This window comes from Lycorma delicatula, chromosome 1, assembly GCF_047948215.1.
Source record: "Lycorma delicatula isolate Av1 chromosome 1, ASM4794821v1, whole genome shotgun sequence".
NCBI classification, from domain to species: Eukaryota; Metazoa; Arthropoda; class Insecta; order Hemiptera; family Fulgoridae; genus Lycorma; species Lycorma delicatula.
This window is the reverse complement of record NC_134455.1, coordinates 403,158,252-403,302,430: the sequence shown is the minus strand read 5'-3', so window position 1 is coordinate 403,302,430 and position 144,179 is coordinate 403,158,252. Positions and strand designations below refer to the sequence as shown.

The following is a 144,179-nucleotide window of genomic DNA, read 5'->3' as shown; positions in this document are numbered from 1 at the left end:
GAACGGGGGAAAGGTGGAAAGAGAAAAGGGGAAATCGGGAAAGGGTAAAAAGTAAACTGGGAGAGGGTCGAGGGAGAAGGGTGAAAGGGAGAAGTTGAAAAGGGAAAACGGGAAGGAGAATAAGTGAAAGGTAATAATCTTTCTCTCCCACTCTTCGGAAAAAGCGAAGTATTGCCGGGTCTGCTAGTTACTAATATATATATATATATATATATATATTTATAGGTAAATAATTTACTAAATAATCTTGAAGTTTATCCAAGGGAGTACTGTATGAATAATGCCATATCTGATTGGGATACAAACCATGAGCTTCCGGATGAAAGTCTATCGCTCCAACTATGGAGGCCGACCACGCCCGAGCAAAGGTCAAATTCATTGTACGGACTAGCTACATCATTATATAAAGCCAGATATTTTTACATGGATTTGAATATTAGATCGTGGATACCGGTGTTCTTTGATGGTTGGGTTTCAATTAACCACACACTCAGGAACGGTCCAACTGAGAATGTACAAGACTACACTTCATTTACACTCATACATATCATCCTCTGAAGAATTATCTAAACGGTAGTTACCGGAGGCTAAACAGGAAAAATAAAAAGCTAAATCATTATAAATGATGTTACTGTAATGAATTTAGTTGCTGATGCTTATAGTTTATTTATGATGTGCTACGGTGCGTCTCCACAGCTAGGCCCTCCGGGGGGTTTGCCCTGGCGGGCGGCGTTTCGGAATGGGATTACTAAGTATCCAAAATTGATTACCTTTGTGTAAAAATATTTTTTTTGAATGATGTAAATTGATATAACGAAAGTTAAATTAAAAATTTAACTGTAGAAATTGATACTAACGAATCGGGATTTTCCGCTAGTGATCGGTACATTCCGGTGCCTAGTTTTTTGTTTATGTAAAAAACTTTTTAAAACACCACTCTTAAATTAAACGCACTAAAAAAATAATTCTAAGACGGTATTTCAGAATGGATTTGACAACAAGCTTTGATAGTGATATATAAGATTATGTGAAAGTCATAGCTTCAAATTAAAAATTTGATTTTTTTTCAATTTTTTCATATGCGTGATGAGTGACCTAAAGAGTGGGTTGCCGGGCGGCACCCCACTCTACTGTAATCACTATTTAATCTTAAATTTAAATAATTTACTCTTGTTTATTAGTATTAATTATCTAATTCGCCTAGATAACGTAGATAATGTTTGTAAATAAAATTAAATAAATAAGAATGACATTTTACGCTTTGAACATAGCCTCATTTCAGATCCGTCTCAAATATTCTAACAAGTAACCTATAATCCTTTAAGTTTCAAATATAATTAAAGCAAACTAAGAATAAGATTTTAACAGCCTCATTTGTGCGAATAGATAAACAATTTCCGTTACTTCATCAACAATAGACCAATTACCGGTTTCATGACTCGACCTGCAATCTTTTAACCTAGTGTGTTGTTATTTTATTTTGTTTTGTTCTATGACCGCCACCTTGAGCTGCGGGATATCCGCTTCGAGTTAAATAAATTATTACCTAAATTATAAACTAGTGTCTTTATGTATTAAATAATACAATAATATATTAGATCAGAATTTTTACACAGTATCACAATGCTAAATATATATATATACAGTGTCCCACGAGAAAACTAAAATACATCGCAGGTATATTCCTCTCGTCAAAATAATAAAAAAGGTATCTAAACATAGGTCTGGAAAGGCTTCGTTAGGGAGTTAGGCTTCGTTAGGGCTAGTGAAAAATTACACTCAGAATTCAGCTCCTCCGGTGAAATGAGTTCGTACTGAAATTTTTAGGGCGTTAATTGAGAGCCGAAATAAATGGTTTCTTATGGTTTTTTGACCTGAAAAATTAAAAAAATACGTTCAAGAACCATATTTTTTGTAGTTTTTATGATATCCGAAGTAAAACTGAAAAGTTTTTTCTTTCAAAACCGGTTTTTACTTCCTTGTACGAAGTAAAGGAAGTATTATAATCGTAAAAAAATTTCGGTTTTCATATTTCAACGGAAATATCCATTTTGACCATACATGAATCCATTTCGACTAGTTTCGGCATGATGTCTGTAAGTACGTATGTATCTCGCATAACTTAAAAACGATTAGCCGTACATTGTTGAAATATTGGATTTAGGACGGTTGTAACATCTAGTTGTTCACCTCCCTTTTTCATTGCAATTGACTGGAATAAAAGTTTCCAAAAAATCCAATTTTATTGGATTTGGACTTTTTTCTTTACTGCAGTAATAAGCCCTCATTTAGAGATTTTCAATGATATATCATAAGTGGTACTTATTTTCATTGGTTCCAGAATTATAGGCAAATGAAATTTTAATTAATGAAATATTTGAATGTTACAAGGGAAAGACACATCACTTCGGATCAGATTTCATCTCCTTTTTTTAACTTTTTTTTTTAAATTTAAATATATTGATTTATTAATAATTATTAACCTCTGATTGTAAGAAAACTTTTTACAATAAATAATAATTAAATAATAATATAAAAAAAATAAAAACTATCAGTAGTTATTAAAAAAATAAAATTTTATGTATTTTTCATTTTAAAAAAATGTGTTAATGTAACTCGATAGGCGTACAAGAAAGTCATATGGTTTGCTTGGCATTTCTCCTTTCACCATCACATTCGGTCGCCCTAAAGCATAAGACCGAATGTCTGTGCCACAAACGGCTACTGAGCCTGGAAACATTTTAGCGACCAGTGTCCTAAATAGCTCCTAGAGCTTACCTAACAGCGTGAGCTGACTAAGTGCGGTCACATACACCACCGGCTTATGTGTCCCAACCGCTCACTTGTCATATATTTATTAAAATGGGTAGGCGTACCCCGTCAACTAGTAAAAATATATATGACAACCACAAATTAAAATTCATTTCATCTAGACAGCAATTCGCTGCCACGCTTAGGTCGCTGAATCCAGTAAATACCTGTTCACCATATTAAAGCGCTTGGAGCCTTAATTGGCTGGTGGTCAGCCATATGTCTCTAGGTTAGCTTCTCACAGCAGTGCGGTAGGAGTCTTTCCCTTAAGTAAACTACTGATGTCGGTTGAACAAAACAACCGCATCAAGAAACTCCCACACGGTCCGACAATGCGGCTCTCCCCACATTGACTCGCCGCTTGTGAGTGGTCAATTCTCCCCTTGACCTCTAAGTTCCAGGGTGGCCCGGTTTCTGACCACCCCCCCCCACACCCCCTAAGAGTAGGGCAGTCAAACATCAGGTGTTCATTTGACTGGACCTCCCCACAGACGCACAGCTTATCAGCTACCAGCCGGAACCGAAACAGATATTGGTTTAAATTAACGTGGTTGGTGAGCGCATGGACACCATCGGTCTTAAAAACGAGCTTGAGGAATACCATCCCCCAAGATCCTTTATAAATTTATACAAGGATCTTTCTTTAGTCGTGGTGTCCTATTCCAGCTGCCATGCTTCCATCGCGAGGCTCTGCAGCCTCTTCCGCAGGTGGGAGATGGGCAACTGAACGAAATTTAGATCCGGTGGATTGTGATCACGGTTCCGCCCCGGCTGGTAACCGCATCCCAAATACCTCGGCCTTCCGACCTCTTCGCAATTTCTACATGGCTGCTCGAACTTTCACCGCTAAATCGATTGGGAGAGCCTTTTCCAATACGCCTCGTAGTATGTTGTTTTAAAAACACCAGTGAATAGAATAAACGCTCTGCGCTGGGAACTCCTTAAATTTTGAAGAAGTGTTTTATTCATATCCAACCTATGCGGCCAAACGGATGCCTCGTAAGAAGTCATGCTTTCAAAGACATCTACCTACACCATGTACATTTGATGGCCCGACAACCCATAGCCTTTCCAAACAATCCTGTTAAGTTTGTGCATCACTGAGAGAGCATCCGCCGCTACTTGCTTAGTGTGATTGCTAAACAGCAACTTCTCATCAAACAAAACACCTAGGTACTTATGAACTGTAACTCGGCTGATTAGACAGCCTTTATACTTATTGTGGGGGTTAAGACTGTACGATAATTTGTGTGCACCCTTGAGAAGCATGTACTTCGTTTTAGGTACAGAAATTTTGCATGTCCATCCAGCCCTCTGCGGTTGACAAAGCCGCCTGCGCTTGATCATCTAGCTACCGTCGTGAGTTATCGGCGAAAGCCTGTACCGAGAAATTAAAAAATATAGTAAATTTCATTGTTATTCCATTTTAACACTTGAAACTTAGAATTTCAAAAAATTCATTCTTAGTGGACTTACACCATAAGAAGAATGTGTATACAAATTTTCAACAATTTAATTCAGTAGTTTTGTTTGGGTGTTAATAAATTAGTTATTTAGTCAGAAAAAGTTACTTTATATGTGTGTGTGTGTGTGTGTGTATATATATATATATATATATATACTCGTATATGTCTATACCTGCAAGCTTCATGTTGGAGAAAAAGATTTTTGGTGGAGCGGGTAGCATTATCAGAAATCACTTCAAAAATTAATGAATGAAAAACAAACTTTTTGAGATGAAATATTTCAGGCTATTTTTGTACAAACGTCCAAAAATAGAAGAGTTTAGTTAGTGAAGCAGAATCAATATCAGTATGTGAGCTAAGAGTTCAGGTAATAATAAATTCGAGAATTAAGTCAATATATGTTAAAGAAAGGCAAAGCTGATATATTGAAGCATGCATATCAACGTTATGGGTTATTCACGTCACAGAATAAAGTCAATAAGTAAAATTGAGATTTTAATCAACTGTTTTAATAAAAACATTTAATTTTACTGTAAATCCTATTTTTTTTTTTTATATTATTAATGATGCAAAGGATATATTCAACAAAAAAAAATTATTTGCAAACCATCTATAAATTTCAATGTGAATTTACAACAAACAGGCCCAGGTCTCTTACCAAATTTATATTATTATTGATAGAAATCCAACAGTTACGATAAATATACTATTACAAAATTGAAGCGTAAAGTTTTGATATAAAAATACCTACATTTTGGTAAAAAAAATTCTGATGTGAATTTTGTTCATATCAAAATTTCATAAAGGAAGTTAACGTGGTGTAACTTCCTTTACGCCTATTAAATTACATGTACACAATTTTTTTTTTTTTTTTTTAATGAAAAATGCATAAAATGTTATTTCATTAATAACTTCTGATATTATTTCATATTTAAAAAAATTTTTTTATTGTTATTATTGAATATTATTTAACGTAAAATATTTTCTACTGTCAGAGGTTAATAAATCAATATATTTATATTAAAAAAAAGTCAGAAATGAAGTCGTATTTGAACCGATGTGCTTTCCCCGTTGTAAGATCCAATTATTTAATTAATTAAAATTTTATTTTGCTATAACTCTGGAACCGGTAAAAATAAGTATCATTTATGATATATCGTTGAAAAGCTCTCAATGAGGGCTTCTTACTGCAGTTAGGAAAAAGTCCAAAATTCAAACAAATTTGGATTTGGAACGAGGTGATTTCATCATGATGGCTGTCCCAGGGTAATTTTGGACCGCGAATACATTGATCGTTGGATTGGCCGAGCTGGTCCACTTCATTGGTCTGCTACTTTTCCCGATATTACTCCAGTAGATATTTTTTTTTTAATAGAGTTACCTTAAAGAAAAGGTTTACCTAGAAGTACTAATTATCCTTGAAAATATGAAATAGCGTATAATAAACGTCTGTAGAGGTATCAAGGGAGAAACTCTATAAAATGTTCATAGGTCGTTCTTAAAACGTATTGAAAAATGTATATTCGTTGTTTTCTGTTGTCACAATATTTTGACGGTTCCTATTTCTGCTCCCTTGCACGTCCAGCATCGGTAAACTGTTTTCCGATTCTATATACAAAAGCACGATTAGTATTTCCACCGGGGAATCGTAGAGCATACAAAGCTAGTGTTTCACCAGTATTTCAATGGTCTATTCTCCGTAAAGCAAAATTACCTCAGTTTTTTCTCTAATTGTATATCATTCCATAATTTCCAATAAATAAAAACTAATTAATATTTAATAGTTGGCGAGTAATAAAAAAATTAATTGAAGACACTGATAATACGTTCATTTCCAACTTGAATTTCACTTTAGACTATTTTAAAAAGTTCGCAGTTGTTTACATGCTAAACTTCTTTTTCTTCTTCCCCATTATTGTTAGCTTCATTATTGATAGCATCGATTGTGTCTTATTTAAAATTTTATTTTCTCTTACATGAAATATTTTTTAACATCACCTGGATATAACTCAACAGCTGAGTCAGACTTTTTTTCCTGTTTAACCTGCAAGACCACCGTTAGGTATTGCTTCAGAGGATGTGATGAACGATTTTATGTAAAAATACCATGCCTGACCGGGATTCGAACCCGGTACCTCTGGATGAAAGGCCGAAACGCTATCATTCGCGTCACAGATGCTGACTAACTGGTCCAGACCTAATTAAACTGAAAGCTGAAACACTGAAAACTGAAACAGTTTACGGTCCCACAGAATTTTTGAAGATGAGTAACTAAAAACCTATCAATTTTTGAAAAAAGTCCTAAATGAAATTTTAATCTTTTTCGTGCAAAGAATTTGATTCTGCAATAAAAAATATAGGTTTCTATTTACAAAAAAAAAGTTGACCTTGAAATGACCTTTATTTGACCTTATCATGGACAACATAGACTGTGAACATATTTCCCCCTTGAAATAGAAAAACTTTAATAGGAAATATTTTTTCCTAAAATGTGCAGTTTTTTTAAATGCAGATGTGTCTCATTTTAAATGGACCACATTTCCGAAATTTTTCAATGCTAATTGTTCACTGCATTTTTTTTTTGTAGATAATTGAACTGACCTTTTTTTTCTTTTTTTTTGTAGATAATTGAACTGAACAAGGTGAAAAGATAAAGATGATACGATTTGCTGATGATATAGTAATTCTAGGTAAGAGTAAAAAAGATTTAGAAGGAACAATGAACGGCATGGATGAAGTCCTACGCAAGAACTATCGCATGAAAATAAATAAGAACAAAACAAAAGTAATGAAATGTAGTAGAAATAACAAAGATGGACCACTGAATGTGAAAATAGAAGGAAAAAAGATTATGGAGGTAGAGGAATTTTGTTATTTGGGAAGTAAAATTACTAAAGATGGGCGAAGCAGGAGCGATATAAAATGCCGAATAGCACAGGCGAAACGAGCCTTCAATCAGAAATATAATTTGTTTATATCAAAAATTAATTTAAATGCCAGGAAAAGATTTTTCAAAGTATATGTTTGAAGCATAGCTTTATATGGAAGTGAAACTTGGACAATCGGAGTACCTGAGAAGAAAATATTAGAAACCTTTGAAATGCGGTGCTATAGGAGAATGTTAATAATCAGACGGGTGGATAAAGTGACAAATGAAGAGGTATTGCGGCAAATAGATAAAGAAAGAAGCATTTGGAAAAATATAGTTAAAAGAAGAGACAGACTTATAGGCCACATATTAAGGCATCCTGGAATAGTCACTTTAATATTGGAGGGACAGGTAGAAGGTAAAAATTGTGTAGGCAGGCCACGTTTGGAATATGTAAAACAAATTGTTAGGGATGTAGGATGTAGGGGTATACTGAAATGAAACGATTAGCGCTAGATAGGGAATCTTGGAGAGCTGCATCAAACCAGTCATATGACTGAAGACAAAAAAAAATTGAATTGAAATCTTAATAGTTTGTAAATTCAAACATGCAAGATTTGACAGTTTTATCATACACATCCTTATAAATAGTATATTGTGTAACTAATATCCTATAACTATATAGCCGAAATATTAAAACCAAATAAAAATAATAATACTAACAGGAGAATGCTTTTTAGGAGTAACAAAAAAAAAATTAATTAAATTTACATCATGAATGATAATGTAAAGGAATCTAGCTCAAAATTGTATCTAACAGTAAATAAGAATAAAAAATTAAATAATCAGGATCTTAAGGTACAAGGTCAATGTTACAAACAAATGATACGTGACGAGTATGTAAAAACTCTCTTGTACATTAAAACAATGTAAAATTTACAAGTCATTTAACCTAGTCATTTAACCTAGTTGAAAAAATCTGATGTGGACATCACATGACTTTCTTGTACCCCAACTCCTATTAAATTACATTTACACTTTTTTTAATGAAAAGTACATAAAAGTTTATTCCATTAAAACCTTCTGATATATTTTTATTTTTTTTTATTATTGAATTATTATTCATCGTAATTTTTTTTACAATCAGAGGTTAATAATTATTAATAAATTAATTATTAAATATTACAAAAAAAGTTAAAAAAATTAGATGAAATCGGATTCGAAGCGATATGGCTTCCTCTTGTAAGATACAAATATTTCATTAATTAAAATTTTATTTGCTATAACTCTGGAACCAGTGGAAAAATAAGTACCACTTATGAAATCGTTGAAAAGCTCTCAATAAGGGCTTATAACCGCAGTTAAGAAAAAGTCCAAAATCCAAATGGTTTTTTGGATTTTGGGTTTTTTTAGACAGTTTTGGTCCAGTCGATTGCAATGAAAAAGGAAGGTGCACAAATAGATGTTACAACAGTCCTAAATCCAAAATTTCAACATCCTACGGCTAATCGTTTTTGAGTTATACATACGTACAGACGTCACGCCGAAAGAAGTCAAAATGGATTCAGGGATGATAAAAATGTACATATCGGTTGAAATACGAAAACTGAAATTTTTCGTAATCACAATACTTCCTTTACTTCGTACGAGGAAATAAAAAAAGGAGATATTTATACCTGGTTTTTGGGATTTAATATTTTTAATTTTCAAATTTTAGAAAGAATGTGTACTTAACCTCTTCAGAAAATAGAGTTATATTTAGACCAACTATTTTAAACATTTCTTTCTTGTAACAAATATACAAAATTGAATATCTAATTTTGAAAACTGGAATATTAAATTTAATAAAAAAAAATTTTGTTTTGTTTAATACCTAATTAAAATCTGTCACAATTGATGTCTTTTGTCTTTAATAAACTTCAAAATTTTTGTTTGTATTTAGTCTCTGATTAAATGATGATTCTTCGTAACTCATTAACGATAACAAATTTTCATTTTCTTCAAAAACGGTAAGCATTTGTCGACAAAATTGTAATCACTGCGTGAAATCTTGCTCGTTTAACTGCTCTACGACGGCTATCTTGTAACGATGGAAATACAGGTCTGTATGCAGAATTCGTCTTACCGTACTTGTGCTCATTTGAAGCGCTGATGAATGCCTCTGAATAGGGCGGAGTGAGCTTCTGACAATGGCTTCCCTTACTCGTTCGATGTTCTCCGGAGTGCTAGCAGTTCGTCGGGGACCCGGTGGTTTTTTCTTCAATATTGAACCGCTTGTTCGAAGGTTGTTTACCCGTCGCAATATTGTGTTACGAGAAGGGACACTTGCATTACGATGGATATTAAACTGACGACGGAAATCTCGCTGAACAGCAGTTACGGATTCGTTACTTCGCACAAAACTGTCATACGCGTACAGGCGTTGGTCTAGCGTCCACGGCTCCATCTCAACGACTAAAATGTAAATGCTATGAACAAAGGAAACGTCAGACACCAGCCACGTGCCCCTCCCACCACGAACGCCCGAGTACAACCCTCTTCAAAAACATCCGGTTCCCGTGAATAACCTTGTATATACATCGAGAGATATCGTCTACTCGATTGTCTTTGTCTAAACCCATCGTTGTCTATGTCACTATCGATTTCCTCAGGTAGTTATTATGTGATTAAATTTATCTAAATATCTCAATCCCAGTGCCACTTAGCGGGTCCATATTTATTAAAAATATTTCTTTTCACGTAACTAATTTATATTCTGAATATAAGCCAAATCGGACCATAAATACAATTTTTCGAAATTTCTCGACCCCAGTGCCACCTAGCGGGTTCAAACTAACTCAGAAACCTTCGCGGGAGTGCGCACAATAATTCACCAAAGTTTTATAGCAATGATTGGTATAGAAACGCATTCAGGATAAACATTCATTTTTACTTCCTTGTAAAAGGAATACTAAAAAATGTATTGTAATAGCAAAAAAATTTCGATTTTTGAGATTTCAACGGGAATATCCATTTTAATCACCCCTGAATTCATTTTGAGTAGTTTCGGCGTGACATCTGTACGTATTTCGCATAACTTAGAAACAATTAGCCATAAAGTGTTGAAATTTTGGATTTAGGACTGTTGTAACATCTAGTTGTTCTACTCCTCTTTTGATTGCAATCAACTGAACCAAAAGTATTCAAAAAAGTTCAAAACCCAAAAAAAATTATATTTTGGGCTATTTCTTAACTGTAATAAGCCGTTATTCAGAGCTTTTCAACTATATATCATAAGTGGTACTTATTTTCAACGGTTCCAGAGTTATAGCCAAATAAAATTTTAATTAATAAAATATTTGGAGTTTACAAGGGGAAGACACAACGGTTCGAATCAAACTTCATCTCCTTTTTTTATAAGCTTTTTTTATTAAAATTCCTTTAGTTATAATCAAATCTTGCAACTGCTATATCTTTTGATCTATCGTATGAAAATCAATGAAATTTGGTACACGTATGTAACTTCAATGACAATACAATACTACGGTGTTAGAATTTGGATATAAACTGCCCCACGCTTTTATTTAACTAAATATTTTTATTACTTTTAATTTTAAAATTTAATAATTATAACATTTATTTATTAGATATTTATATAATTTATTTTTTACTTTTCAGTGCATTTTTATATTTGTTAATATATTATATTTTTTTCGTTTAAAATTCTCAATTTGATTTAATTCTTATTTTTTACTTTTTAGAGGGTTTTTCTAATTTGTTTCCTTTTTTTATTAATGTTAATATTAATATTAGTTAAATAAATGATTTTTAAAAAAATAATTTTTTATATGTAATCAAATATATTTTTGTAATTTTTTTAAAAATTTTAATATATTGATTTATAAATAATTATAACTCCTGATTATAAGGAAAAAAATACAATAAATAATAATTCAATAATAACAATACAAAAAATAAAAAATATCAGAAGTTATTAATGAAATAAAATTTTATGTACTTTTCATTTTTAAAAATTTGTATATGTAATTTAATAGGCGTACAAGGAAATCATGTGGTGTCCACATCAGATTTTTTTTAAGATTCTAGATGTAATCGAAACATTTTTTTTTTTTAATTTTATGTATTCCAGATAGTTAGCTAAATACTGTATATAACTTAAAATATTTTTATAAATAAATATTCAACGTTAATAAAGACATTGTTGTTTTTTATTCCGTAAATACGGCCTAAGGTGTGACCTTAACATAGATTTATTATTACAAGAAAACACTTTACTCAATGCGCAGATCTGAATATAATTTAATTCCTTTATTATATCTCCGCTGCAGTTTTTTCCTTAGAGTTTTTAAAATTTAAATACCTTTAATTAAATGTTGTTACTAGTTTATAATTAATAATTACATTTTTAATAATGTTAAGTATAAGCTTAATTATTAATTACATATATATATAGACTTCAAAACTTTAAAAGCATATAAAAATTTATTTAGATAAACTAAAAATTCGGTTGAGGTGTCATTTCTTAGAAAAACATATCAACTTTGTCACCCAACATTCACTTTTTTTCGATGTGGCTTCCATTTGTAATGCGACATACATTCCACCTGAAATCGATTTCATTCCAGACTGCAGTCATCAAGGCGGGCATTACCTCTGCAGCTGCGACGTTAAGTCTTAGCTCAACATGATCAGCAGGTAAAGGTGGTACATCAACACGATCTTTCATGAAACCTCGAAAGAAAAAATGTAATAGGGTAAATTCTGGGGAGCGAAGTGGTCATACAACTGGACCTTCACGACCAACCCACCGAATTGGGAATCAAGTATCAAGAAATCTTGGACTTCTAGAAAGTAGTGAGGTGGTGCTATGGCCTCTATCCTGGTCATCATCGTCTAATTGAGAATTTAGAAAATTTTGAAGTATGTCATGATAAAGATATCATTTAAGCCTCCTGGAAGAAGATCGAGCTGAACAGTCTTTGTTTGCTTAGGCTACAAAAAACATTAATCTTAGGGCTATCAAAAATGTACTGTAAAGTTTTATGAGATTTTTTGCTACTCCCATATTCAGCAGTTGCGAGTGTTCACCTTGCCTTTAATATGAAACTTTTACACACCACTAAAAATTATATTGTGTATAGATGTATCGTTGTGTCTAATTTTATCCACGCAAAATGTATCCACAAAACTGCTGCCGAGAAACTTTATCGTCATCTGTAATGTATTAAACCATGGTTAGTTAGTATGGTTTCAAGTGCAATCGATTTTTTCCTGCCTCCGTGGAGCGAATGGTAGCGTCTCACCCTTTCATCTGGAGGTCCCGGATTTGAATCCCGGTCTGGGATGGCATTTTCATACACGCTACAAATCATTCATCTTATCCTCCGAAGCAATACCTTACGGTGGTCCCGGAAGTGTAATCGTTTATGTAATACGTGCCAAATAGTCGTTTATGGAATGCCAGTCTCACGTAACGCACGTCGAGTTGATTTCTTCGGGCTATGTGCAAAGCTTTTTCTTGGACCATAGATCTTTCTTTCTCTATGTTGGGTAGAATTTTCATTCCGCTTAGATTTACATTGCCGTATAAGATTAAATTTGCATTTACGGAAAGTCTCCTTTTTATTGTAAATATTTTTTTGTGTTAAATTTTATTTGTTCTAATTTACGTTTGTTGTTCTCAGTTACTAGCTTTTCTGTTCCATTTTTATTGATTTCTCCAAAATATTTGGAATAGTTTGTGATCTTAATTTTGCCATCTTTTGTTTCCATTGTCTTTTTGGCATATTTTGCAGGCAATTGTTTATCACTTCTGTATTTGAAAAAGAAATCTGTAATCTTGTTTTTTTTGTTATTTTTTTTTTTTTTAACTGGTTCATTTTATTGGTTGCTTTTTTTTGCGATTCTGCTAATTCGTCGTCAAAAGCTAGATATTTTCAATTTTGACGTTTTTTATTTGTTCTATTTTTGCAGTAGAAAATTAAAATAAAAGTAATTTATTAAACGAAAAACAAAACAGCAGTATTACTTCCTTGTACGAAGTAAAGGAAGTATTGTGATCGCGAAAAATGTCGATTATCAAATTTAAATATAAATATCCATTTTGACCATCCCTGAATCCATTTTGAGTAATTTCGGCGCGATGTCTTTATCTCGCATAACTAAAAAAACAACAAGCCATAGGATGTTGAAATTTTGGATTTAGGACTATTGTAACATCTAGTTGTGTATCTCCCCTTTGATTGCAATCGACTGAACCAAAAGTGTCCAAAAAATCCCAAAATATACAAATTTGGATTTTGGACTTTTTCTTAACAGCAGAAATAAGCCCTCATTGAGAGCTTTTCAACGATTTATCATAAGTGGTACTTATTTTCATCGGTTCCAGAGTTATAGGCAAATAAAATTTTAATTAATGAAATATTTGGATCTTACAAGGGAAAGGCACATCTGTTCAAATCTGACTTCATCTCCTTTTTTTAAGTTTATTTTGTTTTAATTTTAATATATTGATTTATTAATAATTTTTCTCTGATTAAAAAAAAATAATTATCCTCTGATTGTGAAAAAATGTCTATATGTAATTTAATAGGCGTACAAGGAAATAATGTGTTGTCTACATCAGATTTTTTTTATTATTATAATTTCCCTCTCACTCTCTCTCTCTCTCTCTCTCTCTCTATATATATATATATATATATATATATATATATATATATATTAAAAATAAAAAATATTATCTTTATTTAATTTTTTGGGTTAACCAATCAACTATACAAACTTATATCATTTCAGTATAACCTCTACATCCTACATCCCTAACAATTTGTTTTACATATTCCAAACGTGGCCTGCCTACACAATTTTTTCCTTCTACCTGTCCTTCCAATATTAAAGCGACTATTCCAGGATGCCTTAGTATGTGGCCTATAAGTCTGTCTCTTTTTTGAACTATATTTTTCCAAATGCTTCTTTCTTCATCTATTTGCCGCAATACCTCTTCATTTGTCACTTTATCCACCCATCTGATTTTTAACATTCTCCTATAGCACTGCATTTCAAAAGCTTCTAATCTTTTCTTCTAAGATACTCCGATCGTCCAAGTTTCACTTCCATATAAAGCGACGCTCCAAACATATACTTTCAAAAATCTGACATTTAAATTAATTTTTGATGTAAACAAATTATATTTCTTACTGAAGGCTCGTTTCGCTTGTGCTACGTTTCACTTAAAATTCTCTAATCTGCCTCAGGGGTGTGAACATTCATTCACACACATATAAAATTCTCTTACATGCTATGATATGTAAGAGAATGTAAGTGTAGGATGTAAGAGAATTTTGTATGATGTGTGTATGAATGTGTATTGTCACTTGAGGAAGCTTAGAGAATTCTAAGTGAATTTAATTTATAAGTTTGTGTAGTTGATTTGTTAACTCAAGAGATTAATAAAGATAATATTTTTAAGTAAAATATGTCTTGTTATTATTTATTTCTATCTAATCAAGAGGAAAATAGACTTAAATAAATTACATTTAAGTTAATATTTATATATATATATATATATATATATATATATATATATATATGTGTGTGTGTGTGTGTGTGTGTGTGTGTGTGTATAAAAACGGGTGGCGTAAAAGTCAAGCCTATTGTAAGATGCTCTCATGTTGGCAAATAGTTGTTATTTATGTATTAAACAATTTATTTTTATTCTTTACAGATCCAAGATATACATGGATGAGGCACGGATCGCTGTACTCCTCAGGACCGCGGAATAATTGTATCAATATTTTTGGGAAACAATGGGTCGGTGATTTTGGCTCAGCGTGAATTTCGTCGTTAATTTCCTGGGGGTGCGGCAACAACTGGCCAAACACTGCGAGATCTAGCCACTCGCCTCGAGGAAACTGGCTGAATAATAGGATAATAGGTAAAGTGCCCGCCTCAAAACTTCGGCACGGTTGAGAACATCGCTCCTGTGGCTGCAGATGTCCAAAAGGACACCCAAACATGAACCAGACGACGGGTCACGTAATTGGCATTAACAGATGATCATTACAGCGAATTTTGATGCAACACTTACAGATGTTACCATATAAAGTGGAAATAACAAAACAGTTACACCTGCAGACCATCAGGTACGTGTGCAATTTAGCCAAACCTTCTTAAGCCTCGCTCGCAAAAATGAGAATTTTCCACTCAAAATTATCATGAGCGACGAAGCGCATTTTCAACTATGCGGATATATGAATAAGCAAAATTTTCGTTTCTGGGGCACTGAGAATCCGCGTATATTCACGCAAAGCCATTACATCCTCTCAAAGTCACTGTTTGGTGCGGTGGTGAGGTGTTTACGGAGAAAAAGTCATTGGCCTCTATTTTTTTTTTTGGACGACGTTGGAAACTCTGTAACTGTCACTACTGCGCGTTATAGAACCGTTATCAATGACTTCTTGCTGCCAAAAATGGACGAATTGGGTTTGAGAAACATGTGGTTCCAACAGGACAGTTTGATCTCGCACACAATACGAGCAACAATGAACATTCTGAAGCCGGCGTTTCCCGGTCGCTTAATCTCTGGTTTTGGCGATTTGAACTGGTCCGCAAAATACCTCGTTTTGTCAGTTCCAGACTTCTTTCTTTGAGGGTTTTTGAAGTCAAGGATTTACAGGAACAAGCCTTAAATTTTGGTGGCCCTAAAGGAGAATATCCAACAGGTGATGGAGAATTTATCGTCAGACGTTTTAAGGAAAGTAATGGAAGATGTGAAACGAGCCCGATTGTGCATCAATTCTGATAGTGGCCACTGATCAATATTTTCTTCTCGACTTTTTATTCCGTAGAAGTAAAATCTGCTGTCAGACGACCAGCAGCCCGTACTACTGGGAATGTGAGGTTTCCTGCCAAAAGCTCACTAAGCGGGGACTCACTAAAAAAACCTCCCTCTTAAAATATAACATGTCTCTGTACCCGCCCTGATGACATTACCCGGGATATGCTGCTGTCATCACGGGAAACAGTAATGAGTCCCAACCCCGTAGGGGAAGACATCCGGTTTGTGACGCTTCCGGTCACCACACCACCAACTCGTTCCTAGCCCTGATGGGTTTTAACGGGAGTCGTCTTTCTCCCTCTAACTTTCTACATCTCATAGTAATAAGCTTGGCCTCGTTGGGATGCCACCGATGTAAATGTCTCGGTAGACATTTACATCTGTGATTTATTAATTCAGCTTTTGCCTTCGCTGTATGCCTCGTCTGGACATCTTGAATGTCCTACATCGTATCCCTCTCAACTAGCTAACCGAGTTCGCGGAAGCACGAACTTCGCGCCTAGTTCTACTTTTATTGAGCCAATTTCTAGTAAATTTCTCGAGATTCGAGGCAAATTTAACATACCACCAAAAAATATTGTTCACAACAACGATATTTAGTCCTAATTCCCTTAATGAACTCAACTTTGGTTCATACCCCAGGTTAATTTACAAACTCCGGTCTGGTCTACAAGGGAAAAGCGGACAGACCTTCTACTCCTACTCAGCTCCATCGCAGAGTCCCGCGTGACATTTATTTGCTTTCAACCATCGTCGAGATGCTACTACACCTCACGGACAGTTATGGGTCCGCAGACGAGCCAGATAAACCCACCGGGTTGGTCTAGTGGTGAACGCGTCTTCCCAAATCAGCTGATTTGAAAGTCGAGAGTTACAGCGTTCAAGTCCTAGTAAAGCCAGTTATTTTTACACGGATTTGAATACTAGATCGTGGATACCGGTGTTCTTTGGTGGTCGGGTTTCAATTAACCACACATCTCTAGAACGGTCGAACTGAGAACGTACAAGACTACACTTCATTTACACTCAATACATATCATCCTCTGAAGAATTATCTAAACGGTAGTTACCGGAGGCTAAACAGGAAAAGAAAGAAAGAAAGAAAGAAGACGAACCGGATAAGCTCATACCTTAAAGAGTCCCGTACGCCTCATCAACGAATGAACGACAACCCGCAGGTGCGGACTGCTGCCGTCTCCGCGTACGAGCGGTTCACCAATCCTCGCCCCTGACGCCTTGCCACGGATCCTTCAAGCCTGGAACAACCGGCCTTAAAATTCTCAAAGTCATCAACAAATTCGCGTCGACAAGCCAGCGGTCACCCATCACGGTACCTATGTTCGGCTCAGAGATGGCTACCACATTCACACCAATTGAGAGAGCCGCCTGCCAGCAATTATTATCGATAGCCTGTAGGCAACTGTGCGCGTTGAGTTGTAGAATCTTCATGACTGTTTAGCAAAGAGGAACTGCTGAACGACTTGTGGCCCTTCGCGTCACACATTTTCTTAACTTAATGACAAATTTTAAACGTCTTAATACATGTAATCAAAAAATATATCGATTTTTTTTCATTTTCAAACAAAGTTATAACCTCTGGAAATACGGTGAGGATTTTGTGTCACTCTCTCTCTCTCTGTGTATGTGCGCGCGCGCGCTTATATATATTTTAATTCTGTAAAAAGTAACATAGATAAATAAACTGGAAATTTTGTTACTGATGATATATCAACATGCTGATTATTATTATTATTATTATTATTATTATTATTATTATTATTATTATTATTATTATTATTATTATTATTATTATTATTATTATTATTATTATTATTTATTATTATTATTATTATTGTTATTATTATTATTATTATTATCACTGTTGATAGTAAGAACATATGGAGGGGCTTTAACATAACAGTTAATTTTAAATTTTATTAGATTTTTTTTAATATTAATAATTATTTTTTTTATAAAAAAAATCAGTTTTTATAAAAGTTAAAATACGCAATTTTTTTTTCTACGGGGCTGGTCTAGTGGTTAACTCGTCATCGCAAATCAGTTGTTTAACAGCTGAATTTCAGAATGGAAGGTTTTGAGGTTCAAATCCTCTTTAAAGTTAGTTGCTTTTATATGATTTTAATATTAGACAGCGGATACCGGTGTACTTCGGTAGTTGGATTTCAATTAACTTTACGTCTCAGGAATAATCAGGAATAATAATAATAAGTTGGCCTGATTCTGTACAAGACTACACCTCATTTATATGTCATACGTATCATCCTCATCTCATTTGTCTGCGGGGGGGGAAAGGAGTTGCTTATTTTTCTCTAATTAAACATATTGCAACGTACACATTAGGAAAATTAATGGTTAAACGAATACACATTAAATGTTGCTATAATTTAAATGTAATGGCTTCATAATTTATTTCTTTTTTTTCCTCTTTATAATAATATATAATATATTTTGCCCTTTTTTCCACAAAAAAAAAAATTAAATAATAATATACGACGTAAAATATATTTTTTACGTCATATACAATATTTTTTTTTTGTCTTCAGTCATTTGACTGGTTTGATGCAGCTCTCCAAGATTCCCTATCTAGTGCTAGTCGTTTCATTTCAGTATACCCTCTACATCCTACATCCCTAACAATTCATATAAAGCGACACTCCAAACATACACTTTCAAAAATCTTTTCCTGACATTTAAATTAATTTTTGACATAAACAAATTATATTTCTTACTGAAGGCTCGTTTCGCTTGTGCTATTCGGCATTTTATATCGCTCCTGCTTCGTCCATCTTTAGTAATTCTACTTCCCAAATAACAAAATTCTTCTACCTCCATAATCTTTTCTCTTCCTATTTTCCCATTCAGTGGTCCATCTTTGTTATTTCTACTACATTTCATTACTTTTGTTTTGTTCTTGTTTATTTTCACGCGATAGTTCTTGCGTAGGACTTCATCTATGCCGTTCATTGTTTTTTCTAAATTCTTTTTACTCTCGGCTAGAATTACTATATCATCAGCAAATCGTAGCATCTATACATAGCGAATCCTTATTTAAAATATTAGAAAAATTTTAAATAAACAGAAAAACAGTTAACATTACTAAAGAAACACAAAATTCAAAGTTAAATTTCTTGAGAATTTTCTGAACCATTTGAAATAAAAACAGAAATTAAAAATGAAACGAAGATTTATAAAAATACAGAAAAATAAAAGACATCATCCCAGGAAGAACATTACAATTTCATGTGCATTTTATATGGAATTAGCTGATTTACTATTTAAATATTGTTAAAACGTGGTTTATAAACTGTTTAAATAGAGACCAATTTAAAAAAAAAATTAATATGTGCACCACATCACTTCCTTGTACGCTTATTAAAATTACATATACACATTTTTTTTATAATATGAAAAGTACATCAAATTTTATTTCATTAATAACTTCTGATATTTTTTTAATTGTTATTATTGAATTATTATTTTAAATTATTTTTTTTTACAATAAGGGGGTTAATAATTATTAATAAATCAATATATTTAAATTTAAAAAAAGTCTGATTGGAATCGATGTGTCCCCCTTCTACGACCCAAATATATCATTGATTAAAATTTCATTTCGCTGTAACTCTGAAACTGATGAAAGTAAGTACCACTTATGATATACCGTCAAAAATCTCTCAATGAGGGCTTATTACTGCAGTTAAGAAAAAGACAAAACATCCAAATTTTTTGTATTCTGAGCTTTTTTGGACACTTTTCATTCAGTCAATTGCATTCAAAAAGAAAGATGCCCCATTAGATGTTACAACAGTCCTAAATACAAAATTTCAACATTCTACGGCTAATCCCTTTTGAGTTATGCGAGATACATATATACAAACAGACTTCACGCCAAAATGGATATTTCCGTTGAAATCTGAAAAGCGAAATTTTTCGCGATTACAATACTTCACAATGAAAAAAATATTGTGAAAATAAAAGAAGTTTTAAATTATTACCCAAATATGATCCGTAGTGATCCGGAAGAACAAAAATAATATATAATTATAAATACTAATATAAAATTCAAATAAAATATGATGTCATAAGTTATTTTTACTTGTACGAAGTAAAAGAAGTATTGTAATCGCGAAAAATTTCGGTTTCCAGATTTCAGCGGAAATATCCATTTTTACTAGTTTCCGCGTGACTTCAATACATACGTATGTATCTCGCATAACTCAAAAACCATTAGCCGTAGGATGTTGAAATTTTGGATTTAGGACTGCTGTAATATATAGTTCTGTACCTTCCCTTTTCATTGTAATCTACTGGTCCAAAAAAGTTGAAAAAAAAAATTGAATTTTGGACTTTTTCTTTACTGCAGTAATTAGCCCTCATTGAGAGATTTTCAACTATACATCATAAGTGGTAATTATTTTCATTGGTTTCAGTTATAGCCAAATAAGACTTTAATTAATGAAATATTTGGATCTTACAAGGGGAAGACACATCGGTTCAAATCTGATTATCTCCTTTTTTTAACTTTTTTTTTTTTTTTAAATTTAAATATATTGATTTATTAATAATTATTAGCCTCTTATTGTAAAAAAAATGTTTACGATGAATAATATTTCAATAATAACAGATAAAAAAATGAAGTAATATCAGAAGTTATTAATGAAATAAAATTTTATGTAATTTCATTTTTTTTTAAATGTATATATATATATATATATATATATATAATTTAATACGCGTACAAGGAAGTCATGTGGTGCCCAAAATCCAAAATATTTGGATTTTGAACGTTTTTAACTGCAGTAATAAGTCGTTATTGAGAGCTTTTCAACGATATATCATAAGCGGTATTTATTTTCATCGGTTCCAGAGTTATAGCTAAATGAAATTTTAATTAATGATATATTTGTATCTTACAAGGGGAAGGCACATCGGTTCGAATTCGACTTCATTTCGTTTTTTTAATCTAAATATATTGATTTATTAATAATTATTAATTTCTGATAGTAAAAAAATTTACAATAAAAAGATGTTAAACGTTATTAATGAAATAAAATTTTATGTACTTTTAAAAATGTGTACATGTAATTTAATACGCGTACAAGGAAATCATATGGTGCTCAAAATTAAAATTATTTGAATTTTGAACGTTTTTTAACTGCAGTAATAAGTCGTTATTGAGAGTTTTTCAACGATATATCATAAGTAGCATTTATTTTTAAATGCTACTTATGATATAACTCTAAGTTCCAGAGTTATAGTGAAATAAATGTTAAATTAATGAAATATTTTTATATTACATGGGGAAGGCATATCGGTTCGAAACAGACTTCATCTCCTTTTTTTAATTTAAATATATTGATTTATTAATAATTATTAATTTCTGATTATAAAAAAAATTTACAATAAAAAAAATATTAGAAATTATTAATGAAAAAAAATTTTATGTACTTTAAAAAATGTGTATATGTAATTTAATACGCGTTCAAGGAAGTTATGTGGTGCTCAAAATCAAAAATATTTGAATTTTGTACGTTTCTTAATTGCAGTAATAAGCCCTCATTGATAGCTTTTCAACGATATATCATAGTTGGCATTTATTTTCATCGTTTCCAAAATTATAACTAAATGAAATTTTAATTAATGAAATATCTGGCTCTTAGAGGAAGGCAAATCGATTCGAATACGACTTCATTTTTTTTTTTTTTTTTAATTTAAACAGTTTATAATAAAACAAAATATCAGAAGTTATTAATGAAATAAAATTTTATGTACTTTTCATTTTAAAAAAAATGTATGTGTGATTTAATAGGCGTAAGGAAATCATGTAGTGTCCACATCATATTTTTTAAGAATTAATTATTGACTCAATCTATTAAAATTTATTGTATTTTATTTCAACAAACGTATTTATTCTTATTTGTTTAATATCTATGGAATATATAAGAAGAGTAATTTATTTTTCCATTAATAAAGTAGATAAATAATGTATTTTTTAATTTTTCGTTAAAACTTTATTTTTAGTTCTTTTTTTAAATAAAATTAACGGAATCGAATAATATACTATCAAGTATATATAACAAAAAAAAATAAATGTTACTCATTAATGCTATTAATATAAAATTATGAATAACACTAACCTTATGGTATTTGTGGCGATGAGCATGGTGAGATGATCACTGTTATACTGTGAATTAAGCGGAGAGAACGAAAACAGCGAGTCTGTTACTACCATAATGAAAGTACGAATGCCAAAGCAACATTATTCCTCAATATCACATACGCCGCGTGCACCTCTACCTGCCTCCTTCTAATAAATGAATGGATGAACGTATGAAGAATAATTTTCGCTTTTATATTTTAGTTAACTTGCAAATACACGCACGCATTCGCATACTATTCATTCATTCATATAACTTAATCGATATAAATCATCAAAATTTTACTTTCTTTAAATAAAAAAAGTAATGTACACACTTTAAAGTATGATTTGGCAAAAATATATTTTACTAGGTCATGTAATAGATTTTATTATACTTTCCGATTCATTCAAAAACAATTGAAAGTGAATGATATAGCAAAAATTGTAATTTCCCATCAATGTCCATTTTATTACCTGACCATTATAAATAACATTATTTATGCGCTAGATATAGACTCATGATAAAGCGTAAAAATTTCATAAACGTTAACTATAATTTTCTTTTTTTCTTCCTTTTACGAAGTAAAGTACTGTGATCACGAAAATTTTCATATTCAACAGAAATATCCATTTTGTTCATCCCTAAATCCATTTTGACTAGTTTCGACGTGACATCTGTACTTACGTATGTATCTTGTATAACTCAAAAACGATTAGCCGTAGGATGATGAAATTTTGGATTTACGACTGTTGTAACATCTAGTTATGCACCTCCCCTTTTTATTGCAATTAACTGGACCAAAAGTGTCCAAAAAAGTATAAATACCAAAGAAAATTGAATTTTTTACGTTTTCTTAACTGCAGTAATAAGCTCTCATTGAGAACTTTTTAACGATAGATCATAAGTGGTACTTATTTTCATTAGTTCCTGAGTTATAGGTAAATGAAATTTTAATTAATGAAATATTTGGATCATATAAGGGACACATCGGTTCAAATCAGACTTCATCTCCTTTTTTTTAACTTTTTTTAAATTTAAATATATTGATTTATTAATAATTATTAACTTCTGATTGTAAAATAAAATATTTCGATACATAATAATTCAATAATAACTATAAAAGAAAAAATCTGATGTGGACACCATATATCTTCCATGTACGCCTATTAAATTACATAAACACATTTTTAAAAGTACATAAAATTCTATTTCATTAATAATTTCTGATATTTCTTTTTATTACTGAATTATTATATATCGTACATTTTTTTCTTACAATCAGAGGAATTATTAATAAATCAATATATTTAACTTAAAAAAAATGAGATTAAGTCTGTTTCAAACCGATATGCCTTCCCCTAAGATCCAAATATTTCAATAATTAAATATTTTTTTAGCTATAACTATAGAACCGATGAAAATTAGTACCATTTATGATATATCGTTGAAAAGCTCTCAATGAATTCTTAGTACTGCAGTTAATAAAAAGTCCAAAATCGAAATTTTTTTTTTTTTGGATTTCGGGCTTTTTTGGCTTTTGGTTCAGTAAATTTCAATCAAAAGGGCAGATGCACAACTAGATGTTACTACAGTTTTAAATCCAAAATTTCAACATCCTATGGCTAATCGTTTTTGAGTTATACATAAGACTGTAATAAAATGTTCAGCATTTTAAAAAAATTAGGGTTCAAATACAGAGATAGAAGAACATTTGCTAACATGTACAGGAACCAAACAGCAACAGTAACAATTGAAGAACATAAGAAAGAAGCCGTAATAAGAAAGGGAGTCCAACAAGGATGTTCCCTATCTCCGTTACTTTTTAATCTTTACATGGAACTAGCAGTTAATGATGTTAAAGAACAATATAGATTCGGAGTAACAGTACAAGGTGAAAAGATAAAGATGCTACGATTTGCTGATGATATAGTAATTCTAGCCGAGAGTAAAAATGATTTAGAAGAAACAATGAACGGCATAGATGAAGTCCTACGCAAGAACTATCGCGTGAAAATAAACAAGAACAAAACAAAAGTAATGAAATGTGTAGAAATAACAAAGATGGACCGCTGAATGTGAAAATAGGAGGAGAAAAGATTATGGAGGTAGTAGAATTTTGTTATTTGGGAAGTAGAATTACTAAAGATGGACGAAGCAGGAGCGATATAAAATGCCGAATAGCACAAGCTAAACGAGCCTTCAGTAAGAAATATAATTTGTTTACATCAAAAATTAATTTAAATGTCAGTAAAAGATTTTTGAATGTGTATGTTTGGAGTGTTGCTTTATATGGAAGTGAAACTTGGACGATCGGAGTATCTGAGAAGAAAAGATTAGAAGCTTTTGAAATGCGGTGCTATAGGAGAATGTTAAAAATCAGATGGGTGGATAAAGTGACAAATGAAGAGGTATTGCGGCAAATAGATGAAGAAAGAAGCATTTGAAAAAATATAGCTAAAAGAAGAGACAGACTTATAGGCCACATACTAAGGCATCCTGGAATAGTCGCTTTAATATTGGAAGGACAGGTAGAAGGAAAAAATTGGGTAGGCAGGCCACGTTTGGAATATGTAAAACAAATTGTTAGGGATGTAGGATGTAGAGGGTATACTGAAATGAAACGACTAGCACTAGATTAGGGAATCTTGGAGAGCTGCATCAAACCAAATCAAATGATTTTAATATCATCACTGTTCCATAAACAGAAACTTTTTGAAACGTTTTTTAAGAATATGTTTGGCCAACCAAGAGATATTAATCAAATTGTAAGAGAATGCTATTGTCCATACGAGGACGAGTAAAAAATTACCTACAATTTCGCCATAAAAAGCTTCAAGCCTGCCTTACTTACATGCGTGCTTAGATTTGGTACGACTGTGGTCAAATATGCAAAATAATTTAATCCCGATCTTATTATTTGCGTTCCTCTACTAAAGTGTAAACATGGCTGCTCCTTTAACAAGAGGAATAACGAGCAGTGAGCCAATTTCTCCAGTCCGAGGGTGTAAAAGGGAATGAAATTCATTGTATGTATTAAAATATGGGAATATCACATAAAAGTGTTTTTTTTTTCGTGGATAGAGAAGTTTAAAAGTGTCTGAACGAGTACGTACAAAACGGGAGCAGGACGCTCGTCAATCTCCACCAAGGACACAAGATTCAGCAAGCTCAAAAAATGGTTCTAGCGAATAGGCGAGTTACCATTGATGAGAAAGTTTCTTCATTGAACATCAGTCACAGTTCTACCCACCGAAACATGCCACAACGATCTCGGTTTCAGTAAAGTCTATTGTCGAATAAAGTGTTGTTGCATGAAAACGTCATACCATACATGGCTCGCCAAATGAATCATGAGCAAGCTTAATTTTGAGGTACTGGAACACTCCCTACAGCCCAGATTTTTCTCCCTCAGACTTTCATCTGTTTGGGCTGCTCATACTTATCTATATATTGGTACATTTTCTAGAAATTTTTATCCCTTCTTTTATGATTTTTTTTTGGATTAAGGGGGTCTTAAAATATCAAACTTTTCTAAAACTCTGATACCCATAATTTTGGTCGATCAGCTATATTTTCCCTTTATTTTTATGCTGCTGTAACAGCAATAGAAGTGTCTAGGTGGGAAAGTAAAAAGATACTTCAAAGATGACAAACAAGCTTCCATATTTACAGTTGACTAGAACTAGTTGAAGTTAACTTAATTTCATGAAGAGAAATAAATGTAAGTTTTCCCCAACAGAAAGAAAAAAATACTGTGCAATTCCTGTCTACTGGAAAGAACTCTGCGTCCAGTCTTTGGCTCCAATCACAGTTCTTCAAAACTATATTATACTAAAAGAAAATGTACATTTAGATTTCTCTAAATATACTTTGCTTTCTATTAAAGTACCAGTAGTTAAAAATGTATACTTCTTTCATCATAAAAATAATTATAATTTTTTTTCCTGGGGAGGGGTTATGAAATTCACCCACATAACCTTAAAATTTGTTCATTGAATTACAGGCTTTTTAAACATATAAAGAAATGCCATTACTGAAGAACCCAGAATCACTCAGATGAAAGACTAAATAGCTACCAATGTGTCATCACTCAGGCTTATAAAAATTTACAGATTATTTGCCGTAATAATTAATAATCTATAATGACATTTATGTTTTTTATGCAGTTTTCTTTAATAGATATCAACTGAAGAATTTACAAATATGATTTTTTTAATAATTTATTAAATTAAATTTCATCTAGTACAATTAGTTTAATATTTGTTTTTTTTTTAATGGAATTTCGTTTGGCTTATTGTAGAAACAATAATATTATCTCCTTCTACTATTATAAATTATCTATCTAAAAAAAATCTAATTCTTTCATTGGTACACAAAGCTTAATATATCTTGGAGAGGGGCAAATTTGCCATATTATTGTGTAGAGTAACAAAAGAACCATAGAAAAAATCTAAATGCATCATTAGATTTATTAATCTTTTCTGCATAAAGTATATAAAACACACTTGCAAGTCATTTTACACTTTTTCTTTTTATTGATGGGTATACCATACATTTTTACAAAAAAAAATGTATGGTTTTTAAAAGAACCTTTTTTTCAAAAGAAGCATATTTCAGAATCTGACAGATGCTTGAATCAAGCATCATCAGCAAGAATCAGCTTGAATCAATTGACAAAAATTTGATATCACTGGAATAGTCAGTGCAAAATGACTTGACTACAATAATTTGAAATCGAAATAAAATTATGGACATAGATCTGAGATTATTTTATTAATAAAAAAGTATGTCCATAGTATGGCAATTCTCTCATTTAAGTACGCATATTTTCAACTGAACAAAACTACAATGAGGTGATAAATTTATGAACAAGTTTATAAAAAACTCCAGCTGGACAATCCAATGTAACCAGACCTGTATTTAAAAAATAAGCACTTCTGTTCCATGCATGCCTTTGTAATCTATAAAGTAATTTCAAATTTACAACCATCATGTGCCTCTAACACTTTATTTCAGTATCAAATCGGTTATAATTGAATTCCTGTTACACTGATGATTTTAATAATATCAAATTTATCGCAAAGCACTCATCAGATTGTACCTCTTTTGCAAAAATGTCATAGAATTTACAAAAATCATTCAATCGAAATGGTATTCAGCATAGTGACAAAAGTTAAATGAACATGTTAGAATTTCAAATCTTTATTCTCATTAAATCTTAAAAAAAGAATATTACTCTTTTCATTAAAATAAAATCATATGAACTCTACTTTGGGTGTGAAATATATAAGAACAGGACAAATATTTGGTCTCTCATATCTGCTGTAATTCTTGTGTAACTTTACAAAGCAGCTGCCTAATTGTGATAAGTAAGTCTTTTATTGTTCCTATTGTATAGAAAGACTCCAAGGACAGCTCAACAGATTGATATTTTTGTGTCATAAAAAATCAAAGGAATCACACGTAAATTCAAGAAATCTGTTGTTTATCCTAGTCTTACTTCAGCCATAAGACCTATTCCACACAATAAAGAGTTACTTATTTCATTTCCACTAGAAACATGGGTTTAGAAGAAAATTTTGATGGTGTAAAAGGTTATGGTAATTTACAAAGTAATGAAAAGAAGGAAATCCAGATTTTCAAGGTGAAAGCATCATATCTTACAAAGTTACTCAAGTAGAACTTAATGATCTGATTTGTGACGTTAATTTATTTAAAATGCAATCACAGTTACTGGTTTCAAGATTAAAAGATTTACAACCTCCTAAGTGGCACTAAAATATGTTTTTTTCATAGTAGTTAATAAGAATTTCCACATCTGTTCTCCTTACTTGATAATATAGTGTAAAATAATGATGTAAAATTCTTTATTAAATTTCTTAGAACAGCATTATAATCCTGTGGAGTAGAGATTGTTTATAGATTCCTCTAAAATGAGTTTGAAACCCATGCTCCTTCACAATGGAAATGAGTAATCATCAATTCCATTTTTTTATGCGACACAAATGAAGGAGGTGTATGACAATATGAAATTTTTACTGATAATAATACTGTATGAAAAATATTCTTGGAACAGGTTGATAGTTACTTCATTCAGATTGCGACATGGTTATCTAAAGTATTGTTTTTTCTTATGTTAGTGATACAGTTGTCAAAAAAAACAACTACATTAAAAAAGACTGGTCTAAGAAAGAAGTGCTCTTATCTAGCAAAAAAATGTTATTTGTTAAGCTATTGAAGTTTAACAAATCTGAAAAATGTGCATTTTCCACCATTACACATAAAATTTGTTTTGATAAAAAATTTCATCAAATTTCTTACACCTTAAACCCTTACAGGACCATAAGATTACTAGTAGTAAATATTAGTATGTAACTGTTTATTTTAGTTTGTTTAAAATATAAACATAAAATACGTAACAATATGTAGTTTTTTTTTTAATTTTATGGGAATTATTTTTCCCAATGGACTATAAAAGTAACACAAATTATAGTTAGGCTTATTATGCAATGTCTTTTATTTGTTGGTTTATTGTAATAAATTGTTAACTAAAATAATACAAAATTATGAAATAAAATTACTATACAGAATGATATGCTAATTATGATATTCTGCAAAGCAATTTCTTTTGGTTGTGAAGCAAAGATGGACATTGCACATAATACATATGCAACCTATTTTCTATGCGGCTTTTAGCACAATTTACACATCTTTTCATTTTTTCCACTTTTTGCATGTTATGTGCTGGTAAATTGCATTTTGTATCAATATGCTGCTTTTCAGTAATGACTACAGTGGGCCTTGACCACTGTCAACATATATAATTATTTATTAGTCCTCGTACTATGTGTTGGCAATACTCGAGGCTGCTCAGAAGCGGTTCTTCCATGCATTGCACTTCATGCAACTTCACATATACTACATATGCGTTGTTTAGCACTATGTCTAATAAATAAAAAAATAGGCACAGGTATTACTTTATTTTTGCTTTACGGTCAACTTCATACCATGCTTTGTGCTGATCCATGAGGTCAACACCGCCCATATGTTTATTATAGCATATGATGACTTCCAGGCAAGTAACATTTATTTTTTTAGCAGTTCCTACCTGCCTTCTCTTGACTGTACCAGTTGGCACCTGAGAAATAAAACTGGTCAACATATGATTCGATCTGGTGTCCATCCATTTTACAAATGATATGCCATTTGAAATTTCGGCATGAATGTCACCTCTGCATATTTTTGTACAATGACAAGGACTTGGGCACGTTTTTATATTAGTGCGAACAGTACCACAAGCTTTAGTATTTTGTTTCATCAACTTGTAGTGTAAAGCTGGAGGATTGTAAAAATTATCAAAATACACTTCGCATCCAAGATCTTTTAGCTGTTCTGTTAGACTTAGTACAACAGATTCACCTAACCCAACTTCAGTATACATTTTTGCCTGTGTACAAATCAAACTCAAATAGGTAGCCTGTGAAAGACTCAGCCCTGCACCACATTTTCAAGCCCCATTTTATAGGCTTATTCTTGTCATATATCATTATGACCGTTGAACTTGATCATGTGTTCATCTATGGACTGCCTCTTAGAGTTGTTCATAGCTTTTCGAAAATATAAATTGAAGTGTTACATGACTGGTCTAATTTTGTATACTCTGTCACTCGTTGTGACTGACCATCATTATTAAAAATGTAAATTTTGACGTATTTGCTTAAATCTTGTTCTTGGCATAACATTACCAATGAAAGGGACACCCATATCTTCATCAGTCGACCAGTAATTTCTAATTGTTGGCAAAACATGGTAACTCATTACAAAGTTCATGCCCAAGAATGACTTCATTTCATCCGAGCCAATCGTAAAAAGTCTTACATTTTGTTCTGCATATCTAATACTTTATTTCACTACTATGTCAGTCACTAGCTTATCTAGTTGTATCACTTACATAAAAATATGCGTTGGTGTCAACATATCTTACCGATCAGAGAATAAATTTATACGGCCAAATTCATACTCACTTTCATGAAATACATAAGGTACATGAGTTCTTTCTCCATTGAAAATTAGGGACATCTTCCAAAGTCTCGTACCTGGAGTAACACTTTGATGGGTTTCCTGAATAGAATCTTCTATTTCGATTCATTCTATTTCGGCCCCATTTTTAACATCTTGAGAGATGAACTGCTGATCTTCATCCAATTAAAGCTCCTCTTCTCCATGACTGTTGTCTGCCATGAGTAACTGCAATACCTCATCATCTCATATGTGGAATTCTCTGGGCCCTCTTTTAGCCATTTCTGTGAATAAAACCAAAATATATAAGTAAATATAATAACTATTACGATAAAAAACAAAATTCTAATAGTTTATAAAAATTTAACTTATGGACCACAGGGAATTATTTTTCCCATAGAATTATTTGTCATTATTCAGGCATTTGTTCTCATTTGTTCAAATATACTTTATTATTGTACAAAATTATATTAACCGAATACATAAAACATGTGAGAAAACACAGTAATATATTATTACATGACACTATAAACTGAATTAACTAGTCATGCATCAAAAATCTTAACTAGAATTCTATACAGAAGAATTGAGAGGAGAGTGGAGGAAGTGTTAGGAGAAGACCAATTTGGTTTCAGGAAAAGTATAGGGACAAGGGAAGCAATTTTAGGCCTCAGATTAATAGTAGAAGGACGATTAAAGAAAAACAAACCAACATACTTGGCGTTTATAGACCTAGAAAAGGCATTCGATAACATAGACTGGAATAAAATGTTCAGCATTTAAAAAAAATTAGGGTTCAAATACAGAGATAGAAGAACAATTGCTAACATGTACAGGAACCAAACAGCAACAGTAACAATTGAAGAACATAAGAAAGAAGCCGTAATAAGTAAGGGAGTCCGACAAGGATGTTCCCTATCTCCGTTACTTTTTAATCTTTACATGGAACTAGCAGTTAATGATGTTAAAGAACAATTTAGATTCGGAGTAACAGTACAAGGTGAAAAGATAAAGATGCTTCGATTTGCTGATGGTATAGTAATTCTAGCCGAGAGTAAAAATGATTTAGAAGAAACAATGAACGGCATAGATGAAGTCCTACGCAAGAACTATAGCATGAAAATAAACAAGAACAAAACAAAAAAATGAAATCTAGTAGAAATAACAAAGATGGACCACTGAATGTGAAAATAGGAGGAGAAAAGATTATGGAGGTAGAAGAATTTTGTTATTTGGGAAGTAGAATTACTAAAGATGGACGAAGTAGGAGCGATATAAAATGCCGAATAGCACAAGCTAAACGAGCCTTCAGTAAGAAATATAATTTGTTTACATCAAAAATTAATTTAAATGTCAGGAAAAGATTTTGAATGTGTATGTTTGGAGTGTCGCTTTATATGGAAGTGAAACTTGGACAATCGAAGTATCTGAGAAGAAAAGATTAGAAGCTTTTAAAATGTGGTGCTATAGGAGAATGTTAAAAATCAGATGGGTGGATAAAGTGACAAATGAAGAGGTATTGCGGCAAATAGATGAAGAAAGAAGCATTTGAAAAATATAGTTAAAAGAAGGGACAGACTTATAGGCCACATACTAAGGCATCCTGGAATAGTCGCTTTAATATTGGAAGGACAGGTAGAAGGGAAAAATTGTGTAGGCAGGCCACGTCTGGAATATGTAAAACAAATTGTTAGGGATGTAGGATGTAGAGGGTATACTGAAATGAAACGACTAGCACTAGATAGGGAATCTTTGAGAGCTGCATCAAACCAGTCAAATGACTGAAGACAAAAAAAAAAAATAAACTGAAATAATAATTCGTCCACAAATGTTTTATCGTTGGCGCCAATTGATTTGACATTTCTTTTTTTTCTAAACTTTCCCGTTTACATAATTGCGTACAGTATACATTCTATTTTGACATTCTGTATAAAAAATGCAGATAAGGTTATAATTAACTATGATAATCACCAATTTTAAAATGAGGAAAAATGTTTCCCATAGCCGTGAAAGGATTAAAAGCACATTTGTTGGGCTACAGCTTCATAAGCTAATGGAGGATTTTGAGTTATACAGATCTGTGATAACAGCATGGGTATCATTTCAAAATATTGATTAATCATTCCTGAGCAAAAAGAAATCTGAGAACTATGTAGAATCGATAAGTGAACTTCTTGAAAACTATAAGAAACAGCTGGGATACAATATATCTAAAAATATACATGTAACATTCACATTTGGATGTTTTTCCACTTAACTTTGGCAATGTAAACAATAAGCATGGTGAATGATTTCACCAACCTGAATGAATGATAGAAACACTCTACCAGGTAAAATAAAGTCTGAATATGTTTGCCGATTACCACTGGTGATTGAAAAGAGACATTCCAGAGGATGAATACAGAAGAAAACTAAAGAAAAGAAGATAATAGGTAATATCATAATATAGACTATATAATTTCTTTAAAAAGTCAAGTTTTCTTTAAATCTGTTACGAAAAACCCTGCCCTTCATTCAATTTTGGTTTTCACATTTGAAATCAATGCAAAGAATGCTATAAAACACACTTTATGGAGTAACAGAAAAAACAATTTTTTCTGTTAACTAATGTAATAAATTAATTAATTTTGAACAACTTCTACTATACCCGTGATCGTCGATTACCAAATATGATAAAAAAACAAACAAGACATTATCTTATTAAATATAAATATCTTTTAAAGATGTATTCATTTAATTTTTTTGAATATCATGAGGGAAAGAAAGAGATTTGTGGTATTCATATTCTGCAGTAAGTATAAGTGGATTGTAATTTGTCGATTAATATGGAAATGGGTCCAATATCTTATTATTTTTTTGTACAGGATTATGACATAATCAATACCATGATGAGATGTAATTTTTTTTCTTGTGTTAATATTTTTCTGTAATATTTGTTACATATTCAGTAACTTTGTTTTTTTATGGCTAGCAATAAGGTTATAATTTCAGTATTGTGTTCTTATGGTGTGTTGCTTTTTAGTGGTACAAATTGTTAGTATAGAGATTGGTTACACCACACAATGTAAGCATGGTAGCATTGTTTGGAATAGCTACATCACTAATTTTTTTGATGAGTTGTTTAGTTTTTTTCATTTTTAGCTATTTTCAAGTGTTATATATCTAAGCATTATTATGTGTTTTGTTTATTAATTGTTTCTAGTTTGTAATTTGAAGTAAGATCACACTTGGTTTCTTTTATGTGATCTTTGCTTATATATTCTGTCATTTTCTGCCATGTTGTGTGTTTCTTGTGAAGTTTCCTCTGTCAACATTTAACTTGGCTAGATTATATGTGATTGTATTTTTCTTTGTGATTTTACTTTGATTGATCTTTGGATGTAATTTGCTTGAGTTTATTTTCATTTTAATCAATTATTTTTCTGTAGATGGATTGCAATCACTTCTCTAATAGATTTACACATTGCTAATCGTGTTGATAAAATTCCCACTAATTATAACAATACTTCTTGTTGATCAAATGAAATTTTTGGATCTTTTGTTTGATGACAAGCTCTTATGAGATGATCAACTTGATTTCATTTACAATAAAATCAAAGAATGGTGATTTGCTTTGAAGCACCTTAATAAAAATGCTGTTTGCCATCATTATTAAATATTTACTATCCTTAAGTTCATTTCTATCAGAAATATATATTTTGTTGCAGCTCCCTAAAAAAGCCAAACAAATTTTTCAAGACAATATTTTATTTTTGTTTTGTCATTTGACTGGTTTGATGCACTTCTCCAATATTTCCTATCTACTGCCAGTCATTTCATTTTTGTATACCACCTACATCCTACATCCTTAACAATTTGTTTTACATATTCCAAACGTTGTCTGCCTGCACAATTTTTCCCTTCTATCTGTCCCTACAATATTAAAGCGACTATTCAAGGATGTCTTAATATGTGGCCTATAAGTCTGTCTCTTCTTTTAGCTATATTTTTCCAAATGCTTCTTTCTTCATCGATTTGCCACAATACCTCTTCGTTTGTCACTTTATCCACCCATCCGATTTTTAACATTCTCCTACAGTACCTTATTTCAAAAGCTTCTAATCTTTTCTACTCAGGTACTCCGTTCGTCCAAGTTTCACTTCCATATAAAGCTACACTCCAAACATATACTTTCAAAAATCTTTTCCTGACGTTTAAATTAATTTTTCATGTAAACAAATTATATTTCTGACTGAAGGCTCCTTTCGCCTGTTCTATTTGACGTTTTATATCGCTCCTGCTTTGTCCTTCTTTAGTAATTCTACTTCCCAAATAACAAAATTCCTCTACCTCCGTAATCTTTTATCGTCCTATTTTTATATTCAGTGGTCCATCTTCGTTACTTCTACTAAATTTAATTACTTTCATTTTATTCTTTTTTATTTTCATGCTGTATTTCTTACATAGGATTTCATCCATGCTGTTCATTGTTCCTCCTAAATCTTTTTTACTCTCAGCTAGAATTATCACATAATCAGCAAATCATAGCATCTTTATCTTTTCACCTTGTACTGTTACTCCGGATCTAAATTGTTCTTTAACATCACTAACTGCTAGTTCTATGTAAAGATTAAAAAGTAAAGGGGATAGGGAACATCCCCTTGGACTCCCTTTTTTATTATAGCTTCTTTCTTATGTTCTTCAATTATTACTGTTGCTCTTTGGTTCCTGTAAATGTTAACAATTGTTCTTCTACCTCTGTACTTGAATCGTAATTTTTTTTTAAATGCCGAACATTTTATTCCTGTCTACGTTATCTAATGCCTTTTCTAGGTCTATAAATGCCAAGTATGTTGGTTTGTTTTTCTTTAATCTTCTTTCTACTATTAATCTGAGCGCTATAATTGCTTCCCTTGTTTCTGTAATTTTCCTGAAACCAAATTGGTCTTCTAACACTTCTTTCACTCTCCTCTCAATTCTTCTGTACAGAATTCTACTTAAGATTTTTGATGCATGACTAGTTAAGCTAATTATTCTTTTTTTCACATTCATCTGCCCTTGCTTTCTTTGGTATCATAACTATAACACTCTTTTTGAAGTCTGATGGAACTTCCCCTTTTTCATAAATATTACATACCAGTTTGTATAATCTATCGCTTCATCACCTGCACTGCGCAGTATTTCTGCAGATATTCTGTCTAGTTCAAGAGCCTTTCTGTCATTCAAATCTTTTAATGCTCTCTTAAATTCAGACCTCAGTATTGTTTCTTCCCTTTCATCCTCTTCGACTTCCTGTTCTTCCTTTATAACACCATTTTATGATTCATTTCCTCCGTATAACTCTTCAATACATTCCACCCACCTATTGACCTTTCCTTTCATATTATAAATTGGTGTGCCACCTTTATTTAACACATTATTAGATTTTAATTTATGTACTACAAAATTTTCTTTATCTTTCTTGTATGCTCTGTCTATTTTACCAATGATCATTTCTCTTTCTACTTCTAAACATTTTTCTTTAATCCACTCTTCTTTCGGTAGTTTGCACTTTCTTTTTATACTATTTCTTAATTGTCGATAGTTCCATTTACATTCTTCATCCTAGCATTCTTATATTTTCTACGTTCATCCACCAGCTGCAATATATCCTCTGATATTCAAGGTTTTCTACCGGTTCTCTTTGTTCCTCCTAAGTTTGCTTCTGCTGATTTAAGAATTTCCTTTTTAACATTCTCTCATTCTTCTTCTACATTTTCTAGCTTATCTTTTTTACTCAGACCTCTTGCGATGTCCTCCTTAAAAATCTTCTTTACTTTCTCTTCCTCAAGCTTCTCTAAATTCCACCAATTCATCTAACATCTTTCCTTCAGGTTTTTAAACCCCAGTCTACATTTAATTATCACTAAATTATGATCGCTATTAGTGTCTGCTCCTGGGTAAGCTTTGCAGTCGATGAGTTGATTTCTAAATCTTTGCTTAACCATGATATAATCTATCTGATACCTTGCAGTATCACCTGGCTTTTTCCATGTATATATTCTTCTATTATGATTTTTAAACGTGGTGTTGGCAATTACTAAATTATATTTCTTGTGAAACTCTATAAGTCGGTCCCCTCTTTCATTCCTTTTGCCACGTCCATATTCACCCACAATATTTCCTTTCTTGCCTTTTCTAACGCTTGCATTCTAATCTCCAACTGTTATTAAATTTGGAGCCCCTTTTATGTGTTGCTTTGTCAATTTATTCGTATACACACTTTACCTCATCATCATCATCATGGGCACTTGAGATAAAAATAGTTTGTTAAATCATTTTTGAGTCTGTAAGTATGAACCTGTATTTAAAAAATATAATGTTAATTTATCTACACATTTATGACTGTGCAATATTGGCTAAAAAGAATACCCACTCATTTTTAAAAAATAATATCTGTCTCTGATCTTTTCAGGTAACTCAACTCAGTACTTCAGCTTTCAAGAAAGGGTCTTAGATGATTTTTCAGTAAATTAAAAACCATTTTAAAAAAAAATCTTACCACTAAATTACTTAAAATGCAATCAAAAAATTTTATTTCTCAGAAACAATATTACTTTGTCAATAAATTTTGAAATACTAATTAAAAATTAAAACCCGAAATTAATTTTCTGCATCCCATTCAACTTGTTCATAAATATGTGCTTTAATAATTTTTATTAAGACTATCTGAATTGAGATTATTTTGCAGTTTTTTTTTATATTTAGTATCTTCATGCATTTATACTTTAAATAATAATACTGACTTTAACAAAATCTATTTTTTTATTTTATAATTAAATTTGATGCTGTGCTGATTAACATTTAACCATTGTTCCTCTTCATCATTCAGGGAAATACTGAAGTATTTCTTTTTTTACCTGCAGAGTAGCATATCTTCATACTCCTGATAACAGTGTAATGTATTGTTAACTACCAATTAGAATAAAAGATTATTTATTTATTATATTTGTGACATTATTTTAATTCAATTAAATATGTATGTTGACAAACTTGAAACTGTATTGCATATGATTTCGTTTGTTGAAATCATATTTCTGTATTTCTTCTCATTTTCAAGGAAAAGTTAAATGTTTCACATAAGAGACATATAAATTAAACTCCAGTGAGTACACTAAATTCATAAGTAGACTGACAAAATATCACTCATTCATTCTCAGATACAAGGAGCTCATGAAGTTTGACTCAACAGAATCAAATTTACAAACTAACTCATAAAAGTAGGGAACATATAAAAACAGATAACTACAAAATTAAAATATCACACATTGCACATAAATACAAAGATATCAGTGTTTTTGAAGGTTATGAAATTTACTAACATAAAATTTGACCTATTAAATGAAAAAACACAACATACTTCAAATAACATAACCATTTTAAGTCAGGTACCACTCATAACTGTACTTTTTAAGTAATTTTACTTAAAAAGGAGCTGTTACTTATTAGATTTAAAAGATCCTATCGAAGAAAATTAGCTGGAACATGTGTAGTTAAATGTGTAATAATTGTTGTAATATATTACATATATGTGAATAATTACTACAAAGCAACTAATTGTTTAGTGAACAATTATTATAAACATGAGATTCTATGATGAATTATTATTATTTTGCGTAAATAGTATACTTTTTTTATTTTGAAATACTACTTTGTACAACAAGAAGTTTATAACTTTATTGTTTTATTCAGTTATATAAAAAAGTATTTTTCTTGTTCAGTTGCTTACTATTTATATTTGTTAGGCTAAACTTTCTTTTTTTATCCTGTTTAGCTTCTGGTAATTACCTTTCAGGTAATACTTCAGAAGATGAATGAGGATGTTATGTAAGAGTGTAAATGAATTTAGTCTTGTACAGTCTCAGTTTGACTATTCCTGAGATGTGTGGTTAATTGAAACCAAAGAACACCAAAGAACACCAGTATCCACGATCTAGTATTCAAATCCGTGTAAAAATAACTAACTTTACTAGGACTTGAACGCTGGAACTCTCAACCTCCAAATCAGCTGATTTGGGAAGACGCATTCCCCGCTAGACCAATATGGTGGGTTTCGTTAGGCTAACCAGGTTTTTCTAAACATAGTAAACCATGAAATTCAGAACATTAAAGGAATACAAGACACAGTAGATTAACAGTTCCAAAGTTAGAGTTGGTGATATATTTAATTGTGGTTGTACTAAAGTGGTTAAGAAACATGTTTATTATTTGATCAAGTACCTTTGAAACATGTGTTCCTTTCTATATTACTTTTTCTTGGTGAATTTATTGTGTTTGTAAACTTTATACTGGATTAAAGGTTGGGTATATTCACACACCTAAGATATATGCAAGCCAGTATCCCAGAAATGTACTTCCATTTTTTCTTTTTTTCATTCTTTCATATTCATCCATGTAGCTTACCTACTACCTTATCTTTCCTTTAACAGTTCCAATGAGGGTAAGTTGAACAAGCAGGTTTCTTTTTTTATCTTATTTTTTATTCTTTTCTTACTAATATATTCTTGTCTGTGTCACATTTGTTACTAAAATTTATAAAAGAAATTTGCGCTACTATACTACTTTCACTGAATCTTTTGTTTTCCTATCAATTAATCTTTGCTATTGGACAACTTGATGTAAAATGAGAGTGCTGTATTTCCTCCCAGCTGGACTAGGATAGGGCAAGAATGCTATAGGCTTGCTCATAAAAGCTGTGATGCATGGATATTTCCAGCTTAGATAAATATGCAAGATGCAATGGATTGAGAACCCATTTCTCAAGATATTTCTCCCTGGGCTACCAAGTCATCTTTCTGTATATAGCTTATTATACAAAAGCTCACTATTTACAGGGAAAAGACTCAGTTTTTAAGGTTATCTTTTAGTCAGCTAGTTCTTATTATAGTACCCACCGGGTTGGTCTAGTGGTTAATGCGTCTTTCCAAATCAGCTGATTTGGAAGTCGAGAGTTACAACGTTCAAGTCCTAGTAAAGCCAGTTATTTTTACAAGGATTTGAATACTAGATCATGGATACCGGTGTTCTTTGGTGGTTGGGTTTCAATTAACCACACATCTCAGGAACGGTCGAACTGAGAATGTACAAGACTACACTTCATTTACACTCATACATATCATCCTCATTCATCCTCTGAAGAATTATCTAAACGGTAGTTACCGGAGGCTAAACAGGAAAAAAGAGAGAGTTCTTATTATAGAAATAACCCACTGGGTTGGTCTAGTGGTAAACGCGTCATCCCAAATCAGCTGATTTGGGAGTCGAGAGTTCTAGCGTTCAAGTCCTAGTAAAGTCAGTTATTTTTACATGGATTTGAATACCAGATTGTGGATACCGGTGTTCTTTGGTGGTTGGGTTTCAATTAACCACACATATCAGCAATGGTCGAACTGAGACTGTACAAGACTACACTTCATTTACACTCATACGTATCATCCTCATTCATCCTCTGAAATATTATCTGAACGGTAATTACCGGAGGCTAAACAAGAAAAAGAAAAAGTTCTTATTATAGAAAGCATGGTAATTTCTTGCTTTGTGACTACTACTAAATATATGGATTTTATAAAAAAGAAAGATGGTGTACTAACTCTCTTTGACTTAGGTGGTTCATCCTCATTCACTGGTCTTGCACTGATGTTGTTACATTCTGTGGAGATCACTAGATAATTCTGGAGAATGCCAATATGATAGTCAAAAGACTTATAAACCTGTCAGAAGTTTTCTATGCTGCTACTGATAGTTCCAGTTCAGCTTAGCAGGAGAGGTAGATTATGTTATAATATAATATATATATATATGGTTTTTTTTTTTCTAAAGTCAATACTTATAAGACCCATATTCCTCTGTACCAATATATTGTATTTATTTATTTTTTTTTAATAATCAAAAATCAACTTGAACAACCCAAGATAATGAAATAAAAACTAGAAATAATAATTATAATTATAATTACATTTACGATGAGCATTATGGTAATATAGGGGTTTGGATGATTATAAGTTGAATGAGGGCATTGTAATAAATGATACTCTTAATGTTTTACATTACAAAGATGAATATATAGATTCAAAATTACTTAATAGTAATTGTCTTGATTTGATTAATTTTGCAAATGCTGACCTTGATGATAAGGAAACATTTATCATTGATTATGCATTTAAATTTAATCTGAATGATGGTGATAAGAATAATGTTATTAAAAATATAATAATTCATTCTGAAATGAGTATTAGTAAAGTAAATCCTGATGACAAAGAACAATTATGTAACATTATTAGCAGTAAAATTCATAAAATTAAAAGTAAAAATTTGACTTGTAAACCAATTTTCAAAAATATTAACAAAAAAGTAATTTACCAATTAAAAAATAAATAAGAATAATTGCATTATCTTAAAATCAGATAAAACCAAGACTCCTGCCATTGTATTCACCGAAAAAATATAATAATCTGATGAAACAATATGTATTCGAAAATAATTTCAAAGAAATAAATGACCCCACTAGTAAATTAAAAAATACTGTTATATTTTTAATTATAAAAATAACTTAAAATATCATTCTAAATTATACCCATTTAAACTTCTTCTTCAAGTGGCATCTCCTTTCAGGAGGTTTGCAATCATCATCGCTACTTTAACCTTTGAGTAGGCAGCTCGGAACAATTCAGTGGATGCTGCACGGAACCATTCCCTCAGATTGTGTAACCATGAAATTCTGCATCTCCCAACGTTATGGCTGCCGACTATCTTCCCCTGCATGATCAATTGGAGCGATTTGAACTTCTTTCCCCTCGTTATGTGACCTAGATACTGTAATTTCCCTGTTGTACTGAAGACATATTCGCGAGTAGTTTATTTGTACTCTCTAGTACCTTGATGTTTGACACCTTATCCTTTCAATATGTCTATTGCACCATGTTTCAAAGGCCGCCAACTTTTTCATGTGTAGGTTTTTCAATGTATATGTCTCCATTCCATATAGCAGCACAGGAAACACATAACATTTTACCATTCTAGTCTGCAGATATAATCTGACCTGCCGCATACAAGAAAGTACGCATTTTGAGAAATGCACTTCGAGCCATTTCTATCCGGGTTTTAATTTCCAGTGTTTGATCCATGTTGGTTATCCAAGTACCAAGATATTTGTACTTTGTTGTTCTTTCAGTTATCGCATTGTCAATGTATAACTCTGGGCTCGCCATTTGCGATCTAGTTATCATCATGTACTTTGTTTTCTTGAGGTTCATTCTAATGCTGTACTGTATACTAACATCTTTAATCTTTTGAACTGCTCTCTGTAGATTATTCGAAGTCTCCATTATGATAACAGTGTCATCCACTTACCTCAGATTACTAATTGGCCGACGATTGATTATAGCTTCATCTTCATTTAGACCCTCCTTCAATATCGCTTCAGAATGTAGGTTAAATAACATGGGGGACAAAATGCATCCTTGCCTTACTCTCCTTTGTATTTGTGTTTGTTCTGTAATGTCATTATCTACTTGAATGGTAGCTGTTTGATACCAGTATAATGATCCATTTGAACCAAGCGCACTGAAATTAATGTGACTCCCAAAAATACATAAACCTGGTACCTATGCAACCTTTGATAGATTTCACAACTGCTCCATCATATATTATATCAAAAACAATTGATAAAACACTTAGAATAAAAATGAATTTGGATTATAAATACAATATAAAAAATTAATTTGAATTTGTAAATAAATTAAAAGATTTAACAATTGGAGAAAAACTAAGATGGTAAGTTACGATATTAGTAACATTTATTCTAGCATATCCATAGATAAAACAGTTTAAATAATAAAATACAAATTAATATACAATAACGAAGACCTGTTGTTTATTGATATTACTATTGTTAGAAATATTTGCCAACAAAATTACTTTAAACTTAATGATAAATATTATATTCAGGAAAATACTTTACCAATGGGTTTTCCATTATCAGCTATTATGTCCGAGATTTGTTTACAGGATTTTGATGATAAAATTATTTCTGGCATTATTCATACACATGATATGCTACTAAGGACTACGTACGTTGATGATGTTTTTGTAGTTTATAATCTCATTATACACAATGAACATTTAATAATTTTAAATAAAATTAATTCATATTACAATAGTTTGAAATTTACTTTTGAAATTGACATAAATAGAGAAATAAATTTTTTAGATGTTAGTATCAAAATTAACAAAAATAATCAATCTATAATGTCAGTATATAGGAAACCCACAATACATAGAAATTCAATTCATTTGTGGTCACATAAAATTAGTACATATACACACACGTGGTTAATAGGGCAATTAATTACACTCAATATAATAAAAATAAAAGTAAATTAAACAAAGAAATAAACAATAATGTAAATTAAACAATAAAACAAATTGCTAAAAATAAGGGTTATACACAGAAAATTGACAACGTATATTTAAAATATTTATGCACTGATAATGTAGTTGAAAATATAACTAATATTTATGATAAAAGTAAATTTAAACTGCCATATAAGACAATCAATCATATAATAAAATATTTAAGAAGTAACTATCACACTGGCGTATATAATTCATGCGAAATTTATAAAAGAAAATGCAGTGATAGTGACCATGTATATATATATGTTTGTGTGTGTGTGCATATGTGCATGTGTGTGTGTGTGTGTGTGTGTGTGTGTGTGTGTGTGTGTGTGTGTGTGTGCATATGTGCATGTGTGTGTGTGTGTGTGTGTGTGTGTGTGTGTAGAACTAATAGGTCTTTTAAAAGTAGATTTTTAGAACACATTATTAGAAATAAAAATAAAAATTAAATAAAAATGGTAAATTGGGTTTATTTAATGTTGCTGACCACCTTATTAATAACAAACACTCTGTATTTGATATTTGGACAAATTTGGAATAGTAGAAATCAAGAAATTTAATTTAAATAATAATAATAAAAATTTGGACATTTTAGAGAGATTTTATATATATAAATACAAAAGAATTTCCAACTTGATCAACTTTCAGACAATATATGAAGATGATACTCTTATAAAAGTGGCAACAGATGGCAGCATATTTTTAGATAAAAATAGATATAATCAGAATGTATATAAATAATTTCAAATCCACTCTACAATGTAACATTGGCTGGACACATTACATGGTATAAATCTTCTAATTATTTTATTTTTAATGTTAATTTTAATTTTTAATTCTTAATTGATGTCATATTTATACATATGTAGTTATTTTATTTCATTGAAAATTTGTTGTTTGATACGCAATTTTATATAATTTATATACAACTGACAGTGCGGTATCCTGCAAAAGTGATATTGAATTAAAAAAATAAAAATAAATAAATTAAGTGTCATTTCATTTACTTTGTAATTCTGTACTTGGGTTGTTCAAGTTGGTTTTTGATTATAAAACTAAAAAAATACAATATATATATGCATACACACACACATTTATATATATATATTAGCAACATTTAACATGATCCTTAGACTGTTCTAAAATTTTTCCTTCAATTTCTACATCTTGTTGGTAAAGCAATGAGAACAGACTACATCCTACCTTGCCTCATTTCTCTCTCGATTAGATGTTATACTGTGTATCTTAAAAAGAACTCTAGAGGTTCTAGAACAAATACAATTTTTATTTTACAGCACACAATAATGTTTTATGCCTAATCTTGAAGCGATAACAATTAAGTTTTAGTTTACACATTATCCAGTAGCTTGGACTTACCTGTCGGAGCCTGGACTTCAGTACCATGGCATCTTCACAAGAGAAAGCACAGTGCGTTTCCTGGTTCACATAAACAAAATCAGTGACTGTCGTACAAACAATTATATGCGAGTATCATAGAAATTCCCCAAGTGACAAAAGGCATACATAAGTGGTGTGAACAGTTTTTGGAAACTGAATGGGTTTTCAAAAGATACTCATTAAAACAAATGCCAAAAACATAGAAAGAATTTTACTATCTTTCCAACAAAGTTCAAAACAATCAGTTCATAGTGTTAGTCGTCAACTAATCATTCCTAAAAGCAATGACTATCATGTTAAAATAGTTGTTAATAAGATAGTAATTACTATTATCTTTTCTGCTAAGATCAAAATATTTTCTATGTTGAGTACTGCTCATCTTTCTTAGCTTCATTCTTTTATTACATGTTGATGTGTTTCTCAGAAATTTAAAGAACCAGTACAACAAGTTTTGACAATGGAGTGATTCAGAAATGCGTTAACATATAATAAAAGAATGAAGCTAAGAAACATAAACAGTTCTCATCATAGAAAACTATAATGTTATTCACAAGCAATTGAAACTTTGTGAACTTAGATGTAACAATAATTCACAAAGAGTTTAGTTAATAACAATCATGTTAATATTCATTTCTGCTGATAAAAACTATCTGCAGCGCATTTTATTTTCTAAAGAAGCAACATTTCATGTTCATGGAGTTGTGAATTATAATTGTCGAGTATGGGGCTGAGAAAATCAATATGAATTGGGATAATTTGTCCCAAATTACCCAATAGTAAATATCTGGTGTGGTATCACGCATAATCAAATTCTTGGCCATTTTTTGTTTTTACAAGCATACTATTACAGGCTTAGTGTACTTGGACATACTGGAAAACTTTGTGTTTCTGTAGTTTGAATATATGAAGGCCTAATTTTCAAACAGGATGTAGGCCCCATCATATCACGCAGAAGTTGTGTGGACTGTGCTCAATGACAGGTTCCAGAAGGCTAGATAGATAGAGAAGCACCCTTCACTTTATTGCCACAAAATCCTGATTTCACACTGATAGATTTTTTCTTTTGGGGTTATGTAAAAGTATCATATATCAAGAAAAAATTCAGTCACTTAGATAATAAAGAATAACAACAGCTGTGGAAGCTATTATTGCAGACTTGCCTTACCAGAATTTGAAATGCGGTGGATTATTGGTTTGATGACTACAGTGCTGTAAATGGTCCTCATATTGAGTTGCATTAAGAGATAAAATATTTAGACTTCATATTTTCATCTAATAAAACATATGTTTCTAAATGTACGAGTAATAAATTTAATCTGCAACTCAGTAGTTCTTTTTCAGACACCTGTATTTCTTTATATTCCACTTTTGTCAGTGATTATTGATTTTTATTACTTGATTCTTACACTAATTGAATAAAAGTTTTCCTTTTTCTATTTCTGCCCAATTTTCTTTAAAATTTTAAACACTTTATTCTGTTCTACATCATTCAAATATCTTCTCAAAAATTTATAAATGCCATGTAGGTTTATAGATTTTTCTTAAAACTGTCTAAGATTATTAATCCAAGGACCAGAATGGTCTCCTTTATACTTGTGCTCTTTTTGAAACCAAACTGTTGTTCATCTACTATTGTCTATACTATTTGTCTATAAACTAAACTAGTGAGTATTTTTTTATCTATGAGATGTTAGATTAATTCTCCAATAGATCCCATTGTTACTTTCTCCTCCTTTATTGTGTAAACAATTATAATTTTTTTTTTATAAATTCATGTTTAATAAATATTTTATGATAATATTAGTTATTACTAGTACATTCAGCAGATGACATTCATATTTTGAAACACAAAAAATGAGTAAGTCAATTCTAAAAAGTTAAATTTACAAAAGAAACAAAAATTAAAATAAATATTTAAAATTTTTCTAACATTTTCAAAAATGTTTTATAAAACGTATGATTTTTTTTGAAAATAACTTTTATATGATACTTTTAAATAATACCTGAATGTAGTAAGTGGGAGTAATAACAGCTAATTAGGTTTGGATGTCGCAGAATGTCCTTTTTCAAAACTGTTTAGAATACTCACATTAAAAAGGTTAATATGATCTGATTATTTTATTTCACTAAATTCCTCAGTATAGTTGTTGGCTGAAGTACGTAATGGACAATATAACATAATTGTACATATGTAGGTATGTAGCTTACTTTTATATGGATTAAGGCAGTTACCTTTTACATGGATTTGATTACTAGATCATGGATAGTGGCATTCTCTGGTGGTTGGGTTTCAATTAACCACACACCTCAGGAATGGTCGACCTGAGACTGTACAAGACTACAGTTTATTTACATTCATAAATATTCTCATTCACCCTCTTAAGTAATACCTTAAAGTGATTCCGGAGGCTAAACAGCAAAAGAGAGAGAGGTATGTAACTTGAATGTTTTGTTAATACCTTGTAAAATATTAAATCAGGATTTACATTTTTCAATGAGTAGGATATTATGATATTTTCTTGTATTATCTTTCACGACATAAAACATAGCAGTGCCAATATAATAACTTTTATTATTAATTACGTATCAAGTATGAAGTTATATTTGACTTTGTCACTGAATTTGTATTTATTAATGTGCCTTTTTTTGTCAAAATAATAGTCACTTATTCTAAAAAAAAAAACAAAAAAAAAACAATATCTACCTCCATGAAATCGATTAATAGAATTGTTTTCATATAACTCAACACAATATTTCAGTTTATAAAGAAGGGCCTTATTATGCTTCTATTGTCATTTATAATAAATTACTAAAGCATTTAATAAATCTTTTTGCAACTTTTTAATATGCAATTAAAAGATTTTCTTTTACACAAACAATGTTATTCAATAAATCTTTAAATAATACTTTTTAAAAAGCCCTAAATGTTGCACATTCCATTCAGTTTGAACAGAAATATGTGCTCAAATAATAATCTTTAACTCCTTTAGAATTGTAAATTATTTTGCATCTATTTCTTATACTTCATATCTTCATGTATTTATTTTAATATTAATTCATGTATTTATATTTTAAATAATTAATATGAACTTTAATCATATCTTCCTTTTTATATAATTACGTATTCTGTGATGCTGCTTTGGGCTTTACCACAGTCTTACTTGATCCAAGCAAATGCTGGAATAGTTCCTTTTTTATCCATGAAGAAGCACATCTATTCATTCTTTACATGATCTGTATAATGTATTATTATATACCAATCAGAATATCTATCTGTTAGAAATTATAATATTTACAGATTAATTGAATATTAAGTTTTCCATTGAAATACTTTTTTGAGATTGGTCCTTTTGAGTAAGAAAGGTCTTAAAATATTTTGATAAGTTCACATTAAATATACAGTGAATCATAGATTTTATTACTTCTAATATAATCTTGAGTAATATTTGCTCTGTATATTTTTCATTGTGTAATTTCAATGCTTTTAAAATACTTAACCTGTTAGACTAGAAACGAGTAAATCCATTGGTAGTTGTAGTTGTGTAGTATTTATTTAATGTACATTTACTGCAGAATATAATCACAATAAAACAATTAATTATCTAGATCACACTATATATTATTATATCAATGTGCAGAATTTACTGTAAAATCACAAACATAATAAAGACTAGAACAAACTATTTTGTAAGGACAACAATTTTTCTTTCCAATAATTTTATTTCCTTTAAGTAATTTGAATGTTAATTGTTTAAGATATTTTTTTCATTAAGCATTATATTCAACTAAATAGTATTCTGCTAATGAGATTTTATAGTTAATTATCCTTTTTAATATAATCTTTCAGAAAAATGCTATTTAATGTAAAACTTTTATAATGTAATGAACATGATGATTGACTGTGGTAAACTGTTAAATAGTTTTTGAATTAATATTATTTTTTATTTTAATTTTAAAAATGATAAAGGTTTTTAAAATTACTTTTTTTTTAATTCATCATTTTTTTGTTTATGGGAACAATCTGTCATTATGCTAACATACACAGTATAAAAAAAATAAATTTGAATTATCCCGCTTATGAAGAACAATAGTAATTTTCGGGTAACAGAACGAACAAAGAAACATATCGTTAATAATTCGTCTAAATAAAGCATCTACAGATCTCAAAATAACACTTTTTGAATTAATAGAAGGTTGTTAACATAAGATATGATTCGCATGAACTCAAGAATACAATATTTATATAAATGCACAAATATATTATTATTTGTATTTAAATATTTCTTTCTTTTTATTGTGTTGTGAGAATGATTGTAGAGGCTGTTGTTTAAAATAATTTTATTTCGATAAATTTATAAAAATTTACAGATCAGTTTTATGAAATTTTGCCTTTACGAAAGCGAAATTAAATATTTATTTTTTTTAACAGTGACTTATTACAGGACAATATATCTCATCTCATTCTCAATAGATTAACTCTGGATCTCGTCGCCGCTAACACAGGTTACCTTCTATTTATTGTTTACATTATGTTATTTAATAAAAAAAGAATAATATTATTTTTATTTCGCACTTATGACGTAAATAAACAACTTCAGGGCACAGTGCTTTTTAATATATATATATTTTTTTGTTTTTACATAACCTCATTAAAGTAAAGTAACGCTTTCGGCATCATGAAAAAACAAATTAAATTAATTTTTTTTGTTAGTTATCGGTATTTATGGTATTTTATACCTTAAATAACTGTTGTAATAACATTTTAGAGACAATTTGCTCCAAGTAGATTTCGGTATACTATTTATATCCTCCTGTACTTTCATATTATTTATAACTGTTAAATTTAAAAATAGTTCTGTATATGGTTCCACAAGTTGAAATTTTGAAGCGGTAAGGAGAACCTTTAGTTAGAAAAAAAGTGCTCAGGATATATTATGATAGAAATTGGTAAGATTATATGTTATGTTATTGCAGGTTACTGTGCATTTCCTACGTCTATCATAACTCGAGATTTATTTTTAATTACCCTGTGGATCGTTTATAAGATTTGCTTGTGGTATAGCTTGTATTATTGTAATTAAGACATTTGTTTGAAATGTTATATTGTTGGTAGTGTTTACAATCCGGAATTTACAAGTTTTTTTCTTTTTAAATAATTGAATATTTATTCTGATGTAAATCTGCTATATGAAAATTATCTGTCACATAACCTCTTCTGTGACTGTGAAGGAGAAAATTTGATCTTCAAATATCTTTCTTTCTTTCTTTAAGTGTATAAATATCTTTGAAATAATTTATTTATTCATTATTCTAATCAGCACAGTACTTTAATAACACTTGCAACTTACCTAACATTTTCACTAAAATCATCAACTAACTTTGCATTTGTGCTTGCAGATTGTATTGAAATTTTCTAAAAACATGTGTATTCTTAACATTAATCACATTGGATGATATCAGTTGCATTTAACTTACATGAGCATTATTCTGTTTATGATAATATTAAAAAAGGTAACTGAGATTTTTGATCATAAAAATTTATATCAGTGAAATAAAGTGTTTTATTTTTAAGTTTTGTACGTTTGTATGATTTTACTTTCATGTTATGACACATTAATTTAATCCATGTTTGTTTATAGCCAATTAGTTTATGATTGTTTTTCATTAAATTTTACATTATTGAAGTGTACCTTGTAGATTGATCATATTTGTAAATTATAATATTTTAATTAAATTTTTTTATTCAGCCTTTTCATCTATATTTGTTGTTTATTTATATGTTTTTGTGAAAGACTGAATTATGCTATCAAGATAGTGTTTTTAAAAATAAAGCCACCAATTTTCAGTAGTTTTGGTTCATCTCCCCAGTCTTCTACCAAATTTAAACAAATTTTTTTTCCATGTATAGCAACAAAAACTAGTTAACTGAAGCAGTTTGGCCTCTTGGATTTCTGATTCTAACCTTTTAAACTAATTGCCTACTAACTAAATTTATCATATACATTCTGAGTTCTACACCGACCAATTTTACAGCAAATTACTGTTAAGGGTTTTACTAAAATTGTATTTTTATGTAAATAATTTTAAGCGTGATATAATTGGTTCAAAATTTTATGAGCTAAGTATATTCAAAGATTAATTATTACTTTGATATTGGTTTTTAAATGAGTTATGTATATTGCCTTCATGTCATCAAACAATAATATAAATTTGTACCAAATTATGACATCTATCTAAATAGATGTTATCTATCTAAATTATACAATTCATCTTCATGTAACTTATATCTTTTGAACAATGGGTTCAAAAGAGACATTTTAAAATAATCATTATCATTTAACATCATTTCCATGATAAGATCATTATGCATCATTTTATTTAGGTTTATCCAAATTTATGTTGTTTTTAAATTATTTGGGTTTTATTTTAGTGTTTGTTTTTAAAAAGAGTAAAGCATTGACACTTTATATAAAAACAAATGCTATGCAGCAAAAGAAAAAGAATGATGTGAATTAGTGCCTAAAACTCTTTCCAAGTTTACTTTCCACAAAATCATGAAAGTAGTGATCAAAATTTTTGTCATAAGCTTGATTGTACTTACGTTCCGCATATGTTGTGTCACATCCATGCTATACCTGTTTATTTTCATTGTAGTTTTTTTCTTCTAAGAATATATTTTACATATTACCACAAGATTGTCTTCATACTTTTCAGTATGCTAATTTTCATACATTGAGATATTAACATCCTCATCAGATCTTGCCAAAGATAAAACTTAAAAAAAAAATATTTAAAACACTGTTTTCTTTATCATTATAAGTTTAGAAGTTAAAAGATAAATTAGTGTTTACACGTAATGTTTTCAACAATTATTGATGGGTTCTGTCAACCAAAAACACACTATTTAAAATAAGACCATTACTATAAAAAAAAATTTGATTTATGTTATAAGCAGCACACTAGTTTCCTCTGTGGCTAAACTAGTAACCATTACTATTTGCAGTCCAAAAATTATAATATTGTATTACAATTGTACTATATTTGTACAAATTTAGTACAATTGTACTACATTTGAGTTAATTTGATTAAAACAAATTTCAAGGTCACTTTTGTTAAATAATGTTCATTTTAAGTTTGTTTATTTTATACATGGTATTTCTGTTGTAGATAAATTTATTTTTTATTAATGAATGCAACACATGATCTGGTTTTAAACAAAGAGCAATGAAAATATTAAAACTATAAAGTTGTATTTAGGATTAACATGAACTATTTTTATAAATGTTACATGTTGTAAATTGTTTTCAGTTCTTAGAACAATCTTCCTAATAAAGTGATATATGAAATCAGTTCATTGAAGTTTGGTAAACAAACAATGTGAATATTTACTCCTAACTTTAAAATTTAAATCAGTGAACGATTAATGAATTAAAAACATTTCTTGAGCAAGTTACAATTATTTTAGATTCATGTGTTATACAGTTGTCTAACATTTAGCATGAAGAAAAAATAGACCGTTGTGAAAAACCTGTTTTTTCCTATTGCTATATGGATGTAATAATTTTTATCAAATAAATTTCTGCCATGCAAATGCTAACTATGAATTTTTAAATTATGTGAAGTGAAATTGTAGTGAATAAGATCTCTGCTTTATTTATAAGACCTATTGACTTTCTCAAGTAGATACCTTGAACAACGTGTATGTTAGAGCTCATGCCAAAACTTTTTTAAAGTGGACAACAACATTTTCTTCCTAATGTTTTAGAAAAACTCAATTTTTTAAGTGTCTCCCTGTAAGATATTGAAACTTATTCAGAATTTGTATTAATCTACCAACCTAGAATTTCAGCAAGAAGTAACTGTTACAAAAGAAAAGGTTGAAAACTATAGAAAAAATTACAGTTTACTGCCCTTTACATGCATACAAAAGAAAATTAGTGTTATACATCTGTTGAATGAGGAATTTGAGTTGTGTTTGTGGAGAATTTACTGAAGTAAATAAATCTTACTGTTTATTTTAACTACTCGTAGTACTTTTCAGGTGTAATAAACATTATAAACTGTGGAAAAAATTATCATTACACTTCCAATTTGAAATCTGATATATTGATGTGATATTATTAGCATGTCATATTATACCAAATATTAATTTTGAAATCAGTTTTAGTTTCTTACCTATCTTATTATCTATATGGTCACTCCAAGAGAGATTATGAACACCTAAGGTTTATAACATTACTTTTTTGTTCTGTATTTACTTTTAAAATTTGTAAAGTTTGATTTATTTTCATTTATTGATTACTAATTTATAATGGATGAGATGTTTGGTAGTTGCTTGTACCTATTAGAATGATCACATAGGTATCAATATTGTAACATCTGCATAAAATATTTCACAACCTTTTAATCACTGATGGTTGCTTATTGATATTTATTGAAAATAAAATTACATGTGTGGTTTTGTAGTTTGTACTTTCAAAAATTGGGACTGGTAATCTCTTTGTAATATCGAAACAGATTATTGAGTACAGATGTTAGAAATTGTTTTCTTTAATGTTATGGGAGTTAAAAATGGAAAGTTTTATACAAAATCCAATATACTTTTTGTAGATTTTCTTTTTTGAATCATTGTTTTCTATTATTATTATTATCATATTACTATTTTCATTAGTTTAGGTTATAATCTATTGGATGATACACTTTTTTTAAGTATAATTAATATGGATAACCAAAGAAGTTTTTAATTTTCCGATCTTGTTTTCTGATTGGGTTTGTGTAAGGATCTAAATCTTGCCCCATTTTATTGTTCAGAGACTTAAAGCAAGGCTTAGGTAATCCTTAAATATTTGTTTCGTTTAATACTTTAGAAATTCATATGTTGTTTTATCTGTACCATAACATTTATTATTGTTTTTATTCTTTAGAGATTTTTTTGCTGAATGTATCTCTTCCTTTTTGTTTCGTTCTAAGACTAACTGTATATTATTTTTGGAAATATGTTTGAATCTTGCTTATTTGAAAATATTTATGAGATAAGTTGGTAATTTCCTTAACACTATTCTGATGATATATTTTCATTACAAAACTACAACTTTTCACAATCGCTTTTCAATTATTTAATAACTTGTCAGTTATTATTTTCCGTACTGCTGAGTTAGATTGGTTAAGTTTAACACTTCCCAAACTTTTTTATGATATTTTATTTTCATTCGGTCATTGATTGATATATCAGACATTACACATTTTAATTCTTAATACAGAATTAAGTTTGTGTAATAGTCAGTACAAAAGCTGTTTCTAATGTTATTATATGACTTCTAAAGCTTAAATAATTGTCAAAATTCTTATTTTAATTTTGAAAAACAATAGGAATTTTGGTTATGTTTATTTTTGTTTTGAACATGCTTTAAATGCCTCCTTTGTTTTGTTGTAAGTTGAGGTACTGACGTATTAACGCCACCACAGCTACAGCTTTATTTAAAAACAAAGTAGTCAATCGGATTTCGGTGGAAAATGAACAGTCTTTATTAATTTTAATAATTGGTTATTTATATTTATTTATTTCATAAATATAATTTAACCAAACTTAACCTACGCTCGCTAACCTTGACTAATTAACACCGTAATTTTTTGAGTATTTATTTAAATAATCATAACACTCCTGTTAATTAGTCAAGGTTAGAGAGCATAGGCTAAGTTTGGTTATATATTTATAAAATAAATAAATATTAACCATTTATTTATTAATAAAGAGACTGTTCATTTTCCACCAAAATCTGATTGACTACTTTGTTTTTAAATAAAGCTGTTGCTGCGGTGGTGTTAATACATAAGTACCTAAGTTGAATATGTTTTTTCATTTATTTAGTTTTTTTGTTTTTTATTTCCATTAATAATAGTACTAGCCGGTCAAGGCTTGCTTTGCTTGCCTGACTATCCAGCCTCAACCCTCGACGCATTCGTATCCTCATGTTTACGAGAATATTAAATATTTTTACAGATATTCATTAAAAAAAAAAGATTAGTAATTTTACTTATGTTTCTGTTGCCATGGTGACAAAATAAAAATGTGAGCACATGCAGCAAACAAACCCAACGCACCATGTTTTTCTTTATTGGAGTGAGATTCATATTAAATTCATTTTGATAGCTTTGTTTTTATTCTCATTGTTTCTTCAGGTACTGTTTAAATTTCAAAACAAACAATGCATAATAATTTAAAATAATTTTTTGTCATTTTAGTAGTATTTTAATAAATTTATGAAACAAAAAAGTGAAATTAAAAAAATGTTGTTTTTTTAACAATTAAGCAGTGTCGTCTATTTGATAATAACTTGGGGTTTAAATCTTTTACAATTTTTAAAGTTGTATAGCTTGGGTACTTCGTTACATATTTCTTCTTTCCATCAAATGTGTTTTTACTTAACTAGCTCTTTTAAATTCTCCAATAATATTTGAATAGTCATTCATTTCGCAATGGATATTTATTTATAAGTAAATAAATTTACTTTATATTACATTAGTTGATTACTGTTAAAACTAGGCAGTTAAAAAATCAGGCAGAATTAAAACAGGTTGAATAATTTAATTTTGCTTGATTTCTGGAATATTGGTATCATTGTATTACAAATTGCTCCTTGATTATCAATACTAACCTGATGTTCATGATGAAATCATTTCCTCATGAATCTCATTATTAGTTAAATTGAAATATCTTATGTACATTTTATTAATGGTAGAGGGTCTAAGCTCTGACCAGTTAGAAGAATGCAGTGTGTCAATACTGCAGTGAGAGAATGTGGGTGTGAATAATGTTTACTCATGCTGTCTATAGTAGTATCTCTTACATAACAGACTAAATAAGTTATTAATTTATTCATCTATCCAAAAATCAAATTAGAAGCATTCAAAAAAGTAGAAAGCAAAGTATCACAATTTAATTTGGTTTTGTTTCTAGTATTAATATAAGCTTGTGAGTATCTCACTATATTTCAGAACATACAGATTATTATCATATTGTAATAAATATAGATTCATCAATTTTCTGTTGACTTCCAGGACAGATTGTCTTCCACCTACTTCTCTTTTTTGTCATCTAGAAGATTCAGGGTTTGAACTCTAATCAGGATTGCATCTTTTTCAGACACTACAATTCATTTTTTGCCACATAAAAAAGATCTGGAGGTGTAGGCTCGTAGTTAACTCTAGAGAGAATCAATAAATCAAATCTCAATCAAAGTATTGACTTCTTTCGTCAATAAGAAAATTTTTTTTTGTCTTCAGTCATTTGACTGGTTTGATGCAGCTCTCCAAGATTCCCTATCTAGTGCTAGTCGTTTCATTTCAGTATACCCTCTACATCCTATATCCCTAACAATTTGTTTTACATATTCCAAACGTGGCCTGCCTACACAATATTTTCCTTCTACCTGTCCTTCCAATATTAAAGCGACTATTCCAGGATGCCTTAGTATGTGGCCCATAAGTCTGTCTCTTCTTTTAACTATATTTTTCCAAATCTTCTTTCTTCATCTATTTGCCGCATACCTCTTCGTTTGTCTCTTTATCCACCCATCTGATTTTTAACATTCTCCTATAGCACCGCATTTCAAAAGCTTCTAACCTTTTCTTCTCAGATACTCTGATCGTCCAAGTTTCACTTCCATATAAAGCGACACTCCAAACATACACTCTCAAAAGTCTTTTCCTGACATTTAAATTAATTTTTGATGTAAACAAATTATATTTCTTACTGAAGGCTTGTTTAGCTTGTGCTATTCAGCATTTTATATCGCTCCTGCTTCGTCCATCTTTAGTAATTCTACTTCCCAAATAACAAAATTCTTCTACCTCCATAATCTTTTCTCCTCCTATTTGCACATTCAGTGGTCCATCTTTGTTATTTCTACTACATTTCATTACTTTTGTTTTGTTCTTGTTTATTTTCATGCGATAGTTCTTGCGTAGGACTTCATCTATGCCGTTCATTGTTTCTTCTAAATCCTTTTTACTCTCGCCTAGAATTACTATATCATCAGCAAATCGTAGTATCTTTATCTTTTCACCTTGTGCTGTTACTCCGAATCTAAATCGTTCCTTAACATCATCAACCGCCAGTTCCATGTAAAGATTAAAAAGTAACGGAGATAGGGAACATCCTTGTCGGACTCCCTTTCTTATTACGCCTTCTTTCTTATGTTCTTCAATATATGAAGAATATTCAATGTATAAGAAAATTATTATTATTATAACTATAAAATTCTTAGACTTCTTCAAATCACTACTAAGAAAAAACAAAGAAATTTTATATAAAATGTAGTACTCTTCTGCTATATTAATCTATAGAAGTTAATAAACAATCCAACAAAATGACATAGTATAATCATTAAAAAGAAGCATGATGTTATCACATCAAGAACTATGTATACTTCATTTACCATGCTTACAGTTAGCATAAAAGTGGTGGTAAAAAAAAAAAATGAAATTTATCATAAAAATCAGTATTTTTAAATAAAATATTTAAGAATCAGTAAAATTAATTATTTATGAAAAGAGGGTTTTGTCCAAATACAGTTTATATATCAAAAGCTTAGATAATGTTTTAAATGTTAATAACATCTTGCTATCCTAATTTAAGCTATGTTCTTATATGCTATCTAGTAATACAAGTATTAATGCCACCAGGTTGATCTAGTGGTAAACACGTCTTTTCAAATCGGCTGATTTGGAAGTTGAGCGTTCTGGCATTCAAGTCCTAATAAAGTTAGTTATTTTTACGTGGATTTGAATATTAGATTGTGGATACCGGTGTTCTTTGGTGGTTGGGTTTCAATTAACCATACATCTCAGGAATGGTCAAACTGAGGCTGTGCAAGGCTACACTTCATTTACACTCATACATATCATCCTCTGAAGTAATACCTGAATGGTAATCACCGAAGGCTAAACAGGAAAAAGAAAGAACAGTAATACAAGTATTATTTACCAATAATGAAATGTGTCTTTTTATTTTTGTAAAATTTATTTTGATTATTAAACAGTACGTTTGTTCTTTAAAATTAACTGAAATTCATGATTTTATATTATGAATTAATATGTACTGTAATGCAAACGGTAGAGATAATATTAATAAATATTTAGTATCCTTACATAAAAATCTAATGAAACTATATCACCATTTGGGGTTCCCTCAGTCAGCGAGTTATTAAAGTGTAAAGAAGCGCTATCTGATGTAGCTTGATTTTTAGGAAATTAAAAATGTTAACTTATATTTGTGTTGTTATCTATGAATGTGAATTCTTTTATAGAAAAAAATAGTCAGTTTTTTTTTTTTAGTATTATTTACCTTTATAAAACCAAACAACGCAGTCGTTTTCTGTTACGTACTCGTATTTCAGCAACACAATACTTTGGCTGCTGAGAAAGGGCCTCCATTATGCTTGTGTTTCAATTTTTAATAATTTATTGAATCATCTAATTTTAATCTTACCATCAATTTAAATATTTTCTTTTAGAAATAATATTACTCTGATGAATTTTTAAATAATTTAATTAAACAATTTTAAAAACCCTGAATTTTCTGCAGTCTGTTGGAATGTGTGGAAATATATGCTGAAATAATTTTCATTAGTGTCTTACATAATATCTTCATGTACCTTAACATTAATTTATGTGTTTTATATTTTAAATAATTAATCTGGACTTTAACTTTTTATCTTTTTCCGCACTGAACAAGGGTTTACCATGATTTCTTTTGATCTGTCCACGTGAATGTTTGGGTTCTTTGATGATATTTGTGAAGTAGCACCTCTACCTGTTTCTAATGTCATCTATTTTGTGGTGTTATTATGTACCAAGCAGGACAAAAAAATATATTTATTTAGAGAATTACTCAAACAATGCAAAATCGATCAGAAAAAATGTTAATGCAATGTATTATCCGTTGGGTTCGGATTATATAAATAATTTTTATGCCCTGATAAGATCCATACATTCATAATTTTTTTGTAAATGTAATGTAGAATCACTTAGTATGTAGATTCTCCAAATATTGGACCAAGGATTTCTTTTATTAAAACAGTTGTCTTTATTTACTGATCATTAATGCAGCAAGTCTTTTCACTTAAAATTATTAATAAAATATTATTTATTATGTAATGTTCCAACTGATTGTGTATTTTTCACATTTCTTATAATCTCTGGACAATAGGCCTTCAGTTTTTTTTTTTTTTTTTTTTTTTGTAGATGTTGAAAATATTTTATATTTAATACCACATGCTTATATTATGGATTTTATGCTTCCATATCAACATATATTTTATAAGTTCTGATTTACATTCCATACTTCTTAACATTTTAGATAATTTTAATAAAGGTTTGGAAAATTTTCTTGTAATGGTGAAACAGGAGTATGACATTTTCACAAGAAAACTCATTATTACATTATGTACGTATAAGAATTCAAAGAAAAATTTTGTAAAATATTTGTGTGGAGTGTACTGATTTATTAATGAATATTTGGAAAAATAGAAAGGAAAATAATAGAGGCTTTTGTAGTACGATAGTCTTGGAGGTTGTTAAAAATTAGTTGAAATTGTGATGAAGTTGTGGCCTTAAGGTAAATAGGAGAAAACAACAGAATCTAGATTAAGAAATGAACTAGATTAGTAGGGCATGCGGAATAATTGATAAATCTGTGCAAAAATAAAGAAGACAATTTTTTGGGGAAATATCTTTATTTTTCAATGTAGTCTGATTTTAAGTTTATATATGTAGTTCAGTGATGGTTAAATTTTTCAGTCCTATCTTTGTTCATGATTTATCCATATCTTCTAACTTCATAATTTCATGTAAACTCTCTCTCTCTTCAGCAACCATTCTTCATTTTGTAAATAGATAATAGTTGTAAAGAGCTGTTTGGTGATTAGTGAAGTTTGGAAAAACTTCTAAGCATAATTCAAATAGTTTTGCTGTTGTAATTGCAGAAGAAAGAACTGGGTGTATTTCTAACTGTAAAAGAACCTTTTGACGTTAAATGTGGTCTTTTTCATCAATAGATAATGAATCAAAGGTACATAATATTGACCTATTGTTTTTTTAACCTTTTCCAGAAAGTCAGTGAAGATTATGTCACTAGCATCCTAAAAGATCGTTATCATTACATTTCTTGCTGATGGAACAATTTTTCATCCTCTTTGGAGCAAGTTTCAAGATTGCAACTCACTATTTTGATTGTTCCTTTGTTTCAGGTTACTAGTGATGAATCCAAGTTTCAACTGTTATAAATTAGAACAGAAATCACTGTATTATGTTAAAGCAGCCTCAAACCATGCTTTTAGAAATATTTTCTTTTAACTGATCGTAAGAAAATGCACCACCCACCTTTCGGATAGTTTTCACATATATAAATATTTATCTAAAATATGATACATCGATTATTTCAAATGCCTGTTGTTTTAATCATCTCTTGCGCTTTTGTTCTTCTTTTTTCAATCATCATATCATGGATTTTTTCAACATTCTCTGCAGTTGTGAACTCACAGGCCAACCGGAATGTTTAGTATCATTTGTACTCATATGACTGCATTGAAAATAACCGAAATGCTTGTAAACTGTTTTGATCAACGTAGCTGACTGACCGTAATATTTTTCTGGCTTGGCTTTTGTTAGCTGTATAGTTTTACTTTTCAATATATAATGTTTGATCATTTCATGAAATTCTTTTTCATCTGTTTTTCGCAGATCACAATAATTAATCAACTCAAATGACTGCCGATATCAGAATTACGACTGTATCTGCCTGAATTTTTCTGTATGTTCCTAGTAGAGATCCAGAGACTTAATGACAACAAAAATATGCTATGATGCAATCTTTTGACTTTGTACTGTCTTATCAAACACCCCTCATAGGATATCTAGGTTTAGTTAATTTGGTTACGTCAGGTTTAGAGAAGAATAAAAATTTGAATATATGCAGATAACTAAGGGTATAGGATGCAAAGGATAATGTATGATGTTGGGGTTAATATAGATCTGTACTGAAAAGAAAGAATTGAAAAGGTCAAATGATTGATTGCACTAAAAAAAAAACTTAATGAAAGTGCATCCAGTCATATAATTTAGGTTAACATACTTTTATTAAATTTTCCTCAACTGTTGTCATTATACTTTTCATTTCTCAGGATGCTACTTTTTGAAACGTTGCAAGTGATTCAAAACCGTCAGATTTTAAGGGATGCAGTTTTAGTCTTGTCCAGGACAGAGGTGTAATCTATTTAATTTTTTTTTTTTTAATGCATTTCTTCTGTTAAGTTAAACATTATTCCATTGAAAACGCTTCAATCTAACTTCTTAAACGTTCAATTGTTGTGATTGTATAACTAATACTTATGATTTTTTTTTACTTTCAGTCAGAATTATTGAATATAATAAAAAATATTTACTGGGTCTGACTGGGTTATGCAAATCAGGATAAATTGTGAGATTAATTTATTTATGTTTTTGTGTAAATTTTATGCTGACATGCTATCAAACCTTATAAAATATTTAAAAAGAAGAATTAATTAGACTTACAAGGTTGAGGTTGTTTATGGTATTTGTTGCAGAGAAACTGTGAATCTTGCTTGGATGGTTGTTTTCTCCTGTGACTTTTTTAGGTTCGAAGTTTAATTTCTCAAAACTCTTCATGTTTGTTTTGGTGATGTAAGGTGTTAATAGTTACTTGTGTGTTAATTATAAGTTCTGAATAGTAGCAGTTGAATCACTACAAATATTTTTTTTTTATAATGCTTTAGTTAACAGATATTTGCTGTGCACTGTCTTGACACTTCAACACAAAAAAATTGTTTCATATAGATGTTAAAGTTTAATACATGTAGCGCTTCTTACTCGTATTCTTCTATGCTATAAATTTACATTGAAATCACTTCTACAACTTGCTGCACTGTAAAAAGCTTATTTTTAAGCAATAGTGGTTTTTTTTTTTTTATTAATAGAACACTGCATCTTGCTGTTGTTTTGATTCCTATACTCACATATTATTTGCATTAAAACTGTCAACTTTGAAGACAAAATTAATATCATTGCTGAATAATTAAAAAATTGTGTATTTTTACTTTAGTTGCTTTAAGTAACCAGTTTTTTCTTGATTCTTACTTAGTTGTTATGAACTGTGTAAGGTATATCACTTATTTATTATCTGATTACTATGACATATGAAAAATTAAGTGATTTTAATGTTTGATTTTTCTCACTTTTTTTTAAAAAATATTGTTTAAATAAGTATAGGATCTTTAGAATCTATAAAATTCTCTTAAATGTAGTTCTGTTAGTTTGTTCAAATAGTATTGGTAACAGGGTTTACTCTTAGTTCTAATCGAAGCATGGTATTGTGTGATAATGAGCATGATAGTTTATTTGTGTTTTTATTTAATAAAATGTTGTAGATGTTTATTTCATCACTTCAAAAATATTTTCAACTAAAATAATCTTTTGTGGCATATTTTTAGAACCACACTATTAACAACTATCAGCCATAATTATTATGTTTGTTTTATTTTATTTATCCTTTAGTGTAATGGTTAACTGCTAGGTTCTACATATTATTATTGGTTTGCATTCCTCTTCCCCACAGATTAACTTTTTTTAAATTCTTGCTTTGAACACATGTCAATTAAGTTAAAGTTCAGTAAACTAAGTGAGAAGAGTACAAGGTACTTACGTATTAACGTCACTGCAGCTACAGCTTTATTTAAAAACAAAGTAGTCAATCGCGGATTTCAGTGGAAAATGAGCCAATATAGAGTTTAACATAGATTCAAAACAGTCTCTATTAATTTTAATAAATGGTTATTTATATTTATTTATTTTATAAATATAGTTTAACCAAACTTAACCTACGTTCGCTAACCTTGACTAATTAACAGGAATGTTTTGACTATTTAAATAATAAATAATTGCAATAATTACTGAGTTTATTAAATAAATACTCAAAAAATTACGGTGTTAATTAGTCAAGGTTAGCGAGTGTAGATTAAGTTTGGTTAAATTATATTTAAAAAATAAATAAATATAAATATGACTGTTCATTTTCCACCGAAATCCGATTGACTAGTTTGTTTTTAAATAAAGCTGTAGCTGCGGTGGCGTTAATACGTAAGTACTGAGTACAAATTTATTAGTGATTTTTATGTACTAGTTATATTCTTGAACTTAAGGTTAGGGATTTGAAACAGTAACACAGAAAAATGCCATAGAAGTTCACAAAGTAGGAATACACAAATAAACATTTTATCTATGGGAATTGCAATGGTAATTCTAGTGATGAAGAGTATTGTGGAAAATTTTCTGACTGAATTACTTCTAATGGAGAGAAAGAGTGTCATTCATAGTAAATTCGGAATTGGAAAGTAAACAGATATTGCCTATGATACAATTAAGCCTCTCAAATACTCAAAGATAATCTGCATGTTAGCATATAGAGAACTATCAAGAAGGAAGTGATTACAAACATAGAATAAACTATTGCCAGTGGTCATTAAAAAATAACGCGTTAATCGTGTAAACACTTTTAGGGGGATGGAACATTTACACGCAATGTTATGTATGAACAACATGAGAAACAATCTTATCTAGAATGATAGCAGTTCTCACACAACTTCTGAAAAAAACTTTCAGCTAAACATCTGGTGTGGTATAATAGGAAATTTTCTGATCAAATATAATTATGTCCTTAATCATTCAACATGTGAGAACACCTATCCGAATGTTATTAAAAACTATCCTCTTCAGTTTGTGGAGGCTGTTCCCTCTGATGCTTTTCCATGAGACAATTCACTTTTTTCACAATACATAGTATTGGGTCATGGAGTGCCAACTTATTTTGATTGTTGTATTTAGCATCTCATTTGAACATATCCAAATAGGTAGGTGGGATGGCTTAGAACTGAGAGCACAGCCAGATCTCCTGGTTTGAATCGTTTTAGATTTCTTCATATGGAACGTAAAGTTAGTAGTATATAACAAAAAATTTGACAATGAAAATGAGTTTTTATTAAAATCAGTTTTTATCATTCAAAAAAATAAAATGAAAAAAGGTAGTCAAAGAATATTGGGGAAATAAATCTCAAACATAAATTGTTGCACTGAATTATGTATTGACGCAGGAGGAAGTTGAACAGATAATAAAGCATTACTGTGTTAATTAAGTATTGTTATTTTAAATAATTAAAGTTTTACTATAAAATAATTTTGAGAGAAGTAGACATATCTTTCAACTCATCATTTGTAGTGAAAAAATTTCAGAATTCTTTTACAGTTTGGTTTTCAATAAAAATCGATTTTTAAACATTTTTTCTTAGTTTTATTTATATCTGTTTTGTAGAATTAAATTCTGTACAAAATTTGTCTTAAGTTTTATTTGGTTATTCGCAGTTTAACAAGGTAAATCTATTTTACATTAAAAAAGTTTTTCAATTCAAGTTTTTTGGGTTTTACAAATTTTTTGGGACTACTGAATATACAGATCTAGAACCAATTTTTTCAAGTTTTCTTATAAGATCGCATATAAAAAAAAAACAAATTTTGCCTAACAATTTATGTCCATTTTATTTTAGTTTAATATTATTTGATCTTTAAGCGCAAACATATCTGCAGCTACATTAGGCATTTTATGTAATTGCATTTGCTTGTACATATACACACACACACATGTCACCCAGACCTGGCAGTAACTAGAAAACTGGTTGGAGAAAAAAAAATTATTTTGATCTTTAGAACAGAATCGGTACTTACGTATGAACGCCACTGCAGCTACAGCTTTATTTAAAAGTAGTCAATTGGATTTCGGTGGAAAATGGGCCGATATAGAGTTTAACATAGATTCAAAACAGTCTCTTTATTAATTTTAATTAATGGCTATTTATATTTATTTATTTTATAAATATAATTTAACCAAACTTAACCTACGCTCGCTTCGCTCGCTAACCTTGACTAATTAACAGGAGTGTTTTGATTATTTAAATAATAAATAATTGCAATAATTACTGAATTTTATTAAATAATATAATTTAATAAAATTCAGTATATTAAATTCAAATAATTAAATTCATAATTAAATTCAATAATTTAATTTAAAATTCATAATTTTTTGAGTATTTATTAAATAAATACTCAAAAAATTATGGTGTTAATTAGTCAAGGTTAGCGAGCGAAGCGAGCGTAGGTTAAGTTTGGTTAAATTATATTTATAAAATAAATAAATATAAATAACCATTTATATTCTGTTTTGAATCTGTTTCGGCCCATTTTTCACCGAAATCTGATTAACTACTTTGTTTTTAAATAAAGCTGTAGCTGCGGCGGCGTTAATACGTAAGTACCCAGAAATCTAAGTAAAATTTTTCACTAGCTGTGACTCAGAAACAAAGGCTTTCCAGACCTTTATTTATGTGAACTTTTTTTTTATTATTTTAATAAGAGGGATTTTTTTAAAGTATAAAGTATTTTTGTAAAAGATCAGTGTACGAATGGACAGTATTAGTTTCAGTATACAAATTTAATGATTTGTTCAATAAATATATTTTAAAAAATGGCTAAATAAATGAAATTGAAACAGAAAAGTAGTTATAAAAGTTAATTTCATATTTGGTAGAAAAAAAATGAGTGTTTCTTTTTTGTATTTATATGAACATAAAAATTTAATATTTATTCTGTATATTTATATTAAATACTGAAAATTTTGAAATTATGATTGAATGTAAAGTTGAATTTCACCTAATAAAAACCAAAATTAAAAAGGGAAAGTACAAACTGAATTCATAAACAACAGTAAAAAGAATGGTGTTGTACATTTTATTGCTTTTCTTCCTTTTTTTTTTGAGGTAAGCCTATTTTTGTTTAAATTGTACGAAATCAGTTAGGTTACAGTCATTTTACCATTTTGAAGGTTTTAGTAATGCAGTTATGGTCTTATTTATATCCTGTAGACTTTAGAGATGTGGGTTGATAAAACTGAGAGAAGCTATTGTAATTTTTTTCTGAAAAATTCAATAATATTCAGCAGTATAATTCTATGTTGCATGATACGATTGCCTTTATCTATATAAGAAATGTTAATTCCTTGAGACCTTACATTTTGATAGTGTTGATTTCATGAATTTTATGAAAGATGCTCATTGATTTTGTAAGTAAAGATACAAGAATTCATTTCTGAAAGTTGCCACTCTTTCTCAGTAATTATTTGTTATCCGATACCATGTTTGGATTAATTTTACTTTCTTGACATCCTGATAGCTCTAGAGATATGCTGTAAGAAAGAAAGTATAGTAATAAGCCAAAAAATGGGGTATAGCTTATTATTGCCTTTCTCGATGTTTCATCACCCCCAAAAAACAAAAAAAAAGTGAGATGTAATGTATGTGTGTTTGAAGCTTAATAACTTTGGAATGGAAAAACCAATTTTGATAAAATTTTGTAGAGACTCGTGTATATTCAGCAATTTCTTGGTAAAATTTTGGTGACAATTTTCTCAAAATTTTTCAAACATAACCGTATTTTATATTAAGTTCAGTGCATGCTTATCTAACCATAGTTTTATTTTTTGATTTGCCCCAAAATTCCCCCTACATCAAAAAATGGAAAACTATCCTATTTTTTTTATTTCATATTTTATAACCAAAGTTTTTTGTCTTCCTAGACATAGAAGTGATGCAAATAACCCCAAAAAATACTTTGGGTGCAGTATTGGGAGTGGGGAAGCCAGCCAAGGTGTAATAATATTGATAATTTGGATTTAAAAAAAAAAAATTTGTGTTTATTTAACTTTTAATAATAGGAGGTCTGGAAATAAAGTAATGAGACTAGTTTTTTATGGCAGCTAAACTGGCAACACTGTAAAGTTGCTAGTAAACATGATTATATGAACAGCTGATTTATATTTTATATATATGTATATATATATTTATAAATATTTATATATATTATTATATTATATTATTATTTAAAAAAAAAATATATATATAAAATAAATAAATTAAAAAATGTAAATATAATCGAACCAAACGTAACTTATGTTTGCTTCACTCGCTAGGTTAACGAGCTTAAGTTACGTTTGGTTCGATTATATTTATTTATTTTATTCTTTTTTACTTTATGGCCGCAAAGGACCACTTTAGTCAGAATAATTCAAGTCTTTTTGGCCTTTAAGTTCTTAGCTTTTACTTTCTCCCAATATTTAGTCATTCTTAATGATCTTGCTTTATGATCCTCATCTGAATAAACCCTTTTTGTATAATTAAAAGTTCTTACTTTAAAGTCGGTATTCGGATCTTTAATAATAAATTTTAATTTTTCAGATTTATTAAGTAAATCTTCGTAAGTCAAATTTAATTCTCGCGTGTCTTCCTTAATTTCTTTGATCCATAATGGCAAATTTTTTAAAGACCAAAATTGATCGATAATTCTCTTAGAAATCCTATCCTGCAGTAATCTTAATTATTATAGTAATAATTAAGATTACCGCATAATGATAATAATAATTATTATTATATTATATTATAATTTTTATAATTATATATTATATTTAAATAAAATATATATATTTTATATAAATATAATATATTTTAGATTTATATTTTTAGTCTATTGTTGCCACATGAGACGTAAACAAACTTTTCGTGAAACCAGTTTTTGTTGTGCGTTTTGTTTTTTTGTGCATTACAATAATGCGGGATATTAATTATCAGCTACATTGTGCAATCAAGTTTTGTGTTAAACTCGGTAAAAATGCTACTGAAACCTTTTCAGAATTGAAAAGGGCGTATGCAGATGACGCTCTGTCACAAGTCCAAATTTTTAGGTGGTTTAAAGCATTTTCAGATGGCCGGGAATTAGTTGCAGATGATCCATTCTCTGGAAGACGGTTAACGTCAAAAAGTGATGACAGTATTGAGCTAATCAGAGACTTGATACGGTATGATCAGCGATTAACTGTCAGAATGATTACAGAACATTTGAATTTGAACCGTGCCACAGTCCATCAAATTTTGGCAAACAAATTGGAATTGAAAAAAGCTTGTGCAAATTTGGTCCCAAAAAACCTCACTGTTGAACAGAAAAATAACAGGGTGAAAGTGTGTCGCAATCTTCTACGGCGAATTGAAACTGATTCTGATTTTCTAAAAATGTGTTATTACTGGTGATGAATCTTGGATATTTGAGTACGACCCAGAAACAAAACACCAAAGCAAGGAGCGACACACTTCAAACCCACCACGTCCCAAAAAAGCAAAAATAAGCATATCAAATCCATGCTAATTTGTTTCTTTGATAGTAATGTCGTTGTCCATAAGGAGTTTTTGTCTATAGGAAAGACTGTAAATCAATATGATTACTGAAAAATTCTTGAAAGACTGCGGAAAAGAGTTGCCTGCGCGAGACCAGCCGTCAAAGACAACTGGATGTTGTATCATGAAAATCCACTTTCTCACAATACACTCTCAATTAATGAGTTTTTGGCAAAGAAAAACTCTCCTGTAGTTCCTCAATCACCTTATTCACGTAACTTAAGTCCCTGTGATTCTTTTCTGTTCCCGACTTTAAAAAAACACTTTCAAAGGACACCATTTTGGAACAGTAGAAAACAAAATAAAATGTAACCGACCATCTGAAGGCTATTCAGGTTTCAGAGTTCCAACACTGCTATAAAGAGTGGGAAAACCGTTTGAAGTATTCAATGGCTTCCCAAGGGAATTATTTCGAAGGTGATAGAGTCCATGTATAATTGGATTGTAAACAAAATGTTTTTCTGAACCAGTCTCATTACTTTACTTACAAACATCGTATTACAATAAAATTTCATCACAATTCACCCCCAGTTATAAAAATAAATCTTAGGTAACTTTTTACTTTGTTTACATTTTTTAGTGGAATTTTTTTATTTTCGTACATTTGACATAGTAAATCTAGAAAAATTAAAATATTTTTGGAGGGTGATTTTGTAGGGGAAGCAGAAAAAATACTGATTTTTTAAACTTTTTTTTTTTGTTTAAACATATAATGATAATTTTTTAATAAAATCTCTTCATAAATTATGCCCACCCCAAAAAAGAAATATTAGGTAACTTTTTTAATGTATCACTTTTTTCACTATATAAGAATAAATAACCAATGGGAGGAAAGTATTACAACATTGTTATCAGTTTTTTCTTTTGTTTTTCTATTTATAGTTTATTTGAATCAGCCAATTTTATAATGTAGAATTCATTCGTAAAATAGAAAATATTATTAAAAAATTATGAAGTGATACAAAAATTATTAAATTAGTTACGATGAAAAAATACAAAAGAAACACTTAATGAATTTTACAAACAGAACAGTTAACTAGTTTGTATAATCTGTACAATTATGTTTTAATTGAACGTGATGTATGTGAACCTACATCTACTTGAACCTACAACATCTAAAAAATAAATAAGTTTGAAAATTTTAGCTGTGGCAATTCCAAAATTAAGGTCAGTTAAATTTTTTAATCACTAACAGCACCCTACATATTAGTTTTATCGAATTAATTTTTTATTACATAAAATGTTAAATCTGTTAGTATGAACAAAGTGACATGTTATTTGTTCAAATTGATTGATAAACAGCTTAGTTTGGCTGAATTTGTTCAAGTGGATTTCTTTCTTTTTTTTTTTGTTTAGCCCCGAAACCACCTTTAAGATATTACTTTAGAGGGTGATGTGTATGAATGTAAATGAAGTGTAGTCTTGTACACTCTCAAATCGACCATTCCTTAGATGTTTGGTTACTTGAAACCAAATCACCAAAGAACACCGAAATCCACAATCTAGTATTCAAATCCATATAAAAGTGCCTTTACTAAGATTTGAACCTTAGAACTCTCAACTTTGAAATTGGTTGATTTGTAATGACGAGTTCACCACTAGACCAACTCGATGGGTTTGTTAAAGTGGATTGTAAAAATTTTTCAATGTGACAGTTTTGTGCCCTGATAAAACATAATTCGATATAAGTAATATTAATGATTAAAAAACTTAAATCGCTGCAATTGTAGAATTTTTCTGTATAAAATTTTCAAACTTATTTGACAGATTTTATTAGACACATTTACACTTATATTTCCATTAAAATGTTTAAGTTATAAATTTTTATTGGAAAAAGCTCAAAATGGCAGATAGAAGGAAATACGAAGCAAGATAATGCATTTGTTGAATGTTTTTGTTTATTTTCATGTTCTGAATGAGTCTCAGAGTTGACACCTTCCAGGACACTCTATATTCCAATTCTGTCTTCATTCTTTTTCCATTTATTTATGTCTCCATCACCAAATCAGTTAAATCAGCCTGCATGTTAATACTCATTCCACCAAATCAGTTCAATTAATTACAAGAATGTGACACAAATATTTCTTATCTCCTCCTATTCATCTTTAGACTACATTTTAAAGTTTATCACCCACCTTATTTTCAACATCCTTCTGTAATGCACTGGAGATGATCTTTAAAAGCTTTTGTTTTTACTTTGTTTCAATATTGTTTTTAATATTACATGTGTTCAGTATTATATCTAATTTTAAGTATTTTTTCATTAATTTAATCGAACGTGGCACCGTTTGGTATAATAACTATTATAAATAATTTTAAAACAGCTTACCAAATTCTAATATGATTTCCTCGAGCACTTTCCGCTATTTTGCCATCTTCAAGAGTATAATTATGACTAACATATATAAAATTATAATCATATGTAATTAAACTATATAGAAACTGTTATAATATGGACGTAGTCACTTAGTCTTAAAACTTTAACTTTTGATGAATTTTAACAAAATGACGATCAGTTGTTATGTATGCATAATTTAATTATGTAAGATTATAGTTTTATATATGTTAGTCATAATTATCCTCTTGAAGATGACAGAATAGCTGAAAGTACTCAAGGAAATCAAACTGGAATTTGGTAAGCTGTTTTAAAATTATATATAATAATTAATCTGTAAGGTTATAAATATAAATTATAAGAAATGGTATGTAAATATATATAAAAAATTGTGTTTTATGAAAAGATCTAAAAATAATAATAAAATTGTGTAATTAAATTGATAAGCAATGTACATGAAAAATGATTGTGATTGTGTAGGTGGACATATGTGAAAATGATAAATTGCAGATTATAGTTATATGAATCCTTCTCTCTCATTTAATATAGAAGAATAATAATTTATTTATTCATTCTTTTTCCATCAGTAACAGCTGGCTTATGTCCAATTACAGTTACACCCTACTAGGTGAGATGAATTTTATAGCTGTGAAAAAATGCCAAGCCTGACTAGGATTTAAACCCAGAACCTTATGAATAAAAGACAGAGATGCTACTACTACTCCACCATGGAGGTTAGCAATAGTAATAATAATTATGTATGTTTTATAGAATAATTTTGTGTAGAAGTTAACTGACTGTAATAATAAAACGACAGTATTAAAAGCCTAATAATAGTGTATCCTTTTACGCTATTTCTGACATGAGAGATGAACAAAGATGATAAAACAAAATATTTGTGAACAATATGACAGAACAAAGACAAAAAAGTTTTAGTTTTATGTTATGACGAATTGTAAAATTACTATCTTTACAGTTTAAACTTTAAGACAATTTGTGAAATTTATTGATAACCATTCTAATCAATTAAAGTTAAAATGTTAAAAAGATTTTAGTTTAAATAATTTTTTGGCACTAGAAAATTGTATGTTTATTTATCTAAAATTTGCCATATTTCTGTACTTCAACAGTATCAGTTCTAACAAGATGCAAGTGATAATATCAGCAAATAGATTTTCTGGGGATAAGGTGATTTTGGAACTTAGCCAAGTTTTACAATTTTTTTACAGTAATATTGAAGTTCTGTACATTATTACTTCCTTGTTTGAAGTAAAGAAAGTATTGTGATCGCAAAAAAATTTTAGTTTTCACAGTTCAACAGAAATATCCATTTTGACCATACCTAAATTCATTTTGTCTAGTTTCAACATGATGTCTGTACGTACATACATATGTATTTCCCATAACTCAAAAAATATTAGCTGTAGGATGTTGAAATTTTGGATTTTAAACTGCTGTAACATTTAGTTTTGCCTATAATACCCTTTTTATTGCAATTGACTGGACCAAAATTGTCCAAAAAAATTGGATTTTGGACTTTTTCTTAACTGCAAAGCCCTCATTCAGAAAAGATTTTTAACAATACATCCTAAGTGATACTTATTTTCATTGGTTCCAGAGTTATAGCCTAATGAAATATTTGGACCTTACAAAAGGAAGGCGCATCGGTTCAAATCTGATATCTCCTTTTTTTTCAATTTTTTTTTTTCATTTAAATATATTGATTTATTATTAATTATTAACCTCTGATTTTAAAAAGATTTCTGCAATAAATAATAATTCAGTAAAACAATAAAAAAAAATATCAGAAGTTATTAATGAAATAAAATTTTATGTACTTTACATTTTAAAGTTTATATAATTTTAATAGATGTACAAGGAAGTCATGTGTTGTCCTTATCAGATTTTTAACAATATGATTTGCTATTTAAATGATCAGTTTTGAGTTACGCTTATTTCTTCAGTTACATTTTGTGTCATAACTATTAAAATGGAACTACTGGTTCTCACAGTTCATTACTTACTATAGGCTTAATTTAATTTCTCTACTAATTGTGTGGTGGTTGCTTTTATTTTAAATTTACAATTTAATCTGGTAGAAAATAAAACTATGCCATTATTGATATTGCAAATTTTAAATTTAAATTCATTCTCGATGATGCCAGAAAATTGAAAATATTAGAATACACTATTTATTAACCAGTAATGAAATAAGCTAAAAGAACAACTGCACATTTTGGAGTTACGTTCATATTATCCAGTCACATAAATTTTTTTTTTAAAACTGTGTTACTTTTTTGACGATTATTAAACTTAAGGATTTAAACTCTTAAGGATTTAAACTAAAAATTGTCTAGTTATCAATTACAGTATACATTTATACAGATCCTTTATATTAAAGGATGTTCCATAAACTGGTAACAGCTGAATTTGGAATTTTGAGAATTTTTCTGTAATCCTTTATGTCTAATTTTGAAATGTTGATCTATAAACTGCAGGTTCATGTCAGGAAACAGAAACTTCGTCTTAGTATCAGAATTGTTTCACAGAACAGATACGGAAAACATTCATTATTGATATCACTCTATTTTTTTGAATTGAGATGTTTTTGTTAAATTTTTCATATTAAAGAGTTATTTTTGTGAAATATTGTTTGTTTGTTTTTCATCTTGAAGATAAAAACTTTAAGAAAAATTGAATTTTATGAGACAATTGTGCATTTTTTTTTTTCATAAAATGTATTTTATTAATTAAGTTGATTTGCATTTCAACCACTGAAATATTCAGGATTTTAATCAGCAGTTTTTGATAATCAAAAAATTCACTTTTAATGCAGTAGTGAATTTCGTTTCTTGCTTTAATCAAATTCACATTGTCTACTTCTTACAAGATGTACGTCCTAAATATAAACAATTGAAAAGTGATGACAGTGAACCAGATTGCATTGCATTATAACTTCAGCCAGTTCATTGGCTATTTTATCAATGGCCAATCCTTTGATTTGATGAACAAGAAAATTGAACATTTGAGGACACCGGTGTTCACAATTACTTTTTCTTGCCATGTAATTTACAAACTTTAACAGAGAATAGTTTATTAACTTGTTGAAAACAACTTGACTAAAATATTGATCTTAGATATCATATTGCATCCTCTTAAGCATTTTTTAAACTACGAGAAAGGAAAATTTCACTTTTTTAATGTTATGATTGAATACCAAACATGTATTATTTAGGTCAATTTAAAGTTAACCTTTTTGAGACTGGTGTCATGCATACACGACTGCAGTAAATTGTCCGCACAGACTACTGTCGCGTAAACTCATTTTAGAACTTTATCATTTAAGTACTATAATTGTGGAAGAAGTATTAGGAGAAGACCAATTTGGTTTCAGGAAAAGTATAGAGACAAGGGATGAAATTTTAGCGTTCAGATTAATAGTAGAAGGAAGATTAAAAACAAACCAACGTACTTGGTATTTATAGACCTGGAAAAGACGTTCGATAATGTAGACTGGAATAAAATGTTAAGCATTTTAAAAAATACAGCATTTAGGGTTAAGCATTTTAGGGTTCAAATACAGAGATAGAAGAACAATTGCTAACATTTACAGGAGCCAAACAGCAACGAGAATAATTTAAGAACTTAAGAAAGAAGCCGTAATAAAAAAGGAAGTCCGACAAGGATGTTCCCTGTTCCCGTTACCTTTTAATCTTTACATAGAATTAGCAGTTAATGATGTTAAAAACAATTTAGAACCGGAGTAACAGTACAAGGTGAAAAGATAAAGATGCTACAACGATTTGCTGATGATATAGTAGTTCTAGATGAGAGTAAAAAAGATTTAGAAGAAACAATGAATAACATGGATAAGTCCTGCGCAAGAACTACCACATGAAAATAAACAAAAACAAAATGAAGGTAATGAAATGCAATAGAAATAACAAAGATCGACCACTGAATGTAAAAATAGGAAGAGAAAAGATTACGGAGGTAGAAGAATTTTGTTATTTGGGAAGTAGAATTACTAAAGATAGACAAATAAAATGCCGGATGCAGAAGCGATATAAAATGCTGAATAGCACAGGCGAAATGAGCCTTCAGTCAGAAATATAATTTGTTTACATCAAAAATTAATTTAAACGTCAGGAAAAGATTTTTGAAAGTATATGTTTAGAGTGTAGCTTTATGTGGAAGTGAAACTTGGATGATTGGAGTACCTGAGAAGAAAAAATTAGAAGCTTTTGAAATGTGGTGCTACAGAGAATGTTAAAAATCAGACGGGTGTATAAAGTGACAATGAAGAGGTGTTGCGGCAAATCGATGAAGAAAGAAACATTTGAAAAAATAATTAAAAGAAGAGACTGACTTATAGGCCACATATTAAAGCATCCTGGAATAGTTGCTTTAATATTGGAGGGACAGGTAGACGGAAAACATTGTGCAGGCAGGCAACGTTTGGAATATGTAAAACAAATTGTTAGTGATGTAGGGTGTAGAGAGGGTATACTGAAATGAAACGACTAGCACTAGATAGGGAATCTTGGAGAGCTGCATCAGACCAGGCAAATGATTGAACACAAAAAAAAACTTTAATTGTGTTAATGTGACTAATAAATTATTTCACTGAGTACTGCACTTTATTGCCTTTGAAGTAAATTATTTGCACTATCAATAGGTTGAAGCTAACGATTGGAAATATTTTGTTACTAGTGTACTAAAACTAGGTTCTTAGTAAATTTGGCCGATTCATCAGATTCATGTGTAGGATTTATTCCTTCTCATTAAAGCTGTAATAATGTCCAAAATTAACAGACACATATTATATTCAAGCCTCTGAACAAGCAGATGATGCTCATTCAAATTTACAACAATGGAAACCAACCAATGTAGATGAACTGTATACATTTTTGTAGAAGTGTACTATGAAATGCTTTCATAATATAAGCATGTTATTCAAATCTGGTAACATTTGATACGATTTGGATTTGTTCTAAGATTCTATCACTTACCACTTATAACTTGGATGTTGCACCTTAATATTTCCAGAACCTTAAAAAAAGGTTTGTGGGGATTCTCCTGGATTGCAAGTTTATAATCCTAATCAGGATCTACAAAATTAAATGGAAATGTAATTTTAATTTTAATATATAGGTAACTTGTAATAATAAATTTTCTCATTTTAGTAACCAGTCTGAAGTTGTACTTAAGCTAGTACGATTTCTTGTCTTTTTTTTAAAATAGCAACCACTTGCTATATGAGAGCTAGGCTCTCATATAATCAGCATAAAAATATTAAAAATGATGTGATTAACTTTAAAATGTTTTTTATTTCTATTTTGTGATTTTCACCCATTTTGTTGAAGGTCCACTCTTTACATAGGTGAGAAATTCCTTTTTTGCATTAGTGCCCCAAACATCAAATGTAATTTAACGATGGACCTGCCAGTAATTTAATATTTGCTAATCAAAATGATATTGTTTCAGTCTTTTCAGTTGAAAACAAGCATGTTAATTCAAATAAAACTAACTTTGTAACAATATAGAAGTATGTAACAATCATTTTAGTTTTCTTGATCTTTTGAATTTTATAATTTTATTGCTTTTTATTTTCTTAATGAAAGTTTTCTTAGAAAATATCATAAAAATGGAATGGTTTAATCATTATGCATGATGCACTGTAAATTAGAAAACAGAAATACTGTTTTATATGTATTGAAAATGCGAACAAAAAATGAGTTTGTAAAAACAGTTTTATTGTATATATAATGTTCTTTATTTGCAGTTTTGTAATATGTTCACTATGCATAATAAAAACCACGTATTGTAATTTAAAATTTTAATAATAGAAATATTTTATTCTAAAATGAGAGTATATTATTAAAAAATTAACTACTCAAAGGTTGAAACACATTTAATAAATGGAAAAACAGTTACTTCACATTTTTTGTAATTAACGGCTTAATTATAAATTTTGTGTTTTTTTAGATTATGTATTTTGATCATTTCCTATTTAAACAACATATTTACAATTCAATCTAGAAAAAAATTTATTAACTTATATAATCTATAGTTAGTTCCTGTGCTAGTTCATACAACTTCAGGTCACATAATTCATAAATGTCAGTAAATTAGTGACTGCACGAAGAGTGATTTACTATGAAAAACTAATGAAATTCATTATATTTAAAATCCCTTGCATTGATATCATGAACTTCAAATTATGTAGTCTATCAAGCAATCTTATTTACAAGTAGTGGCTATTCAACTAGGCCATTACTTCTTAAACTCTTTTGCTCACTGCCCACACTGAGAATCAAAATATTCTAGCACCCCCATAATTTTTAAACTTACCATCTATTAAAAATAATAATCGCAATTGCTGTTTTTAAAATGCGCTCATAATTAATTTTTAACTTTGGTATTTAATTTTAGTTTGAATTATCAGGAAACATAATTTTTTTTAATCAGCTATCGCCTTCCTAGACCACTTGAGCGCCCAAAATGGGGTGTTACTACCCACTTTAAGAAAAAGTGGACTTGAATATATTATTAGTAACTGAGAATTTGCAAATGATATATTTTATATATTAGTATATTTTACATGTTCATACTTACATTCTGTAGGTAAGGTTTAAAGCAAATATGACTTCTTGTACAAAACATTGAGTTAGGTTTAAATTTTCACAAGTTACAGTTATGTAGAGTTTACATATGTACCAGGTGTGGCTATTAAATAATGAGACTAATGCTGTTACAGAACTGTGCATACACCAAATTCGTATGACAGCTGTGTAGTGTGAAGCCTTCATTTAGATAACATCTGTATTTTTGTTTTGCTGATAAAATTATTAGCGTTTTATTAGAGCAAAGAATTGTCGCGAAATTTCATATGAAACTTGGAAAAACTGCTACTGAAAGTTACCTTTTATTAAAAAATGTATGTGGCAATATCACGTGGGCGGGTTTTTGAGTGGTTTAAGCATTTCAAGATATCTGAGAAGATGTTGAAGATGATGTTCGCCCGGGTTGCTCTTCCATGTTAAAAACGTATAAAAATATTGAAAAAATTGGTAATCTGATTTGATCTGACTATTAACTATTTAACTGTTAACTATTTAACTGTTAACTGTTTTACTGTTAACTATTTGTGTGATTGCTGAAACTGTAGGAATTGACAAAGAATGCATAAGGCAGATTTTACATAACAATTTTAACATGCAAAAAGTGTGCGTGAAAATGGTGTCTAAAATTTTCAGAAACAAAAAGAAGCTCTGAAAAAGTTTGTTCTGACATTTTGAATGCCATTGAAAATAACCTAAACTTCTTCGGAAGGCATCGGCAAATCAAAATTCAAAACTATGATGATTGTTTTTTTTAATCAACATTACTATGTTGAGGTCCTTGCTCAACTCCATGAAAAGATTACTCGAATTGTGCAAGAACAAGTCATGAATTCTTCATCAGGACAACGCACCGGTTCACACTGCATCGTCTATCAAGACATTTCTAGTGAAGTAAAATATCCCAGTTTTAGACCATCCGCTTTATTCAGACCATCACCTTATTTGGCACCATATGACTTTTATCTGTTCCCCAAGGTCAAATCTGCAATAAAAGGAACAAGATTTCAGATCGTTGAAGCTGTAAAAGTAAAAGCGGCACATTTCATGAAAGAGCTTACAGAAGGAGACTTCCAGCACTATTTCAAACAATAGAAATTTCACATGGAGCATTGTAGGGATACAGGAGGGATGTATATTGAAGGGGATAATAACTAAATATGTATAAATCTAAAATAAAATATTTTACAGCATTTAATCTTATTATTTAGTAGCCACACTTTGTATATTGACAATGGTAGTATGCAAAGGAAAATATAAAATAACGTTTTGTATATTTAAAGTAGATTTTTAATTTTAGGTGCAAAAAAAATTTTCCAGCTGAAATAATCAGCAACTTGCATGATGCAATAGTTTTCAGGATGGTATGACCACCACCTCCTGTTGATATCATTCAAAATTGGATAATAAACATGGTTTATGCTTTAATGCAAACCAATTAGAACAATGTATTTTTTCACAGTTTGCTTATTCTCAGGATGTATATCAATCTTAAGACAGGAATTGGGGGCATAGTCCTTCTGGACCTATAATATGAGCTCAAAGAATATTTTAGAAACATTGAAATAATATATTATATTCCTCGAGGTTTTTTACAAATTGATGTATAATATTTTAAAGGGTTTGCTGAAAAGTAATGCATATTCACTATTAATTCTCAAATGGAAAGTGATATTCAAATGAAATTACATTTTATTGACCACAATAATTTACCTTAAATTTCAATGTAGTTACCATTTAGAACTATACTTTTATCCAAATGGTGAACTGGTTGGAAGAAATGACTCATCCTATCAATGAAGAATTCTACAAACTTTTATCTTTGCATCTTTCACTTCATCAATTGTGAAATGAATGCACTTTTAGCACAGTATGTAATCGGTGTAAATTTCAACTTCACAAGGGCCAGATAGTAATATGCAATTCTGATTAAGCATTATCATGTGGCAGAATTAATAGCTCAGGATTTTCAAACACTGCACACAGTTGCAGTGTTTGATTGTTCCAATGTATCTATATGATGTGTTACATCCTCTGTCATCCCAGCAACCCAATACTCTTGCATACGTGTGGTATCAAAGAACAGTCAGGAATTTTTTTTTGGTTAAAATTTTTATTGCCCACTTATTCAAAATAGTTTGATCAATTATTTTATTTTCACTGTAAACGACTTTTTGGTTGTTGAAAAATTCAGTTGCTGTATTTTGTTGACATACTGGGTACATTCAACTTGCAACAGCTGTCGGCAAAAAATAAGTGAATTGAATTCAGTTAGACTTTGTATGTTTGTAATAAGGAAATATTACAAAGAGAGATCATTTTAGAGAAAGAGCCACTATACAATTTTTGTTTTCCTATTACATTTGATTGTACGTTAATTATCAGCCGTGTTGGTTTTTTGCCTCTATATTTACAGTTTTTATTTAACCTCATTTTGGATTATGTTTTATAGCCCTTAAAACTTCTGAGAAAGACAATTTCCATAACTTCTGTTTTATTTTTTTAGAAATTTGTTATTCAAAAATTTTCAATTGCCCTACAATTATTTAAGTTTTTGTGTACTCATATTGACTAAATATAGAAGAGTATAGTTGTGTTTAAGTAATTTCTTTGTCCAATTTTATCTCAGTCTCACACAATTTTATATGTATTATACACTGTTCTTTCTACTTCCTTGTATGAAGTATTGTGATCATAAAAAATTTTGGTTTTCAGATTTCAACAGAAATATCAATTTTGACCATCCCTGTAGTCATTTTGATTAGTTTCTGCTTAATATCTGTACATATGTATCTTGCATAACTCAAAAACAATTAGTCGTAGCTTGTTGAAATTATGGATTTAGGACTGTTGTAACATCTACTTGTGTACCTCCTCTTTTCATTGCAATGAAAATCCCAAAAATTTTGATTTTGGACCTTTTCTTAACTGCAATAATAAGCACTCGTTGAGAGCTTTTTAGCAATATATCATAAATGGTATTTATTTTCATTGGTTCCGCAATTATAGCCAAATGGAATTTTAATTAATGAAATATTTAGATCGTACAAGGGGAAGGCAGATCAGTTCAAATCCGACTCATCTCCTTTCTTTTTTTATTTGAAATATATTTATTTAATAGTAATTGTTAACCTCTGATTATTAAAAAATGTTAAAAAAATATCAGAAGTTATAATAAAATAAATTTTATGTACTTTTAATTTTAAAAAAGTGTGTATATGTAATTTAATAGGCGTATAAGGAAGTCATATGGTATCCACATCAGATAATTTTATCATTAAATCAAAAGAAGATTAAATATTCTGTAAGTTCAAAGACAGTACTGGGCAGAGAAATTAACTTACTTTGGCAGAATCGTTTTATTATTTACTTAATATGTTAGCTTAGTACTGTTGTATGTTATCCAGGTTTTTATGTGTAATTCTTATGTTTATAAATTATGAAAAGAATTCCTACGCTTATTTTATGAATTCAATTTTGGCTGCCTTCCTTAAACTCTGTTTTGTGAATTATTTTGCATTCTTTTCCATTCAAATCCTTGTTCTTTTCAAGTTTATGCTGAAGTGATTTGAAAACTGGTGGTGGATGCACTTTCTGATCCTCATCAGTAGTTTATTTTTACACTGATACTGTCATTCATAGTAGATTATTACATACATTTTCATATAAATTAGCAGCTTTCATGAATTATGTTCATAGATTGTTAAATATTCTGATGTCAGATGATAATTTTGAGAAAGAACTTAAAATTATAAGACAAACAGTTCTAAATAATGGTTACCAAATGATGCTACTTGATCAATTGCTTCAGAATAAATTATACAAAATTACATTTAGCAAATTATTTCCTTCAGGTAATTCACTCCAGCAAAAGAAATTTCAAACACTCTTATGTAGTAAATCACAGAGAAAATTTGTAAATTTTCCAGCAACAGAGATTTTGATATTGCTTTCAAATTTGACAGTTAAGAATAACACAAGAAAACTGATTAACTTAAAACTTCAGGAATTTACAAACTTCAGTTTGGTTCTGATAAATTTTATGTTAGACAGATAGATAATCTTTTGGAAAAAAAAATGTAAGGGACCAAAATTATGCCTGTCATTTAATTGATGAAAATCATGTTTTAATAAAAAAAGGCCTACGTGCTAAGAACTAAGGTTTGAATCTGAACTTTTTTTAGTGTCATTGGAAATTAATAAACTTATCAACTGTAATAAAATTTAATAGACTTGAATGGTTCACCCTTATTAAACTTATAAATGTGAGATAAGCTTCATAACTTATACTAAATGTTGCCCCTTTTTCTGCATTGACCAATAGTATTTACTGTTAAATTTATATTTTAGTGATAACATGTACACTCTATGTTGTACGAGGTCTATAAATAAAGTAATAAGACTGGTTCAGAAAACTTTTTATTTATAATGCAATTACACATGGACTCTTCACCTTCAAAATAGTTCCCTTGGGAAGCCACACAACACTTCAAATGGTTTTCCCATTCTTCATAGCAATGTTGGAACTCAAAAACCAGAATATCGTTCAGATGGTTGGTTACATTTTTTTTTTTATGTTTTCTACTGTTCCAGAATGGTGTCCTTTGAGGTGTTTTTTTAAAGTCAGGAACAGGAAAAAGTTGCAGGGACTCGGGTCAGGTGAATAAGGTGGTTGAGGAACTACAGGAATGTTTTTCTTTGCCAAAAATTCATTTTTGAGAGTGCAGCGTGACAAGGTGCATTGTGATGATGCAGCATCCAATTCTCTTTGATGGCTGGTCTTGTGCAGGAAGCTTTTCCGCAGTCTTTCAAGAATTTCTCGGTAAACATTGATTTATAGTCTGTCTTGTAGGCAAAAACTCCTTATGGACAATGGCATTACTATCAAAGAAACAAATTAGCATGGTTTTGATTTGCTCATTTTTGCTTTTTTGGGAAGTAGGGAGTTTGAATGTGCCACTACTTGCTTTGGCATTTTGTTTCTGAGTTGTGCTCAAATATCCAAGATTCATCACCAGTAATAAAATTTTTTTTTTTAAAAATCAGGATCAGTTTCAATTTGCCCTAGAAGATCACGGCATATTTCCACCCTGTTGTTTTTCTGCAGAACAGTGAGGTTTTTTTGGAACCAATTTTGCACAAACTTTTTTCATGTCCAGTTCGTTTGTCAAAATTTGATGGACTGTGGTACGATTCAAATTCAGTTGTTCTGCAATCATTCTGACAGTTAATCGCCGATCGTACCATATCAAGTCTTTGATTCACTCAACAGTGTCATCACTTTTTGATGTTAACTAATTTTCGGCCATCTGAAACTACCTAAAAACTTAGGCTCGTAACAGAGCACAAGGAATGGTGAGAATTCTCACAGAGTTGATTGCACAACTTTGCTCGTAATTAGTATCATTCATTTTTGTAACACAACAAAATCTCGTTTCACAAAAAGTTTGTTTACATTTCACATGGCAACAATAGACTAAAAATATTAATACCTAATATACATCAGCTGTTAATATAATAATATGTTTACTAGTACTTTACAGTTTTGCCACTAGCTGCCAAGAAAAAACTAGTCTCATTACTTTATTACAGACCTCTTAGTTCTTTATCTTTATTTATATCGAACTTTTTATATTCTGTACATAACATCTGAGAAAGATACTGAAAAAAAAATATTTTGTTTTTATCTTATTTTTGTTATTATGGATTTTTATTAAGTAAAGACTTCATCCTCATTTATTTGTATAATCATTTGCAAACTGTGTCTGATATTACTTATTTTTTATGTTTTCATGAATCAATTTATTAATTGTGCTTAAAGGTATCAGTATGGTACTTTTGATAAATTTTTTATATTGTAGACTCTGTATATTTACGGAAGAAATATTGAGCTTTTTCTAGTAAGAGTATTTAAAATGTTATAATTTTGTGAATTATACAGGATGTCACATGAACAATCAGACATATTCAGGAGTACATAATAGAAATCAAAATAAAGAAAAAAACAGTAACATAAAACATGGATATGGAAAGTCTTTATTTTCTAATTATGACTACTGAAAGATTTTCCTCAATTTTGTGCTCCAAATTTAAGGTAAGGTAATAACTACATTTCTCTGGATGTAGTTGGGAAAAATTTGTTATTTCAAGTCCAGTTTGACTTGAATTAAAAAAATGATCTCTTTCTTAAATTTGTATATTAAAATTACTGTTTGGTAGATTTTATAAAACTTAATAATTACCAGTCATAGAATATGGTCCCTTAAAAATAAAAGTTTGAGTTAATTAGTTTAAATGAAATAAAAAAAAATTTCTATTCACTTTTCAGTTATTGACAGAAAATAATTAACTGTTCTAGCTTAATTATTACTAATATTTAAGCTGTTAGAAATTATTTAAATTTAAATACACTGTTCAAAATTACCTCGTTTTGATTATGTATTAATATGGTTATATCAAAAGTATCTCATAGTTGTACTATAGATCACATGTGTTCAAGATGCAGTTCTTTATTTTTATTTTTTATGTCTACAGAGATTTCAAGCAGATTAAATTCAAAGAACTTTGTAGCTGATAATTGGACCTTTCAAAGTCCATACTGTCTTAGCATCATGAAAAGAGTCAAGGTCTCTGTTATTTTGAAATGCTAATTGTAAACTCTTTCAAGGATAATTGTCCATCTGATATCATTAGAAACTGATTTTTATTTATTTTTAATTACACGTACATATTGTATGTATTCTGCTAAATCAGAAGCGAACTTAGGTGGAACAAAAAGAACTGGTAGAAAACCTGGGATTTCAAATGATATATTGCAGCTGATGGATGAATCTAGAAAATATAAGAATGCTAGTGATGAAGAAAGTAAAGGGAACTATCGACAATTAGGAAATATTAAAAACAGGAATACATAAATTACAGTGTAATAATGTGTTAAGCAAAGATGCTACACCAATTTGTAATATGAAAGGAAAAGTCGCTAGGTGGGTGGAATATATTGAAGAGTTATATGGAGGAAATGAATTAGAAAATGGTGTTATAGAGGAAGTCGAAAAGGATGAAAGGGGAGAAACAGTACTCAGATCTGAATTTAAGAGAGCATTAAAAGATTTGAATGACAGAAAGGCTCCTGTAATAGACGGAATACCTGTAAAATTACTGCGCAGTGCAGGTGTGGAAGCGATTGATAGATTATACATACTGGTATGTAATATTTATGAAAAAGAGTTAGTTTCGTCAGACTTCAAAGAAGAGTGATATAGTCATGATACCAAAGAAAGCAGGAGCAGATAAATATGAAGAATACAGAACAATTAGCTTAACTAGCCATGCATCAAAAATCTTAACTAGAATTCTTTACAGAAGAATTGAGAGGAGAGTGGAAGAAGTGTTAGGAGAAGACCAATTTGGTTTCAGGAAAAGTATAGGGACAAGTGAATCAATTTTAGGACTCAGATTATTAATAGAAAGAAGATTAAAGAAAAACAAACTTTGCATTTATAGACCTAGAAAAGACATTTGCTAACTTAGAGTGGAATAAAATGTTAAGGATTTTAAAAAACTTAGCATTCAAATACAGAGATAGAAGAACGATTGCTAACACTTACAGGAACCAAGCAGCAACAGTAATAATTGATGAGCATAAGAAAGAAGCCGTAATAAGAAAGGGAATCTGATAAGGATGTTCCCTATCCCCGTTACGTTTTAATCTTAACATAGAACAGCTAATGATGTTAAAGAACAATTTAGATCCAGAGTAACAGTACAGGGTGAAAAGATAAATATGCTATGATTTGCTGATGATATAGTAATTCTAGTTGAGAGTAAAGAGGATTTAGAAGGATCAATGAATGGCATGGATGAAGTCCTACACAAGAACTACTACATGTAAATAAACCAGAACAAAACACAAGTAATGAAATGTAGTAGAAATAACGAAGATGGACTACTGAATGTAAAAATAGGAAGAGAAAAGATTACGGAGGTAAAAGAATTTTGTTATTTGGGAAGTAGTATTACTAAAGATAGATGAAGCAGGAGTGATATAAAATGCCGAATAGGACAGGCAAAACGAACTTTTATTCAGAAATATAATTTGTGTACTTCAAAAATTAATTTAAGTGTCAGGAAAAGATTTTTGAAAGTATATGGTTTGGACCGTAGGTTTATATGGAAGTAAAACTTGAACAATTGTAGTACTGAGAAGGTAGAATTAGAAACTTTTGAAATACGGTACTATAGAAGAATGATAAAAATCAGATGGATAAAGTGACAAATGAAGAGGTATTGCGTCAAATTGATGAAGAAAGAATCATTTGGAAAAATATAGTTAAAAGAACAGAGGACACGTATTAAGGCATCCTAGAATTGTTGCTTTAATATTGGAGGGACAGGTAGAAGGAAAAAATTGTCCGGGCAGGCAACGTTTGGAATATGTAAAACAAATTGTGTAGGATGTAGGGGGTATACCAAAATGAAACAACTAGCACTAGATAGGGAATCTTGGAGAGCTGCATCAAACCAGTCAAGTGACTGAAGACAAAAAAAATACATATTGTATATTAGTATTACTCTATTTCATTACACTATCCTTGGCATTAAAAAATAAATGATTTTGAAATCTGATTAATTTTTAATGTTTTTTTTTGGTAAATTATCAATAAATAGGTGTTAATTTATAGTCATCATTTATAGTTTTGTTTAAGATCTGTGAAATAGTTTTTTTTTCACGTAAAATTACACTAATTACACATTTTTTTCTTAATTCCTTAACGTCTATAGAAATGTATTTTTGAGTTATCTTGCCTTTGGAAGTATAAATTTGGGGAAAATTTTTCATTTAATTTCACTGAAAAAGTAGAACAAAGATTCTTTGTATATGAAACATATATTTTTTAGCATGTCTATTTCCTCATAGGAGCCTATCTAATTCATTTTAGAACTATTATAAAAAAATGTTCTATTCAGATATGTAAAACAAAATTAGTTTAAAAGATTTTTTTTCTATTAAAATGTATTAGTGAATGATATCGATTTTCAAGTGTTATTTTTATTCTGTTTAATTTTTTTTTGTAATTGACTATAAAACCTATACTTTATTTGATTGACTTTTTTCTATCCTCTCAAGCGAGCAAGCATTCAAAATGAGTTTACTTATACAGCATATTTCAGAACTGTTTGCCCTAGTTGTTGTTTACAGTTTATTTTCTAGAGTAAATTTAAAATAAAATGAGAATGTGTTTTATTTATTTTAATTTAGTATCATTAATATAGTTTATTTTTCTTTTAGCAGAAGCAAACAGAAAAGAGGAACGATGTTCCTTGAATCCAAAGGCAGTGGAGGAGGTGGCAGAAGTACAGTTCTGTCCTTCATCTTCGCAGCTACAAGAATACAATCTAGCGTTAAATCAGTATCGGTCGATGGACTTGTTTCAACAGCAGGTTCAGCATCAAATAAAAGTCGAGCCTGAGGTCTGTTAACAAATAGTTTACTATTTGTGCTTATTTTATGATCTAAATTATAAAGTAATGCTTCCATTTTTGCCACATGTAAGTTGAATATTGTATTTTTGTACTTACTTTCTTGACTGAGCTATAACTTTTTATGGGTTTTAAAATTTTATCTCATTTTTTTCAGTTTAAATGATTTTCAAATTGGGTTTAATAATAAAATAAGCTAGTCTGATTTTCAATTCGATTAGTTTTAAATGGCTATGTTACTGATTGTATTCAGTCAGTGATGTGTACAGTGGCACAATCAGAAATGATTGGCTTGCGGCTAGAAAAACTTTTTAGCTAACTCTTGAACTTAAATTTTGTGATAAATAATTTTTTAAAGTAGAAACTATAAGGTTGTAATTTGTATAAGGCAGTTAGGGATTATAAAATATTAGTTTCAAGTAGAATTTACAGTCTATTATAAACTGTGTTTTTTAATGACTATGTTCACTCATTAAGAATAAGTAGTTAGTATGACTGAAGTTTGTGGTGATGTGTATTGTGAGACTGTTTTAATTTTTTCTCTGTTGGAATTTCAATCACTCTATTTCTTCATTAAATTATTAATATTGGCATTCTGAAACAGAGAAATGGTAGATGTAATATCTAAAAGATTTGTTTAATATGACTTTTTGCAGTTCATAGAATTAAATGATGGAAGCATCTGTTTCGCTTTTGAATTACACCTCCATTTATATTACTACTTGAGTGAAGTAATGAATAATAATTTTGCTCTGCATAAATTCTGTGTACCTTTTTAGGCTGTATTTCAAAAAAATATTTTCAAAAAATTTTTTTATAATTTGTGTTTTATGTATCTTTAGGTTATGTAGAAACTACACAAGTTTGAATGTGACTTTAAAAACGGTTTAAAATTGTAACTTTAATTTTAATGAATTAATAAATTCATTAAAAATACAATAAGTCTTCTGAGGATCAACTCGGAGCACTGATGTTTATGCAAAGGTATGAATGTATGCGGCTTAGCTGTATTATCAGATTCTTAAACCAGGAAGATGCCTTTTTATAGGATGGTAGGACAGAAGGGTCCCTACTTTAATGGCAGCTTCTAACTTAGCTCCAATTTGGATTAAACTCCATTAAATGAGTTTTGAGTGGTTCATGTAGCTTATTTGTATATCCACATTCGCAGTAGCAATAGCAGCAAAATTGTAAGCATCCCAGTCTCATAAACAAGAGGTCTTGGATTCCAGTGTCTATCCTTTTTTAAATTAAAGGGAGTATATTGTGATCGCAAAAAATTTTGATTTTCAGATTTCAACAGAAATATTCATTTTGACCATCCCTGAATCCATTTTGACTAGTTTTGACATGATGCATGTATCTCACATAACTGAAAACTATTAGCCATACGATGTTGAAATTTTGGATTTAAGACTGTTGTATTATCTATTTGTGCACCTCCCTTTTTGATTGCAATTGAGTGGTTCACTCAATGTTTTGGCCACGTTTGGTTCAAAAGTGGCCAAAAAAGCCCAAAATCCAAAACAAAATTGGTTTTTGGATTTTTTCTTAACTACAGTAATAAGCTGTCATTGAGAGCTTTTCAACGATATATCATAAGTGGTACTTATTTTCATCGGTTCCAGAGTTACAGCGAAATGAAATTTTAATTAATGAAATATTTGGATTTATTAATAATTATTAACTTCTGATTGTAAAATAATCTTTACGATACATAATAATTCAATAATCATGTAAAAAAATAAGTTTTTAATAAAATAAAATTTTATGTACTTTTGAAAAAAAAAAATGTGTATATATTACTTAATAGGTGTACAAGGAAGTCATGTGTTGTCCACATCATATGCTTTTATTTCAAAGCGGCATACTAGGACCATATCAATATAATTTATTTTTTGCTTCATAAGCACTACTGTACACAGCTGATTCTTAATATTTATAAGAATCTGGAAAAAACTACATGAATATTATGTTTGCTGATTACATAAAAAACATTTTTTTAATAAAACTAAAAAATTAAAATAAATATATATTTTTTTTTTAATTTTTAGTATACCTGACCTCTATTATGAGATTAAAATGCATGCCCTCTTTTAATGAAATTATTCCAGAATGGTGCCAGTTAGGAAGGTGTCATTTTGGATTTAGCATAGGAACCCCCTTTCCTACCATTGTGTAAAAAAGGCATCGGCAAACTCCATTGTCTGTCCTTTTAAGATGATGCGGGTTATTCTTACTTCACCTGGCTGAATATATTTACATATCTGCACACCATGCCCATTTTAGTGATTTTTCATGCTACAGTATAGCACCCTTTCACATGTTACAGTATGTACAGGCACAGCAACTATACAGGCTGTATAGTGAACATCATTACTGTAAATCAATATTAATGTATGCTTTGGTAAAGTAAATGTAAAAAAATTGATTACAACCAAAACAAACATGATTAATGGACCATACTCTGGCCTAACAGTGGCTCAGCAGCTCACCTACAATCTTCAGTCTACTTCTAACACATATTTAATTTACAGAATTCTTTTAATATACTTCCTACTAGCTGTAGTGTTTCATTGTACAGTATCTTTCTTTAGCCAAACTTTACATATTTGTGTCGGTAAATGAATTATATGTATGAAGAATTTAAAATAAAATGATTTAAATTATATTACTCTTTAGTAAAAGAAAATTAACCAATTTTCTTTAGTAATATGTAGAAACAAGACTTAAAAATTGTGTGAAAAGCCCGTTTTAAGAAGGTTTTTTACCTGCCAATGAAAAAATTGTCTTTTAATCTTCTTTTCAAATATGCCCATTCAAAAGTTGATAATTGTTTTAACATTTGGCTTGAAACAACAACTATTGATAAAATATTTTTGTAAAAGGATTTATTGATAGCCCTTTTGAAAATACTCATTTCAAGCTTTAAAATTCATATGTTTCAAGTGTCAGTATCTTATTCATAAGTAATTTTAAAGCTGATTAAAGAATAAATTTTGAATGTTGACTTTTGAAAGGCTTTATTTAAAGAATTTTAAAAGCTTTGTGTAATACCATTTATGTTCAGAACCTGATCAATTAAAACAAAATTACTTTATTATCAGTTGATTAAAATAATTTACAAATTTCAGCATGCATAACAAGTTAGCTGTCAAATGAATTTATATGGAGAAACGTTATGATGTATTAGATGTTAATATTCACTTTTAAAAAATATTCAAATTAAAAAGTCCAATATGAATTTTTTAATTTGGATTTTCAATCAAGTTATATGAAGCACGGTTCAGTAGTAAGGGCAGATAAGTAACATAATGAGAACAGTTGAAAAATGAAAATTTTATTAATGGTTTCAAATATTTACTTTTTTATTCATTCCAAATACTTTTGAATATTGTAAAAAAGGCTTCTTCAAACTCACTGCTTAAAATTCTGTCGCCTGGGATTGTAGCCACTTTTCCACAGGAATTTTCAACTCTTCACTTTCCTTGAATCATAGAGACGCAAGCCAGTTTTTGAAGTGCAGAAAGAGATGGTCTATCACTAAGCATGAGATCAGAAATGGGAGGTGATCAAAATCTACCATCCAAATTCTCAAATTATTTCTGTTGTACGTACAGTTATATACGTGGACATGCATTATCACGGAGAAGAACAATTTCTGATCACAGCATACCCGGTTGTCTGTTTTGAATGGCACGATGCAGTTTATAAACTGTTTTACAATAGATTTGTGATGGATGTTCCAAGTTCTGTGAAATCAATCAAAAGCACACGCTTTTGGTCCCAGAAAACAGTTGCCATAATTTTTCTTCAAGACTGTTCTTGTTTGAATTTTTTCTGTTAGGCGAACCAGAATGACACCACTGCATGAATTGTTGTTTCCTCTCAGCAATTGATGTACAAAATCCATGTTTTATCACTAGCGATGATGTGGGGGAAAAAATTTGTCTCCTTTGTGATTTAAAGCGGTCAAGAAAAGCACATGCAGATGTCATTCGGTGATCTTTGTGAGCACTTATCAACATTTTCAGACCTCATCGTGCACACAGTTTATGTAAGCCTAGAGTATCAGTCATGATTCTCAACAACGTTATCTTGAAAATTTTAGCGATTTTACTGCTAATCACAGATAATTCACAGATTTAACAAGATCATCAGCCCACGCACTAGGCCTGCCAATTTTCTATTCGTCGTGAACATTTGAACGGCCTTCTTTAAATTTTATGACATGATTGCCTTACTTTTCCTTCACTTATTGCAGTTTTCCCGTTTATTTCACACAATTAACAGTGAATTTTAGCAGCATTATGTTCTCTTGTATTTAGAAATCTAATCACTGATCAAACTTCACAACTGGTGGGATTTGTTATTATCACATTCACGTTAACATACCATTTCACAAAGGCAAACAACAATGAATTGATGGCTATATAGTAGTTACATACCCAACAGACCACTTACACATGTACATGCTACTACACATGTACGAACCAGTTAGTACTGCCAATCGCTGTTTGTAACTCATGGTCCCTTACTTTAGAACTACTTTATAATAGTGTAATGTATAAAATGTATATGTATGTCTATTCATGCATTTTGCTCAAATAGCTTGCCACTACGTTCAAGTTCAAAGTGTCACTTCCAAAATTCTTGCTGTATACTCCAGTCAAACAAACAGACAAAAATTTCCTCTTCTAAATGATTTGACATGGATCAGGTCAGTTTCTGTTAGCTGTTTTCTTTACTACATCAACTGACTAAAAACATATGCTCCTTTAAGCACAAATTTCACTTAAGGAAAAGAAAAAGTCTCATGGTACCAAATCTGGTGAATGTGGAGGGTGTTACAATATAGATATATCTTTTCAATCAAACACTGCTTCGCAGGAAGGGCTATGTAAGTGCAGATGATTTGTCGTGATGAAGAGTAAAACCATGTTTCTACAGTTCTGATTATTTTTTCTTTCTCTCAGCTTTTTTCAAATTTCCTTATAATAATAATATTTCATTGTTGTGCTTTTGAAACAAATTCTTTTAAAATGATGCTCTTGACATCAAAAACATAATGAATATGGCTTTGAATTTGAACTCATTTTGATGAACTTTGTTTCATATTATTGGTGGTGCAGCAGTTTGAGTTCATTGATTAGCATTTCATCTCAGGTTCATACTGAAAAGATTCAGGTTTCATAACAAATTATGATTTTTTTTTTAAAGAAGGGGTCAGCATCAAGTTGCTGGAGCATACAGTATGAATTTCCTTGTGGCATTTTTTTTGCTCTGTTATAAGAATCCTAGGGATTTCCTTAGCTTAAACCTTTTTCTTTTTGAGATTGTTACGCTAAATTTTCCATCGAGTGTCTTTGTTAATGTTTACGGCTTCAGCTATCATTTGGACACTAAATTGGCAATTTGGATAATTTTTTCTACCTTATAAGTAAAAATTTGAAAATATTCCATTGGTATTTTGTACAATCAAATTGGCAGATCACTTAACTTTTAAACGTAGCATTGTCCCAGCACAAAACTGTGCTAAATGAAGACTCGCAATCAACTGAATGACTAGCCGAGGGTGGTTTAGTTTGTTTGATTTGTATGACAAACATCAATTCTGAAGGTCATTGATGTTTGTTGTTTGGCATGTTCAAGATCTTTGTCAAAGAGCTCATTGCTTTCTCTAAGAGATAGATCACGGGGTCTTCGTTATTTAATAGTAATTATGTATATCGATGCAAAGTTATTTGACGATTAGCAAATTTTTCTAAGTATGTTTGGTAATTATATTTAAAATTTCCTTATGTATCCCCAAAAAAATATTAAAAATTATCAAGTGCATGAGCGCACCTATAATATGATATCAAGTGATGATGATACATGTATCTCTGGTATAATTTTAATTATACCTTCATTTTATTTGTTCAAAATTTAATATACCATAGTTTGCAATCAGTCATTTTCGTTGTTTATCAGTTAAGCACAAGCAGTGCATGAAAAAGAAATACTTTTGCAAAATAATTGTCAATGTGATAAACCTGACCTTTTAAAGTACGAGCTAAACTGCAACAGATAAATGCAACATTTTTTGATGTAATGTGTGTCATATTATCAGGTCACTACTATATTATTTATTTTATTAAAGTTCTACTTTACCATTGTTTCATATATATATATATATATATATATATATATATATTACTTTAGATATGAAATGCTCAACCACAGTTGTTAGTATGTTACTTATTTAATCATGTTAATTTTTTCTTATTAGAATATTTAGCATTTCTAAACATCTTTATTGTTCTCCTTAAAAGTTGCATTTTTATTGAAAAAATAAATAAAACTTTTTATATGTACGAATGTTTTTAAAGTAACATACATTTTGAATCTGCTGCGATGTAAACACATGAAGCTTGTGTAGTTCAGTTATTTCAGTTTATACTCAGCTGTTAGTAATAACAGTTTATTAGTAGTCTGATTTTTGTGACAACGAATAATTAGAAAGATGATGGTGCCATTCATTTCAAGAAGGGCAATTGAACATTCTGGATGAAGAACATAGTGGGGTCTGACATCATTGATAATGGATTATTTGATTGAAAAAGTTGTGTAATAATTTAAGAAAACTGACACTCCACTATGTCACAATTGTCTTTAATGTTTTCATGTTCTTTGATTTATGTAGTTCAGACTGAAAGATTTAATCATAAAAAATTGTGAGCCAAATGGCTGCTGAAGATGTTAACAGACACACAAGGAAAAACATCTTGCCGTAGTGCATGAATTTTTGAATCATTACGAAAATGAAGGTGATGAATTGATTGATAGTTTATTACCACAGATTAAATCTAAATTTATTTTTCGACGAATGTTTAGATATATCAGCAGTCAATGCTGTGGCAGCATCCATCATCTAGAGTGCATTTATTCAAACAAGAATGTTCTTGTTCTGTAAAGAAGCTTATGGCTGCTGTTTTTTTTTTTTTTTTGTTGGGGAGGGGAAAACAAAAAGGGTGTCTTGCATGTCAGATTTAGTAATCTCGAAACTGTTGTGAATGCTGATTCATATTGCAAAATGTTAAAAAATCTTAGAAGAGCTTTAAAAAAATCAACATGGAATGCTGTTCCACAAGATTTTGTTTTTGTATGACAATGCATGGCTGCAGATGGCAAATAAGGTGATAAGCAATTGGACAATTTTCAATCGTTAACCCAATAACACAGACTTATCTCCTGATGATTATTTTCTTTTTCTTTACGTTAAATAGTGGTTTGTATCACAAAGTTTATAGCGGTTTGTCATCACATTTGATGACAAGTGGCATTACTACATACTTAAGTTACTGGTGGTGAAATTTCTTGAAGAGGAAATGAAGACTAGTGAAATGCTATCGAAAATGTGTTAAAGTTGATGACATCCGTGTACAAAAGTAGTTTTTGTACACTACTTGTATATATTTTTCAGTTTTGTTTTTATTTCAAAACAGAACTTACTTTAAAAACACACCTCATATTAGAAACAGTTTAAAGAATATTTCAAAATATTTATGCATTTTAACAGATAACATAAATGTATTTTTAATATATACATTTTAATTGCAAACACACTTGAAGGCAAAATAATCCAGTAATAATGTGTAATGGTAAGAAATAAGTGGTTTGCTTAATTGTTATGCAGCCTCTTAAGAAAATTACCCTTGATTTTTTAGGAGTAGATTATATTTGTTTTTTGTAAAGATTTTAAACTGATATTAGTTAAAATGTTTTAAAAAAATTTGATATTTTTGTTACTTTATATTTTTACTTTTTAGTTTTATTTTACTTTTTTCTTTTTTTTGTTACTTTTGATATTTTTGTCACTTGAATCTATTTTTATTTAATGGAAAATATAATGTTGTTGGTTTTTTAATGTGTAGATAAGCTTTTATGGGTGTCGAGGAGAAAGCGATAGTAACTCTACTGATGATATGGAGGTTAATGAAGTTAATCGAATGGAAATGAATAATCCTAGTTCTTCTCCTGTTCAACAATCATCTCCTGTAATAACAAAAACCGAACCAAGGCCATCAAAACCACAGACATGTCAAGTCTGTGGTAAAGTTTTATCATCTGCGTCATCATATTATGTCCACATGAAACTCCACTCAGGGTCGAAACCATTTCATTGCACTGTATGTGAAGCTAGTTTCTGTCGTAAACCGTATCTGGAAGTTCACATGCGAACACATACTGGAGAGCGGCCTTTTCAGTGTGATCTTTGTTTGAAAAGGTATGGATTAGATTAGGATTTTTTTTTTCTTAAAGGTTCTACTGGATGAGTCTGTGAGAAAATTCTCATTCTTAAACAGTCTTGTAATAAATACTAGGGTTTAGGATCATAGTGATCGAATTTTATTCTTACTAGCTAATTACTTATTATTAATTCAATAATAAATGGTTTATTACAGCTAAAAATTCTAAAAATAAATGTTTCATTATTTCAGATTATGTTATTCTTCATTTACATTGCATTTGATTACTTGCTTAAAAGTAATTATCTTGTAGCTATGCTTTTGTTTTTTGTGAAGAGATTATTTTATTCTCAGATGTTATTTAATGAAGTGAAAATTTACTATAATATTAAAAAGTCAAATTTAGCATAAGCTCACAGGAGATATGCAGGCAGGTTCATTCAAAATACAATGAACTTGATAGAAATTTGGATTTTTCATGTTATAGATGATGCTGTACGGGTAAGTGCAAGAAGATACAAAATAACAATTTGTATACAAAGCCATGATTATATCTCTTATAAGCATGTTTACTTGTTCATTAAAAGTTGTTAATTTTCATGTGTTAAATTTTATCAGTTGTTATGAGAAAAAATTATAAATGGTTCACACATCATGGAGATTTTTTTGTTTATTCCCATTGACAGTTATTTTTTTTTTGTCTTCAGTCATTTGACTGGTTTGATGCAGCTCTCCAAGATTTCCTACCTAGTGCTAATCGTTTCATTTCGGTATACCCCCTACATCCTACATCCCTAACAATTTGTTTTACATATTGCAAATGTTGTCTGCCTGCGCAATTTTTTCCTTCTACCTGTCCTTCCAATATTAAAGCAACTATTCCAGAATCCCTTAATATTTGTCTATAAGTCTGTCTCTTCTTTTAAATATACTTTTCCAAATGCTTCTTTCTTCATAGATTTGCCGCAGCACCTCTTCATTTGTCACTTTATCCACCCATCTGATTTTTAACATTCTCCTATGGCACCGCATTTCAAAAGCTTCTAATCTTTTCTTCTCAGGTACTCCGATCATCCAAGTTTCACTTCCCTATAAAGCTATGCTCCAAACATATACTTTCAAAAATGTTTTCATGACATTTAAATTATTTTTGATGTAAACAAATTATATTTCTGACTGAAAGTTTGTTTCGTCTGTGCTATTCGGCATTTTATATCGCTCCTGCTTCCCATCTTGCTCCATCTTTAGTAATCCTGCTTCCCAAATAACAAAATTCTTCTACCTCCGTAATCTTTTCTCTTCCTATTTTTACATTTTCCATCTTCGTAATTTCTACTACATTTCATTACTTTCGTTTTGTTCTTATTTATTTTCATGCGATAGTTCTTGTGTAGGACTTCATCCATGCTGTTCATTGTTCCTTTTGAATCTTTTTTACTGTCGGCTAGAATTACTATATCATCAGCAAATCATAGCATCTTTATCTTTTCACCTTGTACTGTTACTCTGGATCTAAATTGTTCTTTAGCATCATTAACTGCTAGTTCTATATAAAGATTAAAAAGTAACGGTTTTAGGGAACATCCTTGTCAAGACACCCTTTTTTTATTACTGCTTCTTTCTTATGTTCTTCAATAATTACTGTTGCTGTTTAGTTCCTGTAAATGTTAGCAATCATTCTATTTACAGTTGGTGGAGAATCAAATAATAATAGCCGCATGGTATGGGCATTTATATCAATTTGAAGTACTAATTATCATTTAAATATTTTTCTATCTTACTAATGTTTTTATAATTGTAAAAAAAATTATTGTGAAATTTGTACATAATTTTGTTTTGTGTATAATTAATTTTTTTTATGTGTTCCCATTCACCCTGTAGGGATGTCTTACTTCCCTAGAAGAAACGGCAAAAATGGAAAAGGTTTTTTTTTAACCAGCCTTCTTCAAAACTGTTAAAATTATTTTGTAGTCTATTTTTAGTTTTCTGATATCACAACCATTATTGTTCCAGTTTTGCTCAATTTTATCTGTTCATCAGCTTTTTCAGTCATTGGTTGAATAGAGCAAGATACATCTTTGTTATCAAAATTTCCAGATTTAAAATGTTTTAACGTGTATTGTCAAGCACATTCTGATACTCCACCATATCCATAAACATCATAAATTTATTTATCAACCTAAGTCACATTCTCTATTTTGTAGTAATAAAATTTCAAAATGTAACAAATATTTCTTCTTTATTTTCATTCATCTTCAAGATGTTAAGTTTTAAATTAAATAAACAAATGTCATAAACTTTTTAAAAATATTCCACAATATAACACATTTTAAAAGATGCAAGGAATGTACAGATTTGATTAGTATTACCAGCATTATGTGATCCTAAAGCCATCTATGAGAAGAATACAAAGAAACTTTTTCTGCAATCCCATATATAGATATTTACATCTAAACAATTTAATAAAACTCTTTCATCTATTTTGGAATAGTTTAAAAACAAATGTATAAGCTGCATTAAAAAATGAAAATTAAAGTTTTCCATATTCTAACAAAAACCATATTGTTAAGGGTAATAAAAGTTTGCAGTATTATAGTAAACTCCTGTACACCTTTCAAAAAATGATGCAGTTATTTAAAAATTTAAATAATGTATACAAAATGTACAGAAATAAGGGGCCAACACAAAAGACATGAATAATAGGTTAAACATACATCTAGTTGTCTTATTGACAAATACTAGTACACATCAATTAGTGAACCATTTTTTATTATCGGGTCAATCCATTTGAAGTGACCCAAGGGTGGTTGCATGACCAATTCAAAAAAAATGAAACTTACCCACTTGTTTCCTGCTTATTTCAGGACCTTAAAACTATTTTTTTTAATTTTTTATTTTAGCAGTTTACCTTTGGCGACCATTTTTGTTATGGTGCGCACACCTATTTTTGTGATTGTAAGAATTTACAGAAAAAATCATAACTAAAAAACTATTGGTCCTGGAAGGATGAAACAAAAAGCAATTTATTTATATTTTCTCAAGGTAAGATATTGGTCCAGTGGTTTATTTACTTGTATTTCTTCTTTCTATGACAAAATTACCAATAAAGTTGAACGTTAAAAAACAGAGAAATTTAACTTTTGGAAATTTTTTATCGAGGCATACTCAGATTGAATTATTTTTTTATACGTAGGTATATACGTACTCTTACCATAAATAGTATTAATGGTGATATACTTACCCCTAAATTTTTATGAATTTTTGAAAATTAATTTTTTTTTAAATAATTCAAATTTTGGCTTCAAATAACTCTGATGCAGCTGGTGATAAAAATCTCAAATTTGCACAACTTTCAGGTATTTTTGTAAATGTTTATAGCAAATAAAAAAGTTATAACCTCTCAAAAAACATGAATGGCCTGTTAAAAGCGATATCATTTTGACTCTAAATAAGTGCTCCAAGGGGGTTTCTTCATGTCTTCTTGGTACTTCAATATTTTTATACTTATTACTATAGTTGAAATATACTTGTTGGAATCATTCAACTGAAGAGTTCATTTCAAACTCATTTGAAATGAACTTTGAGTTTCATTCAAAGTCATTTGAATGATCAGTCTGATATTAGTCAGTGATGTGTTCACATCTTTACAGTGTGTCTCAAATTTCATCCTTGTATTTGGAAGTGTTTTTTAGATAAATATGTTTTACTTAATAATATTATATTTGTAAATTTTAAAATCAGTTAAATTTTTACATTATTTTCATGTAATTCCACATAAAACAACGAAAGAAGAATTTTCCATAAGAATTTATGTGAAAAGAGTGTCATAAAACAGTTTATGGTACAGTACCAAAAAAATTCATTAAACTTTGCGAATTTAGTGATGAAAACCAACAACTTATTTTTTTTTACGTGTTAAATCAGATGTCACTAGGTGGTTGCAAATATCATGAAAAAAATGTTAAAATTCAGTCACCTGTATGGACAGTTCTGTTGTGACCCTTTCGGAACTCATAAAAAACAGTTAAGAAAAACGTAAGACAAATAACATTTGAACAAGCTCTTAAAGAACTCATTTTTCCAAATTTAAATTTAGTTCCTGGAAAGTCTCTTTGTGTTTACTGTTTCAAAAGTATTTTTTCTCAGTAGAACAAATAACTGTCTGAATTTGAAGACCAAGAGCAATACATTGCCCCAAATCACAATATTGAACAATTTGATGCTGCATGGAGCAATTTGGGTGTATCGCTTCTATCAAAGTTGAACAAATTAAGCACGGATCAAAGGGCATCAGCATTAAGATTTAAAATAAATAAGGTATCTGAAAAATTAAAAAATAATCTTTAATTGTGTTTTGATTCAAAAATTTCTGAAAATGAAAATCCAGCTCAATCTTCTTCACGTGAATATGATGATCTTACTTTAAAAAACTAAAAGAAAAGTGTGTTCCTGCTGTTGATGGTACTAGAAGCAAGTACGTTCCTGTGTCACAAGACGTTGTAAGATGTTACTTTACTTCAGACTCCAAGGACTATAAAGACCATCCTGTGTCAAGTATTGTACTACTTTCACTTAAGGAAAAAAGACTCTATTGCTTGTGTGTATGACAATTGGTGGTGGATAGGAAAAATGGTAGATAATTAGCCTCGAAAATGACCATGTGCGAGTTCATTTCTCCACCCAGCTGGACCACATAAATCATTTCAAATGTCTGAACAAGACAAAGTGTGAGTACCAATCTGCAAAGTCAAGTTGATATATCACTTGAACTATAGTGATGGGTCATTCTAACACAATTTCAAGAGACTTATCAGCAGAGATATCACAGCTGTTGATTAACCACACAAAATAATAAACTTTCATTGCTACAAAAAACAGGCTATTTCATTGAAGAATAATTAAAATTTTGTTGCAATTTATTTTTTCTTCGATAGTGTTTACAGAAATAAACCAATATAAAATGAAAATGAATTCCTGAAAAAAGATTTAAGAAATGAGATGTTGAAATCTCAATTTGGGTAATTTTTACAAGCATGTTTAAATCAAAATTATATTAGGTTACTGATATTGGTTAAGTTATCATTAAATTATGACTTATCATTAATAATTTTTAAAAAAACACAATTCTAATAATATTGAAAACATAAATTTCAACAACATAGGAGCTAAAATGTAAAAATGTAAAATATAAATAAAATAATGGGCAGGCAGGAGTAGGTTTCATAATGAACAAGAAGATAGGGAAGAGAGTAGAGTATTTCAAAATGCATAGCGATAGAATCATTGTAATAAGGATAAAATCAAAACCTAAACCAACAACGATTGTTAACGTCTATATGCCTACAAGCACCCATGATGATGATGAGGTAGAGTGTGTATACGAAGAGATTGATGAAGCAATTAAACACGTAAAAGGAGATGAAAATTTAATAATAGTTGGAGATTGGAATGCAAGCATTGGAAAAGTCAAGGAAGGAAATATAGTGGGTGAATACGAGCTGGGCAAAAGGAATGAAAGAGGGGACCGAGTTATAGAGTTTTGTACGAAGTATAATTTAGTAATTGGCAACACCCAATTTAAAAATCATAATAGAAGAATATACACTTGGAAAAAGCCAATATACAAGCCAAGGAATATACACTTGGATACTGCAAGGTATCAGATAAATTATATCATGGTTAAGCAAAGATTTAGAAAACAACTCGTTGACTGCAAAACTTACCCTGGAGCAGACATTGATAGCATAATTTGGTGATAATGAAATGTTGATTGGGGTTTAAAAACCTGAAGAAAAGGTTCGGTGAAATTTATTGAAGAAAATGAAATGAAATGAAAAATGAAATTTATTGAATTTGGAATGAAGAAAAAGAAATCGGTGGAATTTAGAGAAGGTTGAGGAAGAGGAGGTAAAGAAGATTTTTGAGGTAGACATCGCAAGAGGTCTGAGTAAAAAAGATAAGGTAGAAAATGTAGAAGAAGAATGGAAGAATGTTAAAAAGGAAATTCTTAAATCAGCAGAAGCAAACTTAGGCGGAATAAAGAGAACTGGAAGAAAACCTTGGGTTTTAGGCGATATATTGCAGCTGAGGGATGAACGTAGAAAATATAAGAATGCTAGTGATGAAGAAAGTAAAAGGAACTATCGGCAATTAAGAAATGCTATAAACAGGAAGTGCAAACTGGCGAAAGAAGAGTGGATTAAAGAAAAGTGTTCAGAAGTGGAAAGACAAATGAACAATGTTAAATAGACGGAGCATACAGGAAAATTTTGGGGTACATAAATTAAAATCTAATAATGTGTTAAACAAAGATGGTACACCAATATATAATACGAAAGGTAAAGTCGATAGATCGGTGGAATATATTGAAGAGTTATACGGAGGAAATGAATTAGAAAATGGTGTTATAGAGGAAGAAGAGGAAGTTGAGGAGGATGAAATGGGAGAAACAATACTGAGATCTGAATTTAAGAGAGCATTAAAAGATTTAAATGGCAGAAAGGCTCCTGGAATAGACGGAATACCTGTAGAATTACTGCGCAGTGCAGGTGAGGAAGCGATTGATAGATTATACAAACTGGTGTGTAATATTTATGAAAAAGGGGAATTTCCGTCAGACTTCAAAAAAAGTGTTATAGTCATGATACCAAAGAAAGCAGGGGCAGATAAATGTGAAGAATACAGAACAATTAGTTTAACTAGTCATGCATCAAAAATCTTAACAAGAATTCTATACAGAAGAATTGAGAGGAGAGTGGAAGAAGTGTTAGGAGAAGACCAATTTGGTTTCAGGAAAAGTATAGGGACAAGGGAAGCAATTTTAGGCCTCAGATTAATAGTAGAAGGAAGATTAAAGAAAAACAAACCAACATACTTGGTGTTTATAGACCTAGAAAAGGCGTTCGATAACATAGACTGGAATAAAATGTACAGCATTTTAAAAAAATTAGGGTTCAAATACAGAGATAGAAGAACAATTGCTAACATATACCGGAACCAAACAGCAACAGTAATAACTGAAGAACATAAGAAAGAAGCCGTAATAAGAAAGGGAGTCCGACAAGGGTGTTCCCTATCTCCGTTACTTTTTAATCTTTACATGGAACTAGCAGTTAATGATGTTAAAGAACAATTTAGATTCGGAGTAACAGAACAAGGTGAAAAGATAAAGATGCTACGATTTGCTGATGATATAGTAATTCTAGCCGAGAGTAAAAAGGATTTAGAAAAAACAATTAACGGCATAGATGAAGTCCTACGAAAGAACTATCGCATGAAAATAAGCAAGAACAAAACAAAAGTAATGAAATGTAGTAGAAATACCAAAGATGGACCACTGAATGTGAAAATAGGAGGAGAAAAGATTATGGAGGTAGAAGAATTTTGTTATTTGGGAAGTAGAATTACTAACGATGGACGAAGCAGGAGCGATATAAAATGCCGAATAGCACAAGCGAAATGAGCCTTCAGTAAGAAATATAATTTGTTTACATCAAAAATTAATTTAAATGTCAGGAAAAGATTTTTGAAAGTATATGTTTGGAGTGTTTATATGGAAGCGAAACTTGGACAATCGGAGTATCTGAGAAGAAAAGATTAGAAGCTTTTGAAATGTGGTGCTATAGGAGAATGTTAAAAATCAGATGGGTGGATAAAGTGACAAACGAAGAGGTATTGCGGCAAATAGATGAAGAAAGAAGCATTTGGAAAAATATAGTTAAAAGAAGGAGCAGACTTATAGGCCACATACTAAGGCATCCTGGAATAGTCGCTTTAATATTGGAAGGACAGGTAGAAGGAAAAAATTGTGTAGGCAGGCCACGTTTGGAATATGTAAAACAAATTGTTAGGGATGTAGGATGCAGAGGGTATACTGAAATGAAACGACTAGCACTAGATAGGGAATCTTGGAGAGCTGCATCAAACCAGTCAAATGACGGAAGACAAAAAAAAAAAAAAAAATATAAATGTAAATAAAATATGTAAAATGTAAATATAAAAAATGTAAAATGCAAAGAAGACAAGAAGACAGAAGTTCGAGCATTGATTTAGCGAGTCAAAATGGTATCACTTTTAACAGGTCATTCATGATTTTTGAGAGGTTATACCTTTTTTATTATTATAATTTACAAGAAACTTTTTTGTTTGCCATAAAATCTACAAAATACCTGCAAGTTGTCCAAATTTGAGATTTTTATCACTAGCCCCATCAGAGTTATTTGAAGCCAAAATTTGTTTTTTAAAAAAAAAAATTAGTTTTCAAATATTCATAAAAATTTAGGGGTAAGTATATCATCATTAATATTATTTATGGTAAAACTGCTATCGTATACATATATATAAAAAAATAATTCAAACTGTGTATGCCATCCCTGCCTCTTGAAAAAACTTTCCAAAAGTAAAATTTGACTGTTTTTTCATGTTCAACTTTATTTGTAATTTTGTCTTAGAAAGAAGAGAGATTGGTATATAAACCACTGGACCAATATTTTACCTTGAGAAAATAAGAATAAATTGGTTTTTTCATTCTTTCAGGACAAATAGTTTTTTAGTTATGATTTTTTCCGTAAACCCTTACAATCACAAAAATATATGTGCACACTAAAAATTTCCTGTTACAGGTAAACTGCTTAAATAAAAAATTAAAAAAAAAATAGTTTTAAGGTCATGAAATGTGTAGAAACAAGTGGGTATGTTTCAATTATTTTTGAATTGTTCAAACAACCAGCTGTTTTTTTTTGAGATGCTTCATATGGATTGACCCTTTCTTTAATTTTAATTTCATTTGAAAAACGTGTATGTATTTTTATTTGCGGCCTACATAGTAGTCCATATGCTTGTTATAAATTTATTATACAGTGACTGTGATGTTAATTTATTCTCAGTTGGATTTTTAAATGGTTTGTTCTTAAATAATTTAATTTTATTCCCTGAACATTTAATTTTAGAAAATTATTATTATAATTTTGCCATTGTACATTTTATCAAAAAAAATTAAAGAATACTGTGTTATATTATTCGAACCCTAGATACTTACTTTTATATTCTGTAGCAAGTATATCAATCCATATTATAAAAAAGAATAATTTTTTGGTACTCTTTTGTAATTTCACAGACAAAAAAAAAATCAGATATTTCTTTTTAATCATTGTAAATTGTATTTAACATTATTTATTTTAAATATCACTATTGTTTTTTATAAGTTGTATACTTTGTATATTTAACGTTATTAGACAAGGTTAGCGAGTGAAGTGAGCATAGGTTATGTTTGGTTAGGCTTTGTTGATATATGTAGGATTCATCAGTTCACAGAATCAATATTATCTAATTAAACATAACTTATACTCATTTTACTTGCTAACATCATCTAATTTAATTTTAAAAATAAAAATTATATAAAATAAGTTGTATATAAAATTTTGGCTGTGAAATTCAGAAAATGTACCAAAGCTATTTCTATTGTTTTCCTAATTGCTAGTAAATATTCATATATAAATTCAAAAAATCAATTATAGTAAACAATTATAGTAAAAAATCATTATAGTAATAACATAAAACAAATTAATCTCTCCTTGACAACCAAAAAATAAACAAACTGTAAGAACATATGATATTTCCCCCATTGAAGTTATATCATGCATGAGTTATGCAGTTATTATACAGTTATTAATATTATAAATCATATTTATTTAAATCTCATTGATGTAATTTTGAATTCTGTTAATGATGTAAATATACCATCAAACATTTTTAAAAGCTTAGGATTCTTAAGCTTGCAAAATCTTATACAAATAAAATAAATATAAATAAATAACTAGTGAGCTAAGTCTTGGTTTGTTTTTTTTTTCAGATTAAATATAAATTAGATTTATTTACTTAATTAATTGTATTAAATTAATTAATAATTATTATTTTTAATAATTAGATTAATATAAGTTAAATTTATTTTGTATTTACTGTTGGAAATGAACCAATTGTTCTTTTCTTTTTCCTGTTTAGCCTCCAGGAATTACTGTTCAGGTATTCCTTCAGAGGATGATGTATATGAGTGTAAATGAAGTGTAGTCCTGTACAGTCTCAGTTTGACCATTCCTGAGATGTGTGGTTAATTGAAACTCAACCACCAAAGAACACCGGTATCCACGATTTAGTATTCAAATCCGTATAAAAGTAACTGACCTTACTAGGACTTGAACCCTGGAACTCTCAACTTCCAAATCAGCTGATTTGGGAAGATGCGTTCACCAGTAAACTGACCCAGTGGGTAACCAATTGCCCTAGCAACACAATGCATAACAGAGTAGCCATTAACAGTTTATAATCTTGTTGCACAACACCTGCTGTTCATTTTGTTCAGTCTTTATAAAGTAAAAGTTGATAAACATTGTTGCTGCACTTAGCTGTGGGAGGCAAAATGTGATTTCTTTTTGAAATTGTAAAGGACGTACTACTGTGAAAGGTAGTATGTCTCATAGCTATCTCTTCACCATTATTCTATAAGTTCATAAAAAAACACTTTTTTTAAACAGTTCAACATTTTCTGTGATTCCCTACAGTCAGGATTTGGTGAAATATGACTGTTGTCTCTTTGCCAAAATGGAGTGCAATATTGCACTTTAAAACCAATCAAGAGCTCACAGGAGTTAACTGGTTTGGCACTTTAGGTACAATAAGTACATGCATGTGTACGTGGTGGTTTTGTACAGTATTTTAATAATAAAATCTGGCACTTTTCTATTAAGTATAGTTATACCTTGTTGTAATTTGTATTGATGTTTTTATATTTAATACTTGTAATGTAAATAACTGGCAGTGTTTACTTACTGATTCATTAATGATGATGTATTTGCAGCATCAGATGTTTTTTATTCCACCTAGAATTTCATTGAATATGTCACCAGTTGTGTTGTGACACCATTGGAACTCATCGAGATATAATTCTTAAATGATATCTTGCTATACTGAAGTACTTTTTTCACTTTTTTATGTTCTCCCACAAACCTTTAAGGGTTTATGTATATGTATAGCTGTCTGAAACCGCAAAACTATATTTGTGATTAACAACTCTGAGTGTTGGAAATTTGGAAACCAGCATCTTCTAAAGAGAATTCACTAAGTTGGTCTAGTGAATGCGTCTTTGCAAATCAGTTGATTTGGAAGTAGAGAGTTCCAGTGTTGTCATAGTAAAAGAAGTTACTTTTATACGGATTTGAATACTAGATTGTGGATACCGGTGTTCTTTGGTGGTTTGGTTTCAATTGACACACATCTCAGAAATGGTCGACCTGAGACTGTACAAGACTACACTTCACTTACACTCATACATAACATCCTCTGAAGTAATACCTGACGGTAATTCCTGGAGGCTAAACAGGAAAAAGGAAGCATCTTCTAAAGACGTGATGCAATGCGAACATTATGAGTGTCTGTAAATGACAGGTCCCTCCTCGATGCTATTTATAATACCTTTAGCAATTGTCGTAAAGGATCTGACTGGCACTAACAGAAGGAATGACTGCTTTATTTCATGCCATAGACCACTGAATGGCTGTTCTTGGATAAGCATGTAAGGTGTATTATTTTTGTGTCTAGTAAGAAGCATGCTTTCATCTGCTTCTACAATTAGTTTGTCTTAATTAATCGGCTTCATACTGTTTTTAATTGATGGGCATTGAACTAATATTTCAACATGTACATCTTTCATATAAATGTTCCAGTTTACTACCGTTTCATGACACATATTTAGTTGTCTTTGCACCAAGAAATAAAGATTATCTCTTCACTCTATTCATAAATGTATCCAACAGGTAGGAGTTCTCAAACTGGCAACTTAGGTGCATATTCACCTTAATACAGCAAATACTACAGTTGCAATGCTAATGAATTCCGACTTCAAAGTACAATGTGATTTCGTGTCTGTTTTTACATATCCAAGGGTTAATAAGAAATCCATGATCTTGTAAAAACACAACAGTACTTTCTTCTATGGTGGGTAAATCCCAGTTTCATAACAAATTAGGAAATTAAATTCATGCAACTGCAAACTGTACATAGCGATTGGTGAAACCAGACTGAATTGATACATTATTGTTTTAAGAATTTGCTCTTTGATATTATGATTATACAAAGCTATGTTTATTTTATTGATATAAATTAAATTGGAAATATGAACTCATAAAATTCAGAATAAATTGTTGTTACAAATAAATCACTAAATTAACAAGAAAAGTTAAATAGTGAACACTGTTGCGTTGTTGCAATAGAAAAGTAGAAAAATATGATAGTTAATGGAAAATGACTAAAATCTTTTTATCAGCCAATCAGAAGTTAATTTTGAATGTATTTTCATACTTGCTTAAATAACATTCCACTTTTGTAACATTCATAAGTATTAACAACTTATTTAGTAATACAAAATATATTCTTTGTCTTTACAAAAATAAAACTAATCCAAAATTCATTACGATTTTTGTTTATTACATAAGATTTGTCACTGAAACATTTATAGTCTTATTGTTTTATGATTATTAAACTCTTATTTATGATGAAATATAAATTTTAAACTATAGGTTTACAGGTAAAATAGGTTCAACTAATTTTTGTATGTACCATCTTTTTATTACAGGTTTACACAGAAAAGCAGTTTAAATACACACAAAAGGGTACATACTGGTGAACGCCCTTACGAGTGTGATATATGCCAGAAGCGATTCGCCGTTAAAAGTTACGTTAGTGCGCATCGGTGGAGTCATGTAGCAGAGAAACCTCTAGGTTGTGATCAGTGCAGCCTAACATTCACTTCAAAGACACAGTTCACAATACATATGCGTACTCATATGCCAGGTAGTATGTACGACTGCCATATTTGTGGACGCTCTTTTGTGCGTGATAGCTACCTCATCAGGCATCATAATCGTGTGCACCGTGATATGCCTCAGCACAGTTACCAAGAACTTGGATACCATTTGGCGACAATAGACTGAGACAGGGAGAACAATTGTGAACAATCGAAGAAGTGATTGTGATGTTATTAAATTGTGCTAAAATTAATAACCTCTTATCTGTGTATTGCAAAAAGATGACTTATGATTTTTCAGAGAGATCATATGTACATGAATTTTAAGTCGAATCGCCATTAATAGTAAAAGTCCTGGTTAATGCAGTTTCAAATGACATACAATACTTTTTGTACAGTTTATTCAGAGTCAAATTCTTATCGTATCAATGGTCAGTAGTAGTTTTTATTTTGCAGTTTTCACTGTATATTACTTTTCTAATGTGATAGCTCTCTTGCAACTGCAACTTGTCTTGTTACATGAATTGTTAGATTTAAGTAATCGGCATGAAGGCTGGGTTGACTCGCAGTGTTTCTGTCAGCCGATATATAAAACATAGTCAGCACAGGCAAAGAGTTCAATACTTGTTAATAATTTTTTTTGTTATTTTCATTGCCGTCGTATAATTTTAAGTTTCTTAATTATTGAATTTAAGCACCTCCCCTACTTAGAAAGTAAATACAAGTTATAATGTAAGTTAGATTGTATAACTATATTTGTTATTCTCCATTTCAAAAGTTTCAAATATTATATTTTAATTATATGAAAGATTTTTGTTTTTTTAAAAAAGGATGAATATATTATATCTTTCATTTGTTTAATTCTTTGTAATATTATTTGAATTGTGATTTTAATTAGTTTTTTTTATTTTTAATATTTTTCTACTTTTCAATGTATTTTGTTGTACCTCCCTTTTTTTTCATAACATCTTATAATAGTCAAGTTTTTTCAAGTTCATAATGTAATTTCTGTATAATGATTAAGACAAAATATACTGTTATATTTTTAAAAAAAAAGAAACGATCTTGGAAAGTTTTAAAGTTTTATTCATTTTTTTCACAATACATATTTAAAACCAATTTAAGTTTTTTTTTTAACTCAACTTTTTCATGTTTTTCAGACATATAATAAAACACACTTAAATAAATTAGGTGTATGATAAAAATTCACTTATATAAAACCTGATGATTTGAGATCAGCAATAGATTTAAATGACTATTAACCTTAATGCTAACTGCATGCAACTTCTGATCAAAGAGTTAAATGCACTTAACTTGGTTTAAAGTGAATGATGAATTAGAACCTGTTTATTAAACTTGCCCTTAATCATTTATTTTTCAAGATGATTATTCCTGAGATTTTCTGTGCCATTGTGTATTAATGATGTTTTAATTTTATTAAATAAAAGTTTTAAGCTCTACCAACTATTAATATTATTCTAAAAAAAAAATTAATTTAACCCTTTGAAGCCACTTGCAGTTGTGTGTTGCTCCTGCAGTTCTTCCTACATCTTATGTTACTTGACGGTTTTTGTTTGATATTCTACTGTTTACCTCTTTTTGCGTATTTATAAAAAGCAGTATCTTGTAATTAGAAATAATATTCTTGGAATTAAAATATTACATTTATTGCTTATATTTATTTATATTATTGTTATACTTTTTTTTCATTTCTGTACTCATTAATTGGCAGACAAGATGGCAATAAATTTTTAATATTTTAATTTTCTGAACATTTCAGTCGTCTGTAAAAAAGAATAACTTAAGGAACTTCAAATAATAAGTCCAAAAAAATGCTTTTTTATTATTTCTGGGCTGAATTAAAAAAAATCATATTTGGTTGAAGACGTAATATTCAGTCAATTTTATTAAATTCAAATAGTTTCCAACATGTCATTATGAAACTTTTTTTATAGCATAATGATATTTTAAATGTAATAAAAGAATTATTTCAAGTTTTTATGATGAAACAAGAGATGTGGGAAAAATTATATGGCTCCCAACCTTATTAACAGGGAGGAAGATCATTTATCATACACGACTCTTTTGGCAATGAATATTAATTTTTTCCCTTAAAAAAGCTTTTTAAATAATAAAAAATAAGTAATTTTAAGTTTTTACATAATAATCGACCATTTACTGGCAATTTTTTTTCGGTAATTATATTTTTATTGGATTATAATATCTGACACATCAGCAAATTAAAGTTGTATATAAAGGATGCCCTGTGTGGTTAGTCTAGCCGAATGCAGTTTTTATGTGATTATACTAAAGTTCTTTCTGTTTTTTCTTAAATGAAAACAGTTTAATTTATTACCTTAGTATTTTCCTTGCATTAATTTATTAATTTTGCTTGATAAAATATATTGTATTTAGTGCATTCATTGTTTGTGTTATTTGTATTCATGAATTTTTGAACAAAATATTCTTAATTTATAAGAAAAGGTTTTTTAAGATCTTTTAAACAGTTTAGTGCTATTTCAGAAGTCAGGTGTGCATTCACTATGGTGATAATAGATCAGTGGAAGGAGATATTTAGCTGATAATTAAGTGAAATAAAATTTAGAGTTGTTTTACCTTTTTTTTTTTTTTTTATTGATAAGTAATTTAAAAAAAATAATAACTACCAATTTTTCTGAATCCTTTAAATTGTAATATTCTATTTTGTGAACATATTGTTTTTTATCCAGCCTTATTCTTCAATTTTGTGTATCGAAAAAGTTTTACAATTTCAAATATTTTTGAATACTTGGTACTTACGTATTAACACCACCGCAGCTACAGCTTAATTTAAAAACAAAGTAGTCAATCGGATTTCGGTGGAAAATGGGCCGATATAGAGTTTAACATAGATTCAAAACAGACTCTTTATTTATTTTATAAATATAATTTAACCAAACTTAACCTGCGCTCACTTCACTCGCTAATCTTGACTAATTAACACCGTAATTTTTTGAGTATTTATTTAATAAATTCAGTAATTATTTATTATTTAAATAATAAATAATTGCAAGGTTAGCGAGCGTAAGTTAAGTTTGGTTAAATTATATTTATAAAATAAATAGATGTGAATAACCATTTCTTAAAATTAATAAAGAGACTCAATAAAATAAATAGTCAATTTTAAATAAAGCTGTAGCTGCGGTGGCGTTAATACGTAAGTACCAAATACTTTTTTCTTTTCTAGTTAGCAGCTAGCTAATTAAAAAAAAAAAAGAAGTGAAGTGATCTGTGTAAAAACATGTGTATTTTGTTCTAAAAAATAAACTGCTTAATTCATTATTTTAAATATTATATATATCTAAGTGAACTTTTGTGGATGTATTCTGGCTCAAGATTAATTAACATGCTGGATTGCTGCTTCCTGTTCAAATTATTAATTTTGTACTTAACTATGTATCAGTTTGTAACTGAAAATAAATTAAAAAAATTAAATCGTATTAAAGCTGAAAACTGTTAAGAATTTGTAAATTGTTTAGTTTACAACCTACCTTGATAAAATAATTTGTGTGAATTTTATATATGAACCATCAAATTATTTACTTTAATAAAAATTTACTTAAGACAATCAACTAATTTTCATGAACAATAAAACTGATGGAAAAACATATTTATTATAATGAACCATCAAATTTTAAATAGGTTTAGAGGATTATTTTAAAAATATTGTTGTCTTATGCAAAGTGTACAGAAAGGAAAGAACATTGAGTAGTGCAAGATCAGGCCTGTTAACATTTTAATTGACTTGCTTAATTTTTAAAGTTACCATAAAATCAAAAGTAACTTATGTTACTTTTGTTATAAAAAAAGAAGTTATTGTGCGTAATTTTTTCCACTAAAAATTCATATAATTCAAATCTTTAAAAAATTAATTGAAAATCAATTGATTTTATTGAAAAACCAATAAATTTCTTTTTACTTTATCATGCAGCACCAGCCATTGAGAAGTAGTGAGATGTTATACATACAATCTTAATGTTTCAAAAAGACGAAAGAATTAAGAAATATAATTTTTTATTTATGGAAGTATTTCTTTCTCTCATATTTTATAGTTCAAGCTAATTTCAAAAAAAGTTAGTGATAAACCTGCTGTGACTAAATTACAGATTAACAGAAGTTTTTTCTTTTGTCTAATCTCCCTACCCCCCCCCCCCCCCCTGGAGTCGGATCTGCAATTATACATAAACTTAGCTCCAAGGGGTGCCTTCACCTCAAACTACCTCAGTAGGGTGCTAGGACCCACTCAGATAGCCAGGACTCGATCTTGTGTTACATGCCATGCCTCTAGTGGGGGAAATCAAAGGATTCCACCACTGGAACTCTGGTCTTGACGTTCTGCCTCTAATGGAGAACCCCTGGAAGAATCCTCCACCAGTACTACGGTCTTGCATTCCCTCCAATGGCGACTGCAAGGGAGCCCCCAACTGATCATTGGTGGTGGGATGCCGAAGCCCACAGAAGGCGTTGTTTCATAATATTACAACTAATATTTATCAGAAAATTTAACCAAAAAACTTCTTGGCTGTAAGTAATTTCTAATGTACATTCTGTAATGAAATTTTGTTTAGATTGAATTTATTTTTTGTTTTGATTGGAAAATTACAATTGTCAATATGAAAAATATCATATTACTTGAGTGGAGAAAACCAAATATGGTATCTGTATACTTGACATACAATGAATTTTTTTAAAACATTCCTTGCTACAATGAGATAAAATAAAATTTTCAAAATCGTTTTATTTATTCTAATTCCTTTATTAATTCTACATATTTTAATCTTTAAAATGAATTAAGAGTTTCTATAATGAAATATTTAAAAAAATTTGGTGTCATTAAATTTTATCAGAGACAGTCTTTAATTTAAAGCTTTTCTAAATTAGCATAATTAAAAACAATGTAAAAACACATTTAAGGAATAGTAATTGAACAATTAATAAAGAAATATAAGCTTATACTACCAGCAAATTTGCTGACTGAAGTGAAATATAAATACATACAATACTATAGATTTTTTAAAAACCAACCTAATTACATAATAGTATTTTGTGTTTTCCAATGATATTTTTTAACTGTGGTACTTTCTGATTAAATGGAGGCCACCTGTTTTCAAAAGGAAGAATGATTTTTTAAAAATTCAAACATGTACACACAGTATAGGCCTTTATTTATATCATTGAAAATTTTACAACCCACTTTTGTGCTTAAACAGAATCCCAAAACTTGATGTTGCCGAGGAGCTCGTTGAATATGTTGCCACCGGCCACCGATCGCCACATGTATTCAGCCAGATATGAATCTAAATAGTGGCGAGTGGTGTTCCTATTTATTTTAGATAGCAAACAAACGTCAGCCTAGCCTAACAGTCACAGCACGTTGTGTTAGGATGGCCCTTGTTTAATCAGAAAGTACCTTAAAAAATTTATAAGAATGTTATAGTACAAAATGGTTAATAGAATGCTTCTCTTCTATACTAGTACTCACAAGATTGTGTAATTTCTTTCCTCATTCAAATTATTGTATTTTAGTTATTGTTATAATATTCATCTGTATCCAGTTACGTTTTGTAATAAAAACAGCAAAGAATTTTGTAATTCTATCCTGATCACATTGATTATAGCATTTTTTTAGATTATTATGAATATTTTGATTTTTTCTTATAAATTGAAAACATGTTTTGAATTAGTAATGTCCTAAATTAGTTTTTAAAATGATACCTTTTAGATACATTTAGTAGTTTATAATTTGGCATCACTTTAATTATCATCATGTATGGATATTGGATTTTTTTTGTATTATAAAAGATTACATCTCAAATTTATGAAATAAGGCATGGTATTTAAAATATTTACTTATAATACAGCAACATTTTATAAGTTATAATTATAGTAACATTTGTAATTTATTTAGCATATGGTACCAAGACACAACATCAATTACAGTCAAAAATTACAAACAAATTAGTATAAGCTATTTATTCTGGAGTCGCCATCAAGAAATCTTTAGACGACTTCATAAGCTGTCCTAGGGCTAACTTCTGTAATATGTTTAACAGTTTGATTTTCATCACACTCGCAAAGGGGCGTCAGTGAGTTCTTATTCTGTTGCTGAGTTCTTATTCTGTTTAGCGTTGACCATGTCTTACATGGCAAGTCAAAACCCAGCAGCTTTTAAGTAGTATATGGGATTTGGTTATTCTGCCTTGTGGTCCATTCTTGACGCCAGGTGTCAGTTAGATTAAATCCTTCCTCTGTGGTAGCAATTGCTGTTTTGATAGGTGGCTTTCTAGATTGAAGGCGGCCATGATTGACATCCTCAATGTATTGGTAGGTTTTGATTGTCCATAATCTTCTTGTACTCTTATAAGAGCATTCATATGGCACAGGTTTGGGGTGGTATGTGGCTCAATACTGTGAGACTCCACAGGAGTAGACCTGGTAACCCCGGCGATCATTCTCATAGTGTTATTAAGTTGAGCATCAATTCTATGAACATAAGGGCTGTTAAGCCTCACTGGCGCATAATATAATATTCTGCAGCCGAGAAGACGAGGTTCAGAGCCGATGTGCACAAAGTAGAATCCGATGCTTCCCACGTTGTTCCACAGAGCTTATGTATAATGTTGTTTCTCGCTTTCAATTGCTCTGCAGTCTTCAGGTGCTTCTTAAATGGAAGCGTTCTATCAAGTGTCACGCCTAGGTATTTTGGTGTCTTATTGTGAAAGAGCCATATTTTCTCAAATAGAATTTTAAGCTCCCTGTTAACGAACTTGTTACTTAAATAGAAGCATGACACCTCTGTTTTACTAGCATTTGGTTGGAAGCGCCATCTTCAGAAGTACCTTCCCAGTTTCTCCAGGTCGGCCATCAGGACCTCGTCTGACTCTTCAAATGATGTACATTTTGTTGTTAGCATCCAGTCATCGGCGTAGCCATGCTTTTTAGATCTTGTCTCTGACATGTCTGCAACATAGAGACTGAAAAGGAGAGGCACAAGTACCGACCCTTGTGGCATGCCATTCTTGAGTTTCCTTGGTGAGCTTATATTGGATCCATGATAACTTTGAACATTCTGTCGTTCAACATGTTATTTATTTGTAATAAAAACAGCATAGTATAAATTATTGATTTTCTCAAGTAAAATATTCTACTTTCAATCTGTTAAGCCCAATGGAAGATACCAATATAAAAACTAAAAATGCATTATATAACGGTATCTGCTGAATGATCAGTTTTGTCATGTACAAGTATTTGACAAATAATAAACAGATTTAAAATAATCTACTAGAAATAGTTGTGTAAAGAGGGAATTTTGTAAAGAAATCAGGATTTTATATATTATTTTATTTTCAATTTTATCAATATTCTTAAAATTATTTATCTTAAAAAAAAATTCTGTTTAAAAAGATTAAAATTACAACAGATTGATTACATTTTAACCACAATAATTATAACTTTCGTTCAGTATATTGGATCCATCTCCTCCATGTCATGTAGTTAATTTTGTGCATGTGTAACTGTATATATCATGGCATGCGTACATAACGGTGCATATAGATTAAGTAATGAACTGACCTGTTATATATTGTGCATCTAGTATTTCGCTTGGGCATATTTAATTTTTATTGATCGAATAAGATATACTAATATAAATATTTTAGCTTGGCTTTGGTAATAACAGCTAATCATTTATGATTTATACTTAACTAAGCAATGATATTGATACATAGGTAAACCAGTTATTATTATTTAATAGTTAATTCTTCATCAATTATTTATAATAATTATAAAATAAATTGCTCGTTCATACATCTATTGTAAAAACAAACACATGAGACATACTTCTACCAAACATTTTTTTTTTTCAGGTATAAAAAACTTCTTTAAGTGCTTCTCATAGATCACAAAATAAAATCAGATATTAGGTAAAAACATTTTTCAAAACATCCTTTATATGTTTTTTAATTATTTTTTTCTTGAAGTGACAGGAAAATTCTGCAATTCTTCCATGTAACAATTACAAATAACATAAATTTCAACTTCATAGAAAAATCAAAATCATGCAAATAGACGGCTGAAATCAGGACATCCAAAATTTATCTTTTCCCATTTAGAAAACCATTTATGATCCAGTGTGATTAAGAACCCCTATTTCTTAGTTTGTATACCTTAAAAATGAAGCAACACAAACTTCAAAATTGCATAACACGCATGAGGAAAATCCAATGTAATATAAGACTAAAATTATTTATTATTAGTTCAATCAAGTAATAATTAGGCTTGAAACAACAATGTTTTTAACTTCCTTTCTGTGAAAATAATAGTATATATATTTCATTTTTTTTAACTCCGAGACTACTGTTACGTATTGCTTCAGAGGATGAGACAAATTATTGTAGCTTGTGAAAATGTCATGCCTGACCGGGATTCAAACCCGGGACCTCTGGATGAGAAAGGCCATGGCTGTGTAAAAATATACAATTGTTCTATTGCATTTTAACCACAGAATGAATTCAAAAATTAATTCTGCTAAAAAAATTTCTTTTCGTAATTTTTTTTTTGTTTTATTTTAAGAAATACAGTACAATTCTTACAGGTTAAATCTCAGACTGTACAGAGAGTAAAAGTGTCAATATTAGTTGATTATGTCAATATTGATTATGTTATTCTCCTTGATATTTTAGGAATATATTATGAAATTTCATCACTTTATGATAGCTGATTTAGTAATAGTAATTATAGTTAAAGCAAAATAATTTTTTTTTGTCTTCAGTCATTTGACTGGTTTGATGCAGCTTTCCAAGATTCCCTATCTAGTGCTAGTCATTTCATTTCGGTATATCCCCTACATCCTACATCCCTAACAATTTGTTTTACATATTCCAAATGTTGCCTGCCTGCACAATTTTTTTCTTCTACCTATCCCTCCAATATTAAAGCGACTATTCTAGGATACCTTAATATGTGGCCTCTCTTCTTGTAACTATATTTTTCGAAATGCTTCTTTCTTCATCTATTTGCCAGAACACCTCTTCATTTATCCATCCATCTGATTTTTAACATTCTTCTATAGCACCGCATTTCAAAAGCTTCTAATCTTTTCTTCTCAGTTACTCCTATTGTACAATTTTGTCTTCCATATAAAGCTACGCTTCAAACATATACTTTCAAAAATCTTCTCCTGACGTTTAAATTAATTTTTGATGTAAACAAATTATATTCTGACAGAAGGCTCGTTTTGACTGTGCTATTCAGCATTTAATATCGCTCCACCTTCATCCATCTTTAGTAATTCTACTTCCCAAATAATAAAATTCTTCCATTTCTGTTATCTTTTCTCTTCCTATTTTTATATTCAGTAATCCATGTTCGTTATTTCTACATTTCATTACTTCGTTTTGTTCTTGTTTATTTTCATGTTTTTTTTTTTCTAACAAAATCAAAATTTCCATAATTTCTAATTAATTTTTATCTATAAGATTATGTTAAAGGGACAAAAAATATTTTGTACAAAAAAATTTAAAGATTAGTATATCAATAAAAATATTAAAAGACCTGATTTTTACATCCATTTTTCCTCTTAAATAAATAAATAAATAAATAATATATTAGCAGGTTTTATCATTATTATGTGATATGATGTAAATTAAATTGTACCACTATCAAAACCAGATGAAGTTACTATAATAAATTATATATACATATATTTATATATTAATTATTATTTTACAAAATGAATTAACTGTTGTATACCTCTTTTGATGACATTGTATAGTGATCATTACTAATACAAAACATATACAGAAATGATATAATTATTACACTTAAATAATATTTTTGTGTATATTCATCGTAAAACATTGTTAACAAATAAATAAAAATGTATACTACTATTATTATTATTAAGTTTAGGTATGGATAAGTTATTAATATTGGTTTGTATTGTAGTTGCTGCAACACGTGAGTAGTGTGTTCGATTACGATAATGACATGAATTTTTCATTAAATTATAATGAATATTTTGTGATCGATATGAATGTAATTTATTGATAAAAGTTGTGAAATAATCTGCGTGAACATTTTTCAGTGATAAGTTGTTTGATGTGGATTATATTTTTGTGGACGATTCGTAGTGGTAAATTTAGTAAAAATATCTATTTATATATATATATATATATTTATTAGATAACAAGACTGAAATATCTTGAGTATTAGCTATTAAATTATTATAAATAGTTGAACGTTTTTTATAACATAGAATTAGTTGTAGTCTATTTATCTAGTTATTATGTTTTTCTTTTTTCCTATTTCGCTTGTATTGTGGTTCTTTAAAAAACATACTTTGTATTTAGATTGGCTTCTTTTGTTTTTTATTTTTATGTATACTTATACTGTGTAATTTGTTTTTTTTTTTGTATTTTCTGCTGTAATGGTAGGTTTTAATCGATTTTATATTAGTTACATTATGTAAATACTACTGCAACCCAGTGTTCACCTAATTTATTTAATGTGAATTTTTTTTTTTAATTTATTAATTATTTCAGAAAACTGTAAAATTATAATTTTCATTAATGTGGTGGTTTTTTTTTAATATTGATTTCATGTATGGCATTAATTTAATACGATGAGACTGATGAATAAATTAAGTGCAAGATATTCAGAAGTCCTACCTTAGACATAGTCATTCATCCTTATTCTTTTGTATAAGTCAATTAGTTTTCAATGATTTTTAAGAACTGTAATTTTCATACACATTATTTTAATTTGATTGATTATTGCATTTCGTGTTGTAAATCATCCCTTTTTAATAAAAATTACTTTTAGTAACCACCATTTTATTTTGAAGGTGGAATATCAGGGTATTGTTCCTAAAAGAATTATTTTTTTTATTCAATATTATTTAGGTTTTTTCTTTGAATTAATTATTTGCACTTTACAATTGCCTGATTATTTCTCAAATAACAACTTCTTAGAATAGATACAGAATGATGTTAAGAATCTGCATTTATTAAAAATCATTTGAAACATACCTATGTGTAGATCTTTTATAATAAGACTAAAACCTGCCCATATTTTGTTGTTTTTTTGGGTCTTTTTTTTTTAATTTTAGCTACCAAATAAATACAGTTACCCTACTAATATCGGATAGATCTCCTAAAAGTATTACCATATTTTTCAGTGTATACGATGCACCCGAGAAATTTAATATGATTTATTGGAATAAACCTAAAATTTAAAGTATGATTTAAAAAGAATCGATTAAATAATAGGAAATTTTAAATAGTAAACTGACTTTTCAGAAACTTAACAAAACCTATGTCACTGTCAACTGAATCTTCTCTCTCATCAATGTTAATCATCATTATCTTCTTCATTCAAGAAATGATCTTCACTTCCATCTTGGGCGTTTCTAATTCCTCATTTCAAGAAAGATTTAATAATAGTTTGTTCATTTACTTTCAACCAAGGTGTCTTAACCTGCTCGTACACTTGAGAGATTGATGGCCGTTTCAGGGCACCCTTTGGTATTGGCTGATATATATCAGCTTTCATCATACACTTGTTCCACTCTTCCCTCATAAATACTTAGAAGTGCTTATTTAATGATACATCAAGCGACTGTAGTTGTGATGTAAGTCCTCCTGGTATGACAACCGGTTCAGTATTGCACTCTTGGAATTTTTGTTTGTTTCCTTCAGATGAGCCTGGAACTGATCAAATACAAGAAGAGCTTTCTTCTTTAGCAGTGCACCATTCCTTCTTTTCTATACTTTGTTTATCCACAGTTTCATCCATCTAACCTTTTTCATGAACATGTACAATCACTTTTGTTGGTATTTTTTCTTAAGGCATTGTCTTCCGCTTAAAAATTATCATTGGCGGTATTTTCGTACCATCAGCACAACATGCAGGAACTACAGTGTAGTGAGTTTTTTGATGTCCACTGGTTTTGATTATAATGCTTTTCTCAGCTACGGTTCTATTTGAGGGTACATCAAAAGTTAGAGGTGTTTCATCCATATTGGCATCTGTCCTATTTCAAAATTGTAATTTTTTCTTTGTTGAATCTTATATTTATGAAAGGAAATAATTTTTTTTTCGTATTCTTCTGGCATTTTTTGATTAATTTTTGTTTTTGTATGCATACAAATTCCACTACGTTTTATGAATCACTATGATGCACCATCTTTAAAATCTTCTATGTTACAATTATAGGCTACTTTGATTGCATGTATACGAATCATTTTTGTTGAAATGGTAATGTCATTTTGCTGATTTTCTTGCATCCATTTTAAAACTTTGGTCTTGAGTTCTGGCCATTTCGCAACTTTACCACGTTCTACGCGCTTTTCTTTTTCCAAATTGAACAACATCTTCTGACCATGCCAAGTTCTAATCATTTTTTATATAGGCGGAGGTCCAAAATGTCTTTCAGCTTCCCTATTTCTGTGTTCTTCTGCATATTTTACAACCTGCAATTTGTAACTTGAAGTGAAAGAATGTTGCCTACTTTTTTCCATCACTAAAAACTATCAAACTATTGCAACATGTCAATTCAATACTGATAAACATTGCGTTGAGATTACACAACTTAAATTAGGACTCCCAGTTCTAAGCCAATGATGTGCTAGAAGTCACGTGAAGTTCACACATCAACTCGGTCATGTCATTCACCCGCTATAAAGATCTTGGAACATAAAATATAGTGCATATAACTTTGAAAAGAGGAAACAAATCTACCTTCATTGTGTAAGACGCACCCCATTTTTAAGATGAATTTTTAAGGTAAAATGTGCGTCTTATACACAGAAAAATATGGTAAATTATAATATTTATTATAAAATAACATATAAATTTATACTAAGCATAAATGAAAAGTATAATCCCATATCAATTTTTCCTTTTATATCAATATTTAAAACGAAATATACTTATGAAAAAATGTACTGACATGTTTAATAATACTACTATCATTTATTATTAAAATGTAATAATTCAGTTGAATATTGATGTGTGTAGCAATATAAGATATATCCAATACGGCTTGGAAAGTGATTTTTCAATTGAACAATGCAAGATATAGATAAATCAATTCTGGTTGTATAATTAGATAACACTTTGTAACATTTGTTTTACGTTTATAAAAAAATGTTATTTCAGAACTTTAGTTTTTTAAATTAAGATTCTATGATAAATAAAACATATTGAGGTTAAAAGGTAATAGGATAGAATGAAGGATTTTTATTTGGTTATTTAGCCGATAACAAACTAATTTATATGACAAGTTTACTAGAGATAAATCAAAATTGGTTTTGTAAAAATAATGAGGAAAATTATTTATTTCTAGCAGTTATTCATTCAGTACAGGTTCTGTTATGGGCAGGTTTTTTATTGTATGTATGTTATATTTATATATAATCTGTATTTAGAAAACTGTGGTTGTAAAAATGGCACAATTTCTTGTTTTTTTTTTTTTTTTTATTTATATTCTCTTGCAACCATTATATTTATATGTGACAGTACTTGTGAATAAATTTGTATTGTAAATCTCCATTGGTGAAAATTAGATGAATTAATAATGTTTCATTCAATAAGTTTATAAAAAAAAAATTACTGAAGTTTAAGTTTTTATTTATTTCTTGTGAGTGTATCATTATTGTAATACAATAACATTATAAATTATTTTTTTTAAATTACTCAATTCTGTCTTTATTAGTTTCTTTTATTTTAATAACATCGATAATTTGAGTGACATCACATTTAAATGATATTGCTGGTAATATAATTTTTATTTATTTTTATATGAGATAAAAATAACTAAGATATCGTGGTTTATTTTTTTTAATGTGCGTGTGAACATTACAAATAAGAATTTATTTAATTTTTTAAATGTAAATATTGTTAGTTAATTGTTTTATTGTGGTGATCAATGGAAAGTATCTTCCAATAGATTTATAAGGTAAAAATGAAAATTTAATGGGAATTTTTCTTATTATGTATATTCAGAGTTTAAGTTTTTGTTTTCAGAACCTGATAGGTTTTGTTATATATTATTTATTTTACAGATCATTAATGGTTATTATTTACTAAATGTTTCTATTATGTCGTAAAATATTGAGATACTATGTAAATCTTTATAAGAACTCTCCGTTATTTAGAAGTATGTGTTAACACTTGTCCCAATTTACAGCGTAAAACTAATTTTTAGGAAGATATATAGAGATGAGGCACTGAAAAACGCTAAGAATATGTTAAAAAATAATTACTCATCCTATTTGTGATCCAAATCAATTCTATAAAAAAAAAATATGATAAATAACCTATAATTTTATAAAAGCATCTGTGAAAACTAAAAGAGTAACCTTCATTGACTTAACCTCTTTTTTTAATTCTTTATTAGCCGTAACAGTTACTTTCATCAGCAAGACTTGCTTTGATTCATTGTCAATTCATTATTGTACATTTACAATTTGTTATCATTTTGTAGCCGATATGTAGGTTATTTCTGCTTTTTTCCCGAAGTTAAATGCATTGCTTGTACTCTATGACCAATTCAAAAGATGAGGATCCAACTTTGCTGTTGCAATCTCTCATATTCGCTTTATCTACCGTATGCATTAATACGTATGTACTATAAAATTTTAATAAAATTATAGGCATCCAGATTCTTATGTTTCTAATTTTGTATTTTCACGATCATTCCTATAACATTTACATTAATATCAGTACATTTGATATAAATTTTAGCCGTTGAGAGATTTCCAAACCTTTATGAGATAATTAAACTATTTTAGTTCAAAACTTCATCACCAAATTCTTTGTTTCATATAATGAGTTCTAGTTGAGTTAGAATCAAAATTTTATGCCAGTCTCTTGTATTAGTTATTTAGCGATTGGAAAATCACAAAACTATTGTATAAAAGAAAAGCTCAGCGACATGAACATACCTTTTTACAGATTAGTTACTTAATAATATTAGTGTGTGTGTTGTTATCGGATGGCCGAATCAAATTTTTAGAACTTATTTACAACCCTTTTAGCCAAGTAACTTTTTGGCAGTTTTTGTGTCTCCCACCCCTTGTTTTCACAGCTAGATTTGAATAAATTTCTTAGAGATCATTATCGGGTACAAAAAACATCCGTTGTAGTTTTCTATTTAATTGTAAATGGTTGATAAATTACTAACAGTTGTGTGTTAACTAGCAAAAACTAATCTTAGTCATTGAGCAATATTATCACTGCTGGTACCGTTATAAAATGGAAAAAATAAAGTAGGTATAAAGATTAAAACTGTCTTATGTCTTCTGTTCTAATCTTCTACGTTTTATACGGTAATAAGCTTTTCTAAATAGCTATAAGATTTTTGATATTTATATCAGCATCTACACAAGTAAGTTTCCATTTAAATAAAAAAGAAAAAAAATTCCTCTAATCTAAAACAATAAAATTAAAATAAAGAACAAAAAAATTAATCAAAAACAACTTTCTTCCGATCTAAAACTTACATAGATAGTAATTTAAATATTGAGACGCAAAGAATTTTAATTCGTGTGAAATTGTGATATACTGAAACTCAAATGGTAAATGTCCAAGTAGAATAATTACAAGTGTAAAGAAAGAAATTGAAGAATTTTGATGATCCAGTGGAAATAATGTTCTTCGATTATCAAGATTTTCCAGTTTTTTTTCACTTCCATTTATTTTTACTTTTACCCTTTGAGGTTCAGTATACCATCTGAAATATTCATCAATTTCTCACCAATTGAAATTTTTCATGTTTCAGTATCATTAGAGCTAATTGCTTTTATTTTTTTTAGATCAGAAGAAAAATTTTTTTTGAGCAAATTTTTTTGCTCTATTTTTTCATTTTCAGGTGAGAAGACTTTTAAACTTAAAATAAAGCAGTTCAAGATATTAAACTAAAGAAAAGAATTAAATTTTATTTGTATTTAATCCACTTGAAAACACCGAAACCCTGTGAGCATGGCAAAACCATGCAATACAAGAAAAAAGTAGAGTCAGTATACTCCACAAGTTGTGATACACTATATGCTTGATGAAAAGTTCACCATCAAAACAGATGTAATAGGCTCATGTTTGTTGTAAGTATTTTGAGAACATTCAACCAAATGTTGATTTCCCATGGGTAAACAACTGCTACCAATTAAAATTTCAGCTTGGTCAACCCATTTCTCAGTTATCACACACATACAGCCAAAATTAAAGAACATTTTTAATAATTATCTGATAAATATTGTTTCAAGAACCGTATAACATATTTTTAATCAAAACTTCTATTACATTTATTTCTTACGGTAGCACACTATAAGAATTTGAGATTGTTATTTTAAAAAAGCTGACGTATATTTTATGGTAGAACATTTGTGCCCATAGCAAAACACAACTTGATTTGTCACTGTTCCAACAATGTTTCTGTATGTCGTACTGTTCATCCTCGAAAAACATTCTCTAAATAGAGCATTTCACAACTCAAGATTTTATGAATAGTGTGGTGTCTCGTAATAATTATAAAAGCCTATTACTACTGTTTAACTCAGCAGGCTTAATAAAATTAATTTTTATAGTATACTCATGTAAAAATTATTTCAAATTTTGTTTTTCTTTTAATTTTTCTCAATGTACAAAAATATTTCAAATTATCCGATATTGAATTTTTAAGCACAGATATATGATACACTAGCCGAATCAGATTAATATTTTAATTAATTTTTTTATTTAAACCTTACCTTTAAAGTGACACACGCACATATTTCTGTTCCGTAGGGTTAAAAAACTAAGTAATCAAATATTAATTTTTATATAGTGAAAATTAGAAAAATGTAGGTTCACCCCCTCAATATTACCGTAGCATTTCATTAAAGTGTTATCTATATAATAATAAAAACTGTACATATAATAATAGATGTAAATGATATTTTTATGATAACTGTAAAAAAAAAAATATATATTGAGGTAAGAATAGTTTTTAATTACCAAAACTTCCTTTAATGTTTTATTGTTATCACAGATTTAAATTAAATTTCTGTATTAAAATTGATTAAAGGTAATTAAAATACGATTTCTTTTTAAGCATATTATTCCTGGATACATTTTCAGTACTTGTACTCTGCATTCTTATTCAATATAAAATATTTAAATTTTAAAATTGTTCATTTTTAAATGACAGGAATTCAACTCTTGTTTCATATAAATTTAAGATTTCAAAAAAAAAGGATGTTGTCCATTATATAACATAGCTGCTTAAAAAATATAATAATAAAAATTCTAGATTAATATTATATTACATTTTAGAAAGAATAGAGTTCGATTTTTAGGTTTCTAGAGTCAGATTAATTCATTTTTTGATTTTGTAGTTATGGCTTTAAAATACTTAATTAAATTTTGATTGAAACAGGAAGGTTTATTATGGTATTTGCAAATAATATTCTGAAATTATCCAATAATATTTTAAATATTAGTGATAATAAATGTATAGAATACAATTTTTTTTAACATTTAAAAAATTACAAAAGTTAATTAATGGAAGTCTCCTTTACACTACATAAAAAAATATCATATATATTTTTTTTTAGTCTTCAGTCATTTGACTGATTTGAAGCAGCTCTCCAAGATTCCGTATCTAGTGCTAGTCGTTTCATTTTGGTATACACCCTACATCCTACATTCCTAACAATTTGTTTTATATATTCCAAACACTTCCTGCCTGCACAACGTTTTCCTTCTACCTGACCCTCCAGCATTAAAGCAGCAGTTCCAGGATGCCATGTGGCCTATAAATCTGTGTCTTCTTTTAACTATATTTTTCCAAATGCTTCTTTCTTCATCGATTTGCTGCAACACCTCTTTGTTTGTCACTTAATCCACCCATCTGATTTTTAACATTCTCCTATAGCACCGCATTTCAAAAGCTTCTAATCTTTTCTTCTTAGGTATTCCGATCGTCCAAGTTTCACTTCCACATAAAGCTACGCTCCAAACATATACTTTCAAAAATCTTTTTCTGACGTTGAAATTAATTTTTGATGTAAACAAATTATATTTCTGACTGAAGGCTCATTTTGCGTGTGCTATTCGGCATTTTATGTCGCTCCTGCTTCGTCCATCTTTAGTAATTCTACTTCCCAAATAATACAATTCTTCTACCTCCGTAATCTTTTCCTATATTTACATTCAGTGGTCCATCTTCATTATTTCTACTACATTTCATTACTTTCATTTTGTTCTTGTTTATTTTCATATGGTAGTTCTTGCGTAGGGTTTCATCCATACCAATCGCTGTTCCTTCTAAATCCTTTTTACCTCAGCAAGAATTACTATATCATCAGCAAATTGTAGCATCTTTAACTTTTCACCTTGTACTGTTACTTCGGATCTAAATTGTTCTTTAACATCATTAACTGCTAGTTCTATATAAAAATTAAAAAGTAACAAGGATAGGGAACATCCTTGTCAGACTCAGTTTATTATTACGGCTTCTTTCTTATGTTCTTCAATTATTACTGTTGCTGTTTGATTCCTGTAAATGTTAGCAATCGTTCTTCTATCTTTATATTTGAACCCTAATTTTTTTTTAAAATGTTGAACATTTTATTCCAGTCTACATGATCGAGTGCCTTTTCTAGGTCTATAAATGCCAAGTATGTTAGTTTGTTTTTCTTTAATCTTCCTTCCATTATTAATCTGAGCCCTAAAATTGCTTCCCTTATCCCTGTACTTTTCCTGAAACCAAATCGGTCTTCTAACACTTCTTCCACTCTCCTCTCAATTCTTCTGTACATAATGTTAGTTAAGATTTTTTATGCATGGCTAGGTAAGCTTATTCTGTATTCTTCACATTTATCTGCTCCTACTTTCTTTGGATCATGACTATAATGCTCTTTTTGAAATCTAATGGAACTTCCCCTTTTTCGTAAATATTACACACCATTTTGTTTAAGTGAGAAAGCGATTGATAGATTAAACAAAATGGTATATAATATTTACAAAAAAGGGGAAGTTCCATCAGACTTCAAAAAGAGTATTATAGTCATGATACCGAAGCTTCCTCACCTGCACTGCACACTAATTCTACAGGTATTCTTTCTACTCCAGGAGCCTTCTGCCATTCAAATATTTTAATGCTCTCTTAAATTCAGATCTTAGTATTGTTTCTCCCATTTCATCCTCTTCGACTCCTCTTCTTCCTCTACAATTATTTCCTGTACTATTATTTTATTTTTAAACAAATGCTATTTAATTCTCTTTAAAATGTAGAATAAGTGTCCTGAAATATTTTCACTTGAAAATAAAATAGAATTTTCTCATATTTATGAAAGGAATTGAAAACATGATAAATGAAAGAGATTTGAATATTTAATTTACAAAAAGAGATGTTCCTTTAGCTAGCAGATAACTTTTCTAAAGCAGAACACATTTAGATTTGTTACAAATTTATTTGTATTTTAATCAAAATTTAAACATAATTCATAGCAATTATGCCATACAATCTGTCTTGAATCACTTGTTTTAAACTCTTGGCACTGTATTTTTAGCTTGAACGATATTATACCACATGTCACCATGGTTAAACAGTAATTTTTTTTTTAAATGTTAAGAAAAATTGCTTTGGACATTGTAAATTAGCTGAAGACCACCACCATAAGTTTAATTGATTAGAAAATCTTTTTACTTAACTAGATTCGAGTTTAATTCTTTAATGTGTTTTTAATTATAAACATTTTCTACTTCTATCTATACTATTGTTTCTTATATTTTTGTTTTTTTTTTTACATATTAACTTCAAATAATGAAAATAGTTTTAATTCTGTAATATTATAATTATTATAAATACTACTACATTATTACTTAATTTTGAATTTATGAATCCATCTTAAGTTATGATATTATGTTATTCAATAACTTTTAATTCATTCCTAATTCTTAAGACATATTTTCAGAGTACATATTATATCTTCCTTTTCTTATAATGATTTTTTTTAAAGATTAGTCATAAAAGAGAAAAAGTTGATATTTATAAAGAAGTGTATATATATATATATATATATATATATATATATATATATATATATATATATATATATTATTTAATCAGTTACATGGAAGAATTCAACTAAGCGACATTGATTTCTTTTTTTTATTATTGTTTTTTTTTTTTTTTTTTTTTTTTTTTTAATTTAGTACTATATAAAAAGAAACGACTTGATCAAGGTATCAACAAAAGAAAATTATTCTTGAAAGATAAAAATGAACAAAAAGGAAAAAATGTTACTTATTGCTTAAGGTAGAATCATTTTTTTTATTAACAATGTTTTTATTACATATATGTGTACGTGCACACATGTATGATATATAACTTAAAGAACTGCATTCTGCAGAATTTTCTAGAATAATAAAATAGAATTAAAAATATACTTTATTTTGCTGTCAGTTTTTTGAATATGTGTAAAAAATTTATTTTATTAATTTATTTTATAAGTGTTTTTAAGAACATAAATATACATACAGATACAAATTATTCAGATACTTTAACAAACAAAGGAATTAAGTAGTTGCAATGAAGAAAATATAAATTTTTACAGATACCTTACATGTTTAATATTAAAATATATATATTTTAATATTAAACCCTCTTGTGAAAAAATTTCAAAAAATGACTATATTAAAGAGATTTAACAGATTCTGACCAAAAAAAACCATTACGATTGGATATTTTTTATGCCTGTAACAACAAAAAAATTGAAACAGTACAGAAATTACGATAAGTTAATTGCAGGATTTTTTTTGCGCATTTCTACTGCGTTTTTTATTAGCGAAATTGTTTTTTTTGTTTTGTCTTTATGAAACATAGTTTGCTAATTTTTCAAATAATACTTTCAAGCAAATCAGTTGAAAATTGAGCAAAATATGATGAAAAACCCGTGTCATAAATCACATATGTTAGTATAAGTGAAAGTAGTCAGAAAACTACGTTTTATCAAAATTTCCACCACTTAAAAGGCTATTCAGATTGACAAAAAACAATTTTTACTGTATACTGTTATTCATTACGAATCGTTAGGTGTTTCATATTTACCGATATCTTTTGTCAGAAAAGATATTTTAGACCTCAAGTAAAAGTGACATATTTATGACCACAACAACCCTTTTTTTTTGTTTGTGCCGTATAACATAATTTATTATGTGTTTCAATACATCGATATGTTGCTAATATAATAAGCTGTTTTTGTAAATAATAAGTAAATCTGTAACCCTCATAGCAATTATAATACACAAGTCACACACACAAGCACATTTCTGAGAAAAAAATGGTCATATTCTTTCTAGTCTGAATAAAACATTTTACATCGTATACCTCGTTCAAATTGTGTAATAAAACTGATTCCTTTGTCAATATAAAACAAAATAACCAACTTAGATACCATATAAAATGATTTTGTAACTGCGTTTTAAAACTGACGCCGTACATAGCCAGTTGAATGGTTACATGATCAGAAAAGGTTAATTAATGTGTTTTACTGTATGGATTCTGTAAGTAGCTGTCTCACTTTTCTAATTACAATAATAAAGGATTTAAGCTTTTTATTCCAACGATAAACCTTATAGTGTTAAAAGAGCTCAGTATTTTAAATAAATAATTCATGTTAAAGAAACTGTCACCAGCTTGTGAATAAAATATATTAATGTTAGTGTTTAGAGGAAAAGTAACTAGTATATACAGCGTGTTCATAAAATAGTGGTTATATTTCAAACAGTTATAATTTCCAAGTAAAGCTTGACAGAGAGATGAAATATACATCAAAGTAAAGAGAAAGTTCCAAGAATATTTCCACTTAATTTTAATTTACATTCCTTTAGTTGACCTGCAAACCTCAAGATATTATTCAACCTCTTGTCATACCCAACAGAGAACATCTAGTGTGAAAGACAAAACTGGTTCAGTAATTCATTCTTTTAAATGGTCCATATTTTTTATTTTAACTGAAAGCACTTGTGTCTTTATAATCCTACAAATAAAAATCTGTAGAAGTAAGATATTGAGCCATGAAGAAAAAAGGTTATACATTCTTCTGGTAAAATTTTATTCTTCCAACATTTTCAAAAAGTTAGTTCCCTTTATAAGTTTTTTAGTAAAATAAAAGTGACCAATCAATAATTGTCTTGTTTAATCATGTGCCAGATTTTGGGCTGTCGTGAAGATGCAGTACCCCATATTTGAACATCAAATACTCATCCCTAAACATAAGACATAACTTCATCACTAAAAATCTCCGTATCATGTGTAACATATCCAGAATGTTTGTAGGAAATTTAAATTGTTCAATTTTGTCATATAGATAAACTACTGGGTGGCGTACGAAATGATTAAATTTTGTTTTCTTAAAAAAATGTTTATTTGAATCATAATACAGAAAAGAAAAATACATCGTGTTTACTGCATTCTTGGAGATTATGTTCTGCTTATCATATGTTCATTATGATCACCATCACGTCTAGGAACTTCTTCAAAACGAATTCCTATGTTAATAACTTATCCTCGGACACATATCCTCGGTTATCTGATTGGATGCCTCGGTGATCATCGCAGTTCCATCAGTATACAAGGATGATTAAGGAAAGTCTTTTCCTTTAGAAATCTCTAAAAAAAATAATCTCACAGATTCAAATCAAAACTATTTGGGGGTCAGTTCTCTTTACACACAAAACAATTACGAAATTGGTTTAAAATGACATTTGCGTTTAAAGTTTCATGCAGAAAGTCTAAAATAACATTAGCTGTGTGTTCTGACTCATTCTGCAAAAACCACTCATTTTCTAATTGAAACCCTTTTCAAGAAGCTGAGGAACAAAATTATTATGCAACATTTTTAGTTAACGTTCACTGTTCACTGTCTGTTTAAAAAAGAATGATCTCTATGACTTGAGGTAACAGCCCATAATGTAATTCTTGGAATGTGATACACCTTATCATGAAGCATGTGTGGATTTTCAGAAGCCCAAAAACGCATATTAACAACCCTGTCTAGGTGAACATGTGCCTCATCTGAAAACCAAACATTGTTCAACAATACATCTTGTTTCACTGGCCATTCAGTGAATGCCATTTTTTTATGTTTGTTGTCAAATCATTTAGGCAACACTGTTATTTTGTACGGATACAAATGCAAATCAGTTTTTAAAATTCGCTCCACAGATTACTTAGAAATCCCAAGTTGTACTGCTGCTTTTCTTATTGATTTGCCCAGGCTCCTCAGTAACACTGCTCTGACAACTTCAACATTCTATGGAGAACAAAGATTGGCAGGCCATTAAACTAATTATGATCCATCATAATTTAAATGAACCATCATTGTTAAATTTTTTTGTAAAGTTTACATATTGTTTTAAATGAGGGCGACCACTGAGTTTGAAAATATTCACAAAACCGTCTTTGTGTAAGCACAAGACTTTTTTTACATTAAAAACAACACAGTCTTTACATGCTGTTCAACAATCAGTCTTCCTTTGTCAGCCATCTTGTAACAATAACACAAACGATGCACTTGGAAAAAGATGAAACTATTATTCATGCACTGCTGTCACTTCTACCAACATAAAACACATTAATTATTATTGACTTAAACACTGCCAAAACAAATGTTGGATCATTTTGTGCGCCACATGTATGTAATATGTGAATTTATAACCGTTAAAGCACAGTCATTTTTTATTCGTTGTGAATAAATTTTTTTTGGAACGCCTAATTCTACATAATATTTCTGCAATTATTTTTTCAGGCTACGCAAATAATATTCATACAGTTTCAATGGTCTCATCAGACAATTATGGTAGTTCTGGGTGTGATTGCTTCCACAGGCTGCTTGTTTCTTTGTGTTGTTTGTCTCATTGGCAAATCTTATTTTTGTGTAGTGGTTCTTCATAGAATACATGATGGATGATATTCATGCGTTACAAGTGTAACTGACAAATTTAGCAAGCCTTAAAACAATGTGAACTTAATTCTGTATTGTAATCATGGTAACTAACAAGCTTCATGCTTTATTTCAAAACTATCTGAATGCACATTATTTTTGGAAACTGTGTGTGTAAAGGGAGTCCTCTGTTAAACATTAAAAAGGATTATAAAGTTAACAGGAAAATCTACCTAAGTCCAGTTATAAAAATTTTGTTAAAAGCTTTATTCATCGTGTAAATCATAATTAGTTTACCAGTTAAGAATCTTGAGTCATGTGGTATAATTTGTAATAGAGTTAGTTTGCATAATTGCAAAGTATAAACTTAATTCCATTGTTCTTCAATGATGATTACACATTGATAATAAACATTTTAATTTATAATTTAATTAATTAAAAAATTATTTCTCCTAAATTTGTATGCATTTTCCAGGAAAAAAACTGTTGCATACTTAAGTGTATGAGCCACCAACCCAAATGAAAAACCTATTCCTGTCAGCTGGTATCTTACTTTGCTCTTGTCTAGTTTAAAGCATTTCAGTAACAAGTTTATTTTGTACTTAAAACTAAAATTATGTGATAAAGATTTTTAAACGCTAACGTTAAATATCATCTGCATTTAATGTATTTGGTATGTTGGTTGATAAGCAACAATATATTTGATTTGTTAATAAGACGGAAATAATGCACTGAATTTGTTTTTTTAAAGGAAAAAACCATTTCTTTTCTCACATATCCTATTAATAAAAACAGTGCATGCCTTTATTGTTGAGAATTGCTAGACTATATTTTAGGAATGCGATATCTCATGTCAGATTACCTACAAATTTTTTTTTTGCACTAGCGTCTGATTACAGGCTAAGGGATGTACTATAATAAGGTTATATTATAAAGAGAAAGCCGACAGCTATTCTTGTGACATGGCTAAAGAATTTTCTTATGGGATGGATGAATTCCCCAATGGTTTATAAACAAATGTGATTTTTACTATTTAATTCATATTATTAATTGCATTAAATTAAATAAAAATAATGGTTAAATCACTATAATATGTTATTTTTTAATAATAAAAGTAATTTTTAATAATATTGACCCTTCATGGTGAACTGGTAGTGCCTCTATCTTTTCTCTGTAAGATTCTGGTTTCAATCCCAGTCAGATTTGGCAATTTTCATGTATGTTGTCATTTTTCTTAATGACATGTGCGGGCATCGACTGCTATAATTTAGCCCAAGAAAATTTGTATTATATGATACCATGCCTGACCAGGATTCAAACCCAGGACCTCCAGGTGAAAGGCGGAGATGCTACCACTCACACCACGAAGGTCACCTGTTGTCTTTACTATTTTTTTTAAATAGTTGTTCAGTCGTGGTATCACATGAGTTTCTTTTTTATTGTATAAATATTGTTGTAAGACCCATGACTGCTTCTTATTACTCATAAATCTATTTATTTAAAAACATATTGTTCTTTTCAGTGTTATTAAATTATTAAACCATTGAACGTGGTTTAATGGCTTTAAACTTACACATGGCAATATGATATGAATATTTTTCAGCTAGAAAATCTCTGACCAGGATTTTTTTCCTGAGTATGAAGGATAAATTTACTAACATTACATCACAGAGATCAATGGAGTGGTAAAAAAAATTGTAATTGTAATTATAATTGTGATTATAGTTATTGGAAAACCAACCGAAAAGAACCTAACTTTTGTAATATTCTATTTCATATGATATATTACACTACTGTTGTATGGAATTAATACACAAGAAAAAATGTGTGCCTCTGGAAGGCCATGAAATCCCATTTAGGATCTACAAAAACATCCTAATCCCACTAAAGCAATCATTTTGCTGAAAGTCATTAAAAACAACTACATAAAATAATGTGTGTAGAAAAGGTATACAATTAGATTTTGTTCATTTGGCTTGATACTAACAGTAGGTGAGACATCATATGGGATCTCATGACAGTCAACGGTTGAAAATTATTATTGTATATTGTTAAAGTTTTAATTTGACTACATATAGCAATTTATTTTGAAAGAATAGGGATTATGTCATTAATTCATTATGGTAGTGTTATGACCAGCTACTAGTCAGTTTTTTTTTTTTATAACTATGGTTCATATCCATATAAAGATATATTTAAATACAAAGAGGAGTAGAAAGCTGTATTTTATATAATAGTTATAACAGTCACTAATTTTACTTCAGATATAAAGTAATAATATTAAGCTATAAAGAATCAAGTTTCTCATTTTGTAATTTTTACTTCTTTGGCTTCAGTATATCCTGTTATAGCATCAACATCTATAATGAAAAAGTATACAGATCAGTAAAAAGAAAATCTAAAAAAAAGTGTTGTACCTTAAGGAACTCCTGTTAAAGCCCATCAGGGCTAGGAATGCAGGAGCGTGGTGTGATGACCGGAATCATCACAAGGTGGGTATCTTCCCCTACGGGGGATCGGATGTACCTTAAGGAAACATTTAAAAATAAATAATAGATTTTAAAAAATTGTAGATATATGGAAAAATTTTTATTCTAATGCTCTCAAGTCCAAGAAAAATATTTTTGTCAGAGGGATGTTTGCACGTACGTATATTGGCTCGTATTTGATCTTCTAAATGTTGACTGATCTTCTTCAACATTGACGTTTTACTACCTTCAGGTGGGAAATGAATTAAATTTTTGGAAAAAGGGATTAGAGTGTTTTGACCAAAATAAAATTCAGTTTTTTACTGTGGCACTTTAGCAAAAATATTTTCTAATAAAATTGTTTTTTTTTATAAAGATCACAAATTACCAAAAATATTTATTTAATATTCATACTCTCCCCAAGAAGTGACTATATATTCTTATTTTTTTACTTATTTATTGCCTCAGAAAGTGGTAATTTTATGCATTTATAATTTCTATATCAATAAGCCTTCAAACCACAAAAAACACTTTTTTTCCAACACTTTCCAGTGGTAACAAAAAATATTTTTTTTTAAATTTATCAATTTAAATCCACCTTGCAAATTATACCTATTGTATTTAAAATGTATTAAATTTTTCATTTTCCCTTACTCTTTAATATTTTCTTTTTTTTTAATGCTTTTATTTACAGTTGCATCAACAATTACTGTCATTAGTGACTAAAATAATACTACATGATCATAAATAACAAAATAAAGAATAAAAAGACAAGAAACAACAAACACAAACTAAATTACATAAATCGGAACAAAAACGACTAAATTGCATTCTTCATTCCATTGCAGGAGAGGAACCGTAACAGACATTCTATACCTTCTTTCCAGTTTAGTAAAGATTCCATATCTGAAATCAGGTATAAATTTTGTCGGATTGTTCCAAAAGTTGGACACTCAAAGAATAGGTGGATGAACTATTTAACCTTGCACACCTTACAGATCTGTTGAGGAGAGCCAAATAGATGAGCGTGGGTAAGCCTGGTGTGTCCAGTCCTTAGCCGAGTTAAGATGACTTGGTCTCTTCTGTTGCTTGGGGTCTTTTTTTGTCTTCAGTCATTTGACTGATTTGATACAGCTCTCCAAGATTCCTTATCTGGTGCTATTTGTTTCAATTCCGTACATCCCCTGCATCCTACATTCGTAATAATTTGTTTTACATATTGTGCCTGCCTGCACAATTTTTTCCTTCTACCTGTCCTTCCAGTATCAAAGCGACTATTCCAGGATGCCTTAATATGTGGCCTCTCTTCTTTTAACTATATTTTTCGAAATCCTTCTTTCTTCATCGATTTGCCACAACACCTCTTCATTTGTCACTTTATCCACCCATCTGATTTTTAACATTCTCCTATAGCACCGTATTTCAAAAGCTTCTAATCTTTTCTTTTCAGGTACTCCGATCATCCAAGTTTCACTTCCATATAAAGCTACGCTCCAAACATATACTTTCAAAAATCTTTTCCTTACATTTAAATTATTTTTGAAGTAAACAAATTACATTTCCGACTAAAGGCTTGTTTCGCCTGTGCTATTCGGCATTTTATTGCTCCTGCTTTGTCCATCTTTAGTAATTCTACTTCCCAAATAACAAAATTCTTCTACCTCTGTAATCTTTTCTCTTCCTATTTTTACATTCAGTGGTCTATGTTAGTTATTGCTACTACATTTCATTACTTTCGTTTTGTTCTTGTTTTTTTTCATGTGGTAGTTCTTGCGTAGGATTTTATCCATGCGGCTCATTGTTCCTTCTAAATCTTTTTTACTCTGAGCTAGAATTATTATATCATCAGCAAATCATTAACGTCTTTATCTTTTCACCTTGTACTGTTACTCCAGATCTAAATTGTACTTTAACATCATTAACATCATTAGTTTTATGTAAAGATTAAAAAGTAACGGGGATAGGGAACATCCTTGTCGGACTCCCTTTTTTATTACAGCTTCTTTATGTTCTTTGTGGTCTTTAATATTTCTTTTAAAAAATTAGCCCCCTTTCTAGAATTATAACTTTATTTTTTAAACAATTTTAAAAGGTTCTTTTTTTTAATTTATTATCTGTTCTTTGTGATTATTTTCTTAAAAGTTAATTTTATCCGAATGCTTTTCTTTGAGAATGGGAGCTCCGTAAATGGAAACAAATGTTCTCATTTTCAAATTTTTAATCCTCAAAATGTATTTTATTAGACAATAAATTTACTAAAGTAACTTAATATTCCTCCCCTTATATGGGAGCTCTCCTTGTTTTTTTTTTTTTATTCTTTAAATTTATCTAGAATTAATTTTAGTGAATATCTTAATCATTAAAAATGTCCGTTAATACGTTGAGCCTCCAAGTTTTCAAAATTGAAAATATATTTATGAAATTATGATACTAATATAAAAATATTCAAAAATTTTTTTATTGCTTTGTTTTTTAAGCCAATTGATTCAAAAATTAAAAGATTTAAATATAATCAAACGAATAATTTTATATGTAATTTTTTTTTTTTATTTAAACATTAACGTATATTACTACCCATTTCTTTTTTTTTTTTAAATGTATCAATGAAGAAATAACTGAAGATGGCTAATTGAATATTTGTAGTTGATATTTTGTAAAACATTGTAAATGTAGATTATAAAGGGAATTCATAATTTTGGTTATTGTTTTTCAATAAAATGTGATTAAAAACTTTCTGGCTTAAAGCAAAAAACTATAATCTGCAAACAAAATTTTTAGTTTATGTACAATTCAATAACAAATAATGACTTCAAATATTTTTTTTTAATCTGCTGTAATTTTCAAAATTTGTTCTGTAAAATAAATATTTATATTACATACATATCCTTACTTTATATTAAAGATTAACAAAACCTGCAAGTCATCTTTTGACAGTCGCTCAGAAAACTGTTTAATTCTCATACCAACAACTAATTATAATTGACATTATGAGATAAAGATAAAACATATCCAGGAATAATAATTTTTAGTATTGATTTAGGTTAAATATTTTGTTACTTTTGTTATTCGTAATAATTTAATTATGTTTTACTATATTTATTATTATTTATTGCAAACAAGATTAATTAATTTATTGTAATATTAGTATTAGAGCATTAAAAATGTATATTGTATTTCCTACTACATAATGTATATAGGCAAGTATCGTTTATTAACTGGTGGTGAATTTTTAATAAAAATTCACATAAGATTGTATTTCTGTTTTAAGTAATCAATTTTGAAGATGAAATATAGTGTATAAAATTTTAATAAATTACTTTTATTTAAAAAAAAGTTTATTTCTCTCTTGTACTTAATTTAATTAGGATATTTTTTATAAGATATTTTGATGTAAAATTATCAGATTTATTTTCATTTTACTTAAAAATTCATCACCAAATAATTGAGCATAGAAAAATTGTTCATAACTGCCGTATTTATAAGTATATATTAAGTGATAAAATTTTTGTTTTGAGTGATTATTATAAGCTTCATTTTAGCATATTAAAGCTTAATCATATTTATTATACTTAGCTCATTGCTTGCATGTGACAGTTCCTAAAGATTAAAGATTTCCTCATCTGTTCATAGTTATATTTTAGATTTCATGTGGAAATTTTTGTTTTCATAGGTATATTCATGGTAAAAAAAAAAAAAATACAATGACACTTTGGAGTCGGCTCATCTTGTAACACTACAGTAGCTGATTATATCATTTTCCATTTTGCTATTTTAGAGCACAAGATGCACAAATATATACATTAATGTAGTAAACAGCATTATCCTAATAACTGTAACAGCTGACCCATAGTGTCTTAAAATATATGGTGAAAATATACCTTCCTTTGCATAATATATAATAAAATATATTGTGTTAATTATTAAATATAATTAGGTAGGAAAAAACATATATAATGTTTCTTTTGTAAATCTGTGATTTAAATAACAGATTTTGTGAATTGAATTAATTGGTTGTAGAAAGTGTTTAATGATAAAATTTATACATCACATGATAATTATTTATTGTACTTTTTTTTTAGTTTTGCTGTTGTATTATGTTATTTTATAAATAAATGCAAACGTAGTGTGGTAATAAACGGAACTGAAAATTAATTGAAATATTTTATCCAATTCTTTATAAATATTAGTTAAGTATTAAACAATATTTCTCAGAAATAAAATATTTATTTTATTGACTGCAATCAATAATAGCAGTATTAAATTCATAATTCAACTGTAAAATAGATTTAATTTTTTTTTTCGGTATAGAATTTGTTGAAATAACACTGTAAATATGATGACTAGAAAATATAAAAATGCTATTAAAGAATGTATTCAAACTGCAACTAATAAAATGTAATATTTAACTGCTGTTCATAGTGAATGTATATGAATTGAAAATTAAGGTGTTTTTTTAGAAACAGGATTCATCTGCTGTAGATGAAGATTCAAGTTTAATCAGTGAATATACTTTACCTAGCCGGTACAAGTCAGGAAGGTACGTTTAACATAAAAATATACGTATGTGTTCTGTAATGTATAGATCCCAGACAGAATTTTCAAAATGAGCCTTTTTTTTTGTATAATTCTTGGGTGAATGCAGCTAGTTTCCTGGTTAATGGTTGTTGTTGTTATCTTAAAACAGGTATACAGTTTAATATGTTTTTTCTATAAACTGTTTGTTTCTGTTGACAGCAGGATTGGATTGGTTGGAGGTGGGCGCATTGGCATTGTGCCACGGTTATATCGGTATTGTTTGTGATTCGATTTGGGGCTCCTGCTGGTGGGGATGGTCGCACCGCCGAGGTATGTTAACCCGTGCAACCGGGGGTGTGGCTTCCCTCTGCCGGTGGCAGTCCTGATCGTGACTTGGAAATGCCACACGAGACACCATGATGGGACCGGGTGGGGGTGCAGGGTTTGTCCCCATCTCCTGTGCAGATCGTTATGAGGTTGTGTTTACCTCGTTAGATGACCTAAATTGGTCGACTTATTTGGGTGTAGGTCTGAATTCGTATGTTGCATAACAATATAATTTTGATTGGTATGAGTGTAGCAATGATTTAACTTTAAACTCGTTCGTTTTCTGAGGCATTCACAGTCACAAACGGTGTTGTCAAATCTGTTCATGATTCTGCAGTTTTAGTCAGTTAGTTTAAGGGAATCATGTTAGGTTGGATGTGAAGATGTTCGTTTAAGGCCTACGTGAAGGTTAAATTTGATATGTATTTTACTGATGCAAATCTCTGCCGAGGCATTTACATTGGTGGCATCGTGACCGAGGAGGCCTGGGTGATGACTGTGAGATGTAATCAGTTAGAGTGTTAAAGATGACCTCCGGTAAAGCCCCTTAGAGCATGGAACAGAGGGGATGGTGTCGCAAGGTCTTCATGGGTGTCTTGTGGATGTCACAAGGTGGGTTGAGATGACAACAGGATGATTGAATCTTTGCCATTGATTTTTATTGTAGATTTTGATAATTTAGCAAGCTTCTGTTTACACATTCGTTGTGGATAATGCAATAGGGTGTAAAAAATTTCACAAATAATTTTCAAGAGAAAATTAGTTGTTTTAAAGATAAATGATTTCAAACATTAATACTCAAAGTTTCCTGAAAGAGAGAGAGTATTGTTGTCTGCTCACATGCTTTATATGATACAAAGTTGATTTACTTGATTTCCTTATGATATGCATTCATATTTCCTGCATTTCAATGGAAGAGTTTCATAGCACTTCTTCTTGGTGTCAGTAACGTGTGTAGTGGTGTTATGTTAGGTAAATTACTTAAGTTCCATATATAACCTCAAACTGAGGTCAATAATTTCTTTCTTTTGTTTGTCTCCAGACGTCTGAATTAAATTTTAAAGAACTTTCACTCTAATTTGTTAATGAAGTAAAAATTCGCATTCGAATCTAGTTCGCATTGTTTTACTAATCTTACTTGTAATATAGACGGTCGTGTTCCAATCTATTTTGTTTCTATCATTTTTGCTGGTTGTACTTACAAGTAATGCAAACGATCATGTTCCAAACTAGTTTTGAATTTGAAGCTAGTGTTTCTGATAAACATTGTATTGAATGTTTTAATCAACAATAAAATTGTTCATTCAATTCATGTGCTTCTTTAGTTTTACTCTCACTTGTTTTTCTTCAAAAATTTCATTTTATTTTTGACAGAAAATTATGTTTATACATTTTAGGGTTATGTTGTTACTAATCATGAAATATTTGCTATGAAACCATTTTTTTTTTTTTTTGTAACTAAATAATTTTATTCATATCAGGAAATGATGAATAAACAGTTTGAAATAACAAAATTAAAAAAAAAAATTTGTTAAGTACACTTTTATTTAAAATATGTAAAGTATAATTACGTGCTAAAAACCAAAAATAATGTCACTTAAATTTAATAGAAACAAAATATTACAAATTATTTTCTTTATAAAATTTATCTACGCTTATGAAAATCATCTAGGTTGTTAGAAACAAGGGATTATCATTGTACATTATTGATTAAATACTTTTTTAAAACAACAATGATTTTTTTTCCAAAAAAAAACATGTGAATCTGACAGATTTTTGCAATAAAAATGGTATTTTTGAAGTCATAAGTGCAAGATGAGCCCAACTATAATGATTTGAAATAGGAATAAAAAATGTGTGATGCATGTAGATTTAAAAGTACAGAAATGTGTGTATGTATGGAAGTACAGTTTTCTAATTAAAGTACTGTTTAGTTACAATGCATTATGTAACTCCAGCTTATTAGTACTAATTTGTCAACGAACAAACAGTTTGTTATTGGATTCAACAATATGTATGTATATGTTTGAAAACTATTTGTCTTGGATTTTGAGTACAGATTTGGATTAAGCATCTTAGAGAATTACAAAAGTACATGTATGGCTCCAATTGACTGTCAATTTAAACTTAAAATGGCCAACAAAATTAAAATTTTGTAATAATTGTTATGCAATAATAGTATAAGCTATAAATTTAGTTCAAAGCACTAATGTAAGGTTTACTAATATGCATAAAATATATAATTATCAATTTTCTAAAATATAAGACCCCAAAACAGCAGAAAAACTAACTTTTTATTAATAATTGAAAAAAAAGAAGTAAAATATTCCAGAAAATCACCAAAACATGAGATAAGTAAATTATATTAACTTACCGTTTCTAGGACCCGAATAGAGAAATATTAAAACTATAACACTCATTTGTACCACATGCAGATTAAAAAAAAAAAAAATTTCAGTAATAAAAATAGAAAAATGTGTAATTTTTTAATTGCAACAGATACTGAAAAGGAACCAACACCATTTACAACTGTAAATATATACGTATATAATATATCAAACAATAAGTATATATTAAATCAAACAATAATACTGAAATATATTATACAAACATGTAATACATAATAATCTGAGTTAAGTAGACGTTGGAGATAATAACTTTATTAGAAATGAATTAATAATAAAAATGTTCGTTCAGGAAATTCTTACTAACCCACCAGGTTGGTCTAGTGGTGAAGGGTCTTCCCAAATCAGCTGATTTAGAAGTCGAGAGTTCCAGCATTCTAGTCCTAGTAAAGTCGGTTATTTTTATTTGGATTTGAATACTAGATCATGGATACCAGTGTTCTTTGGTGGTTGGGTTTCAATTAACCACACATCTCAGGAATGGTCTAACTGAGACTGTACAAGACTACATTTCATTTGCATTCAAACATGTTATCCTCATTCATCTTCTTAAGTAATATCTGAACAGTAATTTCCAGAGGCTAAACAGGAAACAGAAAAAGTTTTTTCATTGATAACTGGTTTATTTATGAATAACATTATTATATTTATTAATTTATTACTTCCTTGTACAAAGTAAAGGAAGTATTGTGATCACAAAAAATTTCAGTTTCCAGATTTCAACAGAAATATCCATTTTGACCATACCTGAATCTGTTTTGACAAATTTTGGCAACGATATATCATAAGTGGTGCTAATTTTCATTGATTCCAGAGTTGTAGCCAAATAAAATTTTAATTAATGAAATATTTGGATCTTGGGGAACACATCGGTTCAAATTAGACTTCATTTTCTTCATTTTTTTTTTTTAATTTAAATATATTGATTAATTAATGTATTATTTTTATTAAATATTATTATTTATTGATGTATTAACCTCTAATTGTAAAAAAATTTTACGATGTATAATAACTAAATAATAAAAAAAAAATATCAGAAGTTTGTAATGAAATAAATTTTTATGTATTTTTAATTTTAAAAAATGTGCAAATGTAATTTAATAGGTGTACAAGGGTACCACTCGCGCCAGCCTCAGTGGTGCAAGTGGTAACATCTCAGCCTTTCATCCAGAGGTCCCAGGTTCAAATCCCAGTCAGGCATGGTGTTTTCACACATGCTACAAATCATTCATCTCATCCTCTGAAGCATATCTAACAGTGGACCTGGAGGTCAAAAAAAGAAGAAAAAAGTGTACAAGGAAGTCATCTATCTGTTGTCTACATCAGATTTAACAAGAAATATTAATTCAATAATAACAATACAAACAAAAGAATATGAAAAAAAAAATCAGAAGTTATAAGTAAAAATAAAATTTTACATTCTTTTCATTTTAATTCAAAAATTTTTACAATCGGAGGTTAATAATTATTAACAAATCAATATATTTAGATTAAAAAAAAAAAAATTATAAGAAGTCAAAATTATATATATGAAGTCAGATTCGAACGATGTGTGCATGGTAATGGATCCAACACGTTCTCACTTACTCCACATATTGTCTTGAGCTATGTGAAACAAAATTAATATATAATCTAACATAATATGCTAAGGAAATTTTTAGGGCCATTTTTCTTGAGTATAATTGAATATTGCATGTTAGTATTTTGTGATGAAGACACATAAAGAGTGTTCTATTCACACATGCAATACGGTTCAAATCGATGTCCCAAAGCCCATGCCTTCCCCTTACTAACTACAGTAGGATGGATCTTAGGTGCCCTTATACTGATTTAACTTTTTATAGAAAAAGATCACTATAGTTATTTTCTTTCAGAATTAGAAATAATTTACTTACGAAAAACAATTTTTTTTTAAACATTAAGCATGATCTTAGTATATTAGAATAATTTTATTTCCAAAGCCTTTTACTTTTTCCTTTTTAGCTTCCGGTAACTACCATTCAGATAATACTTCAGAGGATGATATGTATGAGTGTAAATGAAGTGTAGTCTTGTACATTCCCAGTTCGACCATTCCAGAGATGTGCGGTTAATTGAAACCAACCGCCAAAGAACACTGGTATCCACAATCTAGTATTCATTAAATCCGTGTAAAAATAACTGGCTTTACTAGGACTTGAACGCTGGAACTCTTGACTTCCAAATTAGCTGATTTGGGAAGACGCGTTCACTACTAGACCAACCCGGTAGTTTTTATTTACAAAGCCTATCTTGTTTTACCTTTAACACATTCTCAAAAATGATTAGCTGTAGAATATTGAAATTTTGGATTTAGGACTTGTAACATCTAGTTGCTCATCTAGTTGTTTTTGATCGCAGTCGACATTTAGCTTAATTGAATGTTATGTTGGTAATAACCATGTAAATGATATCTGATTATTTAATATTAATTGAAAGTTATAATTTAGAATCGTATTATTTTGGATTTTCTTAGCAAAATCTTCTAAAAATTGTGTTCATTTTTAAAAAAATAATTTTATTAACTTATTTGACAGAACAATAAAATACAATGTTATGATGGTACTAACTGTACATTTTTGAATTATATTCAATTTAAAGTGATTGTTGAAAAATTATTGTATTAATTACCATTGACATTTGAATTCAAGTAATATATTTTTTTAAATATTTGTTAATTTTAGTAAAAAAATTATTTTCATTTATAATAAGAATGATTTGTAAATTATTAATTTCAAAATACTTATTCTATTCTTCAAATTTATATTTTTATTTAATAAAAATGTAAGTATCTTTCATATGACATAGTTTTCTTTTTGTTACGGGGGGAAGTGATTCTGGTTGTAGAAAAAGTATAGTACATAACTCAACTTGTTTTAATATTCAAATTAAATTAGTAAATTTACTAATTGAAAGTATTTTCATGGATTATTAAATATTTGGTAGCTTATACTGTAAAACAGAAAAATTTATATTTTACTACTTGCAGCAGAGTGTATGTTCAGTTGAAGCTGATATGAAGTAGTATCAAAATGTTTTAAGACTAGTTCTGTAACACACCAACAGTTGATAGCATGAGGCCGCACACACAGTCACAGGAGCCAGCTTCATAAATCAGTGTATCAGGGGACATTGTACTGCTGCATCAGTAGCTGTGCAGTTCACACTATTGTGACCTTATGCGTTCTACTTTTGTGATTCCAACATGAACAGCAAGCTTGAACAAAGAGCAGACATGAAATTTTGCGTGAAACTCAGCAAATTTGCTACCGAGAAGTTGCACATGATGCAGCAAGTTTACAGCAGTGCTGCTATGCTGTTTTGAATCGCACACACGCTTCAAGGGCAGAAGAACATCATTGGAAGATGACAAATAATCAGGAATACCTTCAATGAGCTCAAAGCTGAGGCATTGTGCATTATGAATTCGTTCCCAGTGGTCAGACCATTAGTAGTGAGTTTTATTGCCAGGTTTTAACGCGTTGAGGAAAGACATTCAGCGAACACGACCACAGCTATAATGCACGAAAAACTGGATACTTCATGATGATAATGCACCCATGCACCTCTAGCATCACTTTATGCACCTCTCACCATTTTCTCCTCGTACATGAGTTTCTCGACACAACATGATCTCACTAACCCATGCGCCGTACTCTCCAGATTTGCTTCTGTGGACCTTGTCTTCTTGCCACAGTT

General features: G+C 29.5%; 2 protein-coding genes across 6 annotated transcripts in view; one reads left to right on the top strand and one right to left on the bottom strand.

The window, feature by feature from the left end:
- Positions 1 to 22,281, bottom strand: part of LOC142317426 (salivary peroxidase/catechol oxidase-like) — a 299,683-nt gene extending 277,402 nt beyond the window's left edge. The window contains exon 1 of the mRNA XM_075353986.1: positions 22,141 to 22,281. Within this exon, the coding sequence (XP_075210101.1) occupies positions 22,141 to 22,235 (95 nt within the window). The 5' untranslated portion in view covers positions 22,236 to 22,281. The remainder of the gene's footprint in view (positions 1 to 22,140) is intronic.
- A 26,093-nt stretch (positions 22,282 to 48,374) lies between these two features.
- LOC142317425 (uncharacterized) lies at positions 48,375 to 110,904 on the top strand. Of its 5 annotated transcripts, XM_075353980.1 has the most exons (6): positions 48,619 to 48,921; positions 70,239 to 70,385; positions 80,868 to 81,096; positions 85,564 to 85,745; positions 93,671 to 94,023; positions 106,611 to 110,904. In XM_075353980.1, the coding sequence occupies exons 3-6, from the start codon at positions 81,021 to 81,023 to the stop codon at positions 106,966 to 106,968; spliced, it is 969 nt and encodes a 322-aa protein (XP_075210095.1). In that variant the 5' UTR covers positions 48,619 to 48,921; positions 70,239 to 70,385; positions 80,868 to 81,020; the 3' UTR covers positions 106,969 to 110,904. The 5 variants fall into 5 exon arrangements, with proteins under 5 accessions (XP_075210098.1, XP_075210099.1, XP_075210095.1 ...); XM_075353981.1 differs by lacking the exon at positions 80,868 to 81,096 and having other exon boundaries at positions 48,620 to 48,921; XM_075353983.1 differs by lacking the exons at positions 48,619 to 48,921; positions 70,239 to 70,385; positions 80,868 to 81,096 and adding an exon at positions 48,375 to 48,477.
- Positions 110,905 to 144,179: the final 33,275 nt, after the last annotated feature.

Bases quoted from the DNA above. Each gene is read 5' to 3' on its own strand.
- LOC142317425 (XM_075353980.1), top strand. From the start codon at position 81,021: ATGATGCAGCATCCAATTCTCTTTGATGGCTGGTCTTGTGCAGGAAGC. The intron at 81,097-85,563 runs GTAAACATTGAT...TTTTTCTTTTAG, and splicing joins AGTCTTTCAAGAATTTCTCG to CAGAAGCAAACAGAAAAGAG. The intron at 94,024-106,610 runs GTATGGATTAGA...TTTTTATTACAG, and splicing joins TGTGATCTTTGTTTGAAAAG to GTTTACACAGAAAAGCAGTT.